This window comes from Ahaetulla prasina, chromosome 3 (genome assembly GCF_028640845.1).
Source record: "Ahaetulla prasina isolate Xishuangbanna chromosome 3, ASM2864084v1, whole genome shotgun sequence".
Taxonomy (NCBI): domain Eukaryota; kingdom Metazoa; phylum Chordata; class Lepidosauria; order Squamata; family Colubridae; genus Ahaetulla; species Ahaetulla prasina.
This window is the reverse complement of record NC_080541.1, coordinates 21,486,217-21,630,395: the sequence shown is the minus strand read 5'-3', so window position 1 is coordinate 21,630,395 and position 144,179 is coordinate 21,486,217. Positions and strand designations below refer to the sequence as shown.

The 144,179-nt window shown below is 42.7% G+C and overlaps 2 protein-coding genes and 1 long non-coding RNA gene across 5 annotated transcripts; 2 read left to right on the top strand and 1 right to left on the bottom strand.

The window, feature by feature from the left end:
* Window positions 1-37,074: 37,074 nt before the first annotated feature.
* On the top strand, window positions 37,075-76,409 carry COLEC10 (collectin subfamily member 10). 3 transcript variants are annotated; one of them, XM_058174929.1, is made up of 7 exons: window positions 37,075-37,194; window positions 41,106-41,324; window positions 53,494-53,565; window positions 58,349-58,420; window positions 61,654-61,707; window positions 65,231-65,326; window positions 67,674-69,195. In XM_058174929.1, exons 2-7 carry the CDS (start codon window positions 41,189-41,191, stop codon window positions 68,063-68,065), a joined length of 822 nt encoding a protein of 273 aa, XP_058030912.1. In that variant the 5' UTR covers window positions 37,075-37,194; window positions 41,106-41,188; the 3' UTR covers window positions 68,066-69,195. The 3 variants fall into 3 exon arrangements, with proteins under 3 accessions (XP_058030912.1, XP_058030913.1, XP_058030914.1); XM_058174930.1 differs by lacking the exon at window positions 37,075-37,194 and adding an exon at window positions 71,543-76,409 and having other exon boundaries at window positions 40,970-41,324; window positions 67,674-68,072; XM_058174931.1 differs by lacking the exon at window positions 37,075-37,194 and having other exon boundaries at window positions 41,211-41,349; window positions 67,674-69,196.
* Window positions 76,410-76,529: 120 nt separating this feature from the next.
* LOC131194204 (uncharacterized) lies at window positions 76,530-97,443 on the bottom strand. The gene is made up of 2 exons (XR_009154118.1): window positions 97,308-97,443; window positions 76,530-77,243 (listed from the first exon to the last, which is right to left on the bottom strand). It is a non-coding gene; the product is annotated as an uncharacterized LOC131194204 (long non-coding RNA).
* On the top strand, window positions 97,195-131,129 carry MAL2 (mal, T cell differentiation protein 2). The gene is made up of 4 exons (XM_058174932.1): window positions 97,195-97,516; window positions 116,743-116,913; window positions 124,030-124,200; window positions 127,664-131,129. The coding sequence occupies exons 1-4, from the start codon at window positions 97,379-97,381 to the stop codon at window positions 127,733-127,735; spliced, it is 552 nt and encodes a 183-aa protein (XP_058030915.1). The 5' UTR covers window positions 97,195-97,378; the 3' UTR covers window positions 127,736-131,129.
* Window positions 131,130-144,179: the final 13,050 nt, after the last annotated feature.

Genomic DNA, 144,179 nt, shown 5'->3' with positions numbered 1-144,179 from the left:
AGCAGGGCTGGATTTCAGCAGGTTCTGACCAGTTCTGGAGAACCGGTAGTGGAAATTTTGAGTAGTTCAGAGAACCGGTAGTAAAAATTCTGACTGGCCCCGCCCCCATCTATTCTCTGTCTCCCAAGTCCCAGCTGATTGGTAGGAAATGGGGATTTTGCAGTAACCTTCCCCTGGATTGGGGAGGGAATGGAGATTTTATAGTATCCTTCCCTTGCCACACCCACCAAGCCATGCCACACCCACCAAGCCACACCCACAGAACCGGTACTAAAAAAATTTGAAACCCACCATTGCTAAATAGCAACAGCACTTAGACTTATATACCGCTTCACAGTGTTTTACAGCCCTCTCCAAGTGGTTTACAGAGTCATCATATTGCCCCCAACAATCTGGGTTCTCATTTTAACCACTTAGGAAGGATGGACTGAGTCAACCTTGAGCTGGTGAGGTTTGAGCTGCCGAACTGCAGCTAGCAGGTCAGCTGAAGTAGCCTGCAGTACTGCACTCTAACCACTGCACCACCTCGGCTCTGACAGACTTCATGGCTGAACCACCAAGTCTAATTCTTGGACTCTTTTTTTTGTCATTAACATTTTTATTGAGTTATTAAGTATTATAAAACACAATATACAAAGTAAATAGAAAAGCACTGGGGGGGGAGAGAAGTGAGGAAAGATAAGAAAGAAAAAGAAGCATTGACTTCTGACTTACTCTGTTACAGTAAAATGAGATGTTAACATCAAATCACAGCTTTTTATCATCTATGGTGGACATGTGATAAAGCAAAAAAAATAATAATAATTGGAGTATGATTCATATTTTGAAATTTTGAAAATGGAGATAAAAATGAAACCAGAACTTTTCCTTTTGGGCTTAATGGAAAAAGAATTAGAGAAAAAAAATTGGAACTCTATTACAGGGGTCTCCAACCTTGGCAACTTTAAGGCTAGAGGACTTCAACTCCCAGAATTCCCCAGCCAGCTTTGCTGGGAATTTTCTGGGAGCTGAAGTTCTCCAGGCTTAAAGTTGCCAAGGCTGGAGACCCCTGCTCTATTATATATGTTGACAGCAGCAAGACTATTGTATGCACAAAAATGGAAGGACAGTTTGATTCCTACTATAGGCGCACGGTTGCAGAAGTTGATGGAGTTGGCAAAATGACTATTTTCATGTAAAAAAGTTTTTTATTTCTTCTTTTCTTATACACATATTGTAAATGTACATTCTCTTGTCCATAAATAATCATACATATTTTTTCTGAAGAAAGCAAAAAAATAAATAAATAGAATCGGAGCTGCTCAGATACAAAGTAAGGGAAATATTATACAACAAAGAAGAAAGAAAGAAGAGAGGAATAAAGGGTAAGATAGAGGAGGAGAGGGAGAGAGAGGGATGGAAGAAAGGGGAAGGAGAGGAAGTTAGGATAGGGGACAAGAGTAGGAGAGAAGGTGAGAAAGGAGGAAAAGATTGGAGGTGTGGGGGAGAGGAAGGGGAAATAGGAAGGAGAAAGGAGAGGAGGAGGAAGAAAGTAGGAGAGGCGAGGAGGGAGGAAAGGGAAAGTGAAGAAGAAGGTTAGTTGTGAAATGAAGGGAAAGAAAGGGTAGAAAAACAACCCCGAATGTAATTAAAATGTTTTATTTTTGTGCTTTCTTTAAAATTGGACTATTTTGATTAAAGAAAATAACATAACTACTTTTGTTTCTATATGGAGACCGTTTCTGGACTTCGTGCTTGATGTGGAGAAGAATGAAACTTTGATTTTGGGTTTTACCAATTAGACTGATAGATCTTTATTCATATTATTATGAAAAATCAAAAAGCTGTGATTTGATGTTAATTCTTGGACTTTCTTGATTTTTCCCCCCCCATCTTCTAATTTGTAACACCTTGCCAGATGTTTTAGAGACTCAAAAGCTTTCATCTGCTTTGGGGACATTCTGATGGGCCTAATAAAATAATTACCTCGCTATAGAACTTGGGTTTTTCTCAAACAGAGACACCTAGATTATAATATCCTTAGCTTGGAGGGAAGACCTGCCTCCAGACCCTGCTTCTTATTCATTCAGAAGCATCTTCTAAAGCTCAGTTTGCAAAGAAATGTATCACTAGACTATTAACGTTTATTTTCTCAAATCCAAGAATCGCCTCAGGACAACTTATAATGATAATACTATTCGCAAAACATGATATGAGTCTCATAATATGATATTTAACAGATAGCTGGGAGGATTGGGAAGCCAAGAAAATGAGCTGGAAAGTCCCCAGTTCAAATGTTATCTATGCCACAAACTTGTAAAATGAATTGAAGCAAGCTATTAATTTCTCCCACCAGCTGCTAAATGAAAACAATGAGTAGTAATGGAAAAAAATCACTGGATAATTTTAGAGGGGAGACAGTTATGGGAGGACAGTATGTGTTAGAGGGTCATGTTTATTAGATAGAAACACTGCCTGGGTTGCTGAAAATAATATGTTTAAAAGTGGAAATAATAAAATAAACATCTCTCTTACATTATTATGTTTTTATTTTTTAAAAAATAACAAGAAATAAAGAATGTTATAAAGTCCAGCTCGCTCTTTCAGCCCAAGAATTGATGCTGCATCTATTTGCAATTTACCTCCTATCTTGTAATTCTTAACTAAGTCCTTCAACGGATCCTTCTCTGCTATAAGAGACACCTTACAATCCAAATCTAAAGTAAACAAAGGGAAAAGCATATGTTTCAAGATAGATTTCCTGATCCCCATCCAGTGGTGGGTTGCCCCCGGTTCAGACCACTTCTATAGAACCAGCAGTAAAACTGGCGGGAGGCTCCGCCCACTGACCCAAATGTCATCAAAACTCTTCTGTGCATGCGCGGGCACGATGCCAACCGGTAGTAAAAATAAGTAGAACCCACCCCGTCCCCATCCACATTTTAACAACCTACCTGATCTTTCAAGATCAGCCAAGGTGAGCCGGCCTTAACTATTCTTTTAAAAGAATAATTCTGTCCTAGGATTAAGAGCCGATTTAGTGAGAAATGGCAAAAAAAAAAGTTGTTTTGATATATCACGCATGGATCTCAACATATGGTTTGTTTCTCTAAGACAGGGTGTGAAACTCAAGGCCCAGGGGCCAGATTTGGCCCACAGGGTGCTTAAATCTGGCCCACAGGGCCGCCCTGGAAACAGTGAAGGACCGGCCCACAGTGCCTCTGCCAGCAAAAAACAGGCTCCTGAGTTCTGTTTTCACTGGCAGAGGGTTGCAGGAGGCCGTCGCTCGGGAGCCTGTTTTCGCTGGCAGAGCACTCAGGCCACCACAGGTGCCCCCAGCACGAGTGATGTCAAGCTGGCCATACCCACCCCAGCCACACCACACACACACACACACACACCGAGGTCAAACACAACCCTGATGTGGCCCTCAATGAAATCGAGTTTGACACCCCTGCTCTAAGGCCACCAGATCTGAATTACAAAAATCCAAGCAGAGCAGAGCATACAGAAACATCTGTGGAGTTCCATCAATATTCTTAACAGCTTTATCTATAAAGAGTAGTTCTGTTTGAATCTGTGCATATGGCTTCAATTCAAACCACAACATAGCATTATTGGTGAGGAAGGTAGGATATTCTAAGAGCTGATATTCAACAGGAAAGCGGTTGAATCTTTATGTGCTCTAGTAAGCAGTCAAAATAATCTCTAATTGGAAACCTGAGAAATTCCAACTATTCTTTTTTTAAAAAAAGAAAAAGAAAAAAAAAAGAAAATGCATACTTTTGGACACACTGAAGTTGGATATTACTCAGCCTGCTTCCTACAATTCATATGCAGAATGGTTTTCTTTTTTATCTTGAAGCAAAGAAAGAGATAATTCTAAACAAAAATAAATCTTTGTCACCGCCTGCAGGGTGCAGACCTTTCTATAATAAAAGCCCTCACTTGCTCCAGCTTCTTCAAAGCCTAAGATACTTGATGAGTTTGGGAGATCACGGAAAGATAATTTCTCACCTGTTCCATCAGTCACACTAGATGGATTTTAAATTTCACAAGCTGTTTCTAGCACATGAATTCTTTCTCTTGATATTACAATTTGGGGGACTTTTAGAGGAGAAACGAAGGAATTGCTTTATATGTAGGGTTTATCATGAAGCACTTCAAGAGTGGCTGTTTTGTGGCATTTGCAGTAGCTTGGAAAGGGAATTAGCCAGTGTAGCTATTTTGCTAAAACAGAAATGAAGAAGACAGCAACTGATGTAAACGCACTGAACATTCAGAACTGAATACAGAAAATGCATCCGTTAGAATCTGCAGATTGTACCAAACATACCACAGTCGCTGCTACCAGTCTGGGGAACCACTTGTACACCTTCAGCATGGACAAAATCACCATCAGTCAAATGCAAAAGGCAGCTTTACTTGGAACGGCTTAGAATAGAATAGAATAGAATAGAATAGAATAGAATAGAATAGAATAGAATAGAATAGAATAGAATTCTTTATTGGCCAAGTGTGATTGGACACACAAGGAATTTGTCTTGGTGCATAAGCTCTCAGTGTACATAAAAGAAAAGTTCATCATGAATCAGAAGGTACAACACTTAATGATAGTCATTAAGGGAAACAGTCAATATAAATCTTAAGGATACCAGCAACAAGGTTACAGTCATCTTCCATAAGTGGAAGGAGATGGGTGATAGGAACAATGAGTAGATTAATAGTAATGCAGCCTAATGTGAATAGTTTGACAGTGTTGAGGGAATTATTTGTTTAGAAGAGTTATGACATTCGGGAAAAAAACTGTTCTTGTGCCTAGATCAGTGGTAGTCAACCTGGTCCCTACCGCCCACTAGCGGGCATTCCAGCTTTCATGGTGGGTGGTAGGGGTTTTGTCTGATACTGAAGCATTTTCCTTTTTTTTAATTTAATTGACTTTTTAAAAAAATTTCATAGCATTATTGAAAAACATTTTCATTAGGTTTTCATAAAATTCCCTGTGACAATTTAAATTTCTGAAAATATACTATTTGTATTGCCCGCGCATAAGTTTAGTTCACGTTACGTAAGTGAAACTAAATGGTGTTTTTGTTTGCAACCGCAAACAAAAGACCCTCGTCCCAGAATAGCTTGCGCATCTCTCCCCACACTACCCAGCTGTAATAGACAAGGAGAGCTGGTAGTTGGCGCACCCCTCCCCCCAAACCTAATCCACGATGCGTGAGAGGCATGCGCAGATGATGATACACGGCGCCTTACTGTAGAACCGGTGGGCGGTTAGAAAATTTTACTACTAACAGAGATACAAAAGTGGGCGGTAGGTATAAAAAGGTTGACTACCCCTGGCCTAGATCTTGTGATGATACCTCTAACACCATCAAACATCTGCCTGTTCTAGATAGCAAGATAAAAATGCAAAATCCAGTCTAAACATCTATGTGACCAACAACAATAAGCCTTTACCAAGTTGATCTAGAGGAAGCATACCAGCAATTGACTATGGATGATACTGTAGTAGATGTCTAAACTTTAGAACATAGAATGATAGAGTTGGAAGAGACCTTGGAGGTCTTCTAGTCCAGCCACTCTTTGAGGAGGAGGACCTATATCATTTTAGATACATGGTTGTCCAGTATCTTTTTGAAAGCCTTCAGTGATGGAGCACCCACAACTTATGAAGGCAAGCTGTTCCATTGGTTGACTGCTCTCACCTTTAGGAGATTTCTCCTTAGTCTAGGTTGCTTCTCCCTTTGGTTAGTTTCTATCATTGTTTCTTTTCTTGCCTTTTGGTACTTTGGAAAATAGTCTGACCCCCTCGTCTTTGAAAGAACCCCTCAAATATTGGAACACTGCAGTGGTGGGTTGCTACTGGTTCTGACCGGTTCTTAAGAACCATTGGCAAAATTCTGGCCAAGTTCGCAGAACCAGTAATGATGTCCAGCTGGCCACGCCCCCGAACTGGTTCCCTTGTCCGAAGAGGTTGTAAAAAAACCTTTAAAAAACATGTTTTCTACAAGCTCTTCAGCCGAAGAGCTTGTAGAAAAAATCCTTTTAAGAAGTTCTGGGCTGCCATGAGGCAACTTCAGTTGGGATCGTCAGAGGAGCCTTTTAAAATCTTTTTTTCCTCTGGCTATCCCAGATGAGTTTCCTGATCATCACAGGCTTTTAAAATCACTTTTTTACAATCTCTTACAACAGCCCTCACCCATGCCCACCCAATCGCCCCGTCCCTCACTTACCTAGTTACTGCTTCTTTCGGGCTCGCAAAGCCATGGCTTCTGCAATCAGTTGCATCAGTTAGCAACTGAATCTGCCTGCCTGCAATCAATCTCCTCAGTGAGCAACTCAATCTGCCTGCCTCAATTGGGTAAGTAAACTATTAAAAATAGTTAATTGGTTTTTTTTTTAAGGATTTGGGTATTTAGACAGCAATTAAAAATTAAGGAAGTTTTAAATTTAGCTGCTTTTATCTAAAACAGGGGTCTCCAACCTTAGTAACTTTAAGGCTTGTGGACTTAAACTCCCAGAGTTCCTCAGCCAGCTTTCCTGGCTGAGGAACTCTGGGAGTTGAAGTCCACAAACCTTAAAGTTACTAAGGTTGGAGACCCCTGATCTAAAAAATATAAATAAAATAAAATAATAAAATAAAATATTTGTGCAGCTTTCTGAGATTTGGTGTGTTTCTGTAGTGTTTCACTCTAACTACACAAACACACAAAATCTCACAAAGCTGTATGTGGTATTTTGTGTGTGTGTGTGTGTGTGTGTGTGTGTGTGAGTCAGTTGTGTTGTGTTGTGTTGTGTATGTGTATAAAGTGTGAAAGTTGGTTTTTGAGTTTTTTGTGGCTGTGTGAGGTTCCTGCTTGTTGCTGGGGCCATTTTGAGTGAAGTGCAGCTGCTTTTACATTGTGTGTGAGTCAGTTGTGTTGTGTTGTGTGGGTGTAAAATGTGAAAGTTGGTTTTTGATACCTCTTATTGTTTTGTATACTTTGTTTATTATTTTTATTATTTATTGTTATTGGCCACTCTCACCCAGTCACATGACCGCCAAGCCATGCCCAGTGTCACATGACCATCAATCCATGCCCACAAAATAAGCCACGCCCACAGAACCAGTAGTAAAAAATTTTAGAACGCACCCCTGGAACACTGCTACCCTGTCTCCCCTAGTCCTTCTTTTCATTAGACTAGACATACCCAATTCCTTTAACCATTCTTCATATGTTTTCATTTCATTTTTCCATCAAGGGGCATTAGGAATCTCCAGAATCTCTGGGATATTGAAACATTTTATGGAGAGACTATTTTCTGGAATCTCAGCTCCACTTATTGATAATCTCCCGATTATAGAATCAACAGTAAAGGAACTTGCTACTAGAGTTAAGGAAGTTCTGTGCTGGCTTGACAAACTTGATATTTACTGGATTTTGGGGTTTTTTTTAAAGAGAGATGTAGGAATTACTAACTTTTGATGCTGTGCATATGATGGTGGGGGGGGGAATCCAACTATGATCAGCTATGCCAGTCATTACAGGATTAGCTGGGTTTAGTCACAGATTGATGAATGGCTCAGAAGCATTAATTGCTTTACTGTCCTAAGGGGTTATTTTCTGCAGAATGAATTGTGCTCAAATAGACGGTTCCTATTTTTCACTCACTCACTCACTCATTCATTCATTCTCATTCATTCATTCATTCAATTTATATGCTATCCATCTATATTTATGGCCGTATCTTCAACATTCATACTGACTGTGAGTCTTTTTTTAGGGGATCTTGTCTAATACCAAGCCCCTACATCAGGGCAGAGGTGGGTTTCAGCAGGTTCTGACCAGTTCTGGAGAACCGGTAGTGGAAATTTTGAGTAGTCCAGAGAACCGGCAATAAAAATTCTGATTGGCCCCACCCCATCTATTCTCTGCCTCCCAATTCCCAGCTGATTGGGAGGAAATGCAGATTTTGCAGTAACCTTCACCTGGAGTGGGGTGGGAATGGAGATTTTATAGTATCCTTCCCCTGCCATGCCCACCTAGCCACGCCCACCTTGCCATGCCACACCCATGAAGCCACACCCACAGAACCGGTAGTAAAAAAAATTGAAACCCACCACTGCATCAGGGGTGTCAAATTTGATTTCACTGAGGGCCGCATCAGGGTTGTGTTTGACCTCAGGGGACTGGGGTGGGTGTGGCCAAGGCGAGTGTTTGGCCAGCTCGACGTCATTCATGTCGGGGGTGCCTGTGGCAGCCCGAGTGCTTTGCCAGGAAAAACGGGCTCCCGAGCTCCGTTTTTGGCTGTGGTGGCCTCCTGCAACCCTCTGCCAGTGAAAACGGAGCTCAGGAGGGCTGCGTGTGGCCCTCCCGAGCTCCTTTTTCACTGGCAGAGACACTGCAGACTGCTGTTTCCAGGGTGGCCCTGCGGACCAGATCTAAGCACTCCAAGGGCTGTATCCAGTCCCCGGGCCCTACATCCTTAAAATATCTTGCATGCAGCACTCCAATTGCTATTGACTATACAACTGTGTACAAGGCAGGATTAGCATTGTCCAAAGCTTATGCATACTTGTCACCTCAAGTGCTAGAGTTCACAGTGCTACCCCCAGTGGCATCCAAACCCCCCCATTTCTGGCTTGCCCAAATGCAAGATCGACCGCTTTGATCCCAAGCTATCTTGTGTTTGAAAGTGAGTGTGGAAAAGTTGACGAACTGACAAGCTACCACAAAAAGCTAAACCACTCAAAAACTGCCAAGATGAGATGCCTTCCGCAAAGGGATTTCTCTTGTGGGAAAATTGTAACGTGATAGTGGAACAGTTATTAAATTATTCTAACTGCATTGCATCCATCGTTTGCATTAAAAACTTTGACATAAATTATGTCAGGTGGCCAAGAATTGACTTGGGCACTGAAAAGAGTATTAATGCTGGGCTATTTGACATAATTTCTCCAAGGGCCCTGGAAAATAACCAAAATTATTTGATTAGGATTCCTTATTAACTTTGCTGGGCAATATTTCAAGGAACGAACTGCCTAACTGCAGAAGACTGTCCTTCGAAACAGTCCTCTGAAAGTGATTTTAGTATCCTCACAACTATCTACATCTGAACCGATTATTTGCAACCCGTGACACTATGATTTCAGTCCTTGATTTATAATCACAATAGAGCCCAAAATTTCTTTTGCTAAACAAGAGTTAAGTGAGTTTTGACCCAGTTTACAACCTTTCTGCCACAGCTGTTAAGCGAATGATTGCAGTTATTAAATGAATCATGAAGTCATTAAGGAAATCAGACTTCTACCATTGACTTTGCTTGTTGGAAGCCAGCTGGGAGCATTATAAACAGAGGTAATATTCAGTCGGTCCGTACCGGTTCAGGCGAACCGGTAGCAGAAATCTCGGGAGAGCCCACCCACCTGCCCACCTGTCCACCTGCCCTGGCTCTATACCGTCCTATTTAGGCACGTTTTCGAGGCCAAGCCCATGTGCTGAAGGCACATGAGTGAGCAAAGCACATGCACAGAAGGCCAGGTGCATGCGCAGAAGCCACACACGGTGAACTGGTGGTAAGAATATTGGAATCACACCGCTGATTACAAATGGTGATCACATGAACTGTGCAACTGTCATAAATATATCCCAAATAGTGTTCACATAACTGTGGGGATGCTGTAACAGTCGTAAGTGTGAAAATCAGTCACAAATCACTTTTTTCCAGTGCTGTTGTAACTTTGGACAGTCACTAAATGAATGGGTTGTAAGTCAAGGATTATCTGAAATGGGTCTCTATTCATATCAAAGAAGCTTAAGAGTTTCACCTGAGCCATCACGATTGTCCCTGTCACCTTCAAGAAAATAGCCGAGCACTTTTCAACAATTTTTGGGAAGTGTTTGTTTTTGAATCTGAAGTTTTTTATTTATTTATTTATTTATTTATTATTTAAATTTGTATACCGCCCTTCTCCCGAAGGACTCAGGGCGGTTCACAGCCAGGTAAAAATACAATACTATAAATACAAATTAAAATACAATTAAAAAACTTATTAAAATTGGCCAAGTAGTAGGATTTTTCCTCTTTTGGTTGAATCAAATTGAGTCAAATCAAATCTTTATTATGCCTATGAACTAGAAGTCTCTTCTCTATAGGTTGGTTGCTGGGTTGTTTTTCTTTGTTTCTGCTTTTAAAAACATGGAAGAGCAAAAAATATATTCCATTTTAATTGGATACTGAATGTTGGAAGTGGCTTGAATTGAATCACCTCACTGTGAAATCCGTAGTTTAAATGAAATCAAGGCTGAATTTCATCAGTCTGTCATCTCCCTTATGCTTAGTTAAATTGGAATTGTCTATACCAGGGGTCTCCAACCTTGGCAACCTTAAGACTTGTGGACTTCAACTCCCAGAATCCCTCAGGCAGCAAAGCTGATTGAGGAATACTGGGAGTTAAAGTCCACAAGTCTTAAAGTTGCCAAGGTTGGAGACCCCTGGTCCACACCAACCTTGTCAAGATTTCATATAAGATTAGGTCTCTTTCTCAGCTTCTGCATGGAGATACTTTCTCTATTTGACATGTAAAAGCTCTTCCATTGAAGTTCATGTTCAAATATCTTCCAAATTTGCTGGGGTTAAAATGCATGTATTTAAAAAAAAGAGTGAGAGCAGTATTTTTATGTAAGAACTCATAGGAAAAATATTTGTGGCATGAGACTAAGGGAAAAAAGCCTGAAAGGAATACACAAACATAGTTTATGTCAATATTGTAGGCTTATTAAACTTAAGGTCTTATTTCATCAACATAACTAGATTGCTCTTTTCATAATATTCACTGTGGTTTCCTTTGAATAATAACTGGTTAATCTTTCTTTGTATATTTTTAGAAGCCCTGTTTAAATATTTGTAACACGAACCATCGTAATCATGGCTCTTATGATTATTCAGTTTGCATTCACTTTCCATAAGTGAATGCAAATCTCAATTTCATATCTCAAGGCAGAAAATAAAAATAGTAAAGCAAAATAAATTATAACACTGGCAGAACACAATAGGCAGCAGTGGATACCACACAGCCTAAAAGCCATAGGTAGTCTCTCTCTCTCTCTCTCTCTCTCTCTCTCTCTCTCTCTCCATATATATATATATATATATATATATATATATATATATATATATATATAAATATATAAATATATATATATATATGTCTTGGCGGCGTTTGACAAGTCTCATTCGTCATTCAGGCTTCAACCGTGCTTCACGAGGAGCAATGTGATCGCAGCTGTTTCTTCCTTTTAACTGCTAGGAAGAAACAGCTGCGATCACACATTGCTCCCAGAAGCACGAAGCTGAAGCCTGAAGATGACGAATGAGACTTCGTCGAAACGTCGCCAAGACACTTCCAATTTTACACGGGAGAAAACCCGAACAACCAAAGACCTATATACAAACACCCGTGAAAACCTCAGAAAACAAATATATATATATATATATATATATACAGTGCCTATCTCTAGTTAGATAGAATCTCCAACTAGACTGGAAGGAGGCGTCAAAAGAGGCCTGCGATTAGAGTCTTTGAACTGCAGTAAGTGGCACAGGCCAGAGGTCTCCCAGAATCCTTGAAGGCTTATCTTGCTGTTCCCAAGGGAATGTGGTCAGTCTGGTAACACAGTTGATGAGCAATAAAACTCCTGTTGAGACTCTTCACCAGTGGGTCTGATTGCTTTTGCCTGACATTAATCTTGCCATACTGACTACATTCCTTTGGGAACGGCAAGAGATGCCTTCAAGGATTCTGGGGGAGTTCCAGCCTATGCCGCTTACTGCAGTGCAGAAGTTGTGACCCAGGCCCAAGTAGGTAGTAGTAAACTCAGTCAGTTCAATAACAAACAAACTTTATTAGAACAGCTGAGAATTAACTAATTAATTAATTAGTTAATTAATTAATTAATTAGACCTTGATTTTGTATCTCAATGGTCTAAAACTTGGCAACTCCAAATCTCAACCAGCAAATGCTCAGTCTTACATATTGGAAAAAAGAACCCAAACACTAAGTACAAGCTTGATGGACATTACTTTACAGATGACCCTCACCCTGTTAAAGACCTTGGAGTTTTAATATCAAATGATCTAAGTGCCAAAGCCCACTGCAACCACATCGCAAAAAAGGCTTTAAGAGTTGTAAATCTAATCTTGCATAGCTTCTTTTCCAAAAACACTACACTACTAACCAGAGCATATAAAACATTTGCTAGACCAATTCTTGAATACAGCTTGCCTGTCTGGAACCCATACCACATTTCTGACATCAACACAATTGAACATGTCCAGAAATATTTTACAAGAAGAGTTCTCCACTCCTCTGAATACAACAAAATACCTTATGCCACCAGACTAGAAATACTGGGTTTAGAAAGTTTAGAACTACTCTGCCTGTGCTTAACTCATAGAATCATCTATTGCAATGTCCTTCCTCTTGAAAACTACTTCAGCTTCAATCACAACAATACAAGAGCAAACAATAGATTTAAACTTAATGTTAACCGCTTCAAACTTGATTGCAGAAAATATGATTTCTGTAACAGAGTCATTAACACTTAGAACACACTACCTGACTCTGTGGTCTCTTCTCAAAATCCCAAAATCTTTAACCAAAAAATATCTACTATTGACCTTACCCCATTCCTAAGAGGACTGTAAGGGGCATGCATAAGAGCACAAAAGTGCCTACCGTTCCTGTCCTATTGTTTCTTTTCATTATATCCAATTAATATAGTTATTACATACTTATACTCATATATATGCTTATACATTATATAGCTATTTCATTTCATGTTAATGCCTATATATACTGATATGACAAAATAAAATAAATAAATAAATAAATTCTCAGCATAGTCCAAACTAAATCAAAGCAAATTCTTCCCAACACAAATTCCTCAGTCTTATCTCCAACCTTGGTCTAATTAGGCAAACTGCCGAAGGCGTTTCTTGGCAAAAGTTCAAAAGCAGAAGATGCCGACAAGTAATAAATGCAGCAAGACAAGGCTATCAATGTTTTTTTCCGGCAAAGAGCCCAAACGCCGTTGCTGGTCTTTTAAGCCTTATAGGAGGGACCAATCATCTCTTGGCCCTACTCCTGCGTTGTCCTCTTTGCTGTAGCTGCTCTTGCCTTCTGGCAGCTCTTCTCACTACTGTCAGTCTCTGGAGGCTCTAGAGTCTGCACTCCCTGATGGCCCTGGCCCCATCTCTGCCTCCGACGCAGAGCCCTCATCTGGGCCTTCCCCAGCCTCCAGGACTGGCCCATGTTCTTCCTCAGCCTCATCACTGTCCGACTCCGTTACCAGCTCCGCAGGCTGCTGGCGGACAACAGCAGAGACTCCAAACTGGACTGTCCCTTAACATTGTTGGAAGAAAAATCCAAATCCAGTTCCAATCCAGGAATAAAATGGAGGCTGATTGGAAAGAAAGTTGGCTTATCAATGAGCAGAACCAACTACAGCATGTGATTCTGGGACAGCATGGCAAAATGGAGTTGAGAGCGGGTGGGTTTTTATACCTTCTTAGGGCTTTGTATTTGAGCTTCCTGTTCCTGTGCAAGGACATGTCCTTTAGTATTCTATTGGCTGTTGTCAGATTCCTATGGGGTCATGGCTGGCTCTATAGGCAGAAGGGGAAATGCAACTTTCTACTATTGACCTCACCCCATTCCTAAGAGGGGCGTGCATAAGCGCACAAACGTGCCTACCGTTCCTGTCCTATTGTTTCTTTTCATTATATCCAATTAATATAGTTATTACATACTTATACTCATATATATGCTTATACATTATATAGCTATTTCATTTCATGTTAATGCCTATATATACTGATATGACAAAATAAAATAAATAAATAAATAAATTCTCAGCATAGTCCAAACTAAATCAAAGCAAATTCTTCCCAACACAAATTCCTCAGTCTTATCTCCAACCTTGGTCTAATTAGGCAAACTGCCAAAGGCTTTTCTTGGCAAAAGTTCAAAAGCAGAAGATGCCGACAAGTAATAAATGCAGCAAGACAAGGCTATCAATGTTTTTTTCCGGCAAAGAGCCCAAACGCCGTTGCTGGTCTTTTAAGCCTTATAGGAGGGACCAATCATCTCTTGGCCCTACTCCTGCGTTGTCCTCTTTGCTGTAGCTGCTCTTGCCTTCTGGCAGCTCTTCTCATGCATGCATTAGGAACAGGTTCCTCACTACTGTCAGTCTCTGGAGGCTCTAGAGTCTGCACTCCCTGATGGCCCTGGCCCCATCTCTGCCTCTGACGCAGAGCCCTCATCTGGGCCTTCCCCAGCCTCCAGGACTGGCCCATGTTCTTCCTCAGCCTCATCACTGTCCGACTCCGTTACCAGCTCCGCAGGCTGCTGGCGGACAACAGCAGAGACTCCAAAGTGGACTGTCCCTTAACATTGTTGGAAGAAAAATCCAAATCCAGTTCCAATCCAGGAATAAAACGGAGGCTGATTGGAAAGAAAGTTGGCTTATCAATGAGCAGAACCAACTACAGCATGTGATTCTGGGACAGCATGGCAAAATGGAGTTGAGAGCGGGTGGGTTTTTATACCTTCTTAGGGCTTTGTATTTGAGCTTCCTGTTCCTGTGCAAGGACATGTCCCACAAACGTGCCTACCGTTCCTGTCCTATTGTTTTTCTTTTCTTCTTACTATATATGTTTATATGTGTATATACTATATAATCTTTTTGTATGATGTTGTGACAAAATAAATAAATAAATAAATAAATAAATCCCTAGGGTGTTTGTCTGAGTTCATCTTGTCAACTTAATTGCTTATCTGGCGTTTCTGTCTGGCCCAGTCTTTCTGAATGGATTACCAAATCTGCATTTCTAAAAGCTGGCCTCCTCAGTTTCTGCTTGAGGCAGGGAAACTGGGAAACTGGGGCTGGTTCTGCCACCCTTAAGACTTTTTTTTTTCATTTCCCCTTTAGGGAAAATATTCTATCCTGCCTTTTTAATATTCCCCAAAAATATTTCATTCTCTAGGAGGATAGGTGGGTGCTGACTTTCTACAAACACCTCCCCCTCAGTCTTTCTCGAGATTCTGCTGCAATCTCTGGCATTTCCTATCCCCGTGACAATGAACCTATGGCAGGGTGCCCCAAGTGGCACGCCGAGCCATATCAGTGGGCATGCGAGCTCAGCTCCAGCATGCATGCGCACGTTGGCCAGCTGACTTTCAGACCTTCTGGGCCCACCAGCGGTAGGGAAATAGGCTGTTTCCAGCCTCCAGAGGGCCTTGGGGAGGGGGAAGGCCCCTTTTTCGCTCTCCCCAGGCTCCAGAGGCTTTCTAGGAGCCTGGGGAGGGTGAAAACATCCCCATCCCCCCAGAGACCCTCCTAGAAAGCCTCTGGAGTCTGGGGAGGGCGAAAAATGGGCCTACTGGGCCCACTGGGACATCGTTTGCCAAAAGCGGGGAGGGTCATGTGCACATGCACAGGGGGGCAGGGCACATAAAATTATGGGTGTGGGTGCACTCATGTGACCCCCCCACACACTCCCCCCACCTTTGGCATGTGCTGGCAAAAAAGTCAGCCATCGCTGCCCTATCCCAAGATTGAGCCAAAGGAATTTAGTGGCATATCCATATTTAGTGGAAACTTGTCCTTTTATATTTTTAACAAAACTAATATTAATCACTCCTCAAAATCTCTGCTCCCCGAAAGGAAAAAAAAACAAACCACCCTGATCTCCTCCAATGATATTGTTACACAACCAAGAAGCCCCTAGAACCCTTAATTATGCTCCAAAAATGCATAGGAAGTTGCCTATCCCTTCAATAAAACCCTAGTAAAAATATTCCCGGCTTGTTAACAGCCCCCGAGCTCCAATTATATTTGTATTTTCTTCACATATAGTAACCATGGTGGAGGGGATGGTGCACATATCTTACTACAACGAATAATAACCAAGTGTGAGTAAAACTTTGCTTCAGCCAAGGAACTCGATGTTTTTATCTTTAAACCTGTTGAAGAACTCCACTGCTTAGAAAACAGACATGAGCAAATACCACAACACGTGGTAGTTGCTAAAAAATTACAGGAGGTTGACTCATTCTGTTTTATGTTGTGCTCCAATTAAAGCGCTATAATTTGGCTGAACCGTAGCCATCTCAGTGGTTACCGTTTTGCCTGATGGCTTGTTTTGAAGCAGCAGCGAAAGTTTACCCCAACGGCATGCAACCCCCGGTCGCGCCTCAAGGGCCATGTGCTCAGGTTGACTCACTCTGTTTTATGTTGTGCTCCAATTAAAGCGCTATAATTTGGCTGAACCGTAGCCATCTCAGTGGTTACCGTTTTGCCTGATGGCTTGTTTTGAAGCAGCAGCGAAAGTTTACCCCAACGGCATGCAACCCCCGGTCGCGCCTCAAGGGCCATGTGCTCTCAACATTGATTTCTTTGCTCAGTGATTCACACAGCTGACTAACTCCAGTGTCTGTCTAGAGCACAGGTTCATTCTTGCTGTTGTTACTGTCAATACCGAGGATTTGAAGGAAACAATTGATGATGCCTAGTCTGGAACTATTTCATATATGTTTGGGCCATTTTTTATAGCTTGTTTACAACCATCTCCAGTTCAGAACCTTCCAAATTGTAGAGGTGCTGATTCCCATCATTCTTACTAGCCCTGATAAATGGGGGGTGATGGGAACTGTTTGGAGAAATCTGGAATATGCTAGCTTGAGAAAAGTAAGATTGGCATTATGAGGACTAACATGTCTAGTTGCAAAAATGTAGATTAACTGTATATAATAAAAATTTCTAGTTCTTTGCTGCTATGCAAGGATCATCTGGCTTTTAATTGCCCAGATACAGCTGCCATAAACCATGACAATCTGGCTGAAGCCACAGTATCACATTTTCAGTGCTTCCTGAGGGGAACAGTTTAGAGTTTAGCTGCTCACACGATGACTATTTGCATTATTTGTGTCCTTTCATTTGTCAAGCACAAAGCAGTTCACAAGTAAGTCTTTGTTGTAACACAGGATAGCTATTTTGTTTTTCCTCAGTCACACAACGACATCTTGATATACTTTCTATACAGCTTCTTGGCTATTGCCTCATCGGTAATTTTGGGATGCTGCATCTGCAAGCATTTCCACACAAATACACACACACACACACACAAATGCTTTTTGTGGCTCACTAAAGCAGGGGTCTCCAACCTTGGTCCCTTTAAGACTTGTCGACTTCAACTCCCAGAGGGACCCTGCGAGTTGAAGTCCACAAGTCTTAAAGTGATCAAGGTTGGAGACCCCTGCACTAAAGTACTTTCATCATTTCATCACAGCCAACCAATCAGCTTGAAACCGCTAGGCCAGCTATTCAAAAAACTCCATTAACCAATCAATATGTAGCAACACAGCCAACCAATCAGTTTGCAACAGCTAGGCCTGCAATTCAAAAAACACCCCCCACCACTACCAGTATTTATAGAGAAGCAGCAGTTAAAATCCACACTTTGCTCACATAAGAACAAAGCCAAAGCCTGAAGATGATGAGTGAGATCTCATCGAAACGTTGCCTAAATACTTCCAATCTTACACGGGAAAAGACCCAAACATACCAAAACCTGCATACATATACCCGTGAAAACCTACGAAAACAAATACATATATATATATACACACACACGTGTGTGTGTGTATGCATGCGTGTGTGTATAGTATGTGTATCTATGTGTTATGTATGTGTACACTTTTGAGAACAGGCAATAGAAATTTATTTTTAATGTGTGACAGTATTCCCACAATAAAAAAGGACAATATAAATTATCTATCTAAGATTGAGACAAAATATAATACAGATCATCCTCAACTTAAACATTTCATTTAGTGACTTTTCAAAGTTATAATGGCACTAAAATAAATTAACTATGACAGTTTTTCACACTGCACACTGCACATTGCCGCAGCATCCTCATGGTCTCATGGTCAAAATTTGGACACGTGGAACTGGTTCATATTTATGCTGGTTGCAGTGTCCCAGGGTCATATGATCACCTTTTGTGACCTTACGAGCAAAGTCAAGGGGGGAAGTCAGATTCACTTAATGACCATGGTACCAACTGAAAAACTTTTTAGCAACTGTGGCAAAAAAGGTAACAAAATAGGGCAAAATTCACTTAACAACTGACTTACGAGGAGAAATGTTGGGCTCAGTTGTGGTTATAAGTTGAGAACTATATGTACGATGCCAGATGGAATGGAACCTTTCCGAACCTCTGGATTATCAAGATTCCGACTATGAACCCAACCAATTCAGCACTCTGAGACTTGCAACTCTCTCAAAGAACCGTTTTATTGAATATATCATTTCAGCATGGATGAAAACAAAACCAGCTCTAGAATAGCTTGCCTTCAGAAATCGTAGGCTCTCCATTACTGGAGGTTTTTAAGAAGAAACTCGACAGCCACTTATCTGAAATAGTATAGGTTCTCCTGCTTGAGCAGGGGGGCTGGACTAGAAGACCTCCAAGGTCCCTTCCAACTCTGTTATTCTATTCTATTCTATTCTATTCTATTCTATTCTATTCTATTCTATTCTATTCTATTCCATTTATTTCCCATGGTTTCAGTATAATTAAAGAATAGATAATTTCCTCCCTTATTGTCACAGGTCACATTGTCCAATTAGGTGTTCTGGTGTCTCTTCGGCAACTCCTCTTAGTCTCTTGCCAGCACCTGCTGAGATGACCTTGGTTCAGTGGTGGGTTTCAAAAATTTTTACTACCGGTTCTGTGGGTGTGGCTTGGTGGACGTGGCATGGCTTGGTGGGGGTGGCATGGCTTGGTGGGGGTGGCATGATGGGCTTGGCAGCGGAAGGATACTGTAAAATCTCCATTCCCACCCCACTCCAGGGGAAGGATACTGTAAAATCTCCATTCCCAACCCACTCCAGGGGAAGGTTACTGCAAAATCCCCATTTCCTGCTGATCAGCTGGGACTCAGGGGACAGAGAATAGATGGGGATGGGGCCCGTCAAAATATTTACTACCGGTTCTCCGAACTACTCAAAATTTCCACTACCAGTTCTCCAGAACTGGTCAGAACCTGCTGAAACCCACCTCTGCCTTGGTTCCCACAGGAATAATTTGTTGTTATTGCCTGGTCTGAAATTCCCCCTCTCCCACCCACCCACTCCCACACACTGTGTGACGAGCTGAGAAATGGAAAGATGGCTGCAACAGGCCTGATCCATTTCGAAGTTGACAGACAATATTAAGACGAAGGCTAAAGACTCATTCCAGACTATACCAATCTCAGATCCCGTGTATTGCTTCAGCCCCTTGAAATGCTACCACAGAGGAGAAAGGCAACCTGTTCCAAAGGAATCAGTCGCTACTAATTAAATCTGCATTAATGATCCTGAGAATGACTGCAAGCCATGTGCTGTGTTGTGCTGTGGTAGGTATCCCATTGCCCACACATGCTGAGAAAGGCTCTGTGGGTTGTTACTCATAGTGGTTGCAGTGAATACTGCTTGGAGGGGAACATGTAAACATGTCTAAGAAATTCTTTTGGGAGCTGAAAACATTCTTCTGCTGTGGTTATTTATGAAGAACGCAAGAGAGCGGACTGTCTGTTGAGCCACAGTTGGTCCCTGTTGCTGTGAGGTAACAATCAAAGTCCATGTTGGGTGAATATCAACACGCCATAGAAATTGGTTTACCATGCTAACATGGAGGTTTTACTTGGGCTGACATATGTGGGCATTGCTTTGGGACAACTGAGGAAAAGATCCAAACCCCAAAATGTAATTGAGGTTGCGGCGATTGTGTCATTGGATGTATATCCTCAACAGTGAGACACTGTTAGCAATACTGTTTTTGTGTTCTTGTTAGATGTACAAGAGAAAATAGAGAAATAGTTGGGATAGTCTACATTTGCATCAAAGATTTAGAGAGTTTTCTTATTAAAAACAAATTATTACCTCACAGAAACTGGGGATTTCAACTATGCCAGACTATAGGTAGTCCTCGATTTATGACCACAATTGAGTTTCTGTTGATAAGCAAGACAGCTGTTTTATGACATTTATGACCTTTCTTGCCACGTTGTTAGGTGAGTCACTTGAGTTAGTAACATGGTCGATAACGGAATCTGACTTCCCTTTTGATTTTGCTTGTCGGAAGGTCGCAAAAGGTGATCACATGATCTGAGGACACTGCAACTGTAATAAATCACTTCTCGTCTGGATTATTGCAATGCTCTCTACATGGTGCTACCCCTGAAGTGCACTCGGAGGCTTCAGTTAGTCCAGAGTGCAGCTGCGCGGGTGATTGAGGGAGCCACACGTTGCTCCCGGGTAACGCCACTCCTGCGCAGTCTGCACCGGCTACTTGTGGTCTTTCGGGTGTGCTTCAAGGTGTTGGTTACCACCTTTAAAGTGCTCCATGGCTTAGGGCCCGGGTACTTACGGGACCGCCTGCTGTTACTTTATGCCTCCCACCGACCCATACGCTCACACAGAGAGGGTCTTCTCAGGATGCCATCCGCCAAGCAGTGTTGGCTGGCGGCCCCCAGGAGAAGGGCCTTCTCTGTTGGAGCACCTACTCTCTGGAATGAACTTCCCCCTGGTTTGCGTCAATTACCTGACCTTCGGACCTTTCGCTGTGAATTGAAAACGTATTTGTTTATCCAAGCGGGACTGGCTTGATTTTTAAAATTTTTAAATTTCTGAACTTTAATAATTTTAACTGGGGTATTTTATTATGGGTCTAATTCGACGGTTTTAATTTTCAGCCATTTATAAAATATGTATTTTAATTGTTGTTTTAATTTGTACACTGTATTGTTTTAAATTTGGCTGTACACCGCCCTGAATCCTTTGGGAGAAGGGCGGTATAAAAATCTAAATAATAAATAAATAAAATAAATAAATAAATACATGCCAGTTGCCATACATCTGAATTTTGATCACATGATCATGGGAATGCCGCAACGATCATAAGTCTGAAAAACAATCACTGGTCATAAGTGTGGAAAATAAGTGATTTTTTTTCAGTGATGTCTATGGAGATTCTCAGTCATCCAGGTCATGGATGTCCCAAAAGGTGCTTTTCCAAGAGGTTGCGAATGGTGATGAGTCCAGACCTCTGCAGCCATCATAAATACATGCTGGTAACCAAATGCCCGAATTCTGATCACATGACCATGAGGATGCTGCAACAGTCATTATGGGGACGTCCAGATATAAGTCACTTTTTTCAGTGCCATTGTAACTTCGAATGATCGCTAAATGAAAAGTTGTATATCGAGGACTGTGTGACTCTTAAGTTTCAAGACTGAATAAAAATATAGTTTAAAAAAGCCAAGAAGTTCGTATAAAAACAACAACCATAAAATGCCATGTTTCCAAAAAAATAAGACCCTGTCTTATATTTTTTTGAACCCTGAAATAAGCACTTGGCCTTATTGCCATGCGTTCAAAAGCCCAATTGGGCTTGTTATCAGGAGATGTCTTATTTTGGGGGGAAACAGGGTAATATAGCAGGCAACACAACAAAGATCAAGAAACACCGTTACCTCATGCCTCCCACTGACCCGTACGCTCACATAGAGAGGGACTTCTCAGGGTGCCGCCCGCCAAACAATGTCGGCTGGCAGCCCCCAGGGGGAGATCCTTCTCTGTGGGGGGTCCTACTCTCTGGAATGAACTTCCCTGGTTTACCGGGGGGGCTGAGGGAGATGAAACGCCGGAGAAGACGCCTAGAGAGTTCCTGGAGGTCCAGTCGTTCGGAGGCTGATTGGACACTAGTTAGGTCCTATACTAGGACCTACCTAGTGGCACTGAGGGAAGCGAGACGTTGCTACGTCTCCTCCCTCATTGCGTCGGCAGATAACCGCCCGGCCGCCCTGTTTCGGGTGACCCACTCTCTCCTTCAACAGGGGGAGCGGGATGACCCGTTGCAGGGACATGCCGAGGAGTTTAGTGGTTATCTATACGATAAAATCGTTCAGCTTCGGGATGGTCTGGACCAAAATTGGGTAGATCCGGGTGGGATGTCGGAGAGCTGTCTTGTTGAGACTGTTTGGGATGAGTTTGATCCTGTGGCTCCCGAGGACATGGACAGGTTGCTGGGTAGGTTGAACGCCACCACATGTTTACTGGACCCGTGTCCCTCCTGGTTGGTGCTGGCCACGCAAGAGGTGACACGAGGCTGGCTCCAGGGGATTACGAATGCTTCTTTGTTGGAGGGGGTCTTTCCGGACGCCTTGAAAGAGGTGGTGGTGAGGCCTCTCCTCAAGAAGCCTTCCCTGGACCCAGCTGTTTTAGGTAATTATCGTCCGGTCTCCACCCCACTCCAGGGAAGGTTACTGTAAAATCTCCATTCCACCCCACTCCAGGGAAGGATACTGTAAAATCTCCATTCCACCCCACTCCAGGGAAGGATACTGTAAAATCTCCATTCCACCCCACTCCAGGGAAGGTTACTGTAAAATCTCCATTCCACCCCACTCCAGGGAAGGTTACTGTAAAATCTCCATTCCACCCCACTCCAGGGAAGGATACTGTAAAATCTCCATTCCCAACCCACTCCAGGGAAGGTTACTGTAAAATCTCCATTCCACCCCACTCCAGGGAAGGATACTGTAAAATCTCCATTCCACCCCACTCCAGGGAAGGATACTGTAAAATCCCCATTCCCACCCCACTCCAGGGGAAGGATACTGTAAAATCTGCATTCCCACCCCACTCCAGGGGAAGGTTACTGCAAAATCCCCATTTCCTGCCGATCCGCTGGGACTCAGGAGGCAGCGAATAGATGGGGGCGGGGCCAGTCAAAATATTTACTACCGGTTCTCCAAACTACTCAAAATTTCCACTACCGGTTCTCCAGAACTGGTCAGAACCTGCTGAAACCCACCTCTGCCTTGGTTCCCACAGGAATAATTTGTTGTTATTGCCTGGTCTGAAATTCCCCCTCTCCCACCCACCCACTCCAGGGAAGGTTACTGTAAAATCTCCATTCCACCCCACTCCAGGGAAGGTTACTGTAAAATCTCCATTCCACCCCACTCCAGGGAAGGTTACTGTAAAATCTCCATTCCACCCCACTCCAGGGAAGGTTACTGTAAAATCTCCATTCCACCCCACTCCAGGGAAGGTTACTGCAAAATCCCATTTCCTGCTGATCAGCTGGGACTCAGGGACAGAGAATAGATGGGGATGGGGCCCACAAAATATTTACTACCGGTTCTCCAGAACTGGTCAGAACCTGCTGAAACCCACCTCTGCCTTGGTTCCCACAGGAATAATTTGTTGTTATTGCCTGGTCTGAAATTCCCCTCTCCCACCCACCCACTCCAGGGAAGGTTACTGTAAAATCTCCATTCCACCCCACTCCAGGGAAGGTTACTGCAAAATCCCATTTCCTGCCGATCAGCTGGGACCCAGGGACAGAGAATAGATGGGGATGGGGCCCACAAAATATTTACTACCGGTTCTCCAGAACTGGTCAGAACCTGCTGAAACCCACCTCTGCCTTGGTCCTATTAGACCTCTCAGCGGCGTTCGATACCATCAACCATGGTATCCTGCTGCACCGGTTGGAGGGATTGGGGGTGGGAGGCACCGTTTATCGGTGGTTCTCCTCCTATCTCTCCGATCGGTCGCAGACGGTGTTGACGGGGGGGCGGAGATCGACTCCGAGGCGCCTCACTTGTGGGGTGCCTCAGGGGTCGATTCTCTCACCCCTCCTGTTCAACATCTATATGAAGCCACTGGGTGAGATCATCAGTGGTTTCGGTGTGAGGTACCAGCTGTACGCTGACGACACTCAGCTGTACTTTTCCACACCGGACCACCCCAACGAAGCTATCGAAGTGCTGTCCCGGTGCCGGGAAGCCGTACGGGTCTGGATGGGGAGAAACAGGCTCAAGCTCAATCCCTCCAAGATGGAGTGGCTGTGGATGCCGGCATCCCGGAACAGTCAGCTGCAGCCGTGGCTGACTGTTGGGGGCGAGTCATTGGCCCCAATGGAGAGGGTGCGCAACTTGAGCGTTCTCCTGGATGGACGGCTGTCTTTTGAAGACCATTTGACGGCTGTCTTCAGGAGAGCTTTTTACCAGGTTCGCCTGGTTCGCCAGTTGCGCCCCTTTCTAGATCGGGATGCCCTATGCACGGTCACTCACGCTCTCGTGACATCGCCTGGATTATTGCAATGCTCTCTACATGGTGCTACCCCTGAAGTGCACTCGGAGGCTTCAGTTAGTCCAGAGTGCAGCTGCGCGGGTGATTGAGGGAGCCACACGTTGCTCCCGGGTAACGCCACTCCTGCGCAGTCTGCACCGGCTACTTGTGGTCTTTCGGGTGTGCTTCAAGGTGTTGGTTACCACCTTTAAAGTGCTCCATGGCTTAGGGCCCGGGTACTTACGGGACCGCCTGCTGTTACTTTATGCCTCCCACTGACCCGTGCGCCACATAGAGAGGACTTCTCAGGTGCCGCCCGCCAAACAATGTCGGCTGGCAGCCCCAGGAAGATCCTTCTCTGTGCTCCTACTCTCTGGAATGAACTTCCCTGGTTTACGCCAAATACCTGACCTTCGGACCTTTCGCTGTGAATTGAAAACGTATTTGTTTATCCAAGCGGACTGGCTTGATTTTTAAATTTTTAAATTCTAAATTTTATTCATGTTTTAAACTGGGGTTTTTAGATTTTAAATATTTTAATTTTTCGGCCAATTGTATAATAAGTTTCTTAATTTAGTTTTAATTGTACATTGTTTATGTTTTACCCTGGCTGTACACCGCCCTGAGTCCTTCGGGAGAAGGGCGGTATAAAATCTAAATAATAAATAAATAAATAAATAAATAAATAAATAAATAAACTCCAGGGGAAGGTTACTGTAAAATCTCCATTCCCACCCCACTCCAGGGGAAGGATACTGTAAAATCTCCATTCCCACCCCACTCCAGGGGAAGGTTACTGCAAAATCCCCATTTCCTGCCGATCAGCTGGGACCCAGGGGACAGAGAATAGATGGGGATGGGGCCAGTCAAAATATTTACTACCGGTTCTCCAAACTACTCAAAATTTCCACTACCGGTTCTCCAGAACTGGTCAGAACCTGCTGAAACCCACCTCTGCCTTGGTTCCCACAGGAATAATTTGTTGTTATTGCCTGGTCTGAAATTCCCCCTCTCCCACCCACCACTCCCACACACTGTATGACAAGCTGAGAAATGGAAAGATGGCTGCAACAGGCCTGATCCATTTTGAAGTTGACAGACAATATTAAGACGAAGGCTAAAGACTCATTCCAGACTATACCAATCTCAGATCCCGTGTATTGCTTCAGCCCCTTGAAATGCTACCACAGAGGATAAAGGCAACCTGTTCCAAAGGAATCAGTCGCCACTAATTAAATCTGCATTAATGATCCCGAGAATGACTGCAAGCCATGTGCTGTGTTGTGCTGTAGTAGGTATCCCATTGCCCACACATCTGAGAAAGGCTCTGTGGGTTGTTACTCATAGTGGTTGCAGTGAATACTGCTTGGAGGGGAACATGTAAACATGTCTAAGAAATTCTTTTGGGGGCTGAAAACATTCTTCTGCTGTGGTTATTTATGAAGAACGCAAGAGAGCGGACTGTCTGTTGAGCCACAGTTGGTCCCTGTTGCTGTGAGGTAACAATCAAAGTCCATGGTGAATATCAACACGCCATAGAAATTGGTTTACCATGCTAACATGGAGGTTTTACTTGGGCTGACATATGTGGGCATTGCTTTGGGACCACTGAGGAAAAGATCCAAACCCTAAAATATAATTGAGGTTGCGGCGATTGTGTCATTGGATGTATATCCTCAACAGTGAGACACTCTTAGCAATACTGTTTTTGGGTTCTTGTTAGATGTACAGGAGAAAATAGAGAAATAGTTTGGATAGTCTATATCTGCACCAAAGATTTAGAGATTTTACTTATTAAAAAAAAATTATTACCTCACAGAAACTGGGGATTTCAACTATGCCAGACTATAGGTAGTCCTCGATTTATGACCACAATTGAGATTCTGTTGATAAGCAAGACAGCTGTTTTACGACATTTATGACCTTTCTTGCCACGTTGTTAGGTGAGTCACTTGAGTTCGTAACATGGTTGATAACGGAATCTGACTTCCCTTTTGATTTTGCTCGTTAGAAGGTCGCAAAAGGTGATCACATGACCTGAGGACACTGCAACTGTAATAAATACATGCCAGTTGCCATACATCTGAATTTTGATCACATGATCATGGGAATGCCGCAACGGTCATAAGTCTGAAAAACAGTCACTGGTCATAAGTGTGGAAAATAAGTGATTTTTTTTCAGTGATGTCTATGGAGATTCTCAGTCATCCAGGTCATGGATGTCCCAAAAGGTGCTTTTCCAAGAGGTTGCGAATGGTGATGAGTCCGGACCTCTGCAGCCATCATAAATACATGCTGGTAACCAAATGCCCGAATTTTGATCACATGACCATGAGGATGCTGCAACAGTCATTATGGGGACGTCCAGATATAAGTCACTTTTTTCAGTGCCATTGTAACTTCGAATGATCGCTAAATGAAAAGTTGTATATCGAGGACTGTGTGACTCTTGAGTTTCAAGACTGAATAAAAATATAGTTAAAAAAAGCCAAGAAGTTTGTATAAAAAAAAAACCATAAAATGCCACGTTTCCAAAAAAATAAGACCCTGTCTTATATTTTTTTGAACCCTGAAATAAGCACTTGGCCTTATTGCCATGCGTTCAAAAGCTCGATTGGGCTTGTTATCAGGAGATGTCTTATTTGGGGGGGAAACAGGGTAATATAGCAGGCAACAAAACAAAGATCAAGAAACAGGCTCACCCATATCATCAGGGACCCAGGCTTGATGGCAAAATCAAGTTTTCAATGTCTTATGAAAAGCCAGCAGCATCAGAACAAGTCTAATTCTCTGGGAGAATGATGTTCTAGAGTACAGGTGCCATAGCAGAAAGGTTCTCTTTCTGGACCCTGCCCAATGACACTCTTTCATGCACTCCTTCATGGATGGGGCCCAAAACATGCCTCTTTCACTCAATTTCACCGGCTTGGTAGAGAGTTTTCTCTACCCTGTACGTTTGTAGCCTCACTCAATGGTTCTCAATCTATGGTCCACAGACCTTCAGGGGGGACATGATATCATCACAGGGGGTCTGTGAAGGCTTAAAGAAATGTTATGATTTAAACCTTAAATATTTACAGACCCCTCGCATCCTGGGCATAAACTGTTCCAACTCCTACCCTCAAAACGATGCTACAGAGCACTGCACACCAGAACAAATAGACACAAGAACAGTTTCTTCCTGAACGCCATCACTCTGCTAAACAAATAATTCCCTCAACAATATCAAACTATTTACTAAATCTACACTACTAGTAATCTTCTCATCATTCCCATCACCCATCTCCTTCCACTTATGACTGTAACTTTGTTGCTAGTATCCTTACGATTTATATTGATATTGATTGTTTCCTGATTGCTTAATTTGTACCCTATGACTATCATTAAGTGTTGTACCTTATGATTCTTGATGAACGTATCTTTTCTTTTATGTACACTGAGAGCCTATGCACCAAGACAAATTCCCTGTGTGTCCAATCGCACTTGGCCAATAAAAAAATTCTATTCTATTCTATTCTATTGTATTCTATTCTATTGTATTCGATTCGATTCGATTCAATTCGATTCAGTCTTGGGGATCCGTGGCCATAAAATATATTTAAAGTGGCTCCATAGCAATAGCACTTGGACTTATATACCGCTTCACAGTGCTTTACAGCCCTCTCTAAGCGGTTTACAGTCAGCATATTGGCCCCAACAATCTGGCTCCTCATTTTACCGACCTCGGAAGGATGGAAGGCTGAGTCAACCTTGAGCCTGGTGAGATTCGATCTGCCAAACTGCAGGCAGCCGGCAGGCAGCAGAAGTAGCCTGCAGTACTGCACTCTAACCACTGCGCCACTGTGGCTCACCTGAAGCCACCACTTCTCCATGGTGAAGAAAAGGTTGAGAACCATTGCCCTAGCTCAAAGATATTGTTAAATCGTGGGAGGCAATGAAGAGGTAGGACGACAGACAGTAACTTCAGCTCTTTATTTAAGCAAGTGACTTCTGCAAAGGCTTAGCCAGCAGCGCTCCCTTTCAAAGGGAGCTGTCCCACCAATTCAGCCACTAGCAACGCTTTACTTTTCCCACCATTTGAATCCACCAATCAGCGGCAGGCCCCGTTTGAATCCACCAATCAGCCGTGGGCATGCAAATATCCGGCTAAACCCAGACCTGAGTGAAGCCAATATCCCTGGCTTCACTCGCTATTTACATATGTGACAGTTATAATGATATAACCCTGTTAGGGATTTAAGGAACATATATGGACATCCAATATGGGGAAAATATTTGTTTCTATGGAATATATAGCTGTCTTGCTTGCTCACAATTCAGTGCCCCAATGTACAGTCTCCCAACTCAGCAGAAAGTACCTTCAGGCAAAATATCCTGCCCTTAAAGCTTGCAATTACCCTATGAATCACTCAGCTATGTTGCTTCATGGTTACAGAGAGTCGGGGCCAGCCATGGCTAGTTGAACGAGAGAACAAACTCCGTTTGGACTAACTGTATGCGTCATTACCATTGGGTCATTCTCCTCTCTTGGACGTCTGCAGCAAGCCACGGTTTCATCAGAGTGAAATCCATCTGAAATTCTGCCTTCTGCTTACTTGCACGTGAAGCTGCAATTCAAGCCCACGAGGAGCAGAGTTTGGGCTGTTGACATCACAATGTGTGCGTTTTTCACTCACCTCCCCACTTTGCTCTCCTGCAGCCGTGTTCTCATTTAACTCTTTTCTCTGTGCCAGCATGTCAAGCATGTGTCTGTTGTGTCTTGCCCGCCCTCAGAGCAGCCTGGGCCTTCTTACCTGCTCCCGAACACTGAGGAATGTATGCCTCCCGGCCCAAGTCCTGGCTCCATGCCCACACAAACTGCAGAAGAAGGAGCATCTCCCTCCCCCAGCCCTGACTCCATGCCCAGGCAAACGGAGCAGCTAGACCCCTCCCCCTCCTCCACAGCAGGTGAGCCTGAGGAGGGTTTACTCCCAACAATAGCTGATTGGAGTGACCCTCGCATCAGAAGATTGGAGAGGCGGAGGCAACAGAAGGAAGGGAGGGGCAGGCCTTAATGAGTGCTGAGTCATGGAGCCACACCCCATGGCCTATATAAAGGATCTACTTTCTGGCAGTCTCTGAGTCAGGCAAAAGTCAAACTTATCTTGCTGAAGTCACTTACTGGTCTCCTGCCTGCTCTGAGGACTTTGCTAGGACTTTGGGCAGAGCTGCAGAGGCAAGCCTGATTCGGATTTCCCTGACCCAGCCGTCAGCGGAGGAGTGGGACACGACAGTGTCTTTCCCTGCTGTTAATGTAGTGCTGCGTCCTTCCTTCTCTTTCTTTGCTGCCTAGGGTAAGGTGACCAGCCTTTAAGAGTGTCTGGCAAGCATGCTCAGAGATGATGCCATGTTGCAAATCTTTTCCAAGCTAATAAAATAGAAGCAAAAGAAATAAATGGAGTAAAATATTTGGATCTGCACCGTTAAGACAAACTGAACTACTGTAACTTTGCTTCTACAAATTGGGGTTGTAACTGCAAGAGGGAACTTGGGAGTCTTAGTGGGCAATCACTTAAATGTGATTCTGCAATGTGCAGTGGCAGCCAAAAAAGCCAATACAATCCTAGGCTACATTAACAGAGGGATAGAATCAAGATCATGTGAGGTGTTGATACCACTTTATAATGCCTTGGCAAGATCACACTTGCAGTATTGCATTCAGTTTTAGCTTCCACAATATAAAAATAAATGTTGAGACTCTAGAAGAGTGCAGAGAAGAGCAACCAAGATGATTATGAGACTGGAGGCTAAAACACATGAAGAGTGGTTGTAGGAATTGGGTTTGTCTAGTTTAATGAAAAGAAGAGCTAGGGAGTGACATAAAAGCAGTGTTCCAATATCTAAGGGGCTGCCACAAAGAAGAGGGGGTCAACCTATTCTCCAAAGCACCTGAAGGCAAAACAAGAAACAATGGATGAAAACTAATCAAGGAGCGAAGCAACCTAGAACTAAGGAGAAATTGTCTGACAGAACAATTATTCAGTGGAACAACTTGCCTCCAGAAGTTGTGAGTGCTCCAACACTGGAGATTTATTATAGGGTTTTCTGCTTGAGCAGCACACATTCCAGATGTGTTGGGACAACTCTTAAAATGAAACCTGAGAATTCGTGACCTTCAAGAGAGCAGGTTTGAAAAGGTGGCTTAGTAATACAGACATTTAACTCTCCCTGATTTTTCATTGGTTCCGTCAGTGTTGGCCTTCTCATAGGATTGCTGATCATTTGAGATCTTGGCTGATCTCAAAAGACTGAGTAGTGTTGGTTGTATATTGCACTGTAAAGGTAAAGAGTGTCTGTTTTCAAGTCAAGCTTAGTGAAGAATGAGCACTGATGATGTTGTCTAGTTTGGGTAATGAAACATCTGCAAGAACTCTTATTTCCAGTTCCATTACATGGTGTAAAATATCTACTGGACCCACTTTTGTCCCAAAACATGACTTAAACCAGGATCTGAAAGCAGGGGTGGGCTTCAAAATTTTTAGCAAGAGGTTCTTCTCCCAGTTGCTGGATGGGCATGGCCATGGTGGGCGTGGCCTAGTCAGCCTCCTGCACCATGTCGGGGGGGGGGGTTTGCCCTCCCTGGGCTCCGGAGGCTTTCCTCGAGGGTGAAGAGGGCCTCCCCAGGCTCTGGAGGCCTTCTGGAGGCCAGAAATGGGCCCAAATCTGTATTAAGCCCATTTTTTGCCCTTCCTGAGCCTCGACGCGCATCCTGCACTTACCTGCACCCAAAGCAGGCTGCATGGGGACTCCTGGGAGGGACAGGGTGGGGTGGGCAGGGTGGGTGGGGATTTGCCAGCCAGGAGTGGGATTTGGGGGTTCTCCAAACTGCACAGAATCTTAGCTAGAAGTTTTCCTGAACCCCTGCAAACACCCAGCAGCCCACCCCGGTCTGAAACAGATCCTGATATATGCGTTATCTAAACAAATTTAGAGTTGAGATATTCCATGTATTCCACTAGGTTCTCATTCATAAAACCTTGATTTAGGAATTGTTTTTGGAGTCAGATATAAGTGTGTGTGTGCATTTATATCAGGGGTGAAATCCAGCAGGTTTTGGAGAACCGGTAGCAGAAATTTTGAGTAGTTCAGAAAACTGGCAAATATCACCTCTGGCTGGGCCCAGCGTGGGGTGGGAATGGAGATTTTGCAATATCCTTCACCCAGGAGTGGGGAGGGAATGGGGATTTTGCAGTATCCTTCTCCTGCCACGCCCACCAAGTCACGCCCACAGAACCGGTAGTAAAAAAATGTGGATTTCACCACTGATTTATATCCCCCGTTATTTACAAAGTTCATATGATCTTGCAAGGCTAAGTTAAAAAGAGATCCTGTTCAAACAGAAGAAGCAATTTAAACTATGGAAATTTACTTTTTAATAATTATTTTATTAGGGATTACAATTACACAGATACTGTATAATTATAGGAATAAAAACTAATAGAAAGTACAAAAAATTAAGAACAAAAAATATATAAAGTGCAAGAAAGAAAAAACATGTAAGTACAACAGATGAAGTTCCTCCCCCGCTTGTCACAAGTATATAAATGTTTCCCTATCCAGTTGTAGAAAGTTAGCACCAATCCTTCTCCTAGAAGAAAGAAATATTCTAGGAAATATTAAAAAGGCAGAATATTAAATTTCCCTGGATGAGAAATGGAGAAACATATTTTTTAAGGCAGGAAGCAGATTCACTCTTAATAGCCCCTACCCTCCTCAATAGCCCACAGCAGATGTCAGCACTCAAGAGATAAAGAGATAGCTAGGTTTAAAGGTAAAGGTAAAGGTTCCCCTTGCACATATGTGCTAGTCGTTGCCGCCTCTAGGGGGCGGTGCTCATCTCCGTTTCAAAGCCAAAGAGCCACCGCTGTCCGCAGACGTCTCCATGGTCATGTGGCCGGCATGACTCAATGCCAAAGGCGCACGGAACGCTGTTACCTTCCCACCTAAGGCGGTCCCTATTTTTTCTACTTGCATTTTTACGTGCTTTTGAAACTGCTAGGTTGGCAGAAGTTGGGCCAAGTAACGGGAGCTCACCCCGTTACACGGCAGCACTAGGGATTCGAACTGCCGAGCTGCCAACCTTTCGATCGACAAGCTCAACGTCCTAGCCCCTGAGCCACCGCGTTTATTCTAAATATGTGTGTGTGTGTGTGTGTGTGTGTGTGTGTGTGTGTGTGTGTGTGTGTAGATCTTTGGTTATTCGGGTTTTCTCCCGCGTAAAATTGGAAATGTCTTGGCACAGAGCACAGAACACAGCCAAGCTCCCACCCAATCAGTTCAAACCCCCACTAGCAGTTAAAAGGAAGAAACAGCTGCGAGCACACATTTCTCCCAGAAGCACGAAGTTGAAGCCTGAAGATGACGAATGAGACTTCGCCAAAATGTCGCCAAGACACTTCTAATTTTACGTGGGAGAAAACCCGAATAACCAAAGATCTACATACAAACACCCACGAAAACCTCAGAAAACACACACACACACACACACACACACACACACACATATATATATAAAATATAATATATATAGCTAGGTTTACTCATAAGCAAATGCCCTAGCCCAAGATACAACAAAGGTAGTATTGTGTCGTGTCCCACTCCTCCGCTGACGGCCGGGTCAGGGAAATCCGAATCAGGCGTGCCTCTGCAGCTCTGCCAAAGTCCTAGCAAAGTCCTCAGGGCAGGCAGGAGATCAGAAAGTGACTTCAGCAAGATTATTATTATTTTATTATTTATTTGATTTTTATACCGCCCTTCTCCCGAAGGACTCAGGGCGGTGTACAGGCAACAATAAAATACAAACACCACAATATACAATTTAAAATACGAATTAAAAAACTTATTATAATTAGCCTAGAACCTTAAAATTTATAAAACCAAACCCCATTTAAAATTAGTAGAAAATTTAAAATCGATAAAATTTATGTAGTTTAAAATTTAAAATTTAAAATATAAAATTTAAAATTTAAGCCAGCCCCGCGCGAATAAAAAGGTATGTCTTCAGTTCGCGGCGGAAAGTCCGAAGGTCAGGTATTTGACGTAAGCCTGGGGGAAGCTCGTTCCAAAGTGTGGGAGCCCCCACAGAGAAGGCCCTTCCTCTGGGGGCCGCCAGCCGACATTGTTTGGCGGACGGCACCCTGAGAAGTCCCTCTCTGTGAGAGCGTACGGGTCGGTGGGAGGCATATGGTAACAGATATGGTAAAAGATATGTTTAGACTTTGCCTGACTCAGAGAATGCCAGAAAGCAGATCCTTTATATAGGCCATGGGGTGTGGCTCCATGACTCAGCACTTATCCAGGCCTGCCCCTCCCTTCCTTCTGTTGCCTCCGCCTATCAAGTCTTCTGACGCGAGGGTCACTCCAGTCGGCAGCTGTTGGCAATAGACCTCCCTCAGGCTCACATGCTGTGGAGGAGGGGAGGTCTAGTTGCTCCGTTTGCCTGGGCATGGAGCCAGAGCTGGGGGCTGGAGATATTTCCTCCTCTTCAGCCTGTCTGGGCATGGAGCCAGGGCTGGGGCCGGGAGGCATACTAGAACATTCCTCCGTGTTCGGAAGCAGATAAGCAGGCCCCGGCTGTGGTGAGATTGGGCGAGACACAACATATTGGCCCTCCACCCATCTAGCAACAGAACTCATCACATGGCATCTGGGAAGATTGCATCATCCAGCAAGCTCAACCAAGGTTGGGACTCAAAAGACAACCTACAAAGTTACCCCTGCATGGCCCCATGGGAGTCTGACAACCAATCAGAATACAAGCTCAAATTTAAAAGCCCAGAGAGGGCAGAAAACCGAGGCTCTCTCAGCATCTCTCCTCTTTTCCCCCCCAGGACCTCAAACCATGTGGTCCTGTCCACCATTAAAACCATCTTCCCAAGCAGTCCCCATGTTTCCAGTGTCTTTCTTCCCCACTTAGAACTGAACCCAGAAGGACATTTCTTCCAACACAGTCATGTCTGTCTCTAAGGGATGTGGTCATCTCCATTTCTTAGCCAAGGAAGCCAGCGTTATTCAAGGACATATCTGTTGTCATGTGGCCAGCATGACATCATGCCGCAGCGCAGAGCTTTTGGCAAAACACGGAACACTGTTACCTTCCCACCAAAGTGGTACCTATTTATCTACTCTCATTTTCAGGCTTTTGAGCTGCTAGGTGTGCAGGAGCTGGGGCAAGTACAGGTAATCCTCAATTTGCAACAGCCCCTTTAGTGACAATTCAAAGTTACAACGGCCCTGAAAAAAGTGTCTTATGACCATTTTTCACACTTATGACCATTTTTCACACTTATGACCATTGCAGCATCTCCACAGTCACGTGATCAAAATTCAGATGCTTGGTAACTGACTCATATTTATGATAGTTGATGTCAGTTATGACAGGGTCATGCGATCACCTTTTGTGTCCTTCTGGCAAGCAAAGTCAATGGGGAAACCAGATTCACTTAACAACTATGTTAGTTACTAACTTAACAATGGCAGGGATTCACTTTGTGACTGTGACAAGGGAGGTCTCAAAATGGGGCAAAATTCACTGAACAAATGCTTCATTTGGCAACAGAAATTTTGGGCTCAATTGTGGTCGTAGGTCGAGGACCACCTGTAATGGGAGCTCACCCCATCACACATCACTCGGGTCTCGAACCTGGGCTGTCAGCTTTCCAGCGGACAATTTCAGCTTCTTAGCCACTGAGCCATTTGCGGCCGTGTCACAAGTATATAAAAAGCAATTAAACCATTAACACCATTAAACCATTAACCATTAAAAAGCAATGAAGAATATGTTCATCCCATATCAAAAAAACCCACAAAACTTTTGCACTCTCAAGTTGGGGAAGGCTGGCTGGCTGGTTTCCCCAGTCATAAATAGATATATAAATAATAGTCATCATAATCAGGGTCTCTCCTCTTTATTTATTCCCGGCACAATCTCCACCATTCATTTCTATGCCTCTATAAATTCATCTGGACATGATCTATCCAAAGTACCATTGGCATTGGCTCCTAATCTTTCCCTGATTAAATGAACCATTTGAAAACAGCTATGACAGGAAACTCAATGTTCCATTTTCTTAAGACAACACGCACTCCAGAAGGAATTGCATGAATGTTTACTAAAAATTAAGCAGGAAATACTTTCCCACGGTAGCTCTTGCCTTCTGAGTTTTATCGGGTCAGGAAAGTTAAGATTTATTTTAAGCCAGAAGTTAACAGCTCTCCTCTCGTTTCCTGACTTCTAGCAGAGTAAAGACACATTTTGGAAATTCAAGGGGGACGTATTTACATTATCATAGAGAATGCTAGTTTATATTCTTGCACTCTGATAATAACACATTGTCGCCTACTGTTTATTGATACGGTACTAAGTAGACCTTGAGTTGAGCTGCATGGTTGTTCTACATTTTTTCATTATACTCTGTGCAAAAACTATGACATACTTTGAGTTATGTACCTACTTGACAACTTTCTAAGACTCTCACTTCAGAACTGATGAATAGAGTAGAGAGTTGAGTCGAGTCGAGTAGAACAGAACAGAACAGAATAGAATCTGAAAGGGACCTTGAGGTCTTCTAGTCCAGCCCCCTGCTCAAGCAGGAGAACTTATACCATTTCAGATAAGTGACTGTCTAGCAGTGGTGAAATCCAATTTTTTTTACTATCGGTTCTCTTGCGTGGCTTGGTGGACATGGTGTGGCTTGGTGGGTGTGGCTTGGTGGGTGTGGCAGGGGAAGGATACTGCAAAATCTCCATTTCCACTCCACTCCAGGGGAAGGATACTCCAAAATCCTCATTCCCACCCCACTCTGGGGCCAGCCAGAGGTGGTATTTGCCGGTTCTCCAAACCAGGGGTGAAATGCTTCCGGATCAGACTGGATCATGCGATCCGGTAGCGACCATGGCTGGTGGTAGACACTGCCCGGGTGTCATTACTTCTTGGTTTTAACCAGGAAGTAATGTGTTTTTTACCTTCTGCGCATGTGCAAAAGGGTTTGCACATGCACAAAACGTCTGTGCGCAGATATGATGCGCACGAGCAAGTGAAGCAAGCAAGCGCATGGGGCGTGTGCACTTCCGAACCGGTAAGGGAGGTAAGTAAATTTCACCCCTGCTCCAAACTACTCAAAATTTCCACTACCGGTTTGCCAGAACCTGTCAGAACCTGCTGGATTTCACCCCTGCTTTCTAGATACTTTTTAAAAGCATCCAGTGATGGAAGAATGGCTTTAAATTTCATCTCAGATATATTACAGATAATATGGCTTAAGTCACTGCAGAATTTTAAGAACAGATTGAACTTGTCTGGAATAATATAGGATCTCCTGCTTGAGCAGCAGTTAGATTTGAAGACCTCCAAGGTCACTTCCAATGCTGTTATTCTGTTAAGCCTTCACTAACTTTCTCTCTGGATTTGAGGGGCATGAATTCCCACCAGCTGACACTGGAAACACCCTCCTGTTCACAGCTTTCCCTTGCAATTTGAAAATAATCCCAGCTATCTGAAGTTATCCAATATTCCCGATTAAAAAAACATTACCCTACAGTTGAGATCCTGGATACCTTACTGGCAGGGGACATGCTACCTGTTCTGTCCTCCCTCGCCTCCATCCGAATGATGGCTTAATTAGCTGTCACTATCAGCTCTGGCAGCAGAATAGCCAGCGTATGCCAAGAGCCTCCGTTATCTTCCACGACGCTGATGAGTCACAAACTTCAGCTCTTAATCAGTGGATTTGCCTGTTACAAAGAGACACAGCAGCTCTTTTATATCCTGTGGGGTGTGGCTCCATGACTCAGCACTTCCTAGGCCTGCCCCACCCTTGCTTCTGTTGTTCCCTCCTCTCCTGCCTACGAAACCAAGCCTGATTGCCATCAGCTGGGTCTGCAGGCATCTCCTGGAGGTGGAAAGAGTCAGGGAAAGGAGGCCTCGTTATCTCTTCCACCTGGCCTGTTTCTGGCTCCTGGGGCTAAGCCAGGCAAGCCGGTGCTCCCGAGGTAAGTCCTGATGGCCCTTCCCCCTCACTGTCCAAATCACTTTCTGGCAGCACGCCCGGCTCGGGGGGTGCAGACACAATACTACCAGACAAGACAAATTAATTTTTTTATTTTTCTCCATTTTTCATTTTTGTTCAAGTTTCTCATTTGTGCCAGTGTCTATGCATTTTGATGCAGACACCAACATACATCACACGGTGGTGTATTGTATTGTGGTTGCAATTTTTGCTTGTGACAAACCTGTTCTTTTGGCAAACGTGATAGAGTGCATGTTTCCTATCAATGGGCTTTTGTTTTTCCTACAGTCTTTCCCTACTATATTTTTATGTGGCCAATTTCACTATAAAAAAATGGGAGAATTTCAAATTTCAAATAATAAAGCTTTGGATTACCATGATGGTTCAAAAAGGCAGAAATACTCAAGGTTGCAGAGAAAATGCAGGCTAAATTAATATTCCCCCTCCTGCCTGATTGATGATGTGTCATCAAGTCAGTGACAACTCTTAGCAGCCACACAGATAGATTTTCTCCCGGAATCATCAATCATTTCATAATTTTTGTCCGAGTGTGTGTGTCTCTCTCTCTCTCTGTGTGTGTGTGTGTGTGTGTGTGTGTGTGTGTGTGTAGTTGTGAGTGAGTAGGTGAATTTCTATAACGTACAGGAGTGATTTACCATTGCTTTCTCATGCACAATAGCAATAGCACTTAGACTTATATACCGCTTTACAGTGCTTTACAGCCTTCTCTAAGTGGTTTTACAGAGTCCAGCATATTGCCTCCAACAATTTGGGTCCTCATTTTACCCACCTCGGAAGGATGGAAGGAGGGGTGGGCTTCAAAAATTTTAGCAAGAGGTTCTCTGCCCAGTTGCTGGGTGGGCATGATCACGGGGCGGGGGGAGTTTTTGCCCTCCCCAGTCTCCGGAGGCTTTCCTTGAGCCTCAGGGAGGGCAAAAATGGCCTCCCCAGACTCCAGACGCCCTCTGGAGGCCAGAAACGGTTCCGTTTCCGGCCTTTCTGAACTTCAGATAGGCCCATTTTCTGCCCTCTCTGAGCCCCTGAGCATGCCCTGCACTTACCTGCATCCAAAATGGACCGTTTGGGGACTCCTGGAAGGGACAAGGCAAGGTGGCCAGACAGGAATGGGATTTGGGGGTTCTCCGAACTGCACAGAATCTTAGCTAGAGGTTCTCCCGAACCCCTGTGAACTCCCAGCAGCCCACCTCTGGATGGAAGGCTGAGTTGTTTGAACTGCCAAATTGTAGGCAGCCGGCAGGCAGCAGAAGTAGCCTGCAGTACTGTACTCTAACCACTGTGCCACCATGGCTCATGCTAAACAATGCTAAATGATGCTTTGCCATTGTCACTAAAGTGATCTTTTGCCTCCACTGTATATTAATATGATTATATCAATATAGGTGGGCAGCCAAGATGCCCTTCAAACCTTGTGCAACTCTGATGGGAGCCTATACGATTTGTATAGCAGCTAGCAGCTTGTGCTCATCCTGGATAGAAAACCCCCTTCCACCATGAAGCAGCAGAGCTGAGTTTGAGGTAGGGGGAGAATCTCTAGGACTTACAACCACAATTGGCTCCAGAATTTCCAATGCTAAGGGACGCAGTGGCTCAATGACCAAGACACTGAGCTTGTCAATCAGAAGGTCGGCAGTTCAGCGGTTTGAATCCCTACTGCCACGTAATGGGGTGAGCTCTCGTTACTTGTGCCAGCTTCTGGCAATCTAGCAGCTTGAAAGCACATAAAAAATGCAAGTAGAAAAATAGGGATCACAGTAGGGAAGGTAACAGCATTCCGTGCACCTTTGGCATTGAGTCATGCTGGCCACATGACCACGGAGATGCCTTCAGACAGCGCTGGCTCTTCGGCTTTGAAACGGAGATGAGCACCACCCCCTAGAGTCAGGAACGACTAGCACATATGTGCAAGGGGAACTTTTACCTTTACCTTTAAGCAAGACTATTGCTAAGTGAGCAGTTGCCTGATTTTGTGACATTTTTGTCACTCTTATGAAGTGACTCGCTGCAATTCTTAAGTGAATCATGCAGTCATTAAACAAATCTGGCTTCCCCGATTGAACTTTGCTTGTTGGAAGCAACAAATGACAATCGTGTAACCCCAGGATGTTGCAATCATCATAAACACCGATTGCCAAATGGAAAAAGTTTTGATCACATGACTGTAGGGATGCTGCAACAGTCGTAAGTACGAGGACCAATCATAAATCACTTTTTTTCCAAAGCAGTCGTAACTTTGAACTGAATGGTGGTAAGTAATGGGCCTCTGGTGGCTCAACAGACTAATGCAGTCTGTTATTTATTTTATTTATTTATTTATTTATTAAATTTTTATACCGCCCTTCTCCCGAAGGACTCAGGGCGGTGTACAGCCAAAAATAAAACACAAGATATATACAATTAAAAACAACAATTAAAACATAGCAGATTATAAAAGGCTGATAATTAAAAATTTAAATTTTAAATTTTAAAATATTAACAAAACCCCAAATTAAAATTCAACACTAATGCCAGTCCCGCTTGAATGAATAAGTGTGTTTTGAGCTCACGACGGAAGGTCCGAAGATCAGGCACTTGATGTAGGCCAGGGGGAAGTTCGTTCCAGAATGTCGCTGCCCCCACAGAGAAGGCCCTACTCCTGGGGGCCGCCAGCCGACACTGTTTGGCGGACGGCACCCTGAGGAGACCCTCTCTGTGAGAGCGTATGGGTCGGTGGGAGGCAAAGGGTAACAGCAGGCGGTCTTATTAACAGCGGCTGCTTGCAATTACTGCAGGTTCAAGTCCCACCAGGCCCAAGGTGAAGAACCAGCCTTCCATCCTTTATAAGGTAGGTAAAATGAGGACCTAGATTGTTGGGGGCAATAAGTTGACTTTGTATATGATATACAAATGGATGAAGACTATTGCTTGACATAGTGTAAGCCGCCCTGAGTCTTCGGAGAAGGGCGGGATATAAATGCAAAAAAATTAAAAAATTAAAAAATAAATAAAAATAAAAAATAAAGTCAAGGACTAGCTGTATCATTCCACTATCATTTTCTTGCTATAATCTTCTTTCCAATACAAACTGTTCATGGCCAAAGTCTTATAGTGAGTCAGAAGCAGGTTTACTTGGAAGTATCTTTCATTATTTTAGTCATTAATATATAGGTAGTCCTCAACTTACGATCACCATTGAGCACAAAATTTCAGTTGTTAAGTGAGACATTTGCTAAGTGAAACATTTGGTGGGTTTCTACCGGGGCAAACTGGTAGAAACCCACCACTGCCCTGCAATTGATAAGTTAATCACCCGGTTTTAAATGAATCTGGCTTCCCCATTGACTTGGCTTGTCAGAAGGTCACAAAAGGAGATCCCGTGACCTTGAGACCCAGCAACCCAGTCATAAATATGAACAGGTTGCCAAGCATCTGAATTTTGATCACGTGATCTTGGGGGATGCTGCAAAAATCGTAACTGTGAAAAACGGTCAAAAGTCACATTTTTCAGCACCGTAGTAGCTTTGAACAGTCACTAAATGAACTGTTGTAAGTCGGGGACTACCTGTATTTAAAATTCATGCTTTTGGTAGTCTACTTGCTCACAGCAAACACAGAGAAGAAATTGGTCCTTCCGAAACAGCCGGCAGAGACAAAACAGAGGCAGGGTTAGGCATCCAAGATCACTCTTGCAGCCTGCTTGCTCTTAAATATTTCACAGCCAACTGATAAAGTTTAATAAACAACTGTCAGTGCAGCATAAATCTGCTCTACAACGCTGGATCTCAGCTCCATAACTCGCTTCTCAAACCCACGTCAACGCACACACCCTAATAGGCCTCTTCAGTGCCTTTTTAAAGCTGCAATCAAAGGGAATTTTCAATTTATCTTTTTCTCCAGAGTTATATGGGAAATCTTATTTTAGCAATTATCGAGAGTGGAACAACGAAGGGCATTTCCTGTAGAGCTCAGCGGTGGACGACATGGAGACACAACGGTGGAAACATGAAACTTTCTTCGTGTTGTTTCTTGTCCTGGTTCAAATATTTGGCTTAGAAGATGGCAACCGACAGACAACTGAGATCTGTTCCACGCATACCATTTTACCTGGACCGAAAGGTGAGGCACTAGAAAGATTTCTGAGGTAAAAATACAAATGCCTTTTCTGTGATTCTACTCTCTCCTCCTCCTCCTCCTCTCCTCCTGCAAGCTCTTGTGCCATAAGAAATGGAAAATAAGGTTGCCAGTTTTCCAACTGCTTCCTGCAGTGATAATGTTGCTGAGTCGCTTATCATGTAAGCCCTCAACCTTATTTTTAGTGCAAAAACATAAAAAGGGTTATTTGCGGAGCCGTCCAGCACATCGACAGGCACAAAACAAACCAGCCTGAGCTGGTTAGAGGAAAATTGGAATTTTTGACTGAGGAATTATGGCAGGAATTAATGAATATTTCAAACGTCAGTCACACAATTTCCTGCTTATTAATCGATGCATTTAAGGATCCAAATGTTTTCATTGATCTGGCTGCCATCATCACCCGATGGGCCTGTAAGAATTCCTGAGGGTGGTTTTTTTTTTTTGGCAAAGAAGACAAGCGTGCAAATGTTTTTATTTCAGTGAAGGACAGCTCTTAGCCCCAGCATATTTACCTAGAATTTCTGATTATAAATTCACATTTAACAATTCTGGAAAAGATTTTGCTTTGAATTAAATGCTATATGGGTAGATTTTGGAAGGCCCTGTACTGTGTAACTTTTATGTTGCAAAGATTATTTGTCTTCATTATTGTAGGAATAGCAATAGGCCTATTAATTTATATGCCTGCCTGCATCCATCTATCTATCTATCTATCTATCTATCTATCTATCTATCTATCTATCTATCTATCTCTATCATCTATTACAGGGGTCGACAACTTTAAACACTTAACGAGCCACAAAGATCCTAACTGGAAGCCCCCGTTCAATTCTGGAGCTGACCGGAAGTTTGGTTCCCCCATCATAGTTTCCTCCTAGCACAGGTCCTTTTTCCTCTGCTGACTGGAAGTCTGGTTCCCTCACCATAGTCTCCTCCTAGCGCAGCACCCTTTTTCCTCTACCTGTCCTAACCGAAAGCCCCATCAATTGTGGAGACAACCAGCAACAGGGAGCCACAGCAGAGGGATGAAAGAGCCACATGCGGCTCCAGAGCTGCAGGTTGCTGACCCCTGATCTATCAGAATAACAGAATTGGAAGGACCTTGGAGCAGTGGCGGGTTGCTCCCGGTTCGCTCCGGTTCTGGAGAGCTGGTAGTAAAAAACTGCTGGCGTTCGGAGAACCGGTAGTAATGGCTGGTTGGCCATGCCCCCGAACCGGTTCCTCGATCATCAGAAGTTGTTGTTTTTTTACTTTTAAAAGCATCTTTTCTTCAGCCAAAAAAAGGCTTGTAAAAGTAAAAAAAAACCTTCTGATGATCGCGTGGCTGGGCAGGAATCATCAGAACCCTTTAAAAGTTTTTTTTTAACAGCCTCTTCGGCTGAAGAGGTTGTTAAAATAAAAGGTTTTAAAAGGCTCCTCTGGCGATCCCAGCAGAGTTAAGAGGTTCTGAGCTGCTATTAGGCAACTTCATCTGGGATTGTCGGAGGAGTCTTTTAAAATCTTTTTTTCCTCTGGCCCACCCAACCCCACCCCACCCTGTCCTCACTTAACTGATTACTGCTCCTTTCCGGCTGGCAAAGCCAAGCTTTATATCAGTTGCATCAGCTAGCAACTGAATCTGCCTGCCTGCCTGCCTGCAATCCATGTCCTCTGTGCCTTTGCTGGCTGAGGAACCCTGGGAGTTAAAGTCCACAAACCTTAAAGTTACTAAGGTTGGAGACCCCTGATCTAAAAAATATAAATAAAATAAAATAATAAAATATTTGTGCAGCTTTCTGAGATTTGGTGTGTTTCTGTAGTGTTTCACTCTAACTACACAAACACACAGAATCTCACAAAGCTGTATGTGGCATTTTGTGTGTGTGTGACAGAGAGTCAGTTGTGTTGTGTTGTGTATGTGTAAAGTGTGAAAGTTGGTTTTTGAGCTTTTTGTGGCTGTGTGAGGTTCCTGCTTGTTGCAGGGGCCATTTTGGGTGAAGTGCAGCTGCTTTTACATTGTGTGTGAGTCTGTTGTGTTGTGTTGCGTGTGTGTCCCTTCGCAAAGACTTGGAGGCAGCTCCTCTGAGGAAAAGAGGAGGTGGCGAAGCTCTGGCTGTCCCCCGGGAGAAATCACCCCGTCTCTGCAGCATTGGTCATGTGACTGAATGGGCGTGGCCAACTTGATGTCACTCATAGCAAGGTGCCGCCCCACCTTGCCCTGAGGGACTTCAAGTTGGCCATGCCCACTCAGTCACATGACCACCAAGCCACGCCCACCAAATAAGCCACAGAACCAGTAGTAAAAAAATTTGGAACCCACCCCTGCCTTGGAGGTTTTCTAATGCAACCCCCTGCTCAGGCAGGAGACCCTATACCAGTGGCTAGTCAGTCTGTCTGTCTGTCTGTCTGTCTGTCTATCTATCTATCTATCTATCTATCTATCTATCTATCTATCTATCTATCTGCCACCCATCTTACCACTGGCACAAATCCATGCTGTTCACGTGTTTAATACTGAAGCGTTCAGCTGGCTGAATGTTGCCCAACTTTGCATCCATGATATGTATAATACTATGACCGCCATTTATGACAGTTTTTCTGGAAACCTGTATTTACTACTGGTTTACAACAACAAAATATATCCCATGGCAAGCAATGGGTTCACTTAACAACACCGCATTCGCTTATCAACTTCAGCTTTACGATCTTCGTATTTGCTTAACAACCGCCAGAAAAAAAGTTTTAAAATTGGGCCCGGTTACAGGGTGACCTGCTTTATGGCTGTCACAACTGATGACCGTAATTGTCAGGGATCGGATTATAGTTGTAACTCAAGGACTCCCTGTGGTATCTCTCTGATCAGTGGGCGACCTCAGTGGCAATATTAGGTACACTCTTATTGTTACAATCTGATTGTAATTGATGGAATTTGCACCCAAAGATTCCAAGCCCAGCAAACTCAGATAATTATAAACTGCTTGAAGTGGGGATTTGTCCCTAAGCTGTTCTGCAAAACATCAAGCTGGCTAAATAAACAGATTAAAAATCCAGCATTGACATTTAAGCAGAGCACATAATTCATCGATTCTAGTAAAAGTGTATTTAACTAAAAACTTTTATCTGTGAGAGTTGACAACTAAAATCTTGTGGCCTGGGCGTTCTGATTATCTCCACAATCCATGCTGACTTATAGCAAAGTTACTTATAGCAGAAAATGCAATAAAAATAAAAGTAAAATCTCTCTCTCTCTCTAGTAAAATTTGGGAGTCCTGCCGCAGTATACAGGATCGAATCCTTGTGGTTCCTGATGAATAATAAAACAGTATGGTAGTAAGGGCTCAAATGGAGGGTTTGAGGCTGCCCCCTGCTGGCTATGAATAAGAACGTCTAAGACTCTTAAATGATGAGAATAAATTGAAAATGCATATGTGACACCATCAATTCTCCACTGTCAGTTAAATCAGCTCAGCTTTGTTCAAGTTGTCAAAAAATCTGGAAAAAAACATTACTGCTTTTAGGAATGATCTAATTCAAATACATGTGATATTAAAATCTAATTTGCAGAACGACAGTATTCCATTCCAATATAAAATATGCAGTGATCCTTGTTTTCCTTCTGAAGATTTTTAAAAGCAAAAATCAAAAAGAGTTCCTCATAACAGAACAAAAAGGACACATAAAAGCTTTTTCCTGTCATGTTTCTTTTGTAAGGTGGATATAATGGAAGCTCAGGCTAACCCAGAAGTCTGTCCAATAAATACACAGGAGCCTTCTCCAGCACTACAGCTCAAATGAGTTGATTTTGCCTTGCTTTTTCAAGGTCCAACTTTCACAGCCAAGGTAGCTATGGGGGAAAACAATAGAAAAGACTAACCTATATTTGATTGGCAGCCATCAAATCAGGCTCATCTCCTGCTGAACACATTAGCAAATCCCGATTGCCTGGACTTGAGGCAAATCATAAATTGCATTTCTTTCCAATACTTTCCTTTGAACTGAGTTAATTAGAATAGAATAGAACAGAACAGAACAGAACAGAGTAGAGCAGAGCCGAGCAGAGCAGAGCAGAGCAGAGCAGAGCAGAGCAGAGCAGAGCAGAGCAGAGTAGAGTAGAACAGAACAGAACAGAACAGAACAGAACAGAACAGAACAACAGAGTTGGAAGGGACTGTGGAATTCATCTAGTCCAACCCCTGCTCAGGCAGCAAACTCTATACCTGTGCTGGCAAACCTACGTGCCAGAGGTGGAACACAGACCCCTCTCTGCTGGCATGCGCACCATCAACCCAGGTCAGTTCTCCATGGCGTGAGCTTCTGTGTCCCTGCAAATGACAAAACAGAAGCTCACAAAAGCAAAATATCTTACCTCTTGCCATGCTGCCGGTGTTGGGTCTCCGCTGCGCATGCACGCATGTCCACGTGCATGTTAGCACATGCATGCGTTTTCGTGCGCATGCACCTTTCGGTTTGGGCATGTGCGCGCATGCAGTTTGGGCACTCAGCGTCTAAAACAGGGCTGGGCAACTATGGCCCCTTTATAACCTATGGACTTCAACTCCCAGAATTCCTGAGCCAGCATGCTGGCTCAGGAATTCTGGGAGTTGAAGTCCATAGGTCATAAAGGGGCCATAGTTGCCCAGCCCTGGTCTAAAAGGTTCACCATCACTGCCCTACACCATTTCAGACAAATGGTTGTCTAATCTCTTCTTAAAAACTTCCAGTGTTGGAGCATTGACAACTTCTGCAGGCAAGTTGTTCCACTGATTAATTGTTCTAACTGTCAGGAAATTTCTCCCTAGTTCTAGGTTGCTTCTCTCCCTGATTAGTTCCCCGCCCCACCATTGCTTCTTGTTCTACCCTCAGGTGCTTTGGAGAATAGCTTGACTCCTTCTTTGTAGCAGCTACTGAGGTATTGAAACACTGCTATCATATCACCCCTAGCCCTTCTTTTCATTAAACTAGACAGACTCATAAAGCTGGCTCTTTATGTCTTGAATAGAATCTTAATTATTTCCCAATTCATTTGATGGGAAGCAACATGTTTTCCCATAAAACCAAATGCCACACTCTTTTTCTCCATAACTATAATGTCCAAAGAGACCTTGTCTTTGCTACAATAACCCAACACAGCTACCTCTGAATTATGTGACTTCAACAAATATTCAGACTGTAATTTTCAATGCCCTTGCTCAACTGCCCCAAGGATATAAGGACGTCCAATTGGGAAGATCTATTGATGTAATTGCACGATTGGGCCTCCACATCAAAAATGATGAGAATATTTTGGTGGGGGGGAGAGGAAGAGGAATAGCAACGTGCAATGAAATTTAATAGGAGCTTCAAAGGGAGTGGAATGGAGTCTTAAGTAAAGTAAGTGGAGGCATTTTGGAAGGGATAAAATGGGAGTACACCATACCAGTGTGGTGTGTTTGGAGGGTTTCTCTTTCATTATTCTGACAAATGTCAATTATAAACTCCTTGACATCGGTTGGCACCTCGAAAGCCTGTTTCTTGTGGTCACTGCTGTTTTCACTACCCATCTAATAATCATAGTTGCAGAAATTCTCTTCTGAAAAATGATACTACCACATTCCAAATTCCTTGCTAGAAATGGAAGGACTTCAACACCACATCCTCAGACCTGGCAGGACTGCTTTCCTGTTGTCTTCTCCATCTCTCACTTCTTGACCAGGCCGTGTGATGCCCGTGCTTTAAAGAAATTAAAAATCCTAAAAGCCAGAGCTCTTTCGCTACCAAACTTTAATCCTGCAGACAGGGGAACAAATTAGGTAACTTGTATGCTTTATATTTCTATAAATTCACATGTGGCAAAATGAATTGCATTATATCGATGCCAGACACAGTGTTGTGTCTGGTTCTGTCCCAGACTATACTATACTAATCAAGGACTTCTTTAATTGTTAAGCATCTCCGTATGCTTTTGTTTTGTTGTAAGAAATATCCATCTGATTCAGTTCCAAGCCAGGAGAAAGGCGCTGGAGACAAAATGGAGGCTGGACGCTGATTGGAAAGAGGGTCCATTTATTGATGAAGCAGAACCACCAAGCACATGTGATTCTGGGCAGCTGACCACATGGAGTTGCGAGTGAGGGGGTTTTTATACCTTCTCTTGGGCTTTGCACTTGAACTTCCTGTTCCTGTGCAAGAACATGTATTCTATTGGCTGTTGTAGGGGTCATAGCTGGCTTTGTAGGTTGTCTGAGCTAAGTTTGGTTGAAGCCTGGAGGGTGATGCAATGTCCTCCCGGAGATTGTGCAAAGTGGTGAGCTCTGCTGCTAGATGGATTAATTCTATTATGTCCTGAAGGGTCATGCCTTGATCACATCATCCTGGAGCTGGAGATCTTTTGTTTTGTGGGTAGACTGGCCCAATCTTTCTCAATGGGCACAAAATATCTGCTGAGGCAAAGGTGGGCTTCACATAATTTAACAACCGGTTCACCCACAATCGAAAATGTGAGCGTGCGCACACCTTGCGCACATGTGCATGGCGTCAAAAACGCAGTGATTGTATAAGACAGGATAGCGCTGGGGTGGGTGGGCAGGCCCAGCCACTGGCCGTAACTACCAGTTTGCCTGAACTATTCTGAACCAGCTGAATCCCACCCCTGTGCTGGGGGCTATTAGGAGAGACTTTGGGGAGGGGGGTGGCTGCTTTCTGTCTCCAAGAGCACGTTTCCTATTTCTCCTTTAGGGAAATATAATATTCTGCCTTTTTAATATTTCCTAAAATATTTCATTCTTCTGGGAGGGGGTGGCTTCCATTACTTTCAAGCATGTCTTCCATGAGGGCTAGAAACCGAAGGAAAAAAATAAAAAACTGCTAGATATTGACAGTTGCACAGTTTTCTATCTGGTCCGTTGTTTGAGCGGGAAGAATTCTCAAGCCTGATTGGCTGAGCCCTCTGACAGCTCCATATAAAAGGACAAACTGTCAGGGAGGATGGCTGCTGGATTGTAGATAGTTGCTGAATAAAGAGCTGTTGTCTGAAGCCTATCTTCCAGTCTCCTCATTCTCCCAATTTAACAAAAACTTTTTGGAAACTTGGTTTTCTGTCAGTCTATGTCAGCACTCAGCAGCCTAGGCAATTGTCCAGGCCAATGGTTGATGTTAGGCCGGAGGCATGCTTTACAAAAACAAACAAAACCCAGTTTACTGCTCTGAGCTACATAGCTGCCATTTAAACTTTCAACAGTGGCCCACAGTAATGATCTTTCAGGCTATTGTGGTTAGAATCCAGCTGTCCAACACTCCCAATGGTTGGCTCTCAACAAACCTGGAGAGAGAGACCTGCTATTCTGTTTTCCTGCCAGAACCAATTCACATAACATCCTGAGCACATTACACAGTAGGGCCAGCTTTTTGTTATACTCAAAGATGTCCTGCCTCTAACGACCCGGCAGAAATTAAGCAACAAAGCTCTTCACAGCATGAAATACAGGAGAAAGTTCAATCTGCCAGGGATATAGCAGATGAGAGCAAAAACACTGCCATTAAAACAAGAGGGGGGCAAAGTAAGTTTGCAGGCAGTGAAGGACACCAAGGCTTACATTACAGGTAGTCTTCGGTTTATAACCAGTCGCTTAGCAAGCATTCAAAGTTATGACAAGACCTACCTGGAGGTAGAATCACAAATAGAATCACAAATAGAATAACAGAGTTCAAAGGGACCTTGGAGGTTTTCTAGTCCAACCCCCTGCTTAGGCAGGAAACTCTATACTATTTCAGATAAATGTTGTCCAATCTCTTCTTAAAAACTTCCAGTGTTGGTCCATTCACAACTTCTGGAGACAAGTTGTTCCACTGATTAATTGTTCTAACTGTCAGGAAATTTCTCCTTAGTTCTAGGTTGCTTCTCTCCAAAGCACCTGAAGAATATGAAGCAATGGATGGAAACAAATCAAGGAGAGAAGCAACTTAGAACTAAGGAAGAATTTCCTGACAGAACAATTGATCAGTGGAACAACTTGCCTCCAGAAGTTGTGGGTGCCCCAACATTAGAATTTTTAAAGAAGAGATTGGACAACTATTTGTCTGAAATGGTATAGGGTTTGCTGCCTGAGCAGGGGGTTGGACTAGAAGATCTCCAAGGTCCCTCCCAATTCTGTTATTCTGAAATTTAAAGAAAAATGGCTTTGCATGAAATTAGTGTATAGATACAATGAATCAAGAATGGTTCGCAAAGACAGAAGATCTGGAGAAGTATATTGACTGCCATTAAATCTGGATTTAGCTATATTTCCTTGCCTTTCCCCTATCTCACCTTTTTAATTTATTTGGCTTACTCTTTCTTACTCCTTTCCACATTTTGCATAATATGGCTTTCTTTGAAAGAGAATAGCATGATGGTTAGGTTTTATGTTATGAGAAAGAGAAGAAACTATCAAGTCCAAAAATGATTCCAGGTGCTTGAACCATAATATCTACAAATCAAAATCAGTCCCAGGTGGAATTATCAACTTTACTTTCTGTGTTAGGTGTAACTGACATCAGATTACACCTTATCTTTAAGGAAAAAGGATATCATTACACCAGGTACAAAACCAATTACCATTCAGCTATAGATCTGTTGAACTCAGTGGGATATAAATCTGATCAAATCAGAATTGAATTGTACTATTGATTATTGTAAAAAGGATAATAGGGGCATCCATGTACTTCCCACATCATTATTTGCTGAAGAATGGCAAGTCTGTCAAAAAAAACATTTTTTTTAAAAAAAAATAAACATCACAACACAAAACACCACAAGAGGGCAGCAAGGCGCAAATCTTGGTACATTTCCTCCTGATGTCTCTTATTTAACAGCTGAATATGGACTTTAATCTAGCTTTGTTCAAAGGGGTTTATCCTATATTTGATCCCAGAAAAGAAAGGCTAGGGTGTGGTTTAACCTTAATTTGCCAAAGAAGCCATAATCACTCAGATTATACATCCTGATGAGCCATAAAACTAGGTTTATATACCAAAAAGGCTGGGTGCAAATATCACCAAGCCAAAAGCAAACAAACTATATTCTGGCTTATTATGTATGTATGTATGTATGTATGTATGTATGTATGTATGTATGTATGTATGTATTTATGTATCTGTTAGATCCGATGATGGAAAAGACGGACACAGCTCTTTCAGTAACAACAGCTCTTTATTAGTAGACCAGTACAACCCAACTGAGTGCTAGTCTGGCAGTGTCCTCTTTATATAGAGGGCTGCCAGACAGCTTAGCCAATGAGCTTCAAGTATTTTCCCGCCCTTTTGGAGGACCTGAGTGAAAACTATGCACACTCCTTATATGGTATATAACATCATGTATGTATGTATGTATTATTTATTATTTGTCAATAAATAAATTGACAAACAAAGAAACAAGGAAACAAGTAACAGTATAGACATAGACATGGACACATGAAAAAAATTGGCGCAAAAAAAAGGATATAAATAGGCAAAACATAGCCATAAACACATAGAATGATTACTATAATTGGGAACAGTAGGACAGGGACGTTAGGCACGCTGGTGCGCTTATGCACGCCCCCTTAGGGACCTGTTAAGAAACAGGTATGGGGATTAGAGAGACTAACAACAGGATCAGGTAGAGTGTTCCAGACATTTACTACTCTACTGCAGAAGTCATATTTCCTACAATTAAGATTAGAGCAAATTATATTGAGTTTAAATCTATTGACAGCCCTTGTGTTATTATGGTTGAAATTATGGGATCGGAATCCCCATCGCAGATACTGTTCTGTATGGAGGACTCTGTTGTGGCACAAAAATCCTTCCAGATCGGCCCTCCAATATATGCATCCCACCTACCTATTACGGGAAGCCACCCCCCCGCCTCCCAGAAGAATATAATATAATATACAAATGGATGAAGACTATTGCTTAACACAATGTAAGCCGCCCTGAGTCTTCGGAGAAGGGCGGGATATAAATTCAAATAAAAAAAATTTAAAAAATAAAATATTTTGAGGAATATAAAAAAGGCAGGATAAAAGACTTCCCCTAAAAGAGAAATTAAAAAACCCATAAGGGAGACAGAAACTCAGAGCCCCAGCTCCCTCCCTCCAGCAGATATTTTGTGCCCATTGAGAAAGATTGGGCCAGCCTATCTACAAAACAAAAGATCTTCAGTTCCAGGATGATGGGATTAAGACATGATCCTTCAGGACATAATAGGATTAACCCACTACCATTTAGCAGCCACGCATTGCACAATCTCCTAAGGACATTGCATCTCCCTCCAAGCTTCAACCAAACGTAGCTCAGACAAACACCTAGGATTTGCACTTTAGAGCCAGCTATGACCCCTACCTAACCCCTACATGGCTCCATGGGAGTCTGACAACAGCCAAAAGAAGACATGTTCTTGCACAGGAACAAGAAGCTCAAGTACAGAGCCTAGAGAGGGTATAAAAATCACCCACGCTCAACTCCAGGTGCTCAGCTGCCCAAAATCACAAACCCAGGTAGTTTCTGCTTCATCATTAAACCATCTTTCCAATCAGTCTCCAGCCTCCATTTTGTCTCCAGTGCCTTTCTCCCGGCTTGGAATTGAACCAGATGGATATTTCTCCCAACGCTACCTACCTGCCTATCTACTTTCCCAGCTACCTACCTACCTTATTTTAAGGGCCATCATAGGAACCATCTTCCCTAGTTCCTTATTATCCCAGAGAAGATCTCAGCAACAACAGGAATTACAACAAGAGAGGCAAATTTCATGTTCTGTACAAAGACTTTAAATCTATGGCCATCAACTTCGCTTTTTAAAGCCTGACATTTCTTTCAAGTCATTGGAAGTCATTGACTCTCTGAAAGAGAGGCAAGGCAAATCAACAAAAACAACCTCAGTTCAAAGGCTAAAAGTCAAATCTGTGGAGGAAAAATGTACAGAATTATAATAATTTACATAGGCACATATGCCAAGCATTGCTTTATATCAGCAATCTATTACAGTACCAAAACAATTTGTTCACATGGATACCAACCATGGACACACTCCCTGTTCCTCTTGATTTTAATGAAAAATTCTTCAAAGTGTGTGCGTTTGCTTTCAAAGACAGCTGGCATGCCGCTAATGCAGCATTTCCAAGGTTGAACGCGTTTCAGAGATATGGAGCGCAAATCCCAGAATTCTTAGCAAAGGCCATGCCAGCTGGAGAATTCTGGGAGTTGCAGTCTACAAATCTGGAAGTTACCACCCTTGGAAAATTGCCACGTTAGTATTAATTGGTGTTTGTATTTAGACAACTGTGTTTGGGCTACAGATAGATTGAGTTTGGCATTGAGTGGGGACATGGAACAGCATTATCCATTTTTCTCTTCTGGCAAATTGATGTTTTGACCACTTCTCCCAGCCATTCTGAGAGGACAGACTCTCAACATTTCTCATAGATTTAGTATCCTAAATATGAGAGTGGTGATGAATATATGGGTGCTTGACTGGGTATTGTCTGAAATGGTATAGCTTTCCTCCTTCAGCAGTGGGTTGGACTAGAACATCTCTAAGGTCCCTTTTGACTCTGTTATTCTGAAATTTGTTCTGTTTTATTTTATTTATTTATTTTGTCAATCATATATAACAGGTAAAAGTATAAACATAATTTGGATACGTGAAAAGAGTAAGTAAAAAGGAATATTAGGACAGGGACGGTAGGCACGCAGGTGCCCCTTACAGACCTCTTAGGAATGGGGTGAGGTCAACAGTAGACAGTTTAAGGTTAAAGTTTTGGGGGTCTGGGGAAGAAACTACAGAGTCAGGTAGTACATTCCAGGCATTGACCACTCTGTTGCTGAAGTCATATTGTCTGCAATCGAGATTGGAGCGGTTCACTTTCAGTTTGTATCTATTATTTGCTCGTGTATTGTTGTGGTTGAAGCTGAAGTAGTCATTGACAGGTAGGACATTGTGGTAGATAATTTTATGTACTATGCTTAGGTCAGACTGAAGTCAGCGTAGTTCTAAGTTGTCTAAGCCCAAAATTTGGAGGCATAAGGTATTTTATTGCGGGCAGAGGAGTGGAGGACATATCAAAAAATAAAGAGTTGAGCCAACAGGCATCATGTCTTCAAAAATAAAATCAGATCAGCATTTCCTAAACTTTGTTGTTACATCTCCCCTTCTTTTTTTTGTTTCTGATTGAAGGAGATGACGGTGAAAAGGGAGACCAAGGGGAAATGGGAAAAACTGGGAAACGTGGCCCCACAGGATCCAAAGGTAAAACAATTTACAGTATTCTCTTTACAGTTAAAAACACAGGAACAGTCCTTTACTACTTCAGAGTTACACACTGGCTGCGTGCTTAACCTGGTTCTAAATTAACCCAAATGACAGTTGGGACAGGGCAGTAAACCGTAAAAAGATCAGGTTTATCCAAGTTTAGTATGTAATGGCAATGCAGCCATTAGGCCTTCACCTAATCTGGCTAAGTGTAGTGTATAAACTCAGCTATTCCATAATTTTTTTTTACACTCTGACAAGCTTAGCTTGCTTCTTAATCACAGGAGGAAAGGAACTTTTTAAAAAGGAAGCTTATGAAGTAAATTATCCAGAGTAATACTGTAATTTTTCTTTTAAAAAATTGTGTAGCCTTCAGTTGATGTTGGTGGCTGAGTAATCTAGTCTCTGGAGTTTTAGCAATATTTCAGAAATGGTTTGACTGATTGATTGATACAGCCATCTACCTCACAAATATGACTCTAGCGGTTTGTAATAAAATAGATAAAAACAAATAAAACACATAATATAAAATAAAACCCCATCAGCAGCCGAACATCATAAAATAACCATCAGCAAAGCTAAGAGACAGAGTCTTATCACACTTTCTGGGTATCAGGCCTGGGCAGAAAACTAAGTTTTTCAGTGTCTTGTGAAAGGCTAGTAAGATCTGGGCTAACCTAATCTTAGCCAAGGGACACGATGGATCAACGGCTAAGACGCTTAGCTTGTCGATTGAAAGGTTGGCAGTTCAGCAGTTCGAATCCCTAGTGCCGTGTAACGGGGTGAGCTCCCGTTACTTGTCCCAGCTTCTGCCAACCTAGCAGTCCGAAAGCACATAAAAAATGCAAGTAGAAAAATAGGGACCATCTTTGGTGGGAAGGTAACAGTGTTCCATGTGCCTTTGGCATTTAGTCATGTCGTCCACATGACCATGGAGACCTCTTTAGACAGAGCTGGCTCTTCGGCTTTGAAACAGAGATGAGCACTATCCCCTAAAGTCGGGAATGACTAGCACATACAAGCGAGGGGAATCTTTACCTTTAATCTTAGCCAGGCAGAATTATGTTCCACGAGATGTCAGGCAAGGCCTTCCTCCTGGGTCCCACCAGATGATCCTCCTTAGCTGATGTCATCCACAACATGGTCCTCTTGTCAGACCAAATGGGATGGAATGTAGCAGAAGTAACAGATGCTAGAGTGGAGTCAAAAGTGGGATCAGCCTAGAATCCCTACGTAGTCACAAGCGAACTAAGTCCAACCTCCCTTGAATTCCGTTGACCTTTATCAAAATCTAAGCCGGCGCCCACTGATGATTGGGAAGATTCTATGCATAGGTTGTTTAGCAATAAATCAGTTTAATTGGATCTTCACGTGTGGATCTGGTCTTTTGCACCTGACCAGAATAGAAGCAACTGGAGAGAGATGATCCTGTTATTAAGAGCCGTGGTGGCGCAGTAGTTAGAGTGCAGTACTGCAGGCTACTTCTGCTGCCTGCCGGCTGCCTGCAATTTTGCAGTTCGAATCTCACCAGGCTCAAGGTTGACTCAGCCTTCCATCCTTCCGAGGTTGGTAAAATGAGGAGTCAGATTGTTGGGGGTAATAGGCTGACTCTGTAAATTGCTTACAGAGACCGTAAAGCACTATAAAGTGATATATAAGTCTAAGTGCCAGCGCTCCTGCTGTAAGGTCAGTTGGAAGCCATGCCTTGAGGCCCCTGAGACTGGCTGTGGAGATTGCATTTTAGATCAGCGGTCACCAACCTTTCAGACCTCAGGGACCACTAAATTCATAATTTTAAATCCCATGGACCAGTAATATGGATTTTTTAAAAAGATAAATAGTATTTAATGCAATATAAAAAACGAAAATAATTTTTCTACGGACCACCAAAATTTTCTCACGGACCATCAATTGGTGACCACTGTTTTAGAGGATGCAAAGATTCAAAGATCACTCCTGTCTGCTACTTTTGGAAGTAGCTGTATCTTTTCCCAGAATGCAGAGGAATCAAATCCAAAGTATTGTACCGCTCTATTTATTACCTTCAGAATCATCAACGGTTGGCTCAAAATACTGGTTGCTTGGAAACAAAATGAAAGGGGACTTTCAATCTGAGTTCAAACTTGTGAGCTTCCCAGGTGTATCTAATTGTCACTGTATGACCCAGAATGCTGGTCTATATAGGGTTTAATCCAACTGAGTTTTTTTTTTAGAGGTTCTTAATTACTCTGTTGACATGCATATCTTACCCATCAGTGTATAAGAATAACACTGAGGGAGTTGCATATACCGGTACATCTAATGATATATTTTTTTTTCTTAGTCATCATTTAAGAATATTTTTTCAGACCAAAACATAACTCCTACAAGCATCTCAGCAGGGAGTTTTGAGTGATGCAGATAAGCTTGGAAATGTCATGTTGGGTTTTGTTTTTTTTTTCCTATAAGAGTGCAAAGGAAGGGGGAGACAGCCATCTGTTACCTGACAGCTCAGCAGGGTACATTAATGGAGACAAATCAAAGTCAAACTCTCTTCAAAAGGGGCTCCAGTCTGTTGGAATGGACAAGAAAAGCATATGCAACACCTTTTAAGTGGAGTAGAAAAAGAGTATGTGACAATTTTTTTTTAAAAAAAATGGGGACTTGGAAAAGGTGCTATTCTAATCCTCTAGATCAGTGATGGCTAACCTTTTTCTCATTGCGTGTGCATACGAAAGAGACGGCACCCATAATGCAATGTGGCCACCCACTGGGCATGCACACAAGACCCCCCCTTGCTCCCCACGCCCCCCTACGCATGTGCACATGACCCCTCTGCCCCCTGTTTTGGGCCTAGTAGGCCTCTCTGCAGGTACCGTATTAGTAGCCCCTCCCACTCACTGGCCTCCACCCTTTGGCCTCTGCCTCCCAGCAATTTACCTCCTTGCAGCAAGCAGCAAGAAGAAACAGCCCATTTCAGCTTCAGCACAGCCTAATTAGCACAAATTGATTGTCCCTTGGATCAGCCTCCCGACTCTCAGCTGTTTCAGGCTGCAGGGATTGCTGCGTGGCCTCTCCTGCTTGCTACAAGGAGGTAAATTGCTGGGAGCAGATTTTTTTTTTCTTGTGCTAATCAAGCAATGCTGAAAACAAAAATGAAAGTAAAACAGGCTATTTGCTGTTTGCTGCAACGAGGCAAAATTGCTGGGATTTGTTTTTCTTGTTTTCCTCACCAAAAAAAGGTAGGTGAATTTTATAGTCCAGAGTGTCTTATACTCCGAAAAATACAGTATGTTTATCCTATCAAAGAGAAGGATTAGGGGAGACATGATAACTGTCTTCCAGAAACTAGAGAGGCTATCACAGAGAAGAGGGGACTGACTTATTCCCCGAAGCACCAGAGGGAAGACAAGAAGTAATGGGTGGAAGCTCGTTAAAGAAAAGTCCACCCTAGAACTAAGAAGAACTTTTCTGACAGTGAGAACAATTAATCAGTGGAATAGCTTGCCTCCTAGAGTTGTGAGTGCTCCATCGCTGAAGGTTTTCAAAAACAAACTGGACAATCATTTGACTGGGATGGTGTAAACTCCTGCCTTGAGCAGCAGGGTTGGAATAGGAGACCTCTTAGATCCCTTCCAGCCTATGACTCTATAGTCTATGTTTTGCTTTCACAAACTAATACAACCCTCCTCCTTTGATGTCCAGTTAGAAGGGAAAACTTTGACCATTTCATAGCTACATACGTCTCCTCTTAATGGAGAAGTGCTAGATTAGAACATGGTTATCTTAGTCCGGCATCTTCTCTCTTAGGGCAACCTGGTAAATACTTCTGGAATATGGCAGAAATGAGATGGGGGACACACAAATTGTGGTAGCACAGTGGTTAGAATGCAGTACTACAGGCTACTTCTGCTGACTGACTGCTGCCGGCAGTTCGAATTTCACCGGCTCAAGGTTGACTCAGCCTTCCTTCCTTCTGAGGTTGTTAAAATGAGGACTCAGAATGTGGGAGGCAATAGGTTGACTCTGTAAACCACTTAGAGAGGGCTGTCAAGCACTGTGAAGCGGGTTGTAAGTCTAAGTGCTATTGCTCTTACCATTCTCTAATGGAAATTATTTAAAGAAGGACTCTCCAAGCTCGGCAACTTTACAACTTGTGGATTTCAACTCCCAGAATCCCTCAGCCAGCATGGAATTCTGGGAGTTGAAGTATACAAATCATAAAGTTGCCAAGCTTGGAAACCTCTGATTTAAAGAACTCTTTCCTATCTTAGGCTTCAACCTCTATAATTCCTGGCCCTTTACAAGAATGGAATGGAATAGAATAGAATAGAATAGAATAGAATAGAATAGAATAGAATAGAATAGAATAGAATAGAATTCTTTATTGGCCAAGTGTGATTGGACACACAAGGAATTTGTCTTCGGTGCATAAGGTTTCAGTCTATATAAAAGCTATAAATGATAAATCATAATCATAGACATCATACAAATACATTCATCATAAATCATAAGATGCAACATTTAGTGATAGTCATAGGATATTAAATAAGCAATCAACATAAATCATACTAGAAAACCAAATTTAAAAAATATAAATCATAAAGATAGAAGCAACAAAGTTATAGTAATAAGTAGAAAAGGAGATAGGTAATAGGAAAGATGAGAAGTATAGTAGTAATACAGCCTTACTAAATAGTAAGGACCCTAGTTTGATTAATGTGCATTACCTTAAAATACAATTAAATTGTGCTCTGAGACTCAATGAAACAAACTCCTATTTATTGTATTTCTGATTCAGGAGACAAAGGAACAATTGGAGATATTGGTGAACAAGGAATGATAGGTAAAATCGGACCAATTGGCAGAAAAGGTAAGTATTAACTGATCAAAATAATTCTATTCTATCACATCTTCACTGGATGGTAAACCTCAGTATAAAATCAAAAAAACACTTGCTATTTATGTGTCCAAATGAAACCAAAGGCTTTTATTTTCAAAACACAAGTACTGTTAACTTATGCTTCCCGTTCCATGGCTACCAACATGAACCCATTCAGAATCTTTGTGGTATTGTCTATGTTTCTGGAAAAGTTCGTCATAACCATGCATTTCAGTTTTCCTCAATAATGCTCTCTGCTGAGTTCATTATAATTTAGAGTCTGCACTCTAAATGAAATGCAAGAGCAAAGTACGTGGAAGAAGGAGAAAAAAAACACTTAAAGGGCTTATTTCAAAACAAGTGTTTGACACACTTGGGTTCATGTCACCAAATGCTGAAAAATGTAAAAAGCAGAAGAAAGGTCAGAGATCTCTTCATCAGGCATCAATGAAGAGGAGTCCAGCACTGAGTTGCAGTCTTCTCAGATCCCAATCAAGGATAGGACCTTCCTAGTCTGTGCTGGGACAACTGTAACTCATTGGGATGCAAATGCAGAAGGTCATAGGTTCAATCCCCATCCTTTCCAGTAAGATTAATAAAAGTCTCAGTCAATCTATCCAAGTTCCTACATCCTCTTCAGTCCATCCCTATCAACCACACATCCTGGAAACTCCAGGGTCAAATTTATTTTGGAGGCAGCCTTATTGGGGTGCAAATGGAGATGGTCATAGATTCAAGCCCCATCCTTTCCAGTAAGATTAATGAAAATTCTCAATCTAGCCAAGTTTCTGCATCCCGCTTGAACAGATATGTCCTTCGGTACATCCTTATCAACCACACCTCCTGAAAACTACATTGTCAACTTTATTTTGAAGGGAACAGAAGTGTGGATATGGGATTTCCCTATGGAAGCAGGAATTTTAGAGTTGGCTAATCAAACTTAATGCAGCTCTGTTGGGAGCTTGGCTAATAGTGTTGTGGCCCACCAGCAGCCAGCAGAGCTGGCAACAGATTCGGACAGTGAGGAGGTTGGGAAGGAATGTGGGCCAGTCCTGGAGTCTGGGGAAGGCTCGGATGAGGGCCCTGAGTCAGAGGCAGAAAGGAGGCCAAGGCCATCTGGTAGTTCTTTGCTGCCTCCAGAGTCTGACATCAACGAGGCAAGTGTGGCCATGCATTCCCAGTGTGCCCATGCGCAGAGCTGCCAGAAGACAAGAACAATTAAGAAAACAGGGTCGACTTGGGAGTAAGGCTTGGAGATGATTGGCCCCTCCCGTAAGACTTTAAAGAGGAGTGAAAAGGACATGAGCTTTTGCAGGAAGCAATTAGTTCATCTGGTTGGTTAAAGCTTTGAAAAGTTCTGTTTGACTCTGTGCTAAATTTGGCCTTGCCCTGCGTTTGGCAATTAGTTCTCTGGCAGCATTCCAACGGAGATAAAGTGGGTGTTTATAAACATTCCCCTGAAAGACTGTTTGAGAAGCCTTTCGGACTGGGAATGACAATAATTCACAGCCATATGAATCAAAGAGGTTTGCCAGGACTAAGATTGTGCTGTTTAATTTCTAAGGAAGCCTAGGTCAGAACAAATAGGCATTTGGGAAATCATGTTATGAGTAGGCGGACATTATCAAGTTCACTTACACATTCACGAACATTCATAGAACATTTCTATGCAATTCTCAGATGTTTGTAGAATAAAAATGCTCCAGGGGCATTATCTAAATTGGCAACAACTTTTTCATTTTTTTTTTTATCCAAATATAGAATAGAATAGAATAGAATTTTTATTGGCCAAGTGTGATTGGACACACAAGGAATTTGTCTTGGTGCAAATGTTCTCAGCGTACATAAAAGAAAAGATACGTTCATCAAGGTCTCTCTCTCTCTCTCTCTCTCTCTCTTTTTACTCTTAGTTGTATATTTTCTAACTTTTCCTTGCAGAACTCTTCCAACTTAGAAATATTGTTGCAATGTATGACATGTTTGAGATCTCCTCACAGATTCCCAGGAATATTTAAATCCAGAGATTGCAAAAGTTTATGTTTCTTCTTTGCTGAAAATGTCACGGTTGATTTGGAAGCAAATTTCAGGCTTTTGCTATTTAAATGCCCTACCTCTTTTTGGTTTCAGTTTCTTCACCAACTGTGGAAGATATGTGTAATGCAAAGCAGATTGGGGGGGAAAAAACAAAAATAAGAATAGAAAGACTGAGTTTGTTACAGGAAACATATGGAGGTGGAGATGGAGGTGGCAGCCATCACATATATAATCTTTCCTCCCACTGGCTGAATATGGTAGCAAATGCAGAATTATAAACATTTGTACTCTTCTCCACTGCAAACAATGCAGAAATGCAGAAGATTGCCTTCTTTCCTCTCCAATTGTCCTATTGAAAAGTATCTCTTTTCCTTTAAAAACAGAAGTCCCACTGAGCTTTTTATCCGGCCAGGGGCTAATAGCAACTAGGGATGGATTCTCCTAAAATGCAGCGAGAGAAGGAAAGTTAAACCCCCTGTGTACTGCACCTCCTATATACTGCAATCCCATTAACAACAACAACAACAACAAAACCACTTCCACTTTCAGAATTCCCATTTATCCATAATATCCTTAAGTGCCTCCAAAACCTGCAAAAAAATTCCTCATTCCAAAAGTGAAATGCATAACCTACCTGAATTAGGTATATTCAGGGGTGAAATGCTCCCGATTCGGACCGGATCAGCCGATCCGGTAGCGATGGCGGCAGGTGGTTCGGAGAACCGGTAGCAAAAATCCCTGTCCCCCCCACCTTGCCCATGCCCACCCAATCACCTGCTTCTCTGCTTGGCCGCTTGCCACTTCTTTCTGGCTCACTCGCTTTTCCCACCCAAATGGTAGGAATAGGTTGTAAAAAATGCTTTTAAAAGGTAAAAAAAAGGCTCTAATAATCACAGCTGAGCCGATAGTGCAACTATGATAAATACACACCAATTCCAAAGCACCCAAACCTTGATCATGTGACCATGGGGATGCTGCAACAGTTGTGTGGAAAATGGTCCATGTCATTGTAATTTTGAACAGTCACTAAACCAACTAAATCAAGGACTGCCTGTATTCCGTAGAACTTAATCCAACATATGAAAATTGAACTATTTGCCTTGTCCATCCCACCTATGCGCTCAAGACCCGTTTTGTGAATGTGCCTGCGACTTTCCATTTGAAGGCAATGTATTTTCTTCTTTATTCAGGTGACAAAGGAATAAAGGGTGAATCTGGAGGCGCAGGAGGGAAGGGTAAAGCAGGTACGCATTGTTGGTCCTTCTTTTGCATTTCTGATGCCTTTGTTGACTTCCAGATCAGAGATAATCAAGTTGTGGTCACTGCCTACCCTAGCAATGTTGATCCAGAGGGCAAGGAAATGTGTTTTATTATCCTAGCATGTCCTATCACCATCACAGCAGATGGCAGTACCAGCCAACGTTGGCTGATCTCCGATAAACTAAACCGAATCAGACCTGACAGATAGCTCAGTCGTCCAAGGACTGTAAGCTAAACTGAGAACTAAAATCAGTGGGAATTAAAAAAAAAAAAACAGCGATGAAGTGGGCGTGATGAAACATCTCTGGAAGAACACTGTCTTTATAAGCTTCTGAAATATCCATGAATCAGAATAGAGCTGGAAGGGAGCTTGGAGGTCTTCTGCTCAATCAGGAAATCCAACACCATTTCAGACAAGTGACTGTCCAGTCTCTTCTTAGAAACCTCCAGCAATGAAGCGTCTGAAGGCAAGCTGTTCCAGTGGTTAATTGTCCTCACTGTCCTGTTAATTGTCTCACTGTCCTCACTAGGGGCCTCTGTGGCTCAGACTGGTAAGACAGTCCGTTATTAACACAGCTGCCTGCAATTACTGCAGGTTCTAGTCCCACCAAGCCCAAGGTTGACTCAGCCTTCCATCCTTTATAAGGTAGGTAAAATGAGGACCCAGATTGTTGGGGGCAATAAGTTGACTTTGTATATAATATACAAATGGATGAAGACTATTGCTTAACATAATGTAAGCCGCCCTGAGTCTTCAGAGAAGGGCGGGATATAAATGCAAATTAAAAAAAAACTGTTAGGAAGTTTCTCCTTAATTCCAGGTTGCTTCTCTCCTTGATTAGTTTCCATTTATTGTTTCTTGTCTCGCCTTCTGGTGCTTTGGAAAATAAATTGACACACACACCCTGTGTGGCAGCCCCCGGTCCTTCTTTTCTTTAGACTAGCCAAACCCTTCAATCATCTTAATTGCGCTTCTTCGCACTTTTTCTAAAACATCTTTTATGTAATATGGTGATATGTATGCAATATGTAATATGTTTGGGATTAAGTTGAGATAAGGAGGCGGTTAACCTGCTCTCTCCTGGAGGAAAAGCAGCGCCTCCTTGTTTCATTTCCCTTCCTACCCTCCGCAGACCTCCCCAAAATATGGAATCACAAACAGTTTTTCTTTGTCGGGTTTAATTGGCCAGGCTACTTCTGGTTAGAGTAGTTAGGCAGGCAAGTTTTTAAACAGAAGTGCTTCGAACGTACAGATAGTCCTTTATTTATGATCAGTGGCTCAGTGACTCTTTGAAGTTACGACAGACTTCCCCAAGAGTATTTACAACTGGGTTATGAAGATCCAATCTCCCAGCAGTCACATGGCTGCACTTTATCATGTAATTGCTGAAAACTGGCATTTACTTCTGATTTTCAGAAAAACTGATCCATAACGAACCATTGTTTCACTTAACAACCACTGCAAAAAAAACAAAAAACTCGTAAATAAACCCCCAAATCCCACTCCTGGTTGTCTCTGCCCACCCTGCCCCTCCCCTCCCCTCCCAGGAATCCCCATGCAGCCCATTTTGGATGCAGGTAAGTGCAGGGCACGTGCGAAGGCTCAGGGAGGGTGAAAAACAGACCTATTGGAAGTTCAGGAAGGCTGAAAACAGGCCTGTTTCTGGCCTCCAGAGAGCCTCTGGAGCCTGGGGAGGCTGTTTTTGCCCTCCTGGATGCTCAAGGAAAGCCTCTGGAGCCCGGGGAGGGCAAAAACACCCCCTCCACCGTGGTGCAGGAGGCTGACTAGGCCACACCCACCATGGCCCCGCCCACCCAGCAACCAGGTAGAGAACCCCTTGCTAAAATTTTTGAAGCCCACCCCTGGTCCTAGGTCAAGAACTACCTATAAAAAGCCAATTTTCTGAAAACGTTCTTAATAAACAGTGTTTTCTTAAGCTAGAGGTAGGATTGCTATGTTCAAAACAGCCCCATAAGAGGTAGCCAAGGGCACAGTCCAGCTCTCCGATTCAAATTTTGTTGACCAAGGGATTGTTTGAAGGGAAAGAATAAAGTCTTGCCTGCGCTTTGAAATGGTACAGTCCATTTCAGTCAAAGAATTAGGCCTGTGCCAATTAAAATGCCATGATGATCCAGCCCTCTGCCCTCAGCCATTTTCATTTAATTAAATTTTTATGAAAAATGTAGATTAAAAAAAACGTTTTTAATGTTACACCCAATGACTGTATTCATTCAACATACTTAATGAGTTAAAGAAAAACAGCAGATGTGTTCATACAACAAGATAAGCCTGGTTAATTTTAACTTTGGCTTGGTTTTTGTGTCTTAGCAAGGGACGCAAAGCCAGCTGGTTTAGTAAGTTTTTTTGATCCAGTGTTTCCCAACCTCGGGCATCCGAAGAGGTGTGGACTTCAACTCCCAGAATTCCCCAGCCAGCATCGGTCAAACGATCACCATCTTGCCCAAATGATTGCTTTTTACAGTTAGTCCTTGACTTAGGGACCAATGATGGCTGTAACCGACCTCATTTTACATTTTTTGCAGTGTTCATTATGGGCCTGTTTTCCTGAAAATCAGAAGTAAATTCTGATATTTTCAGCAAAAACATCTCAAAATGCAGTCACGTGAATGTAGCTATTGAATGTCAATGCATCTAAGCAATTTGGGGAAAGCACTTTTCTAGCTGTAGTAATATTAATATTGTCCCCAAGAAACTCTACTTTTTATGATATTGTTAACTCCCATAAATCTACCAGATTTTTTTGGGGGGGGAAAGTAGAATAAAATACTTAGTGCATATAGATGATGTGGTTCATTTTCAAGGGAGATTATCTAGAAATGAACAGTTAACAACCTCAACTTCCCTCTTACTTCAATATAGGATCAAATTCAACTTCTTTTGGCCTCTCCTACTTTGCAAAATACAAGCAGCAACAGAATTGCCTCCGGGTTGTAATAGGTTAGTTCTGGAACTCAAAATAAGCCCCAGCAGAAGATAATGGCAAACATTTCCACAATACAGAAAGTCCTCATTTAGTGATCACAACTGGGACTGGCAAGTCGGTCATTAAGCAAAGAGTTTGCTAAGTGAAATCGTAACTGTGCTTATGATCTTTACTTCAGTTTTTCTTTGCTTTCCATGCCTGTGAAGGTCATAAATGCAAGGACCAGTGTTGCAAATTTGTTTTTTCATCATTGTTGTAATTGCAAGCAGTTGCTGTACAAGGTAGTCAGTAAGCTAGAACTATCTGTAATGCCAAGACAATTCCTCTGACATCACCAACTCAACTTAAGGCCTTCTTTATTTTGAGGACAAGCAATATCTGTAGATTTTGAATTATTTGTGAAACATTGAGATACATAAATATAATAAAGAACTACGCTTAACATATTATTAAGATGGAAGAGGAACTAGATAGGACTCATTAAAATTGCTTCGGACCCAAATCTCATAGCATCATGTTATTCATCTTGATAATTAATGTTTCTATATTTATACTGAGTTAGGTGGTGTCTGTGATTGTGGGAAATATCGCAAAGTTGTCGGACAACTGGACATCAACGTGGCTCGACTCAAAAATTCCATTACCTTCGTAAAGAATGGTAGGTTTCATATCCTTAGCTTTTGTTGCATTTAAGCATTTAAATTGGGGGTTCAAGTGGGACCGCCTGGAAATTGTGCAGAAGTGCCCAAATCCCTCAAGGACCGTGCCATTAAAATTCAGGGGGAAACTGCCCATTTTTGGTGGCATACTGGATATGAACTTTCAATAAAAAACTAATCAGAATTGATGGTTAGGAAGAGAAGAAGGTAGTTAATAAATTAAGGATATGCTTTTTGCCCCCCAAGAAAATAGAGAATATATAGCAAAGGGATATGGGCGGACTTCTATCTATGAAATGGCAGAGTTTGAGGGCAGAATTACTAAGATAAATTATCAGGGTGCAGGACATTCTTAGCTAGAGATGTGCTACAAACTCAAAAACATATTTCCTGTATCCAATTTGTGCTTAGCCATAGCCATAGCATTTAAGCTTATATAAAAGTGAAGGTAAAGGTTCCCCTTGCACATACATGCTAGTTGTTGCTGACTCTAGGGGGCAGTGCTCATCTCCGTTTCAAAGCCAAAGAGCCAGCGCTGTCCGAAGACGTCTCCGTGGTCATGTAGCCAGCATGACTCAACATCAAAGGCGCACGGAACGCTGTTACCTTCCCACCAAAGGTGGTCCCTATTTTTTCTACTTGCATTTTTACGTGCTTTCGAAACTGCTGGGTTGGCAGAAGCTGGGACAAGTAATGGCAGCTCACCCCGTTACATGGCAGCACTAGGGATTCGAACCGCTGAGCTGCCGACCTTTCGATCGATAAGCTCAACGTCCTAGCCCCTGAGCCACTGCGTCTCTATTAAGCTTATAACCTTTCCCATAATGTTTTACAGTATACAATATTGATCATCAATTGTGTTGTAAATGTTGTACCTTGATGAACGTATCTTTTCTTTTATGTACACTGAGAGCATATGCACCAAGACAAATTCCTTGTGTGTCCAATCACACTTGGCCAATAAAATTCTATTCTATTCTATTCTATTCTATTCTATTCTACAGCACTCTCTGGGCAGTTTGTAATGTAGATACATTATTTGCATATTGCCCCCAACAATCTAGGTCCTCCTTTTACCAATCTCGAAAGGATGGAAAGCTGAGCCAATCTTGACCCCGTTCAGGATCAAACTCCAGGCTGTGGGCAGAGTTAAACTGCAATACAGGTAGTCCTCAGTTTACAACAGTTCACTTAGTGACTGTTCAAAATTACAACAGCACTGAAAAAAGGTGACTTATGGCCCCTTTTCACACTTATGACCATTGAAGCATCCCCACGGTCACATGATCATGCTTGGCAACTGACTCACATTTATGATGGTTGCAATACTCTAGGGTCAGGCCTTTTTTGTCATTTTCTGAAAGTAAAGTCGATGGGGAAGCCAGATTCAGTTAAAAACCACATTCTTAACTTAACAACTGCGGTGATTCACTTAACAAATGTGACAAGAAAAGTCATAAAATGGGGCAAAACTCATTTATCAAATATCTCACTTAGCAGTATAAATTTGGGGCTCAATTGTGTTCCTACGTTGAGGATTACCTGTACTGCACTGTAACCACTGCACCACCAGGCGTCTTCCATGTTTATATATACACATCCGTATTTATAGACTTAAACAGGCTAATGCAGCCTATTATTAACAGCAACTGCTTGCAATATTGCAGGTTCAAGTCCCACCAGGCCCAAGGTTGACTCAGCCTTCCATCCTTTATAAGGTAGGTAAAATGAGGACCCAGATTGTTGGGGGGCAATAAGTTGACTTTGTATATAGTATACAAATGGATGAAGACTATTGCTTAACATAATGTAAGCCGCCCTGAGTCTTCGGAGAAGGGCGGGATATAAATGCAATATATATATATATATATATATATACACATCCGTATTTATAGACTTAAACAGGGACGCGGTGGCTCAGGGGCTAACATGCTGAGCTTGTCGATCGAAAGGTCGGCAGTTCAGCGGTTCGAATCCCTAGCACCGCATAACGGGGTGAGCTTCCGTTACTTGTCCCAGCTTCTGCCAACCTAGAAGTTCGAAAGCACGTAAAAAATGCAAGTAGAAAAAATAGGGACCACCTTTGGTGGGAAGGTAACAGCGTTCTGTGTGCCTTTGGCGTTTAAGTCATGCCGGCCACATGACCATGGAGACGTCTTCGGACAGCGCTGCCTCTTCAGCTTAGAAACGGAGATGAGCACTGCCCCCTAGAGTTGGGAACGACTAGCACATATGTGCGAGGGGAACCTTTACCTTTATTTATAGACTTAAACATCATGAAATAGCTATTGTTTTTTTAAAAAAAAAACATACCAGTTTTTTTTTATTTATTTCTCTTTCTACCAGTGTTAGCAGGCATCAGAGAAACAAACGAAAAATACTACTACATTGTTCAGGAAGAGAAGAACTATAGGGAAGCCCTCGCTCACTGCAGGATTCGAGAAGGAATCTTAGCGATGCCGAAGGATGAAGCCGCTAACACAGTGATTTCGGATTACGTCTCCCAGAGTGGTTTCTTCCGAGTCTTCATAGGGCTGAATGACATAGAGAAGGAAGGCCAGTTCATGTACGCGGACCATACACCATTGCAAAGCTACAGCAATTGGAAGGAAGGAGCGCCTCAGGACACCCAAGGGAATGAGGACTGTGTGGAGATGCTCAGCACTGGGAAATGGAATGATACGGAATGCCACCTCACCATGTATTTTGTCTGCGAATTCCCAAAGAGGATGACGTAGGCCAGAGGTGGGTTTCAGCAGGTGCTGACCAGTTCTGGAGAACCGGTAGCAGAAATTTTGAATCGTTCGGAGAACCGGTAGTAAAAATTCTGACTGGCCCCGCCACCATCTATTCTCTGCCTCCCGAGTCCCAGCTGATTGGGAGGAAATGGGGATTTTGCAATAAACTTCCCCTGGATTGGGAAGGGAATGGAGATTTTATAGTATCCTTCCCCTGCCACACCCACCAAGCCACACCCACCAAGCCACGCCATGCCCACCAAGCCACGGCCACAGAACCAGTGGTAAAAAAAATTGAAACCCACCACTGACGTAGGTTGAAAAAGACACGTAAAGTGCACGGTAGAATTGTTCTCTGTCAGCTACAGGGTTTAGGCCTATCTTTCCCAGCCTGAGGTCGCTCAGGACAGTTGGTCGTCAATTCTCATCATCATAACACAAGGATGGAAGGATGAGAACTGGGGTTCAAGATATAGGGGGGGGCACCACATTGTGGATAATGGGCCTCTAGAAAGAATATGGGTGTCAATGGCAGAGTATATTTGTAGCTCAGGGTTGAACTGTGGGGTCCTTGGTGCCCTCTGAGCTTGGTGGCTTGCTCGTAGACATTTAATTACCCCACTAGATAACATCATCAGTGCAGAAAACCACGAAATTTAGAGCGCACCAAGGAACCCGCAATCTGGTTCTCATTGAGGGACATGGGAACAAATTACAATTGGATGTTAACATTCCAAATTGTGGTTTATTTCTTCCAAGCTTGTATTTTAGTACCACAGAATTAAGATGGAATTTTGTTCTTTCTGTTAAGGTAGAGTAGGCAACGTGCTATCTCAGGCACCTATGTACCACCAGAGACTTCTTTTAGTGAGCACCAGATCCCATCTTCAGTGACATAATTTTAACATTATCATAGCCAAAAAAACCCCCAAAACCCCAGAAATCTAGTGAACTGAAAAACAAAGTATCAATTTCTAGCATCATATATATTTGCTTTAAAATGGATATGTAAACGTCAGTTATCCAGGTCATGGTTGTCCCAAAGGTGCTTTTTCAGGAGGCAACTGGACTTTCTGTTTTTTTCCTTGAAAGGGTTTCATTTCTCATCCAAGAAGCTTCGTCAGCTCTGACTTCAGCTCTCCTCACCATCCATTCAGAGCTGAAGAAGCTTCTTGGATAAGAAGCGAAACCTCTTCAAAGAAAAAACCAGAAAGTCCAGTTGCCTCCTGAAAAAGCACCTTTGGGTCACAATGGACATATAATCTCACTTATTGGAAGGATAGGAAACCAGTTCATCTTCAGTAAAATGGTTAGAGGTAGTCCTGATTTTACAACCATTTTTATCACAGTCATTAAGCAAATCAGGCAGTCATTAAGCGAATCTGCCTTCCCCCATTGATATTACTTGTGCGAAGCCAGCAGAGAAGGTCACAAATTGTGATTATGTGACCAGAGGGGTGGTATGATGGTCAAAACTTTGATTATGGGTGATAAATCACTTTTTTTCAGTGTTGCTGTAACTTCAAACAGTTGTTAAACAAATGGCCATAAGTTGAGGACTACCAGCATTTTGTGAGTGGCCATGCCCTCTATTTTACAGTACAGGTTTTCTTCGATTTATGACCATAATTGAGCCCAAAATTTCTGTTGCTAAGCAAAACATTTGTCAGGTGAACTTTGTCCCATTTTTAACAGTTACAGAGTTGGAAGGGACCTTGGAAGTCATCTAGTCCAACCCCCTGCTCACGTAGGAGACCTGTATTAGGAATTCGGGCTGCCGAACTGCCGACCTTTCTGACTGACAAGCTCAGTGTCTTAGCCACTGAGCCACCTAGTCAGGCAATGAAAGTGATCTTTCTATGACCTTTTTTTACGACCCTTCTTGCCACAATTGTTAAATGAATCACTTCAGTTGTTAAGTTAATTAATGGTTGTTAAGTGAACCTGGCTTCCCCATTGACTTTGCTTTCAAAAAGGTGATCACATGACCCCAGAACACTGCAATTGTCACAAACAGGAGTCAGTGGCCAAGTATATGAATTCTGAACACATGACCATGGGGATATTGCAATGGTCACTAAGTGTGAAAAGCGATCATAAGTCACCTTCTCAGTGCCATTGTAACTTCGAACGGTCACTGAATGAACTGTTGTAAGCCAAGGTTCAAATGTAAGTCAAATCAAGGATTACCTAGACCTATTTTATGAAAAATAAGTCTTCTACAACAGCCATTTTGTGACTGGGCCTGTATCAAGCTCTCACAATTTGAACTGCGGCTCTGATCCCTTTTTCTTACATTCTGCACATATGCATCTGAAGAAAATGTAGCCCTATGGCACCAATAATGGGGACAGGGAAAAATCAAAGAAAGAATAGAGACAATAAATTTTTCAGCTGCAAATGTATGGATTCTTAACAGAGCAGAGTTCCATTCCATCAGATTTACGTCTGGTTTTTTTAATTAATTCTCTGGATATAAATCCTGGGTAGTGGGGGAAGATTTATTTACTTCTGGAATTGCACAAAATGGCCAGATTCTCAACCCTTTCTTTATATTTATGGCCAAAGGGGTTTGTTACAGAGATTGCATCTCTTTTGTCACGCTTATTGTGTGATTTGTGAGGTAATTTAGTTCAGGGGTCTCCAACCTTGGCAACTTTAAGACTTGTGGACTTCAACTCCCAGAGTTCCTCAGTTGAAGTCCACAAGTCTTAAAGTTGCCAAGGTTGAAGACCCCTGATTTAATTGGTCCGGGAAGTGCTACAAAAGGAACTTGGCTACCGCGGCTACTATTAATGGCACGAGCTTTTCTAGTCTGATAAAATAGGAAAAAGGTGGATACCCTTGCCCCGTTGCACACCTTCAAAAGTGAGATGGGGCCAGGACATCCAACTTTCACACCTTACAAATTAACATGGATTTTCTTCCTGGAAATTTGATCCTCGCAAATTAACGTGGCAAAATTTCTTTCCGCTTTACTTCAAAATATGCAAGTCCTGAACTGGTCTCAGTTCAGGTATAGATTAACAGAGTTCGAAAGGGACCTTGCAGGTCATCAAGTCCAACCCTCCACCCAAGCAGGAGACCCTATACCAGTGATGGCGAACCTTTTCGGCACTGAGTGGCCAAACTGGAATGCATGCACACGCTGGAGCGCCGGAAACCTGAACACCAGCTGGCTGATGCACATACGTGCCAGCTCGTCTTTGGGTTTCCGGTGCTGTGGCGTGCGAAGACCAGCTGACCAGTGTGCATGTGCACGCCAGAAACCAGAAAGCAGCTGGCAACAATGTGCATGCCCACATAGAGAGTTCTTCGTGCCCCAGGTTCGCCATCATGGCCCTATACCATTTCTGACAGATGGCAGTCTGGTCTCTTCTTGGAAGCTTCCAGTGATGAAGCTCCCACAACTTCTGAAGGCAAGATGTTCCATTGGTTGATTGTTCTCACTGTCAGAAAATTTCTCCTTATTTCTAGGTTGAATTTCTCCTTGTTCAGTTTCCATCCATTATTCCTTGTATGGCCTTCAGGTGCCTTGGAAAATAGCTTGACTTCTTCTCTGTGGCAGCCCCTCAAATATTGGAACACTGCTATCATGTCTCCCCGGTCCGTCTCTTCACTAGACTAGCCATGCCCAGTTCCTGCAATCATTCATTGTATGTTTTAGTCTCCAGTCCCCTAATCATCCTGGTTGCTCTTCTCTGCACTTTTTCTAGAGCCTCAACATCTTTTTTATAGTGTGGTGACCAAAACTGAATGCAGTACTCTAGGTGTGGTCTTACTAAGTTCCTTACATGCAGGTTAATCCTTGACTTAAAACCACAGTTAGAACCAGAATTTCCATCCCTAAGCAAGACAGCTGTTAAGTGAATTTCATGACCTTTCTTGCCATGTTTGTTAAGCAAATCATTATAGTTGTTAAGCAAATCCAGTTTCCCCCATTGACTTTGCCTGTCAGAAGCCGGCTGGGAAGGTTGCAAATGGTGATCGCATGACCGCAGATTCTACAACCATTGTAAACACTGGCGTGTTGCCAAATTCCTAAATTTTGGTTATATGACGATGGGGATGCTGCAGCAATAATAAGTGTGAGGACTGGCTGTCGGTCCCTTTTATCAGTTTTGCTACAGCTTCCGATGGTCACTAAACAAAGGATTGTAAGTTGAGGACCACTTTTATTTCACTAACCTTAGTTAAAATGGTCTTTTGTTTCCCTGTTTCTAACTTCCGTTTTTATTGTCTAACCATTGATAAAATTCTTCCCATGTTATGTAATATTCAGTTTGTTCTTATTCCTTGATTGCTAGCATTAGTCTATTCATTTCTGCACATTCTAATATTTTCCTAATCACATTTTCATCTGTGGGAATCTCTTCACTTTTCCAATTTTGTGCAAATACGATTCTAGCTGCAGTTAATATATGAATAATTAAATATACATTCCCCTTATTATATTTTTCGGGTAAAATCCCCAACAAGAATATTACTGGTTTTAAGTCAATGTGCTGCTTTATCATTTTTTTGAACCACGTATGTATTTTTGATATGTTAAGAGAGAGAAGCAAATATTATGATTATTATGTTTAATATTATCATTTTAATGTTATAGAATTAATGTTAAAGTAATGAATATTGCTGTAAATTTTGAGTATTACTTTATAAAGGTATCTGTAACCCGGACGACACACTGTTCAATTGAAGATGGAATTATTATATTGAAAAATAAAAAAAATAATTAAAAAAAAAAGTTGAGGACCACCTATGTCTGTCATCTTGTCATAAGAAAGTAAGTTTGTTGGAAGGTATTTTCCGCGTGAATTTCGGTTTGGTTCGCAAATGCAAAACAGGAGATGGAAGAAGAGTTTTCAGAGCTCCAATCAATAAACAGAAAATATTTGTGACTGTTCCCCTATTGCTAGATTCCTCCCAAAGTTTTGAGGGAATTCATTTTGTTTTCTGGGCAAAATTCAAGATGGGAGTTTCGCATGAATACAAGTAGTCCTCAACTTATGATCACAATTGAGCCCAAAATTTATGTTGCCAAGTGAGAAATTTGTTAAGTGAGCTTTGTCCCATTTACAACTTTTCTTGCCACAGCTCTTAAATGAATCACTGCAATTGTTAAATTAGGAACACGGTTCTTAAGTGAATCTGGTTTCCCCATTGACTTTGCTTGTCAGAAGTTCGCAAAAGGGGATCACATCAGTGGTGAAGTCCAATTTTTTTTACTACCGGATCTCTGGGCATGGCTTGGTGGGCGTGGCAGGGGAAGGCTACTGCAAAATCCCCATTCCCTCCCCACTCCTGGGGGTAGGATATTGCAAAATCTCCATTCCCACCCCAACTGGTATTTGCGGGTTCTCCAAACTATTCAAAATTTCCGCTACCGGTTCTCCAGAACCTGCTGGATTTCACCCCTGGATCACATGACCTCAGGGCATACAACTGTCGTAAATGTGAGTTAGTTCTTAAGCATCTGAATGTAAATCACATGACCATGGGGATGCTGCAATGGTCATAAGTGTGAAAAACAGTCATAAGTCACTTTTTTTCAATACCGTTGTAACTTTGAACAGTCACTAAGTGAACTGTTGTAAGTCGAAGACTACCTGTAATTGTTTATCAATGATTATGGCACAATATCAAGTCCCAACAGCAGAATGCAACCCAGCAGGAGAGCTCACTATGAATCACAATAGTTAATTTATTGTTAAGAAGGTAAAACATTTAAGGTGCTGAAATCTTGAAAGCTGAGTAAGACAGAATTCTAGCATTCATTTTAAGTGCATTAAAGCAGGGTCTCTGAGAATCATTTCAACTGCTTTTTTCAGGATCAATGAGCTAACCATCCTTTTTCTAAATTAGATTGATCCTAAATTATCCATCTGCTCATTGTTAATAGTGTTTGGCTACACCTCCTTTTCTTCCCAGCTCCACAATCTCTTCTGAACACATTTTCCCATTGCATCTTAAGACAGGAGGCTACCTTCAAGAGCACAAGGCAGGCTGTGTATAACACGGTTTTCTCCTGTACCGCTCCCAATATCTGTTGCCCAATCCCTGCTTCAATCTAGCTCTTTGTACAGCCAGCCCTGCCTACTGAAACAAATCAGAACAGAAAACCAGTGCGGCAGGCAAAACTCAGAGCTAGTTTTCTGTTAAGAGGAAACGTATAGTTTTACTAACATAATGGAGCCTTTCATACCAGAAATGTGAGAAATGCAAAGATCTTGCTTTAAATGTAATTTAGAACTGCAGATCTACTATGAAGTACTGCTGCGGTGACCAGATAACAATTGCAATGCAAAAATGAGGATTATGTTATCCATTGTTCTTTGGGACACTGGGCTATGATCTTTTTGATCTGTGACAATGATCAGGGGGGGAAAAGCAGAAAAACCCGAAACACAGGTTAATTTCAGAGACAGCATTGGAATCAACCAGTTTTCTGAACTGCCTTTCAGTCCCTGCCATTATTCTGCCAAATTTGTACCATCCACAGAGATGATGGAAAAGGGAAAGAAGAGTTCATTTAAAAAATAATTACAGGGTATCATTCAAAGGAAGGCCAAGTATTACCTAACCATAGTTATATATTTTTTTTCAGACAGAGGTAGACAAGGGCAGATTTTAAAAATTACTGGTTGTGGAGAAAGCTAATTGTTTCAGGAAATGAGGTGTGTTGATGCTGTTGACTCAACTCTTTAAAATGCCTCTTGATGCTATTTTTACAAAACCAATAAATATCCATCAAAGGGACCAACCAAGCTAATTCTTTTCTGTAACAAATATGTAATAGTATAAACAGAGTTTAGGGAACCCCGAAATGAAATAAACTGGCCAAAATCAATTGAGAGCAGCACTTCTCACAAGATTTTAGTTTTCACATGAGATAATATTAGTAAAGTATTGGGAATGACACTGCGAAGGACTCATAGGATCTCGTGTATAAGAAAGTTGGTCCATTTCTGTCAGAATTGATGCTGCACTCATGCTGGGAATTGTTTTAGATTGTCCCCTATTTTCTTTGGAGGTTAGAAGTGGTTGCTTATTGTTCATGATTCCAGTGTGAAATCTATTCCGCACGAACCGAAGCGCTGGCAGCGGAAAGCTCTGCCCACCCACCGGGATGTCATTTTATCCCGTCTTTGACTCTCTGCGCATGCACAGAAGGCTCTGTACATGCACGGAAGAGGCACGTGCGCGCTCACATTCCCAAACCGGTAGCAAAGATACTGCAAGTGCATTTCATCGCTGCATGATTTTAATCTTATGGAATGGCCTCTTGTTAGAACTGAAGTTTGCTTCATTAGTAGCTGAGATGCATATCAAGATGATAATTAATTTTAGTGATTGCTCCATTTTTGTGATTGGTCACAGTCGGCCAGATGTTTAAACTGGATTTGACATTTTTATCCCTGTCGAGTCCTGTCAAGGACCAGAGATAGACAGATGTTGATGTTTCATGGTGGTAAAGGTATTGTCGCAGGATGTAAGCTGTTTCAGGTATAGCTGCCTTTTGTAATTGACAGATGGTGATTTTGTCAATGCCAATGATGTTCAATTGATACTGGTTCAATTGCTATGGGATTGCACCCAAGGTGCTTATTACTATTGGTACTATCATTGCTTTCTTTTGCCACAGTCATTCTATTTGCAGATATTTGTATTTTGTGTTTTTTCTCTAGTCCTTTCTCACTATTATGGTTATTTATCATATTTTAAATTTATTCATATTTTTTGCAGACATTTTAATTTTACTTGGATGTTTTAGCTTTATCACTGTTGGCCACTATTTTTATTAACTGCAGTGTTATCTTTGCAGATTCAGCAGTATACAAATGCAACAAATAAAGAATAGCAGGTTGATGCAACTCTATTGGAATTTAAATGTATGCTGAAATATTTCTACTCATTGTGGCATTACACTGCACTGAACTAGATATGGTTATTCATATATTTTCTATTATTCAGAATGTTTATTACTGCATTTCGTGTGGTTTTCTATTATTTTGTATTACGGTGATTGGACAGGGTTTTTTCCCCCTACTTTGGAATTGCTAGAGTATATAATAATTCTTCATAAACAATTAGGGGTGTCACTGCAGGAGGAGAAACACTAAAACACTCAGGAAAGGATATCAGTTGCTAATACTGCCAACCCATGGCACTTTTGTACTCTATTACAGTAGTATAAAAAGTGTCCAGCAGAAAGAGCAGAGGGCATTGAAGCAACTAATTGCACATTAATCCCCAAATGGCATTTGGCAAAACCTTTCCTGGGTTGGTTTCCAAGCCTATGTATGAGACTGTGCAGAATTCTATTATCGTATTATGCAAATTTATCGTCTAAAACAAGAACGAGCAACTTAAGACCCATAAATTCCCCAGTCTTTGTTTTTGCCATTCCTAGAGCTTTTCTACAATGGCATTGCCACAATTTAGTGAATACAAAGCCAGTTCCTCGTAGCATGTTGGGTTTTATTTTTCCATGGAAATAAGAACAAAAATGAGTGTGTTAAGCTTTCAGACACTTGTTTTCTTTCAACACCATCCCCAAAAAAGGACTTTAAAAAAGAAAAGATTTTTCCTCTCCAGGGATCTCACTGGAGAATTGGTGATCTGAGAAAAATTGAAGTAGCAACATACAATGGAATGAAGGGAATGTTCATTGTATGTATATGTTTGCTTGCTCTCTCTATGCACACATGGATTAATGCATGCTCTCTCGCACATACATAGTCGCCACACGTACAAATATATTAACAGGACTGTAGTTTGCATCTCCTGCTTTTGCCATTCACTTCACATCATAAATCAACATTACATGGTCTGTGTGCATCTTTTGAGATTAAAAACAAATACATTCAAAATTGGCTTTCCTATCTTATCATTCTTCATAATGAAAAGAATCCTTTGTAATGTAGATGTTCTTGTCGATTTTATACTTCATGCTGTAGCACAATGTGCCGACACAAAGCCTTGCGTATCTCCAAAGCTGCGCACCCAAGAGGAGATTTTGCGGTGCCTATTTTTCATAAAAAAAGGATTTGCTTTTCTGAAGCATGTCTGCTTTAATCTAGCACAAAGAGCAATCTCCCCGCTTCTCAGAAGTCTTTGGTTCCAATCAAGCACAGCCATCTTATTTCGATCACCAGTGTGACAGAACATGCTGGGTCTGTAATTACAAAACACAATTACAATAGTATAAGGACCACTGCGTTTCAGCAAGTTGTCAGGAAGCAAAACTAGGCAATTCATGCATACGGATTCCCTTTTGTTATTCAGTGGTGGGATTCAGCCGGTTCAGGCCTGTTCGGGCAAACCGGTAGTTAAATTGATGGCCAGCCCCACCCCACCCTGCCCCTTCCAGGAATCCCCACAGGCCCCATTTTGACTCCCATGTAATTGCAGGGAGGCCTACTAGGCCCAAAACAGAGCGCAGGGGGGGTGGGGGGTGCAGCGTGCCCCCCGCAGCCCGTTTTCGCTCCCAGGAGGCTGCAGCAAGGCCTACTAGGCCCAAAACGGGGCACAGGGGGGCAGTGCGTTTCCCCCTGTGGCCTGTTTTTGCTCCCAGGAGGGTGCAGGAGGCCGAGTGCTGTCTGTCACACCTCCTGGCCATGCCCACCATGGCCACACACCCACCATTAGGTCATTAGGGCAGAGAACTGGTTGTTAAATTATTTGAATCCCACCACTGGATATATTCAAGCAGAGGCCAACTAGTCACTTGAAAGAGAGGCTTTAATTTGGATTCCTACACTAAGAAGACTTGGAGAGATGATCAAATTGCCCTGTGATTCTAATCACCTAGGATAGGGGTCCTTGTTTAGGGATAATTTATAGTGTCTACGGAGATTCTCAGTCGTCTAAGTCATGGTTGTCCCAAATATGTTTTTTTAAAAGGCAACTGGACTGTTTCTTTTTCCTTGAAGACGTTTCACTTTTCATCCAAAAGCTTCTTCAGTTCTGAAGAAGCTTCTTGGAAGAGAAGCGAAACTTCTTCAAGGAAAAACTAAGCAAGCCCAGTTGCCTCTTGAAAAAGCTCCTTTGGGACAGTTATGACAGCGATGGAAAAGTAGCCTTACCACCAACTCTTGCATTAACCACCTTTGCAAGTCAGCAAAGGGAAGCTAAAGATCATATGCACAGTTGTGGTTTCACTTAGCAACTACTCTCCTTAACAAAGTCACTAAAAGAGGACTACCTCTAACAGCATTCCAGCAACGGAAACCACTTCTCTAAGAAATGATGCATTGAATGTGTTCAAGAGGCTAAGCCATCATCTTCCTGGAGTGCTTTGATTCGGATTTCTGCACTGCAACAAGGAGTTGGTCACGATGACATAGGCCAGCGGTCCCAAATCTTTCTGGCTCTGTGGATCAGCATTGGCAGTGGCGGGGGAAGGGGAAGGTTCATGCACGCACCCACTGCTTGTGCAAATAAGAGCTTTATTCAATCGATTACTGCTTTTATGCAGCCAGATTCCCAATAGATCGCAGCCTGGTACCTGGCCATGGGCTGGGAGTTGGAGACCCCAGACATAAGCAGCCCTCTCCAAATGTATGATTCTATGACAGTGATATCTTGATAAATAGTAATACTGGAAATCCTCCACTAATTGCAAAAAGACCAAAATGGGTTCCTCTATACCTAACACTGAACGGAATCTGCTAACATCTGTGAATTTCTGCTCATGAACCTTCCCAACAAAGCAGATATATAGCAGTGGCGGGTCTCAAATTTTTTTACTACCAGTTCTGTGGGTGTGGCTTGGTGGGCGTGGCTTGGTGGGCGTGGCAGGGGAAGGATACTGTAAAATCTCCATTCCCACCCCACTCCAGGGGAAGGATACTGCAAAATTCCCATTTCTTCCCGATTAGCTGGGACTTGGGAGGCAGAGAATAGATGGAGGCGGACCAGTCAGAATTTTTACTACCAGTTCTCCAAATTACTCAAAATTTCCGCTACCGGTTCTCCAGAACTGGTCAGAACCTGCTGAAACCCACCTCTGGTATATATCCAGGACAGATATTTTTTTAAAAAATGTATCTCTTTTTCCAACATTCTTATCTTTAAAATCCTATTGGGGGGGGGGGGGCAACTGTATTTTAAAATCATAGAACAAGTTGCATAGGAAACTATAATTTTAAAAAATCCACAGCCTAACTGGAAAGGGGTGGTTCACTATTCTAACTGTGCACTAACAATGAAGAGATTGCACTGATTTACATTATTTGCGTAATGAAGTCAGGACAGAGATCATTTTATTTGCATAATGGTGCTATTATTCAAATGAAGCAGATCAGAGCAACAATGAATTTCTGAATTTTTTGGAATCTACGGTGGAATACTTTATTGAGTTGCTTATTTCGTTTCAAAAATGTATATTTAAACACCATAACTCTGAATAGATTACAATGAACCCCAAATAAGCAAGACCATACAGTGTTGTGGCCCACGACTCTGAAAAAACTGCTGCAACTGAACCTTTCAGTTCAGGAAATGCCAAGCCAGAAATCACCAGGGGCTCATCAAACGCAGGCACCATCCAAACACCTGGAGCAATCAGATGATGACAGGCAGTCTTAAAAGCCCTTAAACTTGGGGAGTGGAGCAGAGAGTAGAGCAAAGTCGCTCAATGAGGCTTCTTGCCAATCAAGGAAGTAACTCTTGATTAAAGACAACTGGCTATAATCTGATTTAAGAAGCAGGCCTGTCTGATTTCCTGCTCTGGTGTGTCATTGTTGTAAAACTCTGACCTTGGATTGACAAACTCTGTTGACTTGGCTCTCTGAACTTTGGACTGAGTTTTGACTATTGTATTCTTCTCTGTGTTTCTATTGAAAGTGAAACCACTCAGGTAAGCATTTTCCTCCAAAATACTCTGTTTTGATTTACATTCCTTTCCTTGTCTGTAATCTGTTCAGCCTTGAGTAAATTGCTATTTTCACCTAGAAATTGAGTGTGTATGAGTTTGGAACCTGAAACAGGATAGACAGTTCTGATACATTGAAAACAAGCCCTTGATAGGCAATTAGGGACTTGAAACTATTCTCTAGACTGGGACCCCCATCATCCAAACAATGATGCCTGAGGAACTAACTTGGAGAGGGGTTGTCACAACATCATCAATTTGAGGAGGACAAAAGCCAGAATCAGCAAAAGAAGCCACACCATGAACTCAAGTCAGTGTCTAAACACTTAAACTTGTCTTATAATTCATAAGCCACAAGGAAAGCAGTCTATAATCACTAGGAAGATGAAGGAAAAACCTATCATGAATCCCCAGGTCAGATGCGATCATCTCACATACTCCAAGGAGTAGCATACAGGTAGTCCTCAACTAGCAACCATTCATTTAGTGACCGTACGAATTTACAACAGCACTGGAAAAAGTGACTTATTGGTTTTTCCCCAACTGTAGCAAGATTCTTATGATGCATGATCAAAATTTGGGCACTTGGCAACTGACATATGACAGTTGTACTGTCCTGGGGTCATGTGATCACCATTTGTAACTTTCCCAGCTGCCTTCTGACAGGCAAAGTCACTGAGGGAAGCTAGATTTAACCTCATTTCTGGCAAAAAAGTGACCACCCATAAATCATGTTCACATGACTTTAGGATGTTGCAAATGGTCATAAATGCAAGCTGTTGCCAAGCACCCAAAATGTGATCATGTCACAACTTTGTGGGGCATCAGAACTACAAATCTAAGCTGCAAGTTCCTGTTTTGGAGTTTGTTGTAACGTTGAACATCGCTAAGCAACCAGTTGTAAGTTGAGGACTACCTGCACATACCTTGTATGCAGGAAACTTACTGTTCTAAATATACAAAGTTGTTGAGTTTCCTTGTCAAGTCTTCCTGTAAATAAATTTACTTTTCTGCCATCTAAACAGACTTGATCTTGGATTTAAACCGGCAGATGCCACATATAACTGAATAGATTACACAATAGTATTACAGTGGGGGGAAATTAGAGAACACCCATATACCTCCACACCCCTCTCTTGCCCTCACTTTCTTGCTCACTTGCTAGAGAACAATATACTCAAATATTTTGAAGAGCATTCAATGATTGTCCAGGTTAAAACCTGGATTAGCATTGAGTGGTTCCATATCTTGATGTTACTTACAGCCCAGGTATCTGAAAAAAGAGGTGAACCATGGCAAAAGATTATAGCCACATGCACAAGTATAGCATTGAAAATGGTGGACATTTCCCCCCAATTAAGTACAGCAAGTCTGTCTCTTTCATCTGGTTTTCGTTCTGCTCCACTTTCAAAGAGCCCCAAACTATTTATCCAGCTTGACACCAGGCAGCTCTGAAGCCAATGTTTTACTCATTAAAAAGGGTGGAGTTCATCATAACAAGTATAGTCCTGTTGAGCAGAGAATAACATAGCAGGAAGGAGAAATCTTATGAAGTTTTGCAGGATATGGTCTATGTCTTTAAAGGCACTGCCCATGCTTGGTAATGATTCAGCAGTGAAGCTTAGGGTTAATTTTAAGCCCAGTTTCCCAAGGCTACAACCACACAACAATAGGCCCAGTTTAGATTTTAAAACCCAGCTGAAGCTGATGGGATAATTAAAAGCTAGCTTCCAAATTGGTTTGCAGGCATTTTATTATCCGATTAGGTAACAACATCAGCGCTTGGTCAGTTCTCTTCTATTGGATTCTGAGAACGTTTTGGATTGCATTTATTACTATAAAAGTGTATTTTTAAAAAATGAAGTGTGCAAACCAGCATCTGCATTTCCTGCGTCAGATGAGGAGAGCACATCTGTCTCCTTCTGTCCTGGCCACTTTTTAACAGAGGCACGATTGAGAGCATTTTAACAAACTTAGCATCACTGTTTGGTTTGGTGGCTGCAGTGCCCCAGATAGAAAATCCATACAGAGAGTGGTAAGGACAGCCGAGAAGATTATAGAAAGCTCGGTTCCTGTTATTCAGGATACTGCTTATAAGCACGATGTGCTTAGAGCTTGAAGCATTGTTAGAAACTCCACATACCCACTTCATAATCTGTTTCTGTTGCTCCCCTCTGGGAGTATCTAGTATCTATAGCAGGACTACAAGATTCTATTAGATTCTGTAACAGCTTTGTTCCCTATGCTATCCATCTGGTAAACTCACAAGATTAGTTTTTCTCACCATGTACATGTATTCATCCGAACTAGAATGTGTTGTTTCTCCATGACATACTGGTATACGTGGGTATATGCATGTTTGTTTGTTTGTTTGTTTTGCCATGTTTATGTAGTGTATATTGGAGGTGGTGAACCATTGAGAGCTGCATGCAATGAAATTTTATTTTAATATATGCCAATTAGTGTATATTCAAAGTGACATTAAAGTTATTAATTAGTGTATATTCAAAGTGACATTAAAGTCTAAGCTTAAGTACGGTCCTTTTTTTCCACATTTCTTCCAAATGGATAAAAAACGATCAAGTTAGCAAGTCATTTCTTTAATGAGTAAGCAGCAGATGTTGAATATTTCAAGGGGTAACAAATTCTACATTTTCAATTTACAGGATCTACATATTTTGACCCGAATCCCACTAGAATAATAGAATTCAGCTGTAGGCCTATAGCATTACTTTTGGTTTCATGTATTTAGTTCTCCAGTTTTTTAAAAAAGAGAAATTTATTTTAAGATGGCAAGTTACAACTCCTTCTAGGTGATGTGTGACTTTTACTCCTCCACAAGAAGGAAACAAGCAATCCAAAAGAATGCAGATAAACTGGCTTACATTTTGACAAAGGAATTGCAAAAAATCAAACCTGCTTGCTTTCTTTAAAGGATCCTTGATCAAATGTTTTGGATTGTTAATCTCATTTATATCAGAGGAAGAGCAGAGAAACTGATAGTCTGAATTCACTTTCTCTATCGTAAATAAGGAGTGAATAGCAGTCTTCCAATAACTAAGGGGTTCCACAAGGAAGAGGAGGGTCAGCCTATTCTCCAAAGCACCTGAAGGCAGGACAAGAAGCAATGGGTGGAAAATAATCAAGGAAAGAACTGATCTAGAACTAAGAAAAAATTTCCTGATAGAACAATTAATCAACAGAATGGTTTCCCTCCAGAAGTTGTAGGTTCTTCATCACTGGAAGTTTTCAAGAAGAGACTGGAAAAAACATTTGTCTGGAATAGTAAAGGCAGGGGTGTCAAACTCAAGTCCCGGGGGCCAGATCCGGCCCGCTGGGTGCTTAGATCTGGCCCACAGGAACAGCCTGGAAACAGCGAAGGACCGGCCCATGGTGCCTATTCCAGCAAAAAGGGCGCTCAGGAGGGCTGCAGATGGCCCTCCCGAGCTCCATTTTCACTGGCAGAGGGTTGCAAGAGGCTGTCGCAGCTTAAAATGGAGCTCGGGGTCCCATTTTCACTGGCAAAGCGCTCGGGCCACCACAGGTGCCCCCGACACGAGTGACATTGAGCTGGCCACACCCACCCTGGTCATGTCCACCCTGGCCCCTGAGGTCAAACACAACCCTGATGTGGCCCTCAATGAAATCGTGTTTGATACCCCTGGTAGTCTCCTGCTCAAGCAGGAGATTGAACTAGGACAGTGATGGCAACCTTTTCGGCACCAAGTACCCAAACCAGAATGCGCGGGCGCACCAGAGCCCTGGAAACTCGAAAACTATTCTGGTTTCCGGTACACACATGCCGGAGCGCCGGAAACCTGAAGACCAGGTGGTCACCGGCACTTGCGAAGATCAGCTATTCTTCGAGCATGCGCGTGCCGGAAAACAGAAGAGCAGCTGATGACAGTGTGCGTGCCCACAGAGAGGGCTCTGTGTGCCACCTCTGATATGTGTGCCATAGGTTCGCCATCATGGAACTAGGAGGTCTGCAAGATCCCTTCCATCCTGTACTATATTCTATGTAAATGTAGAAATACAAATTACCGTATTTTTCGGAGTTGAGTATTTTTCCTCTGGTGGCTCAACGGACTAAGTCTGTCTGTTATTAACACAGCTGCTTGCAATTACTGCAAGTTCAAGTCCCACCAGGCCCAAGGTTGACTCAGCCTTCCATCCTTTATAAGGTAGGTAAAATGAGGACCCAGATTGTTGGGGGCAATTAAGTTGACTTTGTATATAATATACAAATGGATGAAGACTATTGCTTAACACATTGTAAGCCGCCCTGAGTCTTCGGAGAAGGGCGGGATATAAATTCAAATAAAAAAAAAAAGACGCACCCTTTTCCCCCCCAAAAAAGGGTGAAAATCTGGGTGCGTCTTATACTTCGAAGGTAGTCCCACCCAGCCTCTCAAATGGAGGTTTCAGAGGCTGAAAAAAGCATCAGAAATGAAGCTTCAGGAAAGAAGCTCCCAAACAGAGCTTCAGAAAAAAAAGCCCCAAACAGAGCTTCAGAAAAAAAGCCCCCAAACAGAGCTTCAGAGGCTTTTTTTCTGAAACTGTTTCGGAGGCTTTCAGAGGCCTTAAAAAAGTTTTTTCTGAAATGGAATTTCAGAAGTTTCAGAAGCAGAAAAAAAAGCCAAAAAAAAAAAAAAAGCAAGGCACAGAGCTCACAACCAAGGAACCTGTTGCTAAAATTCACCTCTGGGACCAGCTGATTGGGGGTATTCCAGGAGCCCAATCCACCTGCCAATCAGCTTTTTTCTTATTTTCCTCCCCAAAAACTAAGGCGCGTCTTATACTTCGAAAAATACGGTAGTCTAAAATCTGAAATGCTTCACTTTATTGAAAATATTGGACATTCTCTCAACTATTTTGGAATTGATGGGGATTGGAAACAACAGTTTGGGCTACAGAGAGCACATTTCAAGTTTAGAGCATGTCCAGAATGGTCAGAGCAGTTTGGATCGCCCCCAGAAATTATGGAATAACTCTATGATATGGAGTACTTCAAACTCAAAGCAGAACATCTCAGAATTAAATGTTTGAAAATTCTGCCCACCACCATGCAAAGCCAGGTTAAGGGATCAGGCTGCAACATTGGGAGGCCAAGAGTTCTAGTCCACAACACCAAAGCTCAGGAACAAAAGACCAGGACCACACCCACATAGGATGCTACGAAACAGCCGACCAATCTGCAAACACCCACTCCACATACCAATCAGGATGCAACCAAAGAGCCAACCAACCCGCTCACAACAACACTCCCCACCTCGACCAATCTGCAAACACCCACTCCATCTACCAATCAAGATGCAACCACACAGCCAACCAACCCGCTTACAGCAACACTCCCCACCTCCCCACCAGTATTTATAGAGAGATGGCAGTTACGACCAATCTTTGCTTGAGAAGCACGAAGCCGAAGACACCAGCCTGAAGATGATGAGTGAGACCTCATCGAAATGTCGCCAAGATACTCTCAACCTTACACGGGAAAAGACCCGAAAATGCCAAGACTTACATACCTATACCCGTAAAAACCTACGAAAACACACACACACACACGTGTGTGTGTGTGTGTAGGTCTTTGGTTATTCGGGTTTTCTCCCGCACTAGTTAGCTAGTTTAGTGATCTTGGCCCAATACAGGTTAATTGTCAACTTAACCACCATATTGGAGCCTGGAATTACAGTTTTAAATCCTAGTGCAGGGGTCTCCAACCTCTCGGACCTCAGGGACCACTAAATTCATAATTTTAAATCCCGAGGACCACTTATATGAATTTTTTAGAAAGATAAATAGTATTTAGTGCAATATAAAAAATGCAAATGATTTTTCTGCAGACCACCAACATTTTCTCACGGACCACTGGTTGGTGACCACTGTCCTAGTGGTCATTAAGCAACTCACCTTGGGCCCATGCCTGATTTTACTATCTTTTTTGCAACAGAAGATAAACAAATGCCACAGTCGTTAAGTGAACCTGTTGTCTTCAATGGGTGCTTTTTTGCTGCAAACTGGCAAAAAATGCCAAAAATCATGGTCATATGGCCATAGGATGCTGCAAACAGCCATAACCTTCAGAGGATAATTAGAACTGCAGAAAAAACAATGGCTACCAACCTGCCTTCCATTGAGGGCCTGTATACTGCACGAGTCAAAAAGAGGGCTGTGAAAATCTCTACAGACCCCTCACATCCTGGACATAAACTGTTTCAACTCCAACCCTCAAAACGATGCTATAGAGCCCCACACACCAGAACAACTAGACACAAGAACAGTTTCTTCCCAAACACCATCACTCTGCTAAACAAATCATTCCCTCAACCCTGTCACACTATTTACTAAATCTGCACTACTATTAATCTTCCCATCGTTCCCATTGCTGATCTCCATCCACTTAGGACTGTATGATTGTAACTTTGTTGCTTGTATCCTTATGATTTATATTGATATTGTTTCCTGATTGCTTGTTTGTACCCTATGACTAACATTATGATTGTACCTTATGATTCTTGATGAATGTATCTTTTCTTTTTATGTACACCGAGAGCATATGCACCAAAACGAATTCCTTGTGTGTCCAATCACACTTGCCCAATAAAAATAAAAAAAATCTATTCTATTCTAAATATGAGCCGGTTCCCAAGCACCCAAACTGCAATCATGTGATGAAAGGAGTACAGTTGTTGGAACTCTGGAATTGTTTTAAGTAGCTATTGGGAGGTCTGTTGTAACGTTGAATAGTTGCTAACTATTGCCTTATACATTGTAAGCCGCCCTGTCTTCGGAGAAGGGCGGGGTATAAATGTAAACAAAAAAAAAACAAAAAAAACTAACTTGTTGTTAAGCAAGGACTACTGCAATTCTCAGCTCTAAGAAGGTGGCAAAACCACTTCTGAAATTTGCCAAGAAAATTACAGGGATCTGTCTAGGCAGTCATCAGGAGTCAACACTGACTCAGACACATGGAATAAAGCCCACCACTATAATAAATATTTAATGAAAAGAAGGACTGGGCGTAACATGATAAGAGTGTTCCAATATCTAAGGGGCTGCCACAAAGAAGAGGGAGTCAAGCTATTCTCCAAAGCTCCTGAAGGCAGAACAAGAAGCAATGGAGGGAAACTAATCAAGGAGAGAAGCAACCTAGAACTAAAGAGAAATTTCCTGACAGTAAGAACAATCAGTGGGATGACTTGCTTCCAAAAGTTGTAGGTGCTCCAACACTGGAGGTTTTTAAGAAACAGGACAACTGTTTGTCTGAAATGATACAGGTTTCCTGCTTGAGCATGGAGTTAGACTAGATGACTTCCAAGTTCCCTCCCAATTCTATTATTTTGCTATAATCATATTGCGTGGCTATGGCTCCAGATGTGGTTGAATAACCAGTTTTTTAAACCTATTTAAGTTGTTGACTGTGGGTTCTGGGAGGTTGTGCCAAAGGCCATGAGATACTTTTTTGTCAAAACTGAGACACTCTCCTGAACAATATTGGAGAGGGCTAGTTTTAGAATAGAATAGAATAGAATAGAATAGAATAGAATAGAATAGAATAGAATAGAATAGAATAGAATAGAATTCTTTATTGGCCAAGTGTGATTGGACACACAAGGAATTTGTCTTTGGTGCATATGCTCTCAGTGTACATAAAAAGAAAAGATACATTCGTCAAGAATCATAAGGCACAATACTTAATGATAGTCATAGGGTACAAATAAACAATCAAATCATATTTATTTTATTTATTTATTTATTATTCACACTTTTATACCGCCCTATCTCCCTAGGGACTCAAGGCGGTTTACAGCCATATAAAAACATATATATATACAGAGTAAAACATTAATTTAAGAAACTTATTACATAGGCCGAATATTTAAAATAGAGATATAAATAATAAAACCCCATTAAAACCAGATTTAAAATTTAAACATTTAAAAATTTAAAAATTAGTCCAGTCCTGAGCAGATAAATAGATGTGTCTTAAGCTCGCGGCGGAAGGTTCGAAGGTCAGGAAGTTGGTGAAGTCCTGGGGGAAGCTCGTTCCAGAGGGTGGGAGCCCCCATAGAAAAGGCCCTTCCCCTGGGTGTCGCCAGTCGGCACTGCCTGGCCGACGGCACCCTGAGGAGTCCCTCCCTGTGAGAGCGCACGGGTCGGTGAGAGGCATTCGATGGCAGCAAACGGTCCCGTAAGTAGCCCGGCCCTATGCCATATTAGGAAACAGTCAATATAAATCGTAAGGATACAAGCAACAAGGTTACAGTCTTAAGTGGGAGGAGATGGGTGATAGGAATGATGAGAATTGCCATTTAAATTGCCATTCTGCCATGTAGTTCAATGGATGCATGCAGGCCTCTTACTCTGACCAATCTCCCCCACAGAACTGTTATGTGGATAAAGAACTGGGTTTTGGGAGCCCTAGGATATGCCTCTTTAAGACAAACTGGGTGTAACATGCATATGACTAAGCAAAGAGAACTCTGCTAGAGAAATTTGATTACGAGTACCACAATATATGGAGCCAACTCGGGTCATTCTGCCAGCTAAACATCAGTTTTTATTTCCATTCAAGGTACAAATATGAAAGCAACATTAGTAAGTTAATTTTTCATCAGAGGTTCACAGACACCAGATCTGGCATAACTCGCTGATAAAACACAATAGCATATGATTTCTGTGCAATATCACTGGATGTGATAGCACACCATTATCACAGGATGGCACTCCTCATTGGATAGAAACCAAGAAAAGCAAATGTTCTGGTTTTTTTAGCAGCTAAAAATTACACCCTGAGCTAGCAAGAATGAACATTCTAAATCTACTCTATGCATATTTTGAGTGGGATTAAATATGCGCTCTACAAATAAGATAAAAAGTTAGTTGGTTCCTCAGGAGTTTCTATCATTCTAATGGTGGTATCTACTCATACTTTTGATTTTTAATTAGTTGGCTGTCAGGGATGGGGGGGATGAGTGGGAGGGAGAAAAACACTAAGATTGACTAAGCAACCATTGAACTTCGTCCTTACATGACCCTCCTTTCCCTGTGTACCTGTGGCACAACAGTGAAATTACACAACCGCAAATCAAAAGACAAGAAATAGACTCACACTAAAGACTCACACTGATCATAAGAAAATGTGGTTCTAAAGTATTGCCCAAGCTATCTCAGAGAGTTTTTGTAACCTAAAAGTTCCTCAGAACTTGGTTGTACCATTAGGCTGAAGACCCAAAGGGATTATTGATGCCTCCCCTGTTATTAATCTTCTTGCCTAATATTTCTTATTTTTAGCTTTATCTTATCATTTTTAATTTGTTTATAACTATGAGTATTGCTTTACTATTTTATTAATTTAACCAATTTCTTTTAGCTTTGCTGTACGCCGAGAGTCACTGATCTGTGAGATGGGTGGGTATATAAATTTGACAAATAAATAAATAATTTATTTTTATTTTAAATAATTTAAATAATTTAAAATAGGAAAAGGAGATTACAATGTACTTGGTTTTTGGATTCAAGATGGGATGATCTAACGCAGGGGTGTCAAACTTGATTTCATTGAGGGTCACATCATGGTTGTGTTTGACCTTGGGGAGGTGAGAGGGGGGTGGCCAGGGGGCGTGGCCAGCTTGACATCACTTGTGTCGGGGGGGTGCCAATGGTGGCCCAAGTGCTCTGCCAGTGAAAATGGGCTCCTGAGCTCCGTTTTCGGCTGGGACATCCTTCTGCAACCCTCTGCCAGTGAAAACAGAGCTCGGGCGGGACACGCACCGCTCCCAAGCTCCGTTTTCGCTGGCAGAGGCACCATGGGCCAGTCTTTTGCTGTTTCCAGAGTGGCCCCGCGGCCTGATCTAAGCACCCCATGGGCTAGATTCGGTCCCCGGGCCTTAAGTTTGACACCCCTGGTCTAATGCCATGGCTGCTAATCTCAGATAGTTAAGGGATCAAATGTCCTTAGCACTATATAGAAACAGTATTTCCTAAGGGAAAACCTGAATGACGTAGATCTGAGTTTTTGCTTGAAAACTCACGAAAGTTAGTGTTCCTGGTCTAATATCTCAGAAGATCTTCAATAGAAACATCAATGTAAAATTTAATGATCTCACACATATTTCAATAATAATAGCAACCAACAGCTCTGGGACCCCTTAGGTGTAAAGTTGGGAGATGCTCCAATAATGCTCCAGTTGTTTTGTTTTGTCTTGTCTTGTCTTGTCTTGTCTTGTCTTGTCTTGTCTTGTCTTATCATCTTATCTTTTCTTTTCCCTCTTTCCTTTCCTTTCCCTTCCCTTCTCTCCTCTCTCCTCCCCTCTCTCTTCCTCTTTTCTTCTCTTTTCTTCTTCCTCTTCCTCCTCCTCCTCCTCTTCCTTCTTCTTCTAGGAATCAACTGACTGTTGATCCATTGGTTACAACAGGAATTGACTGGTCAGTTTGTCACTCAAATCTGAAATTGTGATCTGAGAAAATATAACTGGCCTCAAATCACCCAGCTGGCTTTCATGCCTAAGGTGGAACTAGAACTCACAGTCTTCTGGTTTCTAATGCCTTAAGCATTAAACCAAACTAACTCTCAACCAATATTTTTATAAAATAAGGGATCTTAGGAAGTCATTTTGTCTGGAAAGTCAAACCTGTTGTAATATCCACTCTCGCATAGTTGAATAAAGGTAAGGAGGTTGGATTTCTTTTCTTTTTTAGCTACCTTGCCTGGTCTGTTCAAGCATCCAAATGAAGCGATTAAAAATTCCATGGATGTAAACTAGCACAGAACTAGAATTCTATTCTGCATATAAATACTGCAAATAAGAGTCCAACCTGCTTATTTCTAATTGTAATTAGGTCTCCCACTCAACTCTTCCAGTAGGAAGCTTTTGAAAATGGGATTCTCCAAATGTGGCTTGGGGTGGAAAGCCCCTTCCTCAACAGTTTTCAGAATTGTTGACTTTTCTTCACTCACTGGAGTATTTTGGCTTTATGATTTTTAACCTGTTTACAAAATGGTGAAGTTTACACTGCTCAGAGTCATACTGACCGACATGTATGCTGAACAAATGAATGAATAACACACATTGCTTGTATTGATACCTTCAGATCAAGACTGGAAGCCTTTCCTATTTGCCTAATCATAATATACTCCCACACACTGGAAACACCTCTCTCACTTTTTTTCCACACCTCTCTCTTTCTCTCTCTCTTTCGCTCTTACTCTCACTCTCTCCACTCATCCAGGTCATGGTTGTCCCGTGATCTGAAAAAGAAGCTTCTTTGATGAGAAGCAAAACATTTTCAAATTAAAAACCAAGTAACACCAGTAGCCTTTTGGTAAAGCATCTTTGAGACACTCTCTCCCTCCCTCCCGTCTTTCTTTCTCCTCCCTCTCCATATCTCCTTGATGTTGACTTAATCACATTCCAAGCTCATGAGTGTGATAGGCTTAAGTCATCCTTAATTGTACCGGCATTCAAATAGCATTTACACTCTTGTTTTAAATCATCGAAGGACATTCTCAAGATAGATAAAACCTGCTAGGTTTCACCAACTAATACTTGGAGATGGTCTGAAATAAGGGCGGGGTGGGGGGGCAGTAGATTTAATGCCAATATAGGTTTCTGTCAACTCAAGGATGCATAAACAGCCTTTTATCTTAGCCCTCCAGTTCGTTAACAGTCCCTCCTTATTGTGTACTTTTTCAAGCCATCTGCTCATATTTCTCTTGGCAGTAATAAGCAAACCAAACCAATTTTTCTTAGACAGCCCTACTCATGGATGCTTCATTCACCTAGCCGTAGTTTCTTCTTGCCTTTTTTTGAAAGCTGAATATTTCCTTGCTAAGACCACAAATCGTCTCCTATGCTAGACACCAGGGCTGCTATTTCAAAGCCATTCCTCTCCTAGGCCAGGATCAGAGCTGTGTTGAACCATCTGGATCATTGAGATAATCAAGGACTTAATTCATGATGATAGATTATTATGCAACTATGTAGTTGAACCTGAACGAGTGGTGCTGCTAGGGCCACAGGAATAGGATGAGTAATTTTTTTAAAAAAAGAATCTTGAAACATGATGCATAGACACAGATGTTCATTATAGTCACACCTACAAGGGTGTGCATAAAAAATTAAAAAGGTCTTATAGGAGGCCCTTGAAATCACATAAAAAATTCTAAACGGGGTCTGGAAATAGACATCCTATTACTAATAGTACATTTAACCCTATAAAGCTGAAAATCTCCAAGCTTTATAAAACCACACGTATTTTTCTTCTTCTTGATGCATTGGATAGACATATACCGTGTTTCCCACAAAATAAGACCTAATCGGAAAATAAGCCTTAGCATGATTTTTCAGGATACTCGTAATATAAACCCTACCCCCAAAATAAGCCCCAGTTAAGATTGTCAGCCATATTTCTCCCAAAATAAGACTTAACCGGAAAATAAGCCCTAATGCATCTTTTGCAGCAACAATTAATATAAGACCGGGTCTTATTTTTGGGGAAACACTGTAGGTAGTCCTTGACTTACGACCACAACTGAAACAAAAAAAATAACATTTAAGTAATGCAGTTGTTAACTGAGGCATTACACCCAATTTTATGACTTTTTTTGCCATGGTTGTTAAGTGAATTACCATGGTTGTTAAGTGAGACATTATAGAACCGTAACTTGGAGTCTTCCCTGCCATCTTCCCCATTGAGTTTGTTCGTCAGAAGCTGGCTGGGAAGTTGCAAAGGGCAGTCACATGATTACCGGATGTTGCAATCATTGCAAAGATGAGCTGGTTCCAAAAGCCTAGTTTGTGATCATGTGATCTTGGGAATGCTGGAATAATTGTATATTTGATTTATGGCGGTAAATCACTTTTCTTAGCATCATCATAACTTCAAGAAATTGCTGTAGAACAGGGGTGTCAACCTGAGGGACGTATCAGGATTGTATTTGACCTGGGGGGCGGGAGGGGGCATGGCCAGCTTGACATCACTCATGTCGGGGGCTGCCTATGGTAGCCCGAGTGCTCTGCCAGCAAAAATGGGCTCTCGAGCTCCATTTTTGGCTGCAACAGCCTCCTGCAACCCTCTGCCAGTGAAAACGGAGCTCAGGAGGGACGCACGCAACGCTCAAGCTCTGTTTTTGCTGAGAGAGGCATCGCAAGCCAGTCCTTTGCTGCTTCCAGGGTAGCCCCGCAGGCCTGCAGCACAGATCCAGCCTGCAGGCCTTGAGTTTGACACCCCTGCTGTAGAATGGCCGTTAAGTCAAGGATTACCTGTAATGTTTATATTGAATTAATGAAACAGGTACATTGAAATGTTTTTAAGTAGGATTTTTGCAACCACTTAATTGGGGTGAGAACAATTTGGAATATTTTTGACCAGCAGTATTACAGAAAATGATGCAAGGATATAATAAAGTATTGAATTTTCATCCTTTTCTGATCTCTAATATGCCTCAGGGTTGCTGTACAGTTCAGCCCTTATGCACAATACAAAGTGATATATTCTGAAATTCAGACCGATCCTGAACTTGCAATACAGATCTAAGCATGCTATTGAGCAACATTTCAAGACTATTTCAATCTACTAAGAGCCTGACTAAGAATATGAAACATGAACTGATCTACTGTTATCTTTTCCAGATGCTGCTTCTTCCAACCTATTATGGGAAGAATAAACAATATCTGCACTAGAATTTACATTATCAAGTATCGTATTTTTTGGACTATAAAATACACTGGAGCAGGGGTCTCCAACCTTGGCAACTTGAAAACTTGTGGACTTCAACTCCCAGAATTCCTCAGCAGCTTTGTCTTCAAGTTGCCAAGGTTGGAGATCCCTGCACTGGAGTATAAAATGCACCAAGATTTCGAAGTGATAAACAAGAAAAAAAAATTTTTTTGCCTTCCTTGGCCCCTAGGGGCACTTTGCAGGATTCCCAAACCCTCTGCGCATCCCGTCTTTGAGAAAAACGGTCCTGTTTTTTGCAAAAATGGGGCACGCAGATGGTTTGGGAGGCCTGCAGAGTGCTCCTGGGGGCTGGGGAGGCCAAAAATGCGACGTATGGGGGAGGTTGGGAGGCCAAAAAGGGACCCGTTTTTCACAAAAAGGGGAGCGTTTTTCACAAAAAGAGGGTGCGCAGAGGGTTTGGGAGGCCTGCAGAGTGCTCCTGGGGGTTGGGGAGGGCAAAAACGGGGCAGGGTTTCCGGAGGCCAAAAATGGCTGTATTCAGTGTATAAGACACACCAACATTTCCACCCTCTTTTAGGGGGGAAAAAGTATGTCTTATAGTCTGAAAAGTACATATTTATTTTTTAAAAAGTGCTTTTTATTCTATAACATCTGGATTACAAAAAAAGCTATTTTTTTCTCCATTTAGATACAGCAGAGAAGCATAGTGTGAATTGCTAACTGGCTATAAGAATGGAAGTAGAGGTGGCATTCATTCTGATCCAGCTGCAAGAAAACAGGACGGTTTATCTTGCATCTAAATCGATATAATTCTAGGCGTGCCCAATAATACCATGTGGAAACGGAGCTGAATTTTTATTATGAAAGTCTTGTAATGTACAGGCAATATGCAAGTATCATTTGCGGTCTCAGGTAGATATTGGAAATGGCTAATAATTAAGCTCTTGTCCATCACAAGCTTAACAAGTTTAGCCAGTTATGTTTACTTAGAAGTATGGTTGATTGCTCTGTCCATATCTGTCTTTTCCTTAATCTCAGTTTATTAAGTGAGATTTATTTAAATAATTAAAGAAGAAAACAAAAACAAATTAGCTAAGTCCATTTGAGCTTAGGGTGTGGCTCAAAACCATTGTTTATTATTTATGTTTTCATGTGTGTTGCAAACTCAGGAAATTGGGTTTCACCATGACTGTCAAAGATGTTATTTAAAGACTATTGTAAGCCATCAACAACCATCTAAACAGTTGTTCATACAACATCCCAAATCAGTTTATGTCAAGGCCTAATAGCTATATTCACACAACCTGCTAAAACTTAGTTTTTATCTATGTAAGGGATTTTCTTTTTTTCAGTGATTTCATGTATCGTGACACCTTAGCTGTTTTGGTAAATTCAGTAGGTTCTATAATCCCAGAAAATGAGTTAATTCAGGATCTAGGTTAACAAAGTCACATGAACACAATCAGTTTTTTTTTGCTTTTGTCTAATCTGAACTCAGATTGTTAGAGGCAATATGCAAATAATGCTTCTAGATTGTTAACCATGCAGAGAGTGCTGTATAAAGCCCTATAGAGCAGTATATAACCTAAATGCTATTGCTATTTTAGTTGCTGGAGTTGAAGCCTTCTCTCTCACTTAAAAATAGGGCTTTTAAAGTAAGGTCTCCTTTGTTTGCTGCTGATTCCGGAGCCAGTTTTCCATGACATGAAATGGAAATAGTCTGTTACTGCCTTCAACAGTAAGGTTTAATTAAGAATTCTACAAGGAGATAAGATAATCTTTATCTTTTTTTTTTACTGTGAATACACTGGCACACATTAAAAATGAAATTCTGTTGCCTGCTCTCAAAAGAAAGTATATGTCTACCCATACCCAACACACTACACATGCTTCATACACACATATTTACATCCTTCTAAATATATATATGCCGGTAGTTCTTCTAAAAACTAGAAAAAATATGGAACAAAACTGTGACTGAATCTGGATGTTCTGCTTCGGATAACCACAAAGCCTCCACCCAGAAGGTAACAAGGAAAACAGGTCCTGAAAAAGACGTGTAGCATCCTGGACAATCCTGACAATCCAAGGAGTGGGAGACCACCAGGTGATACACCAGACGATGCTGCGGATCACCTGGTGGCCTCCCACTATTCAGATGCAAAGTTTGCAGGAGGGAGGCTCTCTAGCTGGGTAAGAGTGCAGTTTACCAAAACCATAACCCCCAGAAGCATTCCCATCCTCACTTTTTTCGAAAAGTGAAGTTGTGGGGGGGAAAGAATGAAAATTTTCCCAGGATAGTTATCTATTCCCTCAACACTGAATTAACCAAGTCCACATCCCTGCCAACCAAAGTGTGTATATTCAAGGCTATGGTTTTCCCAGTTGCAATGTTTGGCTGTGAAGGTTGGATCATAAGAAAGGCTGAGCGCCAAAGAATTGAGGCCTTTGACTTCTGGTGCTGGAGGAGACTCCTGCGAGTCCCTTGGACTGCAAGGCGAACAAACAAGTCAGTCCTAGAGGAGATCAACCCTGACTGCTCTAGAAGGCCAGATCCTGAAGACGAAACTGAAATACTCTGGCCATCTAATGAGAAGGAAGGACTCACTGGAGAAGAGCCTAATACTGGGAAAGATTGAGGGTAAAAAAAGAAGAGGATGACAGAGAATGAGGTGGCTGGATGGAGTCACTGAAGCAGTAGGCATGAGTTTAAATGGACTCCAGAGGATGGTAGAGGACAGGAAGGCCTGGAGGAACGTTGTCCATGGGGTCGCGATGAGTCTAACAACAAAGATCTGCATCTACAAGCTATTCTGTTTTGAGAAATACAATAGCCCACCAGGAAAATAACCGGGGGGGGGGGGGAATGGACAGGTGTGTACATGTCCAGATCCATCTTTTCTTTTATGTACACTGAGAGCATTTGCACCAAAACAAATTCCTTGTGTGTCCAATCACACTTGGCCAATAACATTCTATTCTATTCTATCCTATTCTATTCTTCTATTCTATTCTGTTCTTTTGTTATTCTATTCTATTGTTATTCTATTCTATTGTTATTCTATTGTTATTCTATTCTATTCTATTCAGATCATCCCGTTGCCCCTAAAAAAAACCAAAAACCCGAACCAGCTTTGCGCAACGCGCAGTCACACACACACAAACGCTTTACCCGAGCGCGTTTCGCTCGCTTTGCCCAAGCAGGTTCCGCTCAGGTAAAGCGCGGGCGAAGGCGCCGTCCGAACAGGCCGAGAGTGTCCCTTCCCTGCCGCGGTTGGCGGCAATTAACCCGAGATAACCTTCTCCCGCCCGAGAAAGGGCGGGGAGGCAGGCATTTGACGGCGAAGCCTGGACTAAGGGATACCCAGCCACGGGCGGCGGGTCACGTCCACTCGGGGCACTCTTTTGTGTTTTTAAAGCCTCCCCCCCCCCAAGCTCCGCCGGGGTTGTGGTTGTGGTCAACAACAGCTTCGGTGAGCAACTCCGCAAAGGAGAAAGCCGGCGGTCTCCGGAACCGCGAAGGCGCGGAAAGGTGGGCGCCAAAGCCGCCCCCGCCACAGCCTTGGAAAGGGGCGGGCGGCGGGCGGCGCCGGACCCAACGCGCCTGCCTTTCCCCCTTCCCGCCCTGCCGCCACCTGCAGCTCCGGCTTCCTCCGCCTGGCGTAACTCTTGCCATACCTGGCGAGGCCACGTCAGGGGCTCCCGCTCCCGGTTCCCGCCACGGCCGGTCGCTCGGATCCTTCCGCGCCATGATCTCCGCTCGAGGCGGGGGCTCCATGCCTCCGCCGCCCAACGCCACTGCCTATTACCCCCCGCCCCGCGTCAATCTCCCCTCCGGCGTGGAAATCCTGCGCACTTACTCGGGGGCCTTCATCTGCCTGGAGATCGTGAGTGCCGAGGGGCGGCGGGAGGAGGAGGAGGGATTGGGGAGGGGAAGGAACCGTGGGCGGCGGAGGGGCAACAGGTGAGCAACAGGTTCTTCCCGGCCAGGATCGGTGGGAGGGAAGGGTCGTCTCTTTTCTTCCCTCGGTCTAGGAGCGCCCTTTGCCTGCTTGCCTGCTTTGTTTTCGGCCGAGTCCCCTTTTCAAAGAAAATCAAAGCGATCTACTGGTAAGAAGGGCTGGATCTGGTAGGTAGCAGGGCAGATCAAGGAAAGTTGACTTCCGCGATGGGGGATAAAAAAACAACACCTGACTACGCACAGATCAGTCTTGCAGCCCGATGCTGGGAAACAGATACACCTGTTGGATTATGCACCTTTGTATACAGCTGTCAGACGCTCAGGAGAAGGGAAACAGCCGCCTGTCCCTTTAGTCCCAACCTCTGGCGACATCATCCTCCAGCTCCAGCTTTTCTCCATTCTTATTTATGTAGCATATTTTCCCTCAAGGCCTTCGCAGTAGAATAGAATATTCCATTCCCCATCCCCCCATCTGTTATTTTCCTGGTGGGATACTGTATTTCTCAAGGCAGAATAGCTTGTAGATGCAGATCTAGGACTGCCGAATAGGTTAAGCTAAGATAAAGTGGGGACCGGCTTCCCCACTTAGTCTAGCATATTGTGAGTACCCGAACGTTTCCTTAGCATATGGTATGAATGTTAAGTCCTAACACGGGTTTATTGATTTGATCGTGGCACGGTAGGTGAACGCAGGAAATGAACTCATTTTGGGAATTTTAGATTACTGTGGGGAACTGCTTTAGGGGTGTATCCTTTTTTTATTCATTTGTGCATTAGACCTTCGACTTCCACTTTGGTTCTCCCTTATCCACTTTGTTAAAAGCTTCCTGCTCTCTCATTTAATTATAAATCTGTTGGGTGCGGTTGGACTAGATCAGGGGTCTCCAACCTTAGCAACTTTAAGACTTGTGGACTTCCACAAGTCTTAAAGTTGCTAAGGTGGAGACCCCTGGACTAGATGACCTATGTGGTCCCTTCCAACTCTGTTAATCTGTTAAATTTGTTGATCTGTTAAAATCCCTTTTGCCTCTTTAATTTGGGCAAATAAAAAGATCAGGTAATTTAGCCCAGTTTTATGTAACTAGCTTTCTAGAATCTCAAGTGGAGATCTCTTCCTGCCTTTGTACCTGAGGAAACTTATCTCTAGAAGTCAAGATGGGATAAAATACCCACAGAGCATCTCCTCTTCAGTTGTACTTCTTATTCGGCTTTTTCTTTCTATCTCACCACACCCTTTTCTTTCAAGATCAGCTTGTTTTTATTTCCAAACAGCACAAAATGTATTGTTGTGGTGATGACAGCTGATTACATGCCACTAAAGTCAGTTCAGAGGCATGATTTGTCATCACTTCTCTCTAATTAGGTTCCTAAAATTCCTGTAACATTTTTATGATGTACACAAGTCTCAGACTAGGTGACTTCCTTATCAGGGAGAGGACAGCCTTTAAAGAAAAAACATCTAGAAAGAGTGCAGAGAAGAGCAGTAAAGAAGATTAGGGGGACTGGAAGTTAAAACATGTGAAAAACAGTTGCTGGAATTGGATATGTCTCCTTTAATGAAAAGGACTAGGGAGTGACATGATAGCAGTGTTGTGATATCTCAAAGATTGCCACAAAGAAGTGGGTGTCAAACTATTCTCCAAAGCAAGGGTCCCTAACCTTGGCAACTTGAAGACTTGTGGACTTCAACTCCCAGAGTTCCTCAGCCAGCAAAGCTTAGCAAAGCTGGCTGAGGAATTCTGGGAGTTGAAGTCCACAAGTCTTAAAGTTGCCAAGGTTGGAGACCCCTGCTCCAAAGCACCTGAAGACAGGACAAGAAGTAATGGATGGAAACTAATCAAGGAGAAAACCAACCTAGAACTTAGGAGAAATTTCCTGAAAGTTAGAACAATTTATCAGTGGAACAACTTGCCTCCAGAAGTTGTGAATGTTCCAACACTGGAAGTTTTTAAGAAGAGATTGGACAATCATTTGTCTGAAATGGTACAGGGTCTCCTGCCTGAGCAAGGATTGGAGCTAGAAGATCTGCAAGGTCCCTTCCAACTCTGTTACTTTGTTCTATTTGCTGGATTTTCATCGCCCATATTCCCAGTAAACCAAAAGATTCTTTCTAGAAACCAAGCTGGCAATGTTTTCCTATATTCTAATCTCTGTATTTCTCCTACACCTTTCTCGAGCACACCTATGTTGTTGAAACTGCACTCTGTTATTACTCCTCCAACCACTTCCTGCCTGCTTGCCTGGTAACTGAATGTCATTCTTCCTGCTGTTCTTTGCAGAGACAGGATCAGGGTGCACTATGGATAGGTAATGGAGAAGTCCCAAGACTCACCTGCATGCCCCTTAGCAGCCCAATTGTGAGAGAGAAAAGTCCCACCACCAGCTCCTTTTAGGGATTGGCTTCAACCTCTTCTGACTTTGTCTTCACCAACGGGTGAGATTAAAGGAATGTCATAATGCCTAGCTCACCTATTATATGATAACCATGATTTGTTTAATCATGATTTAGTACAGGGAAGATCAATATGGTCTCCAGCATCTGGACATAGCATGAGTTCAACAACAGAGAAGCCACATTTCTCCTTCTCCAAAAAATTCAAAATTTCTCCCTTCTCCCCCCAAAAATTACTAATTACTTTTTGGGGGTAGGGAGTAATCAAAACATTTGTCATAAAAGTGAAAAAAATGTCTTCCGGTGATTAAAAGAAGCTTGCCTCCTGTTCTCAAAGCTTTCCAGGAGAACCCTACAACAGGTTGACCCATGATCCCTTTCCATGACATCACAGCATCATTGGGTGACCTTCTACAGCCATCTGGACATTGCAGAGACTCCTAACCAGAGTCTTTTGCCAATATGTTGACAAGGGATTCTCCAGTCACAGACAATCAGTAGGGAAGACAAAGCACCAAAAGTTTTTTATTTGGTTATATAGGAGATGACCCCAAAGGAGGGATCAAATGCATCATCAGTCTCGAGTCCTTTTGAATAGGATAGGATAGGATAGGATAGGATAGGATAGGATAGGATAGGATAGGATAGGATAGGATAGGATAGATTTTTTTATTGGCCAAGTGTGATTGGACACACAAGGAATTTGTCTTGGTGCATATGCTCTCAGTGTACATAAAAGAAAAGATACGTTCATCAAGGTACAACATTTACAACACAAATGATGGTCAATATATCAATATAAATCATAAGGATTGCCAGCAACAAAGTTACAGTCATACAGTCATAAGTGGAAAGAGATGGGTGATGGGAACGACGAGAAGATTAATAGTAGTGCAGATTTAGTAAATAGTTTGACAGTGTTGAGAGAATTATTTGTTTAGCAGAGTGATGGCCTTTGGGGAAAAACTGTTCTTGTGTCTAGTTGTTCCGGTGTGCAGTGCTCTATAGCGTCGTTTTGAGGGTAGGAGTTGAAACAGTTTATATCCTGGATGTGAGGGATCTGTAAGTATTTTCACGGCCCTCTTCTTGATTCATGCAGTATACAGGTCCTCAATGGAAGGCAGGTTGGTAGCAATTATTTTGTATCCATAAGAGATCTAATTCTGGCCCACCTTGAATTCCATTGACTCTTTATCTACAATTTACTTGGACCATTAGTAGTTCAGATTCTTGTATAGAGTTTTAGCATGCAACAAACCTGTATCTGTTTGAACCACCTTGGTTCTTTCCGGCATTTAACAGGTAGTCTGAAAAACAACGATATCCTGTTTCTCTTGCTCTTTCCTTGGAACCAAGTTAGTGGAAGAAAGTAAGAGTGATTAATGCAGCTAGATAGCAGTGCACAAAGCTAACATCTTACAGGTCCTACTCAAACATTGTTCTACTTGTCATTGCTTACATATGATAAAACTGTGAAACAACTCTTGAAACATCTTAGTTACTCTATTACTGAAGTCATGACTAAACTGCTGGGAGCAATTCCTTGGTGCTCTTCTCCACATTGTCTCATCATTCTGCATGGTCATAATGTTAACTATTATGTAATTGTTGATTTTTGTTTTGTTAGCAAGGAACTCTGATAAACTCCCCAAGAGATTTCTGTAAATTTTCTCTAGCATATTTTCTCTAGCAAATTTCCTGCTACTGTCCCAGAAAGTTCTTTCCCCTGGCCTTCCAGATACTATTTTATGGAATAAATCATAAGTAGCTGGCTATATACAGTATTCTGGACCAAAGCCAAACAAGACATATTTGGACTTGCAATTTGCTCAGCCGCTGGATTCACACGACCCATTAAACTATTATTATTTTATTGCACTAAATTTAGAGGCCACCTGGCTGCAAGTGACTCTGGGCATCGTGCCCTTTAAAAAGTAAGAACAATAAAATAAAGAGAGGAAATCATGTATATCTGAAAAGAAAATACACAGCTTACAAAAAAGAAAAAAGCACCAACTAACAGAGGCTCAACATTAAGGGAAACCTGCTAGATTTTCAATGATCTTTAGAATATCCATCAGGGTGGGAGCTATATGAATCTCTGGGAAAATACTTTTTTCCAGAGGCCAATAATATGTCAAAAGACTTATTTCCTGGGTCCTGATAAATGAAAGAACTGTTTAATTAAAGGGATGTATAACACACCCACTATGCCAGGCCTTACAGAAACTATTTGTGATAGGCACTCCTTCAAATAACCAGGTCTAATTCCACAAGCAACTTTTTAGTCATTCATTTATTCATTCATTCAATTTGTATACCCGCCCATCTCAAACGGGTGAATCTGTAGACGAGATACACCAGCATTTTGAATTGCATCCTGAAAGCCAATAGATGACCAGTACAGGTCACTAATTAGTGGTGACCAAAGAGGATGTTATGTTCTGTTCATCATTGCCAGCGCTGCCACAATCTGGACCAGCTATAACTTCCAAATGGTGTTCAAGGATAGCCCCATCGAAAGGGTATTGCAGTACAGGGAGCCCTTGACTTAAAACCGTTGGTTTACTTACTGTTCAAAGTTAACAACGATGCTGAAAAAAGCAACTTATGACCTTTTTTTTCCACACTTACAACCAGCATCCCCATGGTCATGTAACAGTAACTGAGTTGGAAGGGACCTTGGAGGTCATCTAGTCCAACCCCTTGCTCATGCAGGAGGCCTATACTAGGGATTTGAACCGCCGAACTGCTGACCTTTCTGATCAATAAGCTCAGTGTCTTAGCCACTGAGCCACCTAGCCCTGTCCAAATTTGGATACCTGACAATTGCCATGTATTTATGACGGTTACAGTTTCCTGGGGTCATGTTGTCATCTTTCGCCATTTTCTGACAAGCCACATCAATGGGGAAACCAGATTCACTTAACAACCATGTTACTCACTTAACAAATGAAGCGAGTCACTTAACTGTGGCAAGCAAGGTTGTAAATTGGGGCAAAACTCACAACTATCTTGCTAAGCAATGAAAGTTTTGGGCTCAATTGTGGTCGTAAGTTGAAGACTACCTGTCACCTACCTGTGAGTTAAACTAGCTTTTATATTCAAATGATACGCTAAATTTGATTAGTTTTGATTACTGTAGTTAGATTTTTAATGGCTTAGTTGGACGGAGAAACCTGCCCCATTTAATCAGCTTATAATACATTGTGCAAAGCTGAAAAATGAATCAGTAACCAAGTAAAGAGTATTCTATGAAGCCAGCTCTTAACAAAATGAATAGTATATATTGCTGCTATCATTTTGTGTCTGTTTGCTATCAAAATATGCTACTTTATTGCAGGACAAATCCATTTAGTTGGCAATTGTGGAAGGGGATTATTGTGAGGAGAGGGATAACAAAAAGCTACTTAAAACAGGGTTTTTTTGTTCTTTTATTTTTTTTTCTAATAAATGTAGAAATAAATTATGTAAATGGTAGGTACTTTCTTTGTCCACCTGTCAGCAGAATAGCTCTCTAAAATAGAACAAAATAGGGCTGAATTTGATGTGATGGGCGGAAACCCTTTAAAAATGAGGCTATAAATGTGGTTATAGCGAAAAGAAATCAGATAATTTTTCCCTGGTGGAAGGAATAGTTGGTCATTTTTATTTTTATTGATTTTTAAAAATGTGTATGTTTTAAGTTTATAGGTTGCTTTGTTCCCAATGCTCTGGACAGCTTACAATTATTCTTTTTTGTTTTTTAAAGTACAAAGACAAAAAAACATCAGCTAGTGGCCCTGAAAAAGGAGACTTACAATCAATCCTCATACTTAATGCTTAATGCTTAAAAGTCTGTGCTGACCAATTGGCCCCCATCTTTACCCATATTTTCAATAAATCACTAGAGATGTGCTATGTTCCTTCTTGCTTCAAACGCTCTACCATCATCCCAGTGCCGAAGAAGCCCACCATCAAGGAACTGAATGACTACAGACCAGTTGCTTTAACATCTGTAGTCATGAAAACCTTTGAAAGGCTAGTGCTTTCCTACTTGAAAACCATCACGGATTCGCTGTTAGACCCCTTGCAATTTGCATACCGAGCAGATAGATCAACAGATGATGCTGTTAATATGGCTCTGCACTACATCCTACAACATCTTGAGTCTCCAAAGACCTATGCAAGGGTCCTTTTTGTAGACTTTAGTTCAGCATTCAATACCATCATTCCAGATATTCTTCTAACTAAGCTAAACCAGCTACAGGTACCGGAACAGACTTGTAAGTGGATCACAAGCTTCCTAACAAACAGGAAGCAGCAGGTGAAGCTAAGCAAGATCACATCAAATACCTGTACAATTAGCACAGGGGCCCCCCAAGCTGTGTGCTCTCCCCACTTCTCTTCTCTCTGTATACCAATGACTGCATCTCCAACGATCCATCCATCTTCGCTTTGTGGCGAAGGTTGTAGAGAGTGTGGTTGCGTGGCAGCTCCCCCGGCACCTGGAGGAAGCTGTCTATCTAGACCCATTCCAGTCCGGCTTCCGACCCGGTTACAGCACGGAGACGGCTTTGGTCGCGTTGGTGGATGACCTCTGGAGGGCCAGGGACAGGGGTTGTTCCTCTGCCTTGGTCCTATTAGATCTCTCAGCAGCTTTTGATACCATCGACCATGGTATCTTGCTGCGCCAGTTGGAGGGATTGGGAGTGGGAGGCACCGTTTATCGGTGGTTCTCCTCCTATCTCTCCGACCGGTCGCAGACGGTGTTGACAAGGGGGCAGAGGTCGTCCGCGAGGCGCCTCACTTGTGGGGTGCCTCAGGGGTCGATTCTCTCGCCTACCCTGTTTAACATCTATATGAAGCCGCTGGGTGAGGTCATCAGTGGTTTCGGGGTGAGTTATCATCTGTATGCTGATGATACTCAGCTGTACTTTTCCACCCCGGACCACCCCAACGAAGCGGTCGAAGTGCTGTCCCGGTGCCTGGAAGCTGTATGGGTCTGGATGGGGAGAAACAGACTCAAGCTCAATCCCTCCAAGACGGAGTGGCTGTGGATGCCGGCACCCCGGTACACTGTTGGGGGTGAGTTAGTGGCCCCAAAGGAGGTGGTTTGCAACTTGGGCGTCCTCCTGGATGGATGGATGTCCTTTGATGAACATCTGGCGGCCGTCTCCAGGAGGGCTTTTTACCAAGTCCGCTTGGTCCGCCAGTTGCGTCCCTTCCTTGACCGGGATGCCTTATGCACAGTCACTCACGCTCTGGTTACGTCTCGGTTGGATTACTGCAATGCTCTCTACATGGGGCTGCCCTTGAGGTGCACCCGGAGGCTGCAGTTAATCCAGAATGCGGCTGCGCGAGTAGTAATGGGAGCCGCTCGTGGCTCCCACGTAACACCACTGCATATTTTGTATTTTATCTCCGGCTGTACACCGCCCTGAGTCCTTCGGGAGAAGGGCGGTATAAAAATTCAATAAATAATAATAATAATAATAAAAACTCAATGGGAGAAACCAGATTCGCTTAACAACTGCCTAATTCAATTAACAACTGCGGCGGTTCGCTTAATCATGGCAACAAAAACAAAAAAGTCATAAAATTCAGCATGACTCATTTAACAAACCTTGTTTAGCAATGAAAATTCTGGTCCCAATTGTAAGTTGAGGAGTACCTTTAAAACAGAAGGAAGTTTATCCAATAGAGTTTAGGAGCATAACTGGCTCTTTAGTGGCTTCCAAAAATCATCAGGTAACAGTTACCTGGAACTTGGGGGAGGGGAATGTCATCCCAGAGGGCAAGCAGAGAAGACAAAGAGCTACAAATATTGATGATTTCTCCATTCTAATCCTCCCTCCCACTGCCTTCCTGGTTCACATGACTCAGAACTGTGCATATATTATCTTGATTCATGCTTCCCAGCACACCCATACATGCCCATACAGTAAGAACCCTATAAGAAAACAAGAACACACACAGAGGTGTAACATATTACATTGTTACGTAGAAGAACAAGATACAATTACGGTGGCCGCTTCTCATAAAAGGCTTGGGGAAAATTCGAGAAGCCACGCTTAGCTTGGCTTTTGGTGGTTGATTTTTTTTTTAACATATTGAATGCTATTTGATTAGAGTAACAATTAAAATTAAAATCACATATCACACTAAGTCAAAACGAAGCAAAAACAGTTAGGGTTACTACGATGTATGATCCCAGTCCTTTCTTCGGTTATTTTTACAATATCCATATAATGCATATGTTGATTGGGATGCTACAATGTTTTAATTTCTTAGACACAGAGAGTGTGAATTGGCATGAGAAAATGAAATTAAGAGACTTCTGTGTATCTCTCCCTCTCCCCCCTCCCTCTCCCCCCTCCACCCCCTCTCTCCTCTCTCTCTCTCCCTCTCCCTTCCTCCCTCTTTGATTTATGTGCCACCCATCTTCTAGTGGTGATTCTGGATACCACTTACAAACATTTACCTATCCGTTGATGACACCTGTGTGATATGCGTATCTATTTCTACATAACAAATTCTCCTGGAAATTATTCCTCTTTGAATACAGTAGGACATGGGAATAAAATTTTGCTGGTGGTGTTCTAGAAATGTTTCAGGATTTATGTTGTAAATAAAAACATTTATTCAGGATAAATGTTTAAGAACAATGCAGTCATTCCCTTAGGAATCATAAAGTCAATTTCCTTCTTCAGTTTGCAGGACAGTAAATATGACCAAATTACAGTTAGGAGGACAAAAAAAAGCTTGCTTCTATGGTCACGTAAGACAAGAGACTATCTGGATGGACGCTGGACTGGATTTCTTAAATTCCAAATTGGATAGCCAGTAGCAAATTACAACATGGCTCCTGCCTCTTTAATCGTTCTTTGAGAGAATTAAATTCAATCAGTGGGACATTTATACTTGCTAAATCATCATTTCTTTAAAACTTAAAAAGAGGCTGTATCTCTGCCCTCGTTTGTGTAAGGCTATCCTCTCCGAAGGGACGTGGTGGCTCAGTGGCTAAAGTGCTGAGCTTGTCGATCGAAAGGTTGGCAGTTCAGCGGTTAGAATCCCTAGTGCCGCATAACGGGGTGAGCTCATGTTACTTGTCCCAGCTCCTGCCAACCTAGCGGTTTGAAAGCACGTAAAAAATGCAAGTAGAATAATAGGGACCACCTTTGGTGGGAAGGTAACAGTGTTCCATGCACTTTTGGCATTGAGTCATGCCGGCTACATGACCACCGAGACATCTCCAGACAGTGCTGGCTCTTCAGCTTTGAAACGGAGATGAGCACCGCCTTCTAGAGTCCGGAACAACTAGCACATATGTGCGAGGGGAACACAGCTGGTCCAGAATGCAGCCGCGCAGGTGATAGAGTGAGCAAATCGAGGCTCCCATATAACACCACTCCTGCGTAGGCTGCACTGGCTTCCGGTGATCTTCCTGGTGCAATTCAAAGTATTGGTTACCTTTAATTTACATTTACTTTTATCCTCTCCTCTTTTGGCATAGATAAGTATCAACCTTATCAACTTAAGATATGGGGACTCTAACCATCCTGACTGGGAAATTCTGAGAGTTCAAGTCTTCACGACTGAAAATGGCCAAGGTTAAGAAACACTGATCTTTTTTTACTAGAGAACTGGAGTTGAAAGACCCATTCCCTTTGTTGAAGTTCTGAAGGAGATGGGCTTAGAATGAAAATTCGTGGATACTTTTTCTTGTATGTTACTTCATTTATTCTCACACTTTTGGCAACCAATCTTTAACTTCATACTTGCACAAAACTTTACATAATTCGCAACATTGCTGCCGCATTAATGACTTCATTTTTTTATTTTTGAGCTCTGATATTAGTAGCATGTGTTTTAATCCCCACTTACGTAGATTGTTATCTACAAATCTCTGTACAAATATTATACAAATCTCTAAAAATGTGCTTAAAAAACTCACATACGCCTATATCACTTCAAGTCTTTTCATCAATTTTATCAAAAACTCCAATTTCATGTTCCTTGCTTAGCCTTTTTCACCCACTTCCAAAGTATTTCATTTCTGTCAAAATGGTTCTATATTTTCTCTACCTCTGATTCTGCAGTAATTAGTATTTTCTTTGGTGCATTTTTATCTCATCTGCAGCTCTTTTCACATCATCATCCCACCCAAAATACTCTTTTGTACTTCCCATTAGGATGAGAAATTATGAAATTCTATTCACCCTGTTCCAAGCAGCTTCCACATCCTCTTTTATTATTTTCCTCTTATTCTTCTGGAGGATAAATCTCACTTTCAGTATTTATTTCATATAGGATATGTGTTCCTGCAGTTGTCATACATTGTGTTCTGTGTCGAATAGATCCTGAGAGTCAGACTATTACAGGAAGGAGTGGGCAGATTAGACGGGAAAAAGTCCTTAGTCCTTGAAAAAGAACAAACATGAGAAAAAGATACTCCACCTTCATTATACTAGATATAAGTTGGCCTGGAGAATTGCTTTAACATTTATTCATTCATTTCTACCAAAATGAAATTCAATGGTGAAAAAAGTAAAGTGCTATATTTAGGCAAGAAAAACAAAATGCACAGGTACAGTATGTGTGGTACTTTGCTCGATAGGAGTAACTGTGAGAGGGATCTTGGAGTCCTAGTGGACAACCATTTAGATATGAGCCAGCAGTGTGCAGCAGCTGCCAAAAAAAGCCAACACAGTTCTAGGCTGCATAAACAAAGGGATAGAATCAAGATCACGTGAAGTGTTAATACCACTTTATAATGCCTTGGTAAGGCCCACACTTGGAATACTGCATCCAGTTTTGGTTGCCACGAAGTAAAAAAGATGTTGAGACTCTAGAAAGAGTGCAGAGAAGAGCAACAAAGATGATTAGGGGACTGGAGGTTAAAACATACGAAGAATGGTTCCAGGAACTGGGCATGGCTAGTCTAGTGAAGAGAAAGACCAGGGGAGACATGATAGCAGTGTTCCAATATCTCAGGGGCTGCCACAAAGAAGAGGGAGTCAAACTATTCTCCAAAGCACCTGAGGGTGAAGAAGCAATGGGTGGAAAACTCATCAAGGAGAGAAGCAACTTACAACTAAGGAGAAATTTCAAGACAGTTAGAACAATTAATCAGTGGAACAACTTGCCTCTAGAAGTTGTGAATGCTCCAACACTGGAAGTTTTTAATAAGATGTTGGATAACCATTTGTCTGAAGTGGTGTAGGATTTCCTGCCTAAGCAGGAGGTTGGGACTAAAAGACCACAAAGGTCCCTTCCAATTCTGTTATTCTATTCTATTCTATTCTATTTTCTCAGGGTTTATTGCATGTGCCAGTACATTTAGGAATGTACTGGTCACTTTATGCACGTTTTGGCCAGGATGCCACTAATGCAACAAACATACTTTGTGTATTCTATGCAAGCTTCAATTTCTAATCTAGACTTAACTTTGCCCACATCCTACCAAGTAGGAGACACACGAGTGTCCTAACACACATGTATAGCGGGACAGCAGTTGAAAATAGGTCTCTGCTACTCCCACACCCACATCAGAGTGATTTCTTTGGAGCTTCTGTATTTAGTCACTCTACTATATTGGGTATGGCTAGCCTGGTGAAAAGAAGGACCACGTTGACATGATTTTTTTTTTGATTTTTTTTATTTGCATTTATATCCTGCCCTTCTCCGAAGACTCAGGGCGGCTTACACTATGTCAAGCGATAGTCTTCATCCATTTGTATATTATATACAAAGTCAACTTATTGCTCCCAACAATCCGGGTCCTCATTTTACCTACCTTATAAAGGATGGACGGCTGAGTCGATCTTGGGCCTGGTGGGACTTGAACCTGCAGTAATTGCAAGCAGCTGCTGTTAATAACAGACTGTCTTAGCAGTCTGAGCCACCAGAGGCCCCTATGATAGCAGTGTTCCAATGTTTGAGGGGCTCCTACAAAAAAGAGGGAGGGGTCAGTCTTTTTTCCAAAAGCACCTGAAGACAAGACAAGAAACAATGGATGGAAACTAATCAAGGAGAGATTGAATCTAGAACTAAGGAGAAATTTCCTAACTGAGAGCAATCAATCAGTGGAACAGCTTCAGGGGTAGTTTTCAGCTCTGGTGGTATTCAGTCGGTTCAGACCGGTTCAGCTGAACCACTAGGGGAAATCGCAGGTGGGGGGCCCCCATGCCCCACCCTGCCCCGGCTCTATGCTATCCTATTTAGGCATGTTTTTGAGGCTGGGCGCATGTGCGGAAGGCGCACACAAGCAAAGCACATGCGCAAAAGGCCGGGTACATGCGTGGAAGGCAGGCACGCATGCAAACCAGGCATGTGCATGCATGAAGCGAGCGTGCGCGCACACGGCGAACCGGTAGTAACATAATGTGCAACCCACCGCTGAACAGCTTGCCTTCAGAAGTTGTGGGTGCTCCATCACTGGAGGCATTTAAGAAGAGGCTGCGGGACACGGTGGCTCAGGGGCTAGGACGTTTAGCTTGTCAATCGAAAGGTTGGCAGCTCAGCGGTTCGAATCTCTAGTGCTGCTGTGTAATGGGGTGAGTTCCCGTTACTTGTCCCAGCTTCTGCCATCCTAGCAGTTTCGAAAGCACGTAAAAATGCAAGTAGAAAAAATAGGGACCACCTTGGTGGGAAGGTAACAGCGTTCCGTGTGCCTTTGGCATTTAGTCATGCTGGCCACATGACCACGGAGACGTCTTCAGACAGCACTGGCTCTTCGGCTTTAAATGGAGATGACCACCGCCCCCTAGAATCGGCAACGACTAGCACATATGTGCGAGGGGAACCTTTACCTTTACTTACTGGGTAACTACTTGTCAGAAATGGTATAGGGCCATGATGGCGAACCTATGGCACGCGTGCCACAGCTGACAGGCAGAGCCCTCTCTGTGGGCACACGAGCCGTCACCCAGCTCAGCTCCACTGCGCATGTGGAGTGGGGGCCCCTGCGCCCCTTTTTTGATTCCAGGAAGCTTCAGGTAGACCTGCTAGGCCCAAAATGAGGTGCAGGGGAGTCCAGTGCGCCTCCCATGCCCCTTTTTGGGTCCCAGGAGGCTTCAGGGAGACCTGCTAGGCCCAAAATGGGCACAGGGGGGGTCACATGTGTGGGGGGCAGTGGGAGCTTGTGGGTTGGTGGTGGTGCATACATCCACAGGGGGGCATCATGCGTACACTGTATTATGAGTTTGGGCACGCAGGTTGTGCTGTCGTGCGCACATGCACGCTTTTGGCACACAAGGACAAAAAGGTTAGCCATCACTGGTATAGGGTATCTTGCTTGAACCAGGGGTTGGACTTGAAGACCTCCAACTCTTGTTATTCTGTTAAATCTGTTGGTGTCCCCTCTATGCTGATCCTTCAACTACAGTTCCTCCATCATCCCAATAAGTCAGGGAACACCAAAGCCCTCTTCAAACATTAAAAATAGAAAATAAAGCAGGTATTCAGATAGTTCTGATAGTTCCATGGCTGCCCCATTCCATTCAACTAGTTGAAAGCCTTCCATGGGAACACAGGCTTGCATAACCGGGTTTCCCGTGGCTATGGGAGATTGTAAGTACCGGTAGGTTCAACCAAATATACTTACAGCCTCCTTGCAAGCTTTTTTTTTTTTTTTAATCCAGAGCCAAGAACTGTTGTGATTGGCAGCAGAGCCTTTTTTTTTTTCTTTCTTTCTTTCTTTTTTTCTTTTTCTTTTTGTCTCTTTTGTTTGTTTCAAATGCCTGCACTGGTTTTTCGTGAATGGCTCCATAGTGTTGGGATGTTATGCGTGTGATTTGGCAGCATTGCCGTAGCGCAGGCAATGTGCCCTAACAAAACTGTACTGCCATAGCCGGGCGATGCGAAGGACACGTCCCTGTGGCTGAAACAACCAAAACTAACTAACTATTGGCTTGCAGTAGTAATTGGCGTTGGAACTGGCATCATACTAATGTTGTCTTGGCAACAGGAATATGAATCATTACATGGACACAGAGGCATAGCTGTAAAAAAAAAAGGGGGGGGGAAAGCAATGCTCTTCTATTTTGATGTAACCCTTCTGTATTTCTCTCTTATATGCCCTAAGACAGATGAGATTAATTACTTTCAATCATTGCATTCAGACCTCTGGTCGAGATCACTGTTAGATCTATTATGTGCAGATGTCAGAGATTGAAGCTGGATTCATCTCCGTATGATATCTATGCTGGAACACGATTTCTAATTCCATAAAATCTTGTTCGTTTTCCCATCAAAAAGGCAGTCTCCATACTCAGGCAAACAACACCATTGAATAGAATGAGATTTGGAATATGTGGTTAATTTAAACTCCTTAGTTTCCCAACACGCTTATTTGGCTGAAATAAACCTTTAAGCCAGTATATCAGCGGTTGGGACACGGTAGCTCAGTGGCTAAGACGCTGAGCTTGTCAATAGAAAAGTCGGTAGTTCAGCAGTTCGAATCCCTAGTGCCATGTAACGGGGTGAGCTCCGGTTACTTGTCCCAGCTTCTGCCAACCTAGCAGTTCGAAACATATAAAAAAATTCAATTAGAAAAATAGGGACCACCTTTGGTGGGAAGGTAACAGCGTTCCGTGTATCTTTGGCACTTAGTCATGCCAGCCACATGATCATGAAGAAGTCTTCGGACAGTGCTGACTGTTCGGCTTTGAAATAGAGATTAGCGCTGCCCCCTAGAGTTGGGAACGACCATCACATATGTGCAAGGGGAACCTTTACCTTTACCTTTATATCAGATTAATTTCTTCATGATAGGGTAAAGAAAAATCAGTATAAAAATCAACCCTTTTGTCTAGTAGCAACACTGTTGTGTTTTTAAATTTCTTTTTTTTAAATGTTTTAACACCTTGGGTTTTTTTAAAAAAGAAATTGTATTGATTTTCTAAGCAAATGACAGGAAAAGATTTACGGCAGAATGACTTGGCAATTTAAAGATACACAAGTCCTGGACATTTATCTGCATATAATTTCTTTCTGAGTAGTGTTTGGTTTTGTGGGGGTCTTTTGGGTGGGTGGGTGAGTTGCGTATATTTTCCAAACAAACGTATAAGTTGTCTTTGTTTAGAGACTGTCTCAGATAATAATTGTTCATTATTACAACAGTGATTAACAAATAACTTTGCAACCAGTCCTTGTATATGTGACCTTCACAGGTCTGTAGAGCAGGGGTCTCCAACCTTGGTCCCTTTAAGACTTGTGGACTTCAACTCCCAGAGTCCCTCAGCCAGCAAAGCTGGCTGAGGAACTCTGGGAGTTGAAGTCCACAAGTCTTAAAGGGACCAAGGTTGGAGACCCTTGCTGTAGAGCAAAGAAAAGCTAAAATAAGATGGTAAGCACAATTGTGGTTTCATGTAGCAACTGCTTCAGTTAATGGCAGAGTTCTGGTCCCAATTGTGGTCACTAAACGAGGACTATCTGCCTTCTGCTCAATAGGAGCATTTTTGTTATAGTAGAAGGACTGACCAGCAACAACCCAATGATTTAGAGCTGATTTATTTTTATCACAGCACTCTATAATCTAGTGTCCTCCGGATGTGTTGAACTTCAGCTCCCACAATTCCTAGTCAATATGATCATTGGCTCTGTTGCAGGGGTTACCTTCCTTACCCGTTCGGAAGTGCGCATGTACATGCGTCACATGTGCACGCAGACCTGTGCATGCACAGAAGGTAAAAAACACATTACTTCCTGGTTAAAACCAGAAAGAAATGACACCTGGGCGGGTAGGCGGAGCTTTGCTCCTCCGTCGCTACTGGATCGCCGAACCACCGGCCACAATCGCTACCAGATCGCGCAATCCAGTCCAATCCGGGAGCATTTCACCTCTGCTCTGTTGGCTACAGATTTTATAACATACAGTTATGGCCAAAATTGTGGAAACCTTTTGGGAAAAGTGTATTTTCTAAAACTAGCTAATAACACCACTTTGTTTTGGAATAGTACCATAAAATGTATCAGTGGAAAGATAATTCAATCAAGAATGTAATGCAATAACTTTTATGAAGGATTTGCTATTAGAATAGCAATTACAGTATAAAGAAGAAAAGTGAAACACGTAGAAAAAATGAGATATACAAAAATTGTGACCATAGAAAAAATGAGATATACAAAAAATATCACTATGTCACTTAATACTTAGTTGGGTAACCTTTATCATTAACTATGGCCATACAATGTCTTCACATGGAGTGAATGTCTTTTAGTTCTTCAGCTGTTATCATGTGAAACCAAGGCTGAATGATTGCTTCTATTAACTGGGTTTTATTGCTGGGTCGCTTCTGACTAACAAGTTTCTTTAGTCGGCTCCATAGATTTTCAACTGGGTTAAGGTCTGGGCTCTTCGCAGGCCCTTCCAGCAGTGGAATAGGATTATCTTGAAACGCCAAAAAAAGTGGTGTTACTAGGCATCAAACATCAAAAATACACTTTTCACAAAAGGTTTCCACAATTTTGGCCACTACTGTAGGACGTAATAGAATAATAGAATTGGAAGGGACCTTGGAGGTCTTCTAGTCCAACCCCCTGCTCAAGCAGGAGACCCTATACCATTACCAGATGAAGCTGAACACTCTGAAAAGATGACAGATTGCTGAAGGCTTTCTGGCAAATGATAGCATACTTCATTTCCAGATTTTTATTTTTACAGGGGTGATCAATAGTGCATATCCAATTTAGGCATTCAAAAATCTGGAGTACTCCTGTTAAGTCTGCAGGAGAGACCTCAAATTTTTATTACATGAGATGCAACCTTGTCTTATTACATGAGACACAACCTTGCTGGTAATTGGGTAGCATATCAATTTAATACATTATTATTATCATTAACCTTGATCATACAGAGTCCTGGCTCAGTTGGAAAATTTGAGAAGTGCTGTAATTTATAGACCGAAGAAAGGAAGTAAAATACAGTAAAGAGATATATAAAAAGGACTCGTACAAGAAAAGCAACCCAACAAAAAATAGAAGCTGTAAGGCTAAGTTTACAGCCAGATTTCTTGATGATGATTGCAGCATTCAGAATTAGTCCAATAAGTAACTCCATACTTAACAGTGCTGTATTTAGGAAAGTGTGCACAGAACTTATTAGAGTCTATGTATTTCAGCCTTAATTTTTTAAAAAAGTGTTTCATCATGAATGGGTTGAGAGGAAGATGACAGGGAAGAAAGTCATGGCTGGACAAAATTGATAAGTCCCTGAAAAACAGAGACAAGCAATTTAAAGAATGAAAGACAAACGTATGAAGAGTTATATGCACACGATGAAATCAAGAATATGCTGCAGACAGAGAGAGGTATAATGAATTGTATCAGTGTATTAAACTATACTATATGTCCGTGATGGCTAACCTATGGCACATGCGCCAGAGGTGGCATGCAGCGCCCTCTCTGATGGCACGTGAGCTGTCACCCCAGTTCAGTTCCGCTGCGCAAGTGCGTGCACCTCCCACTGGCCAGCTGGTCTTCCAGTCTCTTCCACGCATGCGTGGGCGGGTGGACGATGTGCAGGGGGGTCACGTGTGTTGGGGGCACGTGTGCATGTGGGTGGCCCGTGCATGCAGGGGGGGATTGTGGGGGCACATGGGGGCGTGGGGGGTTGCACATGCACAGGGGCAGGGCAAATGCAGGGGGCCAGGCATACATGCATGGGGGTGCATGCGTGGGGACCATGCATGCATTGCATTTGGGGGGTTGGGGCAGTGGTGAGATTCAAATTTTTTTACGACCAGTTCTGTGGGCGTGGCTTGGTGGGCATGGCATGGCTTGGTGGGTGTGGCTTGGTGGGCATGGCAGACGGATACTGTAAAAATCTCCATTCCCACCCCAATTCAGGGGAAGGTTACTACAAAATCCCCATTTCCTCCCGATCAGCTGGGACTCAGGAGGCAGAGACTAGATGTGGGTGGGGCCAGTCAGAGGTGGTATTTACCGGTTCTCCGAACTACTCAAAATTTCCGCTACCGGTTCTCCAGAACTGGTCAGAACCTGGTGAATACCACCTTGGGGGGGGGGCGCATATGCTTTGGGCTCTCGGTTCGGAAAAGGTTAGCCATCCCTGCTATATGTAGTTGTTCTGTCCTCCTCCGCCTCTGTCCGAATGATGGCTTAATTAGCCGGCACTATCAGCTCTGGCGACAAAAGAGCCAGCGTCTGCCAAGAGCCCTCGTTATCTTCCACGATGCTGGTGAGTCACAAACTTCAGCTCTAGTCAATCAGTAGATTTGCCTGTTACAAAGAGACACAGCAGCTCTGGCTGCCTTTTATATCTTGTGGGGTGTGGCTCCATGACTCAGCACTTCCTAGGCCTGCTCCACCCTTGCTTCTGTTGTTCCCTCGTCTCCTGCCTACGAAATCAAGCCTGATTGCCATCAGCTGGGTCTGCAGGCGTGGCCTGGGGGTGGGAAAGAGTCAGGGGATGGAGGCCTCGTTATCTCTTTCACCTGGCCTGCTTCTGGCTCCTGGAGCTGAGCCAGGGAAGCCGGTGCTCCCGAGGAAGTCCTGATGGCCCTTCCCCCTCACTGTCCAAGTCACTTTCTGGCAGCAGGCCCGGCTCCAAGTGACTTCCGGGCATGGGGCCAGGTTCGGGGGCTGGAGTCACAACACTAGTCAATTCTCTTTTCCTCCCTATTTTGACTTTTTTTTTTTTACTTGGTATTTTTTCCCCTATACTCTGTATAATTTTGACAGAAAAAGGAATAGAGTCCTAGGCATATGTGCATGTATGCTTCCTTACCTTTTCTTTACATGTTTTTATCTTACAGCTTTTTGGAGCCCTTGTATGGATCCTAGTAGCGGCTACAAAGGTTCCTTTGCCTCTGCTACAAGGCTGGGTGATGTTTGTATCGGTGACGGCCTGTTTCACCTCCATCGCCTTCCTTTCGGTCTTTCTCTTCAGCTATCGAGAGAGAATTGCCATCGACTGGAACCGTTTGGTAAGCATGCAAAAAGGCTGCAAGTTAAAAAAAAAAAAAACTGGGAACAAGTCAGAGGGATTTCCAGGAATGAATTTATACTTGCCACAAAACTACAAGGTGATTTATTTTGCTTCGGCATATCGTTAGTCCTCAACTTACAACCACCGTTGGAAGTTACAACAGCCCTGAAAAAAGTGACTTGATTGGACTTCGCACTTAATAACCATTGCATCATCCCCATGGTCACATGATCAAAATTCAGGCACTTGGCAACTGGAATGTTATTTATGGCGGTTGCAGTATCCAGGAGTCCCAGGATCACCAGTGGCGACCTTCCCATCTGGCTCTTGAGGAGCAAAGTCATTGGGGGGGAAAGCTGGATTCATTTAATAACCATAGGATTCACTTAACAACTACAGTGATTTGCTTAATCACAGGGCCAGGAAAGTCATAAAATTCACAACCTCCTGAGTCAAGGTTGACTCAGCCTTCCATCCTTCCGAGGTCGGTATAATGAGGACCCAGATTGTTGGGGGCAAGAGGCTGATTCTGTAAACCAGGGGTCTCCAACCTTGGCAACTTTAAGCCTGGAGGACTTCAACCAGGGGTGAAATGCTCCCGGTTCAGATTGGATCGCCCAGTCAGGTAGCGATGGTGGTAGGTGGTTTGGAGAACTGGTAGCAAAAATTCTGGTTCCAATCGCAGTCATTAGTCAAGGACTACGCTACCTGTAGAGTGTTATTTAACCCAGCCATTCTGTTCTGCAAAACATAGTTTATGGCTTAATGTGACGTCTGAACTCAGCAGCCACAGATTGGCAGCCCAAGCCTTCATTAAATCTAACTATGGCTCTGTGCGATGTAAGGAGTCAATCAGTGTTTAAAGATCTTGTTTGATTTCAGCTTGCTTGTCATATACTGTATCAGTCTTCTCCAACTGGCTGCACTTCCTGTAAATTAAATGCGAGGTCGTCCCTGCCATTCTGTCATAGCTGCAGCTTCCCCCATAATTAGGTGGTCCAAGTATCTTGGAAGTTATCCAATTTTGATAAGTAATATGAGCAGGATATACAAAATACTCCCATCATGAAACACTCCAAAGGAGTTGAACTGTTGTGTCTTGCCCGCTCTCACAGCAGCCGGGGCCTTCTTCTCTGCTCCCGAACACGTAGGAATGTATGCCTCCGGCCCCAGTCCTGGCTCCATGCCCAGACAAGCTGCAGAGGAGGGAGCACCCCCCAGCCCCAGCCCTGGCTCCATGCCCAGACAAGCTGCAGAGGAGGGAGCACCCCCCGGCCCCAGCCCTGGCTCCATGCCCAGGCAAACGGAGCAGCTAGACCCCTCCCCCTCCTTCACAGCATGTGAGCCTGAGGAAGGTTTATTTCCAACAGCTGCTGATTGGAGTGACCCTCGCATCAGAAGACTGGATAGGCATTGGCAACAGAAGGAAGGGAGGGGCAGGCCTTAATGAGTGCTGAGTCATGGAGCCACACCCCATGGCCTATATAAAGGATCTGCTTTCTGGCAGTCTCTGAGTCAGGCAAAGTCGAACTTATCTTGCTGAAGTCACTTACTGGTCTCCTGCCTGCTCTGAGGACTTTGCTAGGACTTTGGGCAGAGCTGCAGAGGCAAGCCTGATTCGGATTTCCCTGACCGGCCGTCAGCGGAGGAGTGGGACACGACATGAACCATATATTTTGAGACAGAACCACTTGTCGAACATTTCTGAATGGTCCAGTCTGACAATTTGCAACCAGACATTCCAACAATAGAACACTTGGCATTTTTCTAGTTAAAGATGATAATTCCTTGTCATCAACTGCAGTCCCAGCTCTCCTGGAAAGATGCTATCAGCCATTCCTAGGAAACCAAAGTCATGAATGTTAATATGATTTTTATTATAAGGTTACAGAATCTTGAATGTCCCTAATTTACTTTTTCCCTCCCTCCCTTTAGCTTCATGAGAATTAGGGAAGGTCGTGTCTGAAATGTCTATGGAGATTCTCAGTCATCCGGGTCATAATTGGCCCAAAGGTGCTTTTTTTTTTCAAGAGGCAACTGGACTTTCTTGTTTTTCTTTGAAGACGTTTCTCTTCTCATCCAAGAAGCTTCTTCAGCTCTGACTGGATGGTGGGGAATGGTGGAAGGATTTATACTCCTTGCAAACAGCTGGTCATTTGCGGGATTCGTTGAGCTTTATAGGTGTCACAGAATATAACCTCCAAGTGGCCTCAACTACTCTCTAATTGTCTGCAATGTGCCTTTTTTTTTTGCCAAAATTTAAAGTAAACACCAGTTTCCGGCAAACATCATAAATTGTAGTCATGTGACTATAGGGTGCCACAAATACTCTGGTTGCCGAATACCCAAAACGTGTTCACATGATCTCAGGGGTGGAGGCAGCCATCATAACTGGTCAAAAGTAATCTGAGAGGAGATCCATCATAATGTCAAATGGTCGCTAAGCCTAAAGTCATAACTCAAAGACTGTCTGTATTCTTAATAAATGACAGGCTGTCTTTTTGTTTTAGAAGACCCATTGCTAGAAATGATTTGTCGCTGCCCAATGTGTTGCTGCTAAGTATTGCAAAACTGGAAAAAAATCTAGATGGTTGATGAAAGAATGACTTATTTCTGCATGTTCTACATGTACGTTTTATCTAACCTGGAAGTTTTCTTGAATTACTGTTTTTGTGAGTATAGAGTAGACTACAGTAAGTACTGAAAGAAGCCGAGACTGCTTTTAAGAATGGCAATTGTAAGGAGCTACTTGAGGAATTGCTGAATATACAGGCCCAAATCTAAAAGAATTATCCATGCTATAAATCCACAGGATGAGCAATTCCATTAATGTAATTGTTGCTTACTGCTGTGTTTTGTTGTTGTTTTTTAATGTTTGTACGTGCATACGAACTTGTAAAGATGGAATTTCACGATGATTTGCTTGTGTGTTCTCTTGATGCCTTTGTTGTGGATTTTGGCTTTCTTTTGTTTATTCTTTTTTGGGATTGAGTGGAAGGATTGCAAGGGCACCTTTGCTCCGGAAAGCTGCAAACTCACAAGACGAGTTAATTTTAATTCTGCCTTTTGTTTGCACAGTAAACAAGGAAAGATCCATCGCTCGGTATTAAAGTGAACATTGAAACCTAAAATGACCCTGGTCAGGGCTGCTGTATCTTGAGCATTTCAACGTTGGTTTTGGTTTTGGTTTTTAAAAAATCCACCTGAAAATCCCTAAGTTTGGTGTCTGTTTGTTCCTGACATAATTTTCTCCCGTATTCTGAATAGAATTGAGCTGGAAGGGACCTTGGAGATCTTCTAGTCCAGTCCCCTGCTCAAGCAGGAGACCCTATCCCCCTGATGGCGAACCTATGGCACGCGTGCCAAAGGTGGCATGCAGAGCCATATCTGTGAGCACACGAGCAGTGTCCTAGTTTAGCTCCAGCACGCATGCGTGCACCAGCCACCTGATTCTTGGGCCTTCCAGGCCCATTGGAAGTTGGGAAACAGGCTGTTTCTGGCCTCCGGAGGGCCTCGGGGGGGTGGGGAAGGCCCTTTTCACCCTCCCCAGGCTCCTAGAAAGCCTCTGGAGCCTGGGGAGGATGAAAAACAGGCCTACCTGGGCCCACCGTGCCATCATGTGTCACGTGCGCATGTGCGGGGGGAGGCGCATTGAATTATGGGTGTGGGCACGCACACACGTGACCCCCCCATGCTCTTTTGGCACCTGACGGCAAAAAGATTAGCCATCACTGCCCTATACTATTTCTGACAAGTGAATGTCTCTTCTTAAAAAACCTCCAGTGATGAAGCACTCACAACTTCTGAAGGCAAGCTGTTCCACTGGTTAATTGTCCTCACGGTTAGGAAGTTTCTCCTTAATTCCAGGTTGCTTCTCTCCTTGATTAGTCTCCATCTATTGTTTCTTGTCCTGCCCTCTGGTGCTTTGGAAAATAAATTGACCCAAATTTTGGTATCAATCTTCTGTGTTGTAAAACATTGTTCGTTTGTTTTTTTTGCATTTATATCCCGCCCTTCTCCGAAGACTCAGGGCGGCTTACACTATGTCAAGCAATAGTCTTCATCCATTTGTATATTATATACGAAGTCAACTTACTGCCCCCAACAATCTGGGTCCTCATTTTACCTACCTTATAAAGGATGGAAGGCTGAGTCAACCTTGGGCCTAGTGGGGCTTGAACCTGCAGTAATTGCAAGCAGCTACTGTTAATAACAGACTGTCTTACCAGTCTGAGCCACAGAGGCCCACAGAGGCCCATTGTTGTACATAATTATATCCCAAGGATACACTGATCTGCAGATTAAACTCATAGCCTGGTGCCGTAGCCTTTAGACCAAACTAGCTTTAATCCTGCTTTAGAAATAAAATCAGCTGGGTGACTTTGGTGCAGTCACTTTCTCTTAGCCTTTGGAAGAGGAAGGAGCAAATAACATGCCACTTCTGAAAATCTGTACAGATTCTCAGTCGTCCAGGTCGTGGTTGTCCCAAAGGTGCTTTTTTTAGGAGATAACTGAACATCTAAAAACTTTTAGCTATCCAATTTGGGTAAAGTGACCAGATTTCAGCGATGGCAAAGCGGGACACCATTGATGGGGGGGGGCTGCGCATGCGCACTGAGTCTTGCCACCTGCCTGAAGGAGGAGGAGCGGCTGCTGCTTCTCCACTCTCCTCTCGGCTCTTCCAGGCAGGCTCGGCTCTCCTCGGTTCTCCTCTCCGCTCTTCTCTTCCTCTCGGGTGAAGTCAAGCAGCGTCTCTCCTCCCTCTCCCTTCTCCGCCACTCCCCCTTCTCCACCTCCTCCTCTTGCGTTGCCGCCTCCTATTTTCAGAATGGGAGTGGGGGGGAAAAATCTGGACTTTTTGGAATTGCCGCGGGCCGCAGGACAAATTATTAAAAAGCGGGACTGTCCCGCCAAAAGCGGGACGTCTGGTCACTATAAATTTGGGGTAGATACCCTTAAATGGTGTGGGAATAAGGAATGGATTTCCAGAGGAAAAATTGCAGACTACAGAATCAGAAGCATTACACAGGGGACCCTGAGGACACAGATAAACCTCCAAGTGCTTCAATGACCCTCTAAAAGGATGCAAATGTCCAGCTGTCTGCAAGGAATATAAATCCTTCCATTCCCCGCTGTCCTGTCTGACACGTCTGAAAATGTTGCCCAAAACCTGCCATCTCCAAGAGTTAAGACTAACAAACCACTCATACAGGGGTAGAAATTTGATGGGTAGACTTAAAGAGCTCTTCTTATTTAAAAAAAATTGCATCTGCTCTATGCTTGGCCTTAAAGGAGAGTCATGTTTTTTCGATTCAGCTTTGGGAACTGCAGGCAGAAGGGAGAACGGCAGAATCACCCCGAGATTGATAATATTACATTATGCATTCCTTTCAGTAAAAATATGTCTCCGTAGATCAATTGCTTCTGCCCATCTTGTGCCTCCAACACTGAGTGGGATCGTTCCTGGTTAACAGTTGCCTAGGGACAGGACCATGGTGGCTTAGTGGCTAGGGACACGGTGGCTCAGTGGCTAAGACACTGAGCTCGTCGATCAGAAGGTCGGCAGTTCAGAGGTTCGAATCCCTAGTGCCACGTAAAGGAGTGAGTTCCCATTACTTGTCCCAGCTTCTGCCAACCTAGCAGTTCGAAAGCACATAAAAAAATGCAAGTAGAAAACTAGGGACCACCTTTGGTGGGAAGGTAACAGTGTTCTGTGCGCCTTCGGTGTTTAGTCATACCGGCCACATGACTACGGAGACGTCTTCGGACAGCGCTGGCTCTTCGGCTTAGAAACGGAGATGAGCACACACACACACCCCGAGTCGGGAACAACTAGCACAAATGTGCGAGGAGAACCTTTACCTTTACCTAGGGACAGGACCACAGGAATGACGGACTTTTGAATATCGTGTTGTAATCCCAGCCCTGAGGCCAAAAAAATTCTGCAAATTAATTCTGACTTAGACTTAGAATAACTTTATTGTCACTTTGAACGTACACTAATTGGCATGCATTAAAATGAATTATCGTTGCATACAGCTCTCAAAGGGTCACCAGCTCCAAAAAACAATACATAAACATGACAAAATTAACTAATAGATTAATACAAAATTATGCATACACCCACATGTATTATATAACACAGAGAAACAACACAGTCTAGTTCGGATGTATACATGTACATGGTTTTTTTCCTTGAAAACATTTGCTTCTCATCTAAGAAGCTGATTCTCAAGAAGAATCTTCTTAGATGAAAAGTGAATGTTTTCAAGAAAAACCCAAGAAAGTCCGGCTGCCTTTTGAAAAGCACCTTTGGGGCAACAATGACCTTGAGAATCTCCATAGACATTCCGTCCTTCATTCTATCTTTAACAGAAGCTGGAGTCCTCGTTTTAATTCTAGCTACTTGATGGACTTTAGCTTCTTTCCATCCTGTAAGAGCAGACATGAATAACATGTTCTGGGTTCCATTGATTAGACTTAGAGTTAGAATAACTTTATTGTCACTTTGAATGTACACTAATGTGCATAGATTAAAATGAAATTTCACTGCATACAGCTCTCAAAGGGTCACCACCTCCAATATACACTACATAAAACATGACTAGATAGGTAGATAGCAATAGCAATAGCAGTTAGACTTATATACTGCTTCATAGTGCTTTTACAGCCCTCTCTAAGTGGTTTACAGAATCAGCATATTGCCCCCAACAATCTGGCAGTAAAAATCATTTTACGACCTCAGAAGGATGGAAGGCTGAGTCAACCTTCAGCCAATGAGAGAGAGAGAGAAGGAGGGAGAGAGAGAGAGAGAGAGAACTACGCATATACCCACATCTTATTTTATGACACAGAAAAACAACATAGTCTAGTTAGGATGTATACATGTACATGGCAAGAAAAACGAATCTTGCGAGTTTATCAGATGGATGGCATAGGGAATGAAGCTGTTACAGAAACTGGGAGTCCTGCTAAAAATACTTCTAAACCCTTTTATACATATAAGAATAATGTGATGACATGGGACATAATCTATTTTGCACAGCCAATCATTTTATTCCTGCAAACGTTCGATCTTCTCAATTTTTTATTTTTGCATTTTTGCTTTTCCCAGGATTTTCTTTACCACGCAGCCGTCTTTGTCTTCTACTTTGGGACCTTCTTACTGCAAACTGCAACAACATCTTTGCACAGTCACCCACTGAAGACCACCAATTTAATCTCAAACACCACCCATGGAGCACTTCTAAATAGCCATGAATATAATTTAAGCATAGCAGCTGCGGTGAGTATTACTCAGGGATGTTCTGTGATCAGCCAAATCTTAACTACAGTTAGTCCTCGAATTATGACCATTCATTTAATCATCATCTTTTAACAACCCGATAATCCCTTGCGGGGTGGAGTCTGGGCAACTGAATGGAGCTAGCAGAGTGTTTACTGGCTAGATGCCCTTCCTGACACCAGTGCGGATATTGGTTCAGCAGATATATTCTCATTGTGCCCAGAGAGAGAGAGAAATATTTGCCTTTATCTAGGATCGAACTCACGGCCTCCTGATTGTGGGGCTAGAGCTCCACCTCTAGGCCACCGCACCATTCCTATGACCATTCATTTAATGACTGTCTGAATTATGATAGTCATTTTGATGGGTCTTCTGCTCCTGTAGCCCATGGCAGTCTATCTGCACGTTTGTCCCCTCTATAGGTTGGCAAATAGACTTCTCTCTCTGCCAGCCCTCACAGGCCTCTCTTTCTGGAGCTAGTTTCTGGAGTTCTGCATCTGGGCTGCTACATGCAGTGGGCTTGCAGATTGTGGTCAGTCTTTTTTGTTCCCCTGTTCTCAGCTCTGCTTCTCAGTCAGTCTTGCAGCTCCAAGAATTGCAGTTTTCTTCTCCTCCCTGAAGACTGCTTATCTTTGGGGTGGAGACCTCTCTACTGCCTTCCTGGTTTGACTCCCTTCTTGACACACCCACACTCACTTTCAGCTCCCTTATAGAATAGAATAGAATAGAATAACAGAGTTGGAAGGGACCTTGGAGGTCTTCTAGTCCAACCCCCTGCTTAGGCAGGAAACCCTACACATTTCAGACAAATGGTTATCCAACATCTTAAGAACTTCCAGTGTTGGAGCATCCACAACTTCTGGAGGCAAGTTGTTCCACTGATTAATTGTTCTAACTGTCAGGAAATTTCTCCTTAATGCTAAGTTGCTTCTCTCCTTGATTGGTTTCCACCCATTGTTTCTTGTCCTGCCCTCAGGTGCTTTGGAGAATAGCTTGATTCCCTCTTCTTTGTGGCAGCCCCTGAGATATTGGAACAATGCTATCATGTCTCCCCTAGTCCTTCTTTTCATTAAACTTGTTGTTGTTGTTGTTGTTAGTTGTGAAGTCGTGTCCGATCCATCGCGACCCCATGGATAACGTTCCTCCAGGCCTTCCTATCCTCTACCATCCTCTGGAGTCCATTTAAACTCATGCCTACTGCTTCAGTGACTCCATCCAGCCACCTCATTCTCTGTCATCCGCTTCTTCTTTTGCCCTCAATTGTTCCCAGTATTAGGCTCTTCTCCAGGGAGTCCTTCCTTCTCATTAGGTGGCCAAAGTATTTCAGTTCCATTTTCAGGATCTGGCCTTCTAAAGAGCAATCAGGGTTGATCTCCTCTAGAACTGACCAGTTTGTTCGCCTTGCAGTCCAAGGGACTCGCAAGAGTCTTCTCCAGCACCAGAGTTCAAAGGCCTCAATTCTTTGGCTCTCAGCCTTCCTTATGGACCCACTTTCACAGCAGTACATTGCAATTGGGAACATCATAGCCTTGAGTATACACATTTTTGTTGGCAGGGTGATGTCTCTGCTTTTTAGTACGCTGTCTAGATTTGCCAAAGCTTTTCTCCCCAGGAGCAAGCCTCTTTTAATTTCTTGGCTGCAGTCCCCATCTGCGGTGATCTTGGAACCCAGAAAAATAAAATCTGTCACTACCTCCATTTCTTCCCCATCTATCTGCCAGGAATTGAGAGGGCCGGATGCCATGATCTTAGTTTTCTTAATGTTGAGTTTCAAGCCAACTTTTGCACTCTCCTCCTTCACCCGCATCAAGAGGGTGATATGTATGGCATTAAACTAGACATACCCAGTTCTTCTCACCATTCTTCATATGTTTTAGCCTTCAGTTCCCTAAGACAGGGCTCTCCAACCTTGGTCCCTTTAAGACTTGTGGACTTCAACAAAGCTGGCTGAGGGACTCTGGGAGTTGAAGTCCACAAGTCTTAAAGGGACCAAGGTTGGAGAGCCCTTCCCGAAGAGACAAATTCTCCAGTTATGAGGAGGTTGGGGCTGTTTTAATCCTTCTTCCCAGGCAGCACCAAAACTCTGGGTCCCAAACTAGGTGGTGAGTCATTCTTCCATGCTGCTTATTACCACCTTTGTGGAGCTCAGCAGGTGACAGCAGCACTACCAAATAGGAAGAAGGCTCATCAGTGTGGCTAGGTAGTGAGCCCTCTAACTGCCATGGAGTAGGCCTTCTCCTCTAGGCTGCCATTTTGCAAAAGCGCCTACAGCCTGTTCTTCACATCCTCTTCCTTAGCACCTTACAGGCTGAGCATTTCTGCTCCAACCGCTGCACTGCATTCTCTCTTATGCATTCATGGTCTTCAGGATTCCAACCCAATATTCTTCCAAAGGTGCTTTTTCAAGAGGCAACTGGACTTTCTGGTTTTTAATATAATATAACAACAGAGTTGGAAGGGACCTTGGAGGCCTTCTAGTCCAACCCCCTGCCCAGGCAGGAAACCCTACACCATCTCAGTCAGATGGTTATCCAACATTTTCTTAAAAATTTCCAGTGTTGGAGCATTCACAACTTCTGCAGGCAAGTTGTTCCACTTATTAATTGTTCTGTCAGGAAATTTCTCCTTAGTTCTAAATTGCTTCTCTCCTTGATCAGTTTCCACCCATTGCTTCTTGTTCTACCCTCAGGTGCTTTGGAGAACAGCCCAACTCCCTCTTCTTTGTGGCAGCCCCTGAGATATTGGAACACTGCTATCATGTTTCCCCTAGTCCTTCTTTTTATTAAACTAGACATACCGAGTCCCTGCAACCATTCTTCATATGTTTTAGCCTCCAGTCCCCTAATCATCTTTGTTGCTCTTCTCTGCACTCTTTCTAGAGTCTCAGCATCTTTTTTACATTTTTTTCTTTGAAGATCTTTTGCTTCTCATCCAAGAAGCTGTTTCTGCTCCATAGACATTGGGTTGTAAGTAATTTTAGAAGTGATCTATCATATCTTTGAAGTTAAGACCTGTCATTAAGTGAGGACTGCCTTTAAGACAACCCCCCCCAAAACTATTTACAACTCAATGTCTATGGAGCTGAAAACGTTTCTTGGATGAGAAGCGAAACATCTTCAAAGAAAAACCAGAAAGTCCAGTTGCCTCTTGAAAAAGCACCTTTGGGACAACCATGACATGGATGACTGAGAATCTCCATCGACATACCTAGTATTTTTGTCCACTATAGAACAAAAGGTCATACACCACCCACGTGGGCGCATGCTCCCTTCCCTATGGAGTAAGCCAAATATAAACATTAAGTTTATGAAACACTGAATGCTTCAAGAAGTGCAATGTGCAATGTTAATTGTGTGAAAATAGCAACCTAGAAAACAAACATTAAAGACCAGCACAACTGCCAAACTTTGATACATGTTTTCCTTTTTTTATCTCTTCTTCCATGCCTCCTCTTCTACTCCAGATTTTTTCCTTTGTAACAACGGTGTGTTATGGATGCAGCACCACCCTGGCTTTAAGAAGATGGAAATTATAGCATCGGAAAGAAGCCACCAGTTCCGCTATATGTTAGCTGATTTTGCTCAAATCTCAAGCAGAGTCCAACTTGTCCATCAGATAGGAGTGGCGTTCAATGTTTTGGAATACTTTTGTCGTTTTCTAAAAGCACTTGAGATGTACACACATCCAACCCATGCCATAAGTACAGTATATTTACTCTCGGGGGTGGTGGTGGGAAAAAAATCTGTGTTTATGTTGAGATTGTATCGCAGCTGCTATCTCGGTTCAGCAGCACCATTCCCATGTCCCCAAAAGTGGGTGTAGTATTAAGAACCAAGCTCTTAGGAGCAGTTACAGAAGGGATTATTTATCAGTTTGGGATGCAACAAAATTCCTAGCTCGACAAGAGGCAGACATAGCAATAGTGGCCTTTGTGTATATATATTTATATTCTTTCTTCAGTGAGAATAAGGTAGAAATTTCTGTTAAAACAGCAGCAACTTTGATCCTCGTTTTCAGATGAAATCTTTTGCTTTCTTCCCCACGCTGAAATAGCTCTCTACCAACAGCATGGAGGGCCCCGAAATATCATCCATTGCTCCACAGAATTTTCTCAGTGGCCTACATTTTTCTCCTTCCTTTCTTCCCGGGGTTCTTTTCTGTTGTAATGTTTTAAATATGTCAGCTGCGCATGAAACATATTGTGCTGACGGATTCTGCTCAGCCAATGTTTTCAGTTGCTAGGTTGATCTTCCCAAGAACATGGTGTCTATTACTTACAACCCGCCCCTCCCTCATCCCACAGTATTACAATACTATCTTCAGCGGACAATTGAATGTTGGTGCTCTGATGGTTATAGGAGAAATAAAAGCTCTTAGCAAATGTGCAATGTATCGCATACATGCAATCAAGAAAGACAGCGGTAGACATGATTAATATTGCAGGTAAAGATAAAGGGTTCCCTGTTAGTATGTCCAATTCTAGGACACGACACTCATCTCCGTTTCTTGGACAAGGGAGTCAGCATTGCCCAAAGACAATTTCCGTGGTCATGTGGCCAGCATGGCTATATGCCAAAGGTGCACTGAACTCTGTTATTTCCCACCAAAGTGGTACCTATTTATCTACTTGCATTTGCATGCTTTCGAAGGAGCTGGAGCAAGTAACGGGAGCTCACCCCATTGGGTGGCACTCGGGACTTGAACCCAGGCTGTACTTCGTATTGCTGGGTTGTTGTTTTTTAGCTAAAACCTGCTTTACGGTCCACCATGCCCAGGTGTCTTAATTTCAGCAGGATTGACATGGGCTGCCAAATTTCAGGATTTAATTATCCCTTCCATCAGCCTTCTATCCTTCCAAGGTGGGTAAAATGAGGGCCCAGATTGTTGAGGGCAAGAGGCTGACTCTGTAAACTGCTTAGAGAAGGCTGTAAAAGCATTATGAAGCACTATAAGTCTAAGTACTATTGCTATTGCTATCCCTTCCTAGGCCCAAAAGATGGTGAGTTCGGTTCTCAGAATCGTTCACAGGTACCAGAGTGCAACCTCTGAATCTTAGGCCAGGCTATATTAGTATTATTTTTAAGTGCAAGGAATATATTCACCTTTATTCTTAAATAAGAAAACATGCACACAATATATTTTTAATTCCTAATTCAGGAAAATAAACAAGGATGTTTCTCTTAGGTTTCCCATGTTACCCTGTAACTTTGACCTTACCCATTCCCCATGCACTACCTAGCACAGGGGTCTCCAACCTTGGCCACTTTAAGCCTGTAGGACTTCAACTCCCAGAATTCCCCAGCCAGCAAAGCTAAAGTCCTCCAGGCTTAAAGTGGCCAAGGTTGGAGACCCCTGACCTAGCACATGTTTATCTTTCAAGAACTGCAACCCTGTGAATTGGGAGATTACCCGAATTCTGGTAATCCAAAATAGAATTCCTGTTTGGGTTGGGCCTCTGGTGGCTCAACAGGCTAATGCAGTCTGTTATTAACACAGCTGCTTGCAATTACTGCAGGTTCAAGTCCCACCAGGCCCAAGGTTGACTCAGCCTTCCATCCTTTATAAGGTAGGTAAAATGAGGACCCAGATTGTTGGGGGCAATAAGTTGACTTTGTATATAATATACAAATGGATGAAGACTATTGCTTGACATAGTGTAAGCCGCCCTGAGTCTTCGGAGAAGGGTGGGATATAAATGCAAATAAAATAAATAAATAAATAAATAAACCTTACTAGCATTGCACAATAGATTAATACTATAAGTTTTATGCTGATACTCATGCAAGCCAGGTCATGTAAGGATCCTAAACTGTCAATAGAAGTGGACCCTTTTACAAATACTGTTGTATTTGTAAAAGGATCCACTTGTTGTGTCTCTGTTGAAAGAATAATTTGTAGCAGGAGCAAATATTTCATGTGTTTAGGTTCTGCCTAATCAGAAACTAATTATACCTTTGCTAGAAAAATATGTTTTCATAAAAGATTGTTGTGACTTAAAAAAAAAAGGTCCATCAGTGAAATGACAAACTAATGTCACAATTCATTTTCCATTGGTGTAGTAAACCTGAAAAATGTTGTGGTCATGTGTTTGAAGTTTATGTGCCTATATGCAAGGGAAACATGATTTATTCAGTAACAGTTTTTATCTAAAAATTTGCTAGTGGGGCAAGTTGAAAAAAATAGACGGACTGCCCATCCTAAGTGTCGTTCACTGATGCAAGTTTTGCTTGTACAAATATTAAGAATCTGCAGTCCATTTTTATAACTGGGAAGCAAAAGAGAGCCAGCCTTCCTTCCTTCCTTCTTTCCTTCCTTCCTTCCTTCCTTCCTTCCTTCCTTCCCTCCTTCCCTCCCTCCCTCCCTCCCTCCTCCCTCCTTCCCTCCCTCCCTCCCTCCCTTTTACTCTAAACTCATATTTTCTAATTTATCATATAAACTCATTTATTTATCAGCTTTAGATGTAGAAGCCAAAGAAGCTTCTTGTTTTTATTTTAGCAAAACGACTAATATTTTAGAATGTTTCCAATGCATTTGTTTTTGCTTATGTAAATGTTTGTGCTTAATTGTTCTGGAAATTTCTTGGCTCCTTCTGAACTTCAGGGTTTTTACAATTTTATAGTTGAAGTTGTATGCTCTGTTTCATTTTTCACAATTCAGGTTGTGGGGAAAGATCATACCATTAGATTATTGTTCGATGCCTCTCATATACCACGTTTTCTGTTATATGATCGTAAGTTGCTATTAGGGGTAAAAATCAAACTTGAACCAGACAAAGAGCACGTAATGGCAGATCAGGTTATTGAATAGGATGCGTTTTGCTTGCAGTCTGGTTGTGGAAGATTGGTTCAAATTCAACTCACAAAGTGGTTTTAATGTGCTGTTTTTCCTATTGCAAATATATGACTGCTATTAAAGGGGAATACATTTGACAGTTGAAGCTATTGTGTAATTCACATCCCATGTCAAAAGAGGGCTGTGTCTGCAAAGCCAAATAAAACATGTTTAATTAGAAACGGGTTAGAACTGCTGGATGGGCAGTTTTGCCATACAACACTTCAGGAGGCCTTACTGCTGATGTTGTTGCTATCACAACAAAGGAGGTGTGCAATAGTTCAAAATCTCGTAAATCTGAGCTCGGCTGTTTTACATTCCCTTTATATTTTTATTGGAATTTATCCTTAAAATTAATCGAACACCCTACCCTCCAGAGTAGCTCAGCAAAACAGAACATTGAATAATGTCCTATTTTAGTCCACATGCACAACACTATTCTGACAGTGCTTAGTCCTTAGTCCTTAGAAAGCCTGAAGCAAAATTTTAGTCTTGCAAAACCTCTTTTATTTATACAACTGTAAATTACTTTCATTTACATTCCGCAAGGCTTGACAAACAGTCTTTCAGAGGAAGATTATCAACACCCACCTATCTCACTTGGAACGCTGCTAGAGAGCTAATTTCCAGACACAGGGCAAAGCCAAACTTGGCACAGAGTCACAAACAGAACTTTCAAATCTTGAATTGGCCAAATGAACTAATTGCTTCTTGCAAAAGCCCATGTCCTGTTGGCTCCTCTTTTTTGTCCTATGGGAGGGGCCAATCATTCCTAGGTGTGGCCTTACTCCCAAGTCAACCCAGCTGTTCCTCTGCCTCGTTGATGTCTGACTCCAGAGTCATCTGATAACTACCAGATGACCTTGGCTCGCTCTCTGCCTCCCATGCAGAGCCCTCGTCCGAGCCTTCCCCAGACTCAAGGACTGGCCCATGTTCCTCCCCAGCCTCCTCACTGTCCGAATCTGCTGCCAGCTCCTCTGGCCGCTGGCAGGCCACAACAAACACACACAAGGATTTTAAGGAATTTAGTGATAATCAAAACCCTTGATGTTAATCCCCTAGGTTTCTACTTGCACCCAATGCAAAGTCCTATTGAATCCAACACTGTTCAGTCGCTACACAACGTTACCAAATCCAAAAGCAAAAGTCCGCATAAAGTCCAAGGTGGAAGTTCAAAATCCATGAACAAAACCAAGGTCTAAACACACAAGTCAAGCACAGCACAATCCAGAGTCGAGGAAACTGAAGTCACGAAGGCAAAGCATGCACACAGCAGAATGGGTGCTTGTTTCCTTTTTATTTTTAATGAGTTTATAATATAAAATGCAAAAATACAAAAATAAATAACAGAGAAAAGGGAAGGGGAAAGGGTATAAAAGAGGGGGGAAAGAAAGAAAAGGCATTGAATTCCAATTCCTTTGGTGCAGTAGAATAAGATTCCAACAAGCCCCTGCTCCATTCATTTGATTAAATAGGCGCTCATTGGTATAGCTCATTAGGAGGAGTGAGGCTGCCTCCCCACGAGCTGCCTCGCTGACCTCTGTTGAGCCTCCCTCTCTTCTGCCCTGCATGTCTGTAGATCAGATGGAGGAGGGAATTCCTCATCCCTGCTGGCTGGCTGCAGCTGTGCACCTTCTACATCCAACGTTTCCAGTGGGGCCTCTGAGCTCTCCAGCTGCAACTGTGCATCTCCTTTTTCTTCACCACCCAGGTGCTGATCTGGTCACTCCTCCAGCGACCTCTTCAATGTGCCTGGCCTCTACACTCCTGACTTGGGCCCTCAACAACTTCCCACACTCCTCCGCACCCCCCTCCAAAGTCTCCGGAGTCAGCTCTTCCTCATCTACTGACCTGGCATCCAGAGAAGCCATCACTAATAATAGGTCTGGAAGGGACCTTGGAGGTCTTTGAGATCAATCTTCTGCCCACGGCAGGAGATCATATGCCCATGATGGCGAACCTATGGCACGTGTGCCACAAATGGCACACGGAGCCATATCTGTGGGCACTCAAGCATTGTCCTAGCTCAGCTCCAGCATGCATGCACATACTGACCAGCTGATTTCAGGCCTTCCAGGCCCATCAGAAGTCAGGAAATGGGCCGTTTCTAACCTACAGAGGGCCTCTGGTGGTGTGGGGTAGGCTGTTTTTGCCCTCCCCAGGCTCCAAGAAAGCCTCTGGAGCCTGGGGAGAGCAAAATATAGGCCTTCCTGTCCCACTGGAAGTCAGGAAATGGGCTTTTCCGGCCTCCAGAGGGCCTCCAGGAATGTTGGGAAAGCCGTTTTTGCCCTCCCAGGCTCCAAGAAAGCCTCAGGATGAAAGGCCTGGGAAAGGTGAAAAACAGGCCTACCAGGCCCAGCAGTAACCTTTTTGCCATTGTGTGCCAAAAGCAGGGATGAGCATGGGGAGCACGGGCCCCATTGAATTATGGGTGTAGGCACATGTGCGCCTGACCCCTGCGCTTCCCCCACTTTTGGCATGCGACGGCAAAAAGGTTAGCCATCACTGTCATATACCATTCTGGACTTTCTTTTGGCTTGATGGGATCGATATATGTGATCATAGAAGGAAAAACAGAATAAGAATAGAATAGAATAGAATAGAATAGAATAGAATAGAATAGAATAGAATAGAATAGAATAGAATAGAATAGAATTTTTATTGGCCAAGTGTGATTGGACACACAAGGAATTTGTCTTGGTGCATATGCTCTCAGTGTACATAAAAGAAAAGATACGTTCATCAAGGTACAACATTTACAACACAATTGATGGTCAATATATCAATATAAATCCTAAGGATTGCCAGCAACAAAGTTATAGTCATACAGTCATAAATGGAAAGAGATTGGTGATGGGAACTATGAGAAGATTAATAGTAGTGCAGATTCAGTAAATAGTCTGACAGTGTTGAGGGAATTATTTGTTTAGCAGAGTGATGGCCTTCGGGAAAAAACTGTTCTTGTGTCTAGTTGTTCTGGTGTGCAGTGCTCTATAGCGACGTTTTGAGGGTAGGAGTTGAAACAGTTTATGTCCAGGATGTGAGGGATCTGCAAATATTTTCACGGCCCTCTTCTTGATTCGTGCAGTATACAGGTCCTCAATGGAAGGCAGGTTGGTAGCAATTATTTTTTCTGCAGTTCTAATTATCCTCTGAAGTCTGTGTTTTTCTTGTTGGGTTGCAGAACCGAACCAGACAGTTATAGAGGTGCAAATGACAGACTCAAGAATAACAGGACAGAATGCATCCCAGGTCCCATCAGACGGTATTGTGTAGTTGTGGGACAGACTGAGATATTTGGAGACAAGCAAACCAGGGTTGGTTATTCAGCCGGTTCAGACGGGTTCACGCGAACTGGTAGTGGCGACCTGCGTGTGGGCCTCCCCACCCGCCCTGGCACTATGCCGTCCTATTTAGCCATGTTTTCTAAGCTGCTCACATGCATGCAATCCACGCACACGAGCAAAGCATATACGCAGAAGGCCACACGCATGCACAGAAGGCGCATGAGCAAAGCATGCATGTGTGCGCATGCGCTCGCATTTTCGGTGCGCGGCGAACTGGTGGCAAAATTATGTGAAGCCCATCTCTGAAGCAAACCCACAAATAATCAAACCTTCTACTAGGGAGAGGTTTATGGATGACCAACCAGCACCTTGAATTTCATCCAAAAACATGTCAAGAGACTGATTCACTGAGTGTAAATGCGTGTACCAAACTGCTCCTATACCTTCATACTAGCACATTCTATGCCAGATGCAGCTTCCAATTAACATTGTATGTACATAAAATGTATCACAAGAAAAAAGACAGAAGAAGGTTAGGCATCCATGTACCTAAAAGAACAGCAGAAAAATTGACCAGATAGCCGGAAAGTTCATTTCTCAGCTTTTATTTTTAATAGGAAAGTGGATAGAATCATATGCAATGAGTTCTTCATGCTATTCTAACATGGGGCAACCTGGGATACAGAGTACTAATAATAATAACAGAGTTGGAAGGGACTTTGGAGGTCTTCTAGTCCAACCCCCTGCCCAGGCAGGAAACCTTACACCACTTCAAGCAAATGGTTATCCATGTAAAAAAAATGTTGAGACTCTAGAAAGAGTGCAGAGAAGAGCAACAAAGATGATCAGGGGACTGGAGGCTAAAACATATGAAGAACGGTTGCAGGAACTGGGTATGTCTAGTTTAATAAAAAGAAGGACTAGGGGAGACATGATAGCAGTGTTCCAATATCTCAGGGGTTGCCACAAAGAAGAGGGAGTCAAACTATTCTCCAAAGCACCTGAGGGTAGAACAAGAAGCAATGGGTGGAAACTAATCAAGGAGAGAAGCAACCTAGAACTAAGGAGAAATTTCCTGACAGTTAGAACAATTAATAAATGGAATGACTTGCCTGCAGAAGTTGTGAATGCTCCAACACTGGAAATTTTTAAGAAAATGTTGGATAACCATCTGTCTGAGATGGTGTAGGGTTTCCTGCCTGGGCGGGGGTTGGACTAGAAGGCCTCCAAGGTCCCTTCCAACTCTGTTGTTATATTATATATTATATCTTCTTAAAAATTTCCAGTGTTGGAGCATTCACAACTTTAAGTTGTTCCATTGATTAATTGTTCTGTCAGGAAATTTCTCCTCAGTTCTAAGTTGCTTCTCTCCTTGATTAGTTTCCACCCATTACTTCTTGTTCTACCCTCAGGTGCTTTGGAGAATAGTTTGACTCCCTCTTCTTTGTGGCAGCCCCTGAGATATTGGAACACTGCTATCATGTCTCCCCTAGTCCTTCTTTTCATTAAACTAGACATACCCAGTTCCTGCAACCATTCTTCATATGTTTTAACCTCCAGTCCTCTAATCATCTTTGTTGCTCTTCTCTGCACTCTTTCTAGAGTCTCAACATCTTACTGAGGGCTCTCTCAAATTTGGTTGCTTTCTTGCAGGTGTTTCATTACCCAAACAAGGTAACATCATCAGTGCATTGATGATGTCATCTAGTTTGGGTAATAAAATGTCTGCAAGAAAACCACCAAGTTCAGAGAGCACCAAGGACCTTCATTTCAACCCTGAGCTACAAATATTCTCCGCTATTGATTCAGAGTTCTAAGGATTGTGAGAACCACAACCATCCACAAAGGTTGCTGTGAAGCCCAGAACACCAATAGATGGCGCTGTAACATTACTTGACATCCTTATTCCCTGTAGTAGAGAACCTAGGTAGGGGAGGGTATGTGTGAAACCAGCATGTGGCCATCCTTGGCTGATCTCAGAAGTTAAATAGAGTCAATCCTGTTTAGCGTCCAGGGCTTTGGCTAGACTAAAAAGTCATTTTTTAAAAAGTAGAAGACAGCAGTAACGTACCATTGCCATACTGCGGCCAAGAAAGCGGTGGAGAGTCAACAACCACTAGTCAGGCTAGACTTGAAGTTGCTTTATTTTACTTTTTTATAGAACACCCGGGCACAGTGGTGAACTTTTACAGAGCTGGACAGTACTTTGAATTAATCTTTGAATTAAGGAGAAATTTCCTGAGAGCGAGGCAACTAATGGCCTGCCTCTGGAAATTGTGGATGCTCCATCGCTGGAGGCTTTTAAGAAAAGATTGGATGGCCATTTGTCTAGAACAGTGGTAGTCAACCTGCTCCCTACCGCCCACTAGTGGGCGTTCCAGCTTTCATGGTGGAGAGTAGGGGTTTTGCCCGATACTGAAGCACTTTTTTTAAAATTTAATTGACTTTTTAAAAAAATTTTCATAGCATTATTTAAAAACATTTTCATTAGATTTTCATAAAATTCCCCGTGACAATTTAAATTTCTGAAAATATACTATTTGTATCGCCCGCGCATAAGTTTAGTTCACATTACATAAGTGAAACTAAATGGCGCTATAGTACGACCGCAAACAAAAGAGCCTCGTCCCAGAATAGCTCGCGCATCTCCCCCCACACCACCCAGCTGTAACAGACAAGCCGGTGGGCCCCCCCCAACCCAATCCACGATGCGCGAGAGGCATGCGCAGACAACGATACACTTTATAAATCACCATTACTGTGGAACCGGTGGGCGGTTAGAAAATTTTACTACTAACAGAGATACAAAAGTGGGCAGTAGGTATAAAAAGGTTAACTACCTTAGAATGTATGGGAAGCTACCCTCCCCCATAGAAATGAAATATTTTGAGAAATGTTTTAAAGAGACAGTACAAAATATTTCCCCTAAAAGAGAAATAAAAATCTTAAGGGAGACGGAAACTCAGAGCCTCAGCTCCCTGCCCCCCCCCCCAAGCAGATAAATGAGCTGGGGCAGCTTTAGAAATGGTAATCCATTATTGCCTGCAGCAAGGTCTGAACAAAGGTAGGATTAGCCCTTAGCCACAATAGGAATTGCTCAACAAGCCCCTTCATTGCATCAGCAGACCAAGCTTCAACCAATTTTGGCTCAGACAACCTACGGAGCAAGCTATGACCCCTACAACAGCCAATAGAATACATGTTCTTGCACAGGAAGAGGAAGCTCAAGTTCAAAGCCCAAGAGAAAATATAAATACCCCTCACTCTCAACTCCATGTGGTCAGCTGCCCAGAATCACCCACATGCTTCTGTTTCATTAAACCATCTTTCCAATCAGCCAATCGGTGTCTTCTTTCTGTTTGATTTTCAATGTAAGTCTGTCCATTTCTGCACAGTCTAGTACCGTGATGGCAAATCTATGGCACGCGTGCCACAGGAGGCACGTGGAGTCATATCTGTGGGCACGCGAACGTTGGCCTAGCTCAGCTCCAGTTCATTTGTGCCAGGGGTGAAATGTAAAATTTCTTACTACCAGTTCTGTGGGTGTGGTTTGGTGGGTGGGTGGGGGTAATGTGACTGGGTGGGCGTGGCCAACTTTTTTTTTTAACTTTTAAAAGCATTTTTTCTACAACCTCTTCGGCTTAGGAGGTTGTTAAAAAATGCTTTTAAAAGTCTCTGATGATCAGGCAACTCAGCTGGGATCGCCAGAGGAGCCTTTTAAAAGCATTTTTTTTAATAACCTCTTCAGCGGAAGAGGTTGTAGAAAAAATGCTTTTAAAGGGTTCGGATGAGCCCAGCTGAGTTGCCTGATCACCAGAACCTTTTAAAAGCATTTTTAACAACCTCTTTGGCTGAAGAGGTTATAGAAAAAATGCTTTTAAAGGGTTCTGACAATCCCAGCTGAATTGCGCGATCATCAGAGGCTTTTTTTTATTTTTAAAAGCATTTTTTTGGCCGAAGAAAAAATGCTTTTAAAAGTAAAAAAATAAAACAACTCTGATGATCGCATGGCTCAGCTGAGGGAGGGGGCAAGGTTCTCTGCTCCGGTTCTCTGAACCACCCACCACCATTACTACCGGATTGGGCGATCCGATCAGAACTGGCAGCATTTCACCCCTGATTTGCGCGCGCCAGCCAGCTGATTTTTGGGCCTTCCAGGCCTACTGGAAGTCAGGAATGGCTGTTCCCGGCCTCCAGAGGGGCTTCAGGGAGTGAGGAAGGCCATTTTTGCCTTCCCCAGGCTTGTAGAAAGCCTCTGGAGCCTGGAGATGGCGAAAAACGGGCCTACTGGGCCACCCTGCCATCACGTGCCAAAAGCAGGGGACCGCAGGAGGGGTCATGCAGGCATGCGTTGGGGGAGTTGGGGCACATTGAATTATGGGTATGGGCACACACACGACCCCCTGTACAACCCCCACTTTTGGCATCACTGGTCTAAAGGTAAAGGTAAAGGTTCCCCTCGCACATACTTGCTAGTCGTTCCCGATTCTAGGGGGCGGTGCTCATCTCCGTTTCAAAGCCGAAGAGCCAGAGCTGTCCAAAGACATCTTCGTGGTCATGTGGCCGGCATGAATCAACACCAAAGGTGCATGGAACGCTGTTACCTTCTCACCAAAGGTGGTCCCTATTCTTCTACTGGCATTTTTTACGTGCTTTCGTACTGCTAGGTTGGCAGAAGCTGGGACAAGTAATGGGAACTCACCCTGTTACGCGGCACTAGGGATTTGAACTGCTGAACTGCCGACCTTTCGATCGACAAGCTTAGCGTCTTAGCCACTAAGCCACCATGTCCCCTATCACTAGTCTAGTACCTTCTTAATGATCTCTTCATCTTGCGGTGTGTCTTCATATTTCCAATATTGTGCGAAGATAATCCTCACTGCTGTTTAAAACATGTAATACTAAATACATAGATTTCTTATCAAAAATCCTGTTATTTTTTTGGTTTTAGCAAAATAAATAAATAAATAAATAAATCCTGTTACTCTATATTTTGTAAACTCCAAAAGAGGTTTCTGTGTGCATGGAAGTGGAAAGGCAAGCAAACATTTTTTGTTTGGAACCTGAATTCAAAGCAGTGCACAGCCCTAAAAGCTCTGAAGGTTGTGCAGATTCATACTAGAGGAAGAGATAACCAAGGCTATGCATTGCTAAAAGCAATTGTGTGCTGTCTTTCCCCATTGAGTTCCTTAAGAATGACTCACCAACGAAAACACACTTTTTGAAAGGTTTCTGCTGGCTGAAGGAACAAAGTGGAACACAATTGGCTGATGATTCTTCTGCCTTGCTGGAAAGCCTTTGGCAGCAAGAAATACCGTATTTTTCGGAGTATAAGATGCTCCGGAGTTTTGGGGGGGAATAATAAGAAAAAAAAATTCTGCCTCTACCTACCAGCATCCATCAGTATTCATCTGGCTAGTGTCCTGTCAGTATGTGAGACTGTAAACTGAAACAATATTTGCTGTGTGAGCAACAAGGAAGGAGACAGCAAGGAGCCTGGGTGTGGCTTAGGTCAACTGTTCTAAAGCTGCATGCTGTGCTGATCTCTGAAACTAAAACTGAAACTGAAACTCCTCTGCTTGTGTTCTGCTTGCTGGGGCAAACTCTGACAGTCCTTGCAGCAAATAGCAAACAGCCAGGTCAGCTTCAGCACATTATTGTAGTCTGATTCAGCATGAGCAGCTGATTGGTGGGTGGATCAGCCTCCCGGAATACCCCCAATCAGCTGTTCCAGGCTGCAGGGATTGCCATAGACCATTGCCTCCTCTGTGCCTGTTGTTTTTGGCTACATTTGGTGTATAAGACGCACTCAAATTTTCACCCTCTTTTGGGGAGGGGGGAATCCATCTTACACTCCGAAAAATACGGTAATCACCATTGTACTTCATGTCCCTTCCTCCAAATGCTGCATGGCTCTTTCTTGTTCTTCCTGAAACCTGTCACTTTTCCCATCTGTGACAAGTTGAGTGTGCTATAAAATCCTGATCCACTAAATTTCACTTACTGCCTCAAGTGTAAGGCTTTGAGGAAAGGCAAAGGCTTCTTGAGACATTAGCAAGCAAATAAATGATTGATTTAATATATTTATATGACCACCCAACTTACAAATGCAACTCTGGGTTGCCAGCAATTCATAAAACTATAAGAAACAATGTTAGCAGATTTTTTAAAAAAAAAACAGTCACCAAGTATTAACCTAACCGTGCAATAGATGGAAACCTCTCAATGGACCATCAACAGCCTGATACCTCGGTCCCTTGAGAACATCCAAGACTGCAACTTTGTACCGAAGGACAGCAAGGTTGGGGCCAGTCTGGTTTTGGAGGGTGTGATGTTCCAAAGAATAGGTGCTGTGGCAGAAAAGGCACAATTCATTTGGCTTTTGGGTATAATTGAAGGTGCAGATTATCAGCTGTAATGCTCTTCATATAAACCTTATAAGTGGTTTATGCAAGAATTTATGATTAATGTCAGCTCTATTAGGTAGACCAGGGTTCAGGACAGACACCATGCTGATGTAAAGGGGCAGCCACAAAGAAGAGGGTCAACCTATTCTCCAAAGCATCTGAAGACAGGATTAGACATTCTAGTGGATGGAAACTAATTGAGGAGAGAACCAACCTAGAACTAAGGAGAAATCTCTGACATTAATACAATTGAACGAGTCCAGAAATATTTTACAAGAAGAGGTCTCCGTTCCTCTGTAAACAACAAAATACCCTATCCCACCAGACTTGAAATCCTGGGATTAGAAAATTTAGAACGCCGCCGCCTCCGACAAGACCTTTGTTTAACACACAGAATCATCTATTGCAATGTCCTTCCTATTAAAGACTACTTCAGCTTCAATCGCAATAATAAAAGAGCAAACAATAGATTCAAACTTAATGTTAACCGCTTCAAGCTTGATTGCAGAAAATATGACTTTTGTAACAGAGTTGTTAACGCTTGGAACACACTACCTGACTCTGTGGTCTCTTCTCAAACTCCCAAAAGCTTTAACCAAAAACTGTCTACCATTGACCTCACCCCATTCCTAAGAGGACTATAAGGGGCGTGCATAAGAGCACAAAATTGCCTACCGTTCCTGTCCTATTGTTTCCTTTCAATGTATGTGCTTGTATATAATGTTGTGACAAAATAGTAATAATAATAAAAAAATCCTGACAGTGAAAACAGTTAATTTATGGAATTAGTTCCCTCCACAAGTTGTGGATGCATCACTAGAGGTTTTTAAGATGAGATTGGACAGTCATTTCTCTGAAATGGTACAGGAGCTCCTGCTTGGGCAGGGGATTGGACTGGAGGACCTCCACATACCTGCCATCTTTTATTTTGTTATTCTTCTATGACGATGTGTATCTACCCCACCAAGCCCAAAGAAAGTCCAAAATGGTATAGGCTCTCCTGCCATGGGCAGAGGTTGAGCTACCATAGAAGGTCCCTTCTAACCCTATTATTCTAAATTCTACAGCAACTTTTATTTTAACAGCTATAAGGATTAGCTTCTTTGTTGTTATTAGTTGTGAAGTCGGTGTCTGACCCATCACCATGGACAATGTTCCTCCAGGCCTTCCAGTCCTCTACCATCTTCTGGAGTCTATTTAAGTTCACGCCTACTGCTTCAGTGACTCCATCCAGCCACCTCGTTCTCTGTCGTCCCCTACTTCTTTTGCCCTCAATCTTTCCCAGCATTAGGCTCTTCTCCAGTGAGTCCTTTCTTCTCATTAGGTGGCCAAAGTATTTGAGTTCCATCTTCAGGATCTGGCCTTGGAAAGAGCAGGATTAGCTTCTAGAGACTCATAATATGTATGAAATATTCCTTGAATCACCAATAGAAGCTCAATAAGATGATAGCTTTTAATTGAAGACACCCAAAGCATGACCTGTTTGACCTCCTTCCCTTTGTCACATTTATGTTGGCAAGCCAGAGGTTCCCTGTTTAGAATAAAATAGCATGGAATTAAGACTACCCAATCCAGATGATGGCTAGATGATAAATTAGAGATTTCTGTATCTCTTTCCTATCAATGAGTGCCAATACTGCATTTTTGCAAGCTACATTTCATATATTCCATGAAATGCTAAACTTGCTGAAGTTTTGCAGGTCTGGAACTAGTCAATACCTGGACAAGTCATTATGCATTCCGTTTTGAGTTCAAAAGAATAATACTGAATAAGAAATAGAAGGCTAAGGCTTATCAGATTTCCAGATTACTCTTCATATATCATCTCACGGATGGAATCTCATCATCTCTATCCTGGTAACATCTGGAGCCATTTCCATGCTTGGGTTATCTTTTTATGGAACCAATCATAATGTTTGGCTTGATGCCATGTAGAATATGGGTTATCTTGGTGCAACATTTTGACTCTTGGTCTGCCAAGTTCTAAAACATCCCACCCAGTAGTAGATCCAATAGCTTTTTTCAAAATGGTGACGGGGGGGGGGGAGTTAGATTGAACCCACTGTGCTTTAGGTAGGTGTTGATTTGAATCCAGCTTCTCAGCCCCTGGCCTTGAATGCTGCTGATGAATAGCATGTTCTTATTAGCTGAGCTTGGTTACAATTACCACCATAGATAGCTGGCAGCAGATGGGAGAAAGGTGGAATGTTTTGAAGAAACCATCCAGGAAAGTCAAAGAATTAAAATATTTCCTATTGCTACGATCTGAAAAAATATTGACTGTTCCAAAGATTCAAGATGTTTTAGGATGACTCTTGTAGTTTTCTTCACAGCATCTCTCCAGTATTTCTTTTGATGTGCTGCCTATAGCATCATCGAATTTTGAAGAAAGAAAAAAAAGAGGGGGAAGACCTACTCAGAACTCTAACCAGCTAGACTTTTGGGAAGCTACGAATAAATAGAATAAGGACTCCCCTCCCTCCAATTTTTTATTATAACCAACTACCTAGGACTGGACAATTCATTCTGCTCTCTTAGTGTGTTGACTTCTTCCTCATGATCTTGCTTAGTTCTCAATATCCATTTTCTGCCTTCTTTCGAGTCTAGTGAAAAATAGTGCTGAACAGTCATGAATAGATAAAGGTGCTTATATACCATATCTGGGGATGTGGTGGCTCAGAGGCTAAGATGCTGACCTTGTCGATCGAAAGTCCTGCCGTGTAATGGGGTGAGCTCCTGTTACTTGTCCCAGCTTCTGCCAACCTAGCAGTTCGAAAGCACGTAAAAAATTCAAGTAGAAAAATAGGGACCACTTTTGGTGGGAAGATAATAGCGTTCCATATGCCTTTGGCATTGAGTCATGCCGGCCACATGACCACCGAGACGTCTTCGGACAGTGCTGGCTCTTCGGCTTTGAAACGGAGATGAGCACCGCCCCCTACAGTCGGGAACAACTAGCATGTATGTGCGAGAGGAACCTTTACCTTTATCTATATAATATCTGCTGGTGGATTGCTACCGGTTCGTGTGAACCGGTAGCAGCAGTGGTGGGAGACTCCATCCACCTGCCCGGATGTCATCAAATACAATCTGTGCATGCACAGAAGTGGCCCACGCAGAAGCAAACCGGTAGCAAAGTTAAGTGAAACCCACTCCTGACCATATCTATATAGTTTCAATCACAGTGATGGCAAACCAGGCAGCCCGTAATGCGCTGGATTGGATGTAAAAAAGATGTAAAAAAGATGTTGAGACTCTAGAAAGAGTGCAGAGAAGAGCAACAAAGATGATTAGGGGATTGGAGGATAAAACATATGAAGAACGGTTGCAGGAACTGGGTATGTCTAGTTTAATGACAAGAAGGACTAGGGAAGACATGATAGCTGTGTTCCAATATCTCAGGGGCTGCCACAAAGAAGAGGGAGTCGGGCTGTTCTCCAAAGGACTTGAGGGT

Excerpts from the sequence above, each read along its gene's own strand:
- COLEC10 (XM_058174930.1), top strand. The coding sequence starts at position 41,189 with ATGGAGACACAACGGTGGAAACATGAAACTTTCTTCGTGTTGTTTCTT. Across the intron at positions 53,566-58,348 it reads TGGCCCCACAGGATCCAAAG|GAGACAAAGGAACAATTGGA; the intron begins GTAAAACAATTT and ends TTTCTGATTCAG. Across the intron at positions 65,327-67,673 it reads CATTACCTTCGTAAAGAATG|TGTTAGCAGGCATCAGAGAA; the intron begins GTAGGTTTCATA and ends TCTTTCTACCAG.
- MAL2 (XM_058174932.1), top strand. The coding sequence starts at position 97,379 with ATGATCTCCGCTCGAGGCGGGGGCTCCATGCCTCCGCCGCCCAACGCC. Across the intron at positions 97,517-116,742 it reads CCTTCATCTGCCTGGAGATC|CTTTTTGGAGCCCTTGTATG; the intron begins GTGAGTGCCGAG and ends TTTATCTTACAG. Across the intron at positions 116,914-124,029 it reads CCATCGACTGGAACCGTTTG|GATTTTCTTTACCACGCAGC; the intron begins GTAAGCATGCAA and ends TGCTTTTCCCAG.